The sequence below is a fragment of the Neolamprologus multifasciatus genome, chromosome 22 (assembly GCF_963576455.1).
Source record: "Neolamprologus multifasciatus chromosome 22, fNeoMul1.2, whole genome shotgun sequence".
NCBI classification, from domain to species: Eukaryota; Metazoa; Chordata; class Actinopteri; order Cichliformes; family Cichlidae; genus Neolamprologus; species Neolamprologus multifasciatus.
In genome coordinates, this window is record NC_140459.1 from 30,825,764 (window position 1) to 30,969,942 (window position 144,179).

General features: G+C 41.4%; 6 protein-coding genes and 2 long non-coding RNA genes across 10 annotated transcripts in view; 3 read left to right on the forward strand and 5 right to left on the reverse strand.

Moving 5' to 3' along the window:
• nrsn1l (neurensin 1-like) overlaps window positions 1–1,793 on the forward strand; it is an 11,532-nt gene extending 9,739 nt beyond the window's left edge. The window contains exon 5 of one of the 2 annotated variants that reach the window (XR_014871932.1): window positions 531–1,793. The gene's annotated coding sequence lies outside the window, so the exon portion shown is untranslated. The other variant, XM_085148594.1, reaches the window with a different exon arrangement.
• A 17,958-nt stretch (window positions 1,794–19,751) lies between these two features.
• On the reverse strand, window positions 19,752–52,040 carry lpcat1 (lysophosphatidylcholine acyltransferase 1). Its single transcript, XM_085148593.1, has 14 exons — window positions 51,758–52,040; window positions 45,972–46,111; window positions 43,549–43,763; window positions 43,124–43,236; window positions 42,931–42,991; window positions 38,908–38,966; window positions 37,800–37,834; window positions 37,367–37,421; window positions 37,164–37,246; window positions 36,967–37,092; window positions 36,477–36,630; window positions 32,205–32,303; window positions 31,527–31,665; window positions 19,752–31,004 (listed from the first exon to the last, which is right to left on the reverse strand). The coding sequence occupies exons 1-14, from the start codon at window positions 51,842–51,844 to the stop codon at window positions 30,871–30,873; spliced, it is 1,500 nt and encodes a 499-aa protein (XP_085004719.1). The 5' UTR covers window positions 51,845–52,040; the 3' UTR covers window positions 19,752–30,870.
• Window positions 41,141–42,924, reverse strand: LOC146493740 (uncharacterized). Its single transcript, XR_014871933.1, has 2 exons — window positions 41,979–42,924; window positions 41,141–41,668 (listed from the first exon to the last, which is right to left on the reverse strand). It is a non-coding gene; the product is annotated as an uncharacterized LOC146493740 (long non-coding RNA).
• A 2,940-nt stretch (window positions 52,041–54,980) lies between the features above and the next one.
• On the reverse strand, window positions 54,981–58,120 carry mrpl36 (mitochondrial ribosomal protein L36). 2 transcript variants are annotated; one of them, XM_085149012.1, is made up of 2 exons: window positions 58,014–58,120; window positions 54,981–56,668 (listed from the first exon to the last, which is right to left on the reverse strand). In XM_085149012.1, the coding sequence occupies exon 2, from the start codon at window positions 56,656–56,658 to the stop codon at window positions 56,278–56,280; it is 381 nt and encodes a 126-aa protein (XP_085005138.1). In that variant the 5' UTR covers window positions 56,659–56,668; window positions 58,014–58,120; the 3' UTR covers window positions 54,981–56,277. The 2 variants fall into 2 exon arrangements, with proteins under 2 accessions (XP_085005138.1, XP_085005137.1); XM_085149011.1 differs by lacking the exon at window positions 58,014–58,120 and adding an exon at window positions 57,726–57,865.
• ndufs6 (NADH:ubiquinone oxidoreductase subunit S6) lies at window positions 58,099–61,352 on the forward strand. Its single transcript, XM_085149013.1, has 4 exons — window positions 58,099–58,274; window positions 58,585–58,638; window positions 59,339–59,461; window positions 61,220–61,352. The coding sequence occupies exons 1-4, from the start codon at window positions 58,131–58,133 to the stop codon at window positions 61,286–61,288; spliced, it is 390 nt and encodes a 129-aa protein (XP_085005139.1). The 5' UTR covers window positions 58,099–58,130; the 3' UTR covers window positions 61,289–61,352.
• LOC146493743 (uncharacterized) lies at window positions 59,468–60,906 on the forward strand. Its single transcript, XR_014872000.1, has 2 exons — window positions 59,468–60,237; window positions 60,672–60,906. It is a non-coding gene; the product is annotated as an uncharacterized LOC146493743 (long non-coding RNA).
• A 6,478-nt stretch (window positions 61,353–67,830) lies between the features above and the next one.
• irx4b (iroquois homeobox 4b) lies at window positions 67,831–72,282 on the reverse strand. The gene is made up of 6 exons (XM_085149010.1): window positions 71,584–72,282; window positions 71,077–71,262; window positions 70,764–70,876; window positions 70,293–70,449; window positions 69,957–70,110; window positions 67,831–69,843 (listed from the first exon to the last, which is right to left on the reverse strand). The coding sequence occupies exons 1-6, from the start codon at window positions 71,626–71,628 to the stop codon at window positions 69,257–69,259; spliced, it is 1,242 nt and encodes a 413-aa protein (XP_085005136.1). The 5' UTR covers window positions 71,629–72,282; the 3' UTR covers window positions 67,831–69,256.
• An 8,478-nt stretch (window positions 72,283–80,760) lies between these two features.
• Window positions 80,761–91,267, reverse strand: irx1b (iroquois homeobox 1b). Its single transcript, XM_085149111.1, has 5 exons — window positions 90,511–91,267; window positions 89,564–89,806; window positions 88,376–89,174; window positions 88,038–88,098; window positions 80,761–87,444 (listed from the first exon to the last, which is right to left on the reverse strand). The coding sequence occupies exons 1-5, from the start codon at window positions 90,745–90,747 to the stop codon at window positions 87,396–87,398; spliced, it is 1,389 nt and encodes a 462-aa protein (XP_085005237.1). The 5' UTR covers window positions 90,748–91,267; the 3' UTR covers window positions 80,761–87,395.
• Between the last annotated feature and the right edge of the window lie 52,912 nt (window positions 91,268–144,179).

Genomic DNA, 144,179 nt, shown 5'->3' on the forward strand with positions numbered 1-144,179 from the left:
CCCAACCGGTCGCAGCAGATGGCCCCGCCCCTCCCTGAGCCTGGTTCTGCTGGAGGTTTCTTCCTGTTAAAAGGGAGTTTTTCCTTCCCACTGTCGCCAAAGTGCTTGCTCATAGGGGGTCATAGGGGATGGCTGTAGCTCAGGTGGTAGAGCAGGTCATCTACTGATTGGAAGGTTGGTGGTTCGATTCCTGGCTTCCCCTAGTCTGCATGCCAAATATCCTTGGGCAAGATACTAACCCCAAAATTGCTCTCCGATGCATCCATCGGAGTATGAATGTGTGTGAATGTTAGCTATAAAAGCACTTAGAAAGATGTGCTTGTGCGAATGGGTCTGAATGGGTGAATGCACAAGTTGTGTAAAGCGCTTTGAGTGCTCAGATGAGTAGAAAAGCGCTATATAAGAACCAGTCCATTTACCATATGATTGTTGGGTTTTTCTCTGTATCTATGAAGCGCCTTGAGGCGACTTTTGTTGTGATTTGGCGCTATATAAATAAAATTGAATTGAATTGAATTGAATTGAACCAGTAAGCTCACAGCTATCACCTCCTTGTAGTGAAAAGACTGCAGGTTCAAGGCCCATCCAGCACTGACTTTGTCCATCTTTAGGGTTGTCATCAGGGCTTCAGACAAGGTGTCATCTGACCTCATTTTCAGTAACCCAACATATAGTACATTTGCAGTATTTCAGAAAGCCTGTGTGTTTAATATGAGACTGGATGCTGTCAAAAAATGAAAAGAAGTCATAAGCATGAACATAAGTGTGTCTTCTTGACCACCGACCAGATCCAGAAATGTGGTGTGGCATCTACTGCCTCCATCTTTACTTCTCTTTGTTTAATATGTTGAAAAGCTTTCAGAGAAGATAAGCTGTAGAGGTATTTCTAGGCCCCAAGACTTGAACCATAAGGCACGTAGTTATCTTAAACCTCGTAGTGCAGCATAGAGACATAGCTGTTGACCGGGTAGACTGTGTTTGTCCACTAGCATTAAGAAAATACTCAGTTCTTAGAAATGTATGTTTTTATTCCTCCTATTTCCTGTTGTTTTTGCCTTGTGTTTTGTATTTTTTTAAATAGTGGTACTGGCTTTCAAAGTACTTAGTGATGATGGTGATGATGTTGTATGAACCGCACGTGAATCCTGGCTCTCCGCTCATAAAGAGAATCATTAACAATTATGTACCTGCAGCTACACACATCTACACATACGCTCAGCCTGCTGTGTTGAACACAGTCACACGCACTCTCACCCACACACACACGCACAGACGCGCAGTAATTTGTGCTCCATTGACAGTATCACCTCCCTTCTCCACACTGTAATCTGGCTGCGTAATTGCCTGCAATCTGTGTCTCCAGGCAACAGTTGGGCTTCAAGTGCTCTATTTTGAACTCCAAACAAAGACCCTTTTCTGATTGGTCCCTCACGTCCCCTCTCTTTATTTTTACTCCAATCAGATTTTTTGTTTACAGGCGGACACAGTAGCAGCGAGTGAAGGTGGTGAAGGCTGAGGTGAGAGGAATTTGCACTCGCACCTTAGAAGCCCCCTGTCTGATTAGGTCCTCAAATTTCAGAAAAATAGACTACAACCTAGAAAAAAAAGTATTTTAAAAAAAAGAGCAACCCCAATGTCCTGATATAATGGGAGTAATTTCACTGAGTGTTACTATTGCTGTTTCATTGTTTTGTTGTGTTACTGGTTATGGTGAAGATAATGGAGTAAAATGGGGTTTCATGTCACTGGTGCAAAGAAAATCACCAAAATAAACTTGTGATCTGCATACTGAATTTTTAAAGTGTTTGGATCCATTTAATAAATCTGTGCCGCAACGACACGTATGCAAAGCTATCTTTAAACTGGAATAATTCATATTTTCTTGTCTCTCTGTTATGTCCGACTGTATTACAGCAGTTAAACCATTTATGCTTAAACCCAATATTCACTTGTTGTATGTGTATGCCTAGTTGGAAGCAGGCATAGAGATATGACCTAAGTGGTTTCTATGGAGCTTGTAACAATAGAGGAAATGTGTCCACTGTGTCTCATGTTTACAAGAAGGAGAGTCTTGGAGAGGTGGGGCAGAAGCAATCCACAGGATGTACAATCATGATCTGAACAAGAGATTTTGATTCTGTGTGACATACTTGTTTAAGCTTACATACGTCAATCAAACCAGTAAGCGTCAAGAATTAGACTGCTGTATGCTGTATGCGGATGTCTTCTGAAGAAGAATCCCACTGGTTTGATGTTCTTTGGCTTGCTCAGGATGTCCCTGCAGTTTTTTCTTCACATTGATTTCTGAAGGAAAGCTCCCTGAATCAGAACAATGATTTATTTCCTGTTCAGCTCCTTCTTTTTGTTTGTTATGAACTCGGCAGTCGGGGGTCTTGCGCTGACTGCACGTCTCTATTGATGTTCTAATTTTATTATTTCAATGTGGGTGAAAGTGCCTTTTCTTTGGAATGCTCTTTCATAATTGCCATAGACTGTGAAGGGCAAATTAGCGAGACAGTGCATGCTGCTAGGCAACAAATAAAAAAACACGCACGAGTGCACTCTTGGTTGTAAGCCCAGGTGTAATAAATCATAAGGAAAGGAAAATAAAAACAGTTAGATTAGGTTTGTGAAACCAAAGTCAAGTCTAATAATTAGTCTGGATTGCTATTTTTTAAACTCATAAAACACTTTTACTAAGGAGAAGTTTTTTTAAATCTTTTTTAATGGGTATTAAATGTTGGAACAGCTTATTGTTACTTTTAACCCATTTTAACTAATTATTTTATTAATTTTTAACAAAGCAAATATTCTGGTTTTATCCATCCATTCGCGTCCGCTTATCCTTTTCAGGGTCGCGGGGGGCGCTGGGGCCTATCCCAGCTGTCATAGGGCGAGAGGCGGGGTACACCCTGGACAGGTCGCTGGTTTTATCCTCTTTTAGGAAATTGTTTTGGTTCTCCAAGTGATAGACCGAGCCGAGCTCCAACAAAGAGCTGAACATTGCACTGAGAAGCAGCAGCCTGCTTCTCTTTAACATGTCTAACAGCACACTGTCTGTCTGCAACAAGCAGATACAGCATAACTTTGTTCACTTTGTCACTTGCCCCTTTGGTTCTGTCAGTAGTGCTGTGCAATACTGCAAATTGCGGTATTAATCCAATAACAAATAAATACAAGGTCACTGTTGCCAATACCAATATTGATACTGGGGCTTTTAACCTCCATCCATCCATCCATCCATTCGCTTATCCTTTTTCAGGGTCGCAGGGGGCGCTGGAGCCTATCCCAGCTGTCATAGGGCAAGAGGCAGGGTACACCCTGGACAGGTCGCCAGTCTGTCGCAGGGCTAACACATAGGGACAGACGACCATTCACACTCACATTCATTCGCACATTCACACCTAGTGACAATTTGGATTATCCAATTAACCTATCCCCACAAGCTGCATGTCTTTGGACGGTGGGAGGAAGCCGGAGTACCCGGAGGGAACCCACGCAAACACGGAGAGAACATGCAAACTCCACACAGAAAGACCCCGGCCTGATGGTGGAATGAACTCAGGACCTTCTTGCTGTGCGGCAACAGTGCTAACCACCGTGCCACCGTGCTGCTTTTAACCTGTAAAGGCAAATTATGTAGAGGAGACCAGTGTGTGATGATTTATGAGAAGAGTCATCACACATTTTAATGGCCACTAAATCACTTTGATTTTACTTTCCACAATTATTAGTTAGCACAGTAATGCACAAATGCTAAAATGCCTAAAAAATAATCAGAAACAAATAGTTTTTCATGTATTTAGAAATTGGATTTTTTAGAGACCTGGAACGTGAGTGTGCATGTCTCTGAAGCACTGTGGGTCGACTTTCGTTGCTTAAATGTTTAAGTGTGCTTTAGGCAATAAACAAAATAGACGTGACAGTCAACACTAAAAGGTTCAATCATTTTTCATAGTCCATGTTTGAGGTCTATTTGAACTTACAGGATAGACACAATGTATCATATCGCATTAGTATTAATCTAATACCAATACCGGTATTGATACTATTAATATTGATACTCCCACCTCTTGTTAAGCTGATGAATTGGTGATTTTCAGCCACTTCCAAACCATGAGGTGGACATGATGTTTGACATTACAATTATTTAGAATAAACCCCACTAACCTGCTCCTGCAAAGGGTCCATTGCAGTTTTGTATGATATACACTGCATTGTGTTGCAGCTTTTTAAAATGTATTTTATTTTATTTATTGATTTTTATTGAGGATGCTCAGTACACTGCCTAGGATGGCTTCCTTGCCTATTCTCCATTTCCATATGACGAAATATACTGTTTAAAGAAAACTATATATAAAAGACAGATGTAGCATCTGGCTCCAAAAAGTGATATTGGCATGTTTTGTATGGCCAGCAGGCAATGACTCCTCTGGATGCCAAAAAAGAAAAGATGGGAAAAAACAACCAGAGGGCTCAGTTGATCTGTGACCTCAGTAAATGCTTCTATAATTTATGCACCGATAATTCTACAAAGCAGGTTATACTTAGCTTTTGTAAGTCACTACCATTTGAGCAGGCAGTGCTTCCCAGTTTATCGTGTATCTAAAATACAACAATGATGATGATCAAGTTGTTAAGTCCAAGATTTCAAGATCTACAGAGGGTCTCATAGTCTAGGTCTGCCAATTACAACCACCTGCATTTTGACAAGCATCTGCTGTTGTAGTATGCGTGTCTGCCAAACCACTGGTACTTCCATATAAGTGAAGAAAAAAAAACTAATGCAAATGGAAGTCTGAAACCGTTATGTCCATGCACAAAGGAAAATGTTGGAAAAGTAAAATGTGGATGGTGACAAAGTTAACATAATGCAAATGCATAACTTTTATATCCAGGGTGTCTAAACATTTTTCCAAGAGTAACATATTCATTCATGGAAAATCCCCCAGGGGCCAACAGTCCTTCTTGCTTTTTTTTTTTTAAACATAAACATTATGGTACTGCCACCATGAGATGAAAAGAGAAATTACACTTTTTTAACAGGAGATACATAATACATTTTAAGGTAGTGTACAGAGGCCATATAAAATCTGACCTAGGGCCACGATCGGCCCCAGGGCCGGACTTTGAACATTCCTGTTCTGTATGGTCTGGGCTGCTGGGTGGAATCTGGTGGTTTATAGAGTCACCTAACAAGCAACAGATCCCAGTTCAGTCCAGAGAGGAGACACAAATGCCTCAGGGTTTGCTTCATGAAGGGCATCCAGTGTAAAAATCTGTCAGTATCAAACACAGATCGACCTGCTTTGCTGACTCCTTTGTGAGTGCAGCCAAAAGGAACATTTTGTCTCACTAGCTTTAGGTACATGAAGGTGTTCAATGTAAAAGCCTTTGTTAATGTGATTACATATAAATCTGTAATTTTAGCTTTTTATTTTGGCAAGTGCCAAAAGTTTACATTTCAAAAATGTTGGCATTAATTTGTGGAGTGTTTTCTTGAACAACATGAAACCGAGTTTACAGAGCTCAGAGCTTATTTTCTGAAATAATCCAAACGCCTTTGAGAAAAACCCACCAGTGTTGGGTTGGGGGGACCAGGGCTATGCTAACAAACTGTAGCACTTTATACACTTCCTACTTTGACTGGCTTTGCTAGGTTCTGCTTCCAGATCTACTGTAAACACTCACACCAGAATAATCAGAGAAAGCTTACCTGCTAATAAAATTCCTACTATATTTACAACATTCAGTATAGCATATTACAATGCTAAAATGTATTAATTAGTATTAAATATGGTTTATAGTTGAGGGGGATGGTATTGCAAAAAGAAAAGACATAAAAATGAAAGTGAGGCCTTCATGCCCAGATACTTCCAGTGTGTCCAGGGTCTGCCCTGGGGTCTCATCCCAATTGAACCTGGCTCGAGGCGCTAAGGAGGCACACTAGTCAGAGGCCCAAACCAACATAGCTGGTTCCTTTTGATGTTGGAGAGTAGCGGCTCTACTCTGAGCCCCTCCCAGACAGTAAAGCTCTTCACTCTGTGCAAGACACCCTACAGAGGAAGTTCATTTCTGCTACGTGATCCAGTAACATGTGGTGAGTTTTACAGAAAGGCAACCAGAGCCTATTCTATATGTAAAGAACACGTAACTACATCTACTTCTTGATTTTTTTTAACAACATAACAGTGTGTGATATGGCTAACTGTCAATATCTACAGGGGTGATTCAAAGTAATAATGAAAAATGCAGTTGGAGTGTTGGCAAAACAACTTGTAAAACATATCTGATTTATTTAATAGATGTCTTATTGGCGTCTGTCTCCTCTCCGTCGTCATCTGCTACTGTTCTAAAGGCGCGATTAAAAACTTTTTCACACTCTGTCTTCTCTACATCACATATGTTGGCCAAGGCTGTTAGCAAGATGCTAAATAACTGAAGCTCGTCGACTTGCTAATGCTAGCTGTGCAGTGAAAACCACTCTCCTATCAGCTTACTGTCAAACAGCCGTGGTTTATCCACAATGCGCATGCGCAAACCAGAAACAAGCTGCTGGCCTCTCAGTTTGCCCAGTTCAACTGACTGCTAACGGGAGGCTGATAGAAGCTTTGTTACAACAAAGAAATAATCAAACAAAGAAAACTTTTCTTGCTTTTTGTGATAAGTTTATATGTTGATAATGATGGTACCCTAGGATCACCAACCATAAAGTAAGTATATAGCAGGGGTCGGCAACCCTGGGCAAGCATGCCACAGTTGGCACATGAAGGGTTAACTGATGGCACGACCATAGCTGGACTGGCCATCGGGCATACCGGGCATTTGCTCAGTATGCCTCGGTATGCTTCCACAGATTCAGTAACATTAGCAAGTGGTGGAGGCCAGCAGGTGGATGAGGGAAAGGTGAAGCAAGAGGGCAGACCCGAGGCGGCTGTCGGTGTTGTGCCAAAAAGTGATTGTCTGCCAAAAACTGATTTCCGGTATTTGCCAAAAACTGATTGCTCGTATTTAAACTGCTATAAGTAACTTGTTGGGCTATAATGTGTGAAACATATGTCAAATGCATCCCTCATGGATCACTTAAAGTTATCTTGAGCCACAAACAACATTCGTGTAACAAGGTAGAAGCCGCAATCAGTTTTTGGCAGTGACTTTTATATATATATATATGCATATATATATGCAGTTAAAAAAAAATCTCATTAACATTAAAAATGTCTTTTGTAAGAGTAAGCTGGCCAAGAGGACAGCAGAAATGGCAGCAAATATTACAATAGTTCTGTAAAAATATTTTAAGTGGGGATAAAGGACCGGATTGGTTATAATGTAAGTACAATAAAACAGAGTTCAATTCAATTCAATTTTATTTATATAGCGCCAAATCACAACAAAAGTCGCCTCAAGGTGCTTCATAGATACAGAGAAAAAACCAACAATCATATGACCCCCTATGAACAAGCACTTTGGCGACAGTGGGAAGGAAAAACTCAGTTTTAACAGGAAGAAACCTCCGGCAGAACCAGGCTCAGGGAGGGGCGGGGCCATCTGCTGCGACCGGTTGGGGTGAGAGAAGGAAGACAGGATAAAAGACATGCTGTGTTATAATATCTGTTATTAACCTCTGTCTCTCTTCCAGAGTTATAAAGATACTTGAAACACAGATAATTTTTTTAATTGTATATATAGCCCCTTTGTAAACCCTGTTCACCAAAGTCTATTTACATAAAGATATTACACATAAAAAATACACAGAAACATTGGAAATCAGTTTTTGGCAGGCAATCACTTTTTGGCACAACACCTGTCCGAGTGTCAGGTGAACTGAACTTCAGGTAAGAAGTTATGACCTGCAGTCTATCTGGGTCAGATATAAACCAAGTTTAGGTGGAGTTTATTTTCGTTGTGCTGACTTTTTACAATCAGTTACAATAACTCGTACTGCGTGCTAGCTAGCATGACGGAGTTTCTATACAGCTGGGTGGGTGCTATGATGTTACTGATAGTGAACTGTATTTTATTCATAAGGTTAGTTAGTAGAGTTTCTAACCATCCCGTACAAACGGAATTGTCTCGTATTCAGAGAAAATATTACGTGTTTCGTATTGAGCTGAAAAGAAACACAGTTTGTCTAGGATGGAAAAAGACACAAAGCTGGAGCTGCACAGCTGCCTCTTCTTCTCTCATTCTCTCTCTCTCTCCTGTTTCTACTTCAATCATGAAACTGATCAATGATCAGCTGATCGTCTCTCTTGTTTGTTTATCGCCCACTTTGCGCCAGAAAGAGGAAACCAGCCGATGTCGCGCTAAACAACAGCAGCACGTTTAAGCTTGAAAAGCTGTTGTTAAATTTATTTAATATTAATTTCTAGTATCAGCTGATGTTTGCTGGAGCCACAGCTGTAAAAGCTGCTGGTCATGATATCAGTTTGAATATGTGGTGAGAGGGAAACATGAAGATGAAACCAGGAGATGTCCTTACTGAATCATCAGAGCTGAACAGGTGATGGAGAAACAGGTTTACCTTTTAGGACATGAATGAGTTGAAGGGAAGTTATGAACTGTTTCTGAGAGACAAATAACACCAGGATCCTTTTCTAAGTAGCTGACAGCTGGTAACTGTGCAGGGGCGGGTCTAGCAAAGTTTTGCCAGGGGGGCCATGTAGGGCATTAACAGGGAAAGGGGGACACAAAGAAATACTTTTTTTTATTCTCATTTAAATTGTCCAGCTTTTATTAAATAATTATCTGAAGCTTACAACCAAAGTTTTTATTTAAATTAAAAATATTTAAAAAATAAATGGCCGCACCACCAGTGCACATCGCAAATTAGCTCGCATAGACACATTAGTTGTGCCGCTTCTTAATGACGGTATCTTAGCTAACAACCCCAACTACCAGATTCAACTTGTAATTGGCTAAAAATAACTTAGCCTACTGGTGAGAGGGACGTTGTTAGCTTTCCACATTCCAACACTTCAAAAGTTTCAGGAGCTTTCTGCTCAGCACAGCATCAGCACCACGGAAATACACGGATACATCCGTAGACTCGAGACAATGCATTTTTGGGACTTTCAGGTGTATGGACTAATGTTTTATTTCCTGAACAAAAAATAAATCTTTAATGAGCAGCTGGATTTGTCTCGCATTAACTGAGTTAATGCCAGTTAATGCAACATCGAAGCAGCTGGAATCCACAGCTGTGTGTGTTCATGGAGCCGCCTTTTCACCTGCTGGACATCACTACCTGACAAGTTTAACTGTCTTCAGAACATTGCAGAGGCCTTATTGACAGTATTTGGCTCGAATATCTGTGTGAGCAGGTTTTCTCTCACATGAGTCCTCAGGTAGCCGTCTGAATGCTGGACACTCGGAGACCTGTGTCTCTGAGTGGGAGACCAGAGATCACATTAACATGTGTGTCTCTGTATTAACAAACATGCCATATTGGCTCAGTTTATTTTTCTTATCATTGTTGTGAGGAGGCCATAAATAGCATTTGGATTTTCTGTTGTACAGTTCATTTGCTGTTATTGATAAAAAGTCTTTTTTTGTTTCAAAATAGCTGAGAACTATTCGCTGACAGCTGCCAACATCTGCGAACAAATATAATTCTATAAAGTGGTTCTATATAGTGTGTAACTGTTCATATAGAGCGTTATTAAATTTATTGCTAATGTAGTGATACGGCACACTGACCTCTGAGGAAATTTCAGCACTCGTCATCAGAAAGGTTGCCTATCCCTGGTATATAGTAAATTTTATCAATTGATTAGTAGAAAGAGTTAGGGAACATACATAAATATATTTGTGTCCTATGATCATTACAGTAGGATATTGAAATGAGATTAAAATTTGATGAAAAAGGCCAAGATTTTTGTGAAATACGCTGGATGTCAAAGTAACATTTTGAGTCACTTATGTCGTCAATGCTTTGCTTAGACATGAAGAACTCAAAATCAAGCTGAACTAGAAGAGGATCGCATCTTTAGTTAAATGCACATTGCAAAAAGTGTTTATATAATCTTATTATAAGATGCTGTAATGAGGTAGCTGTGAGTATGCGCAGGAGTGTGTTTGTGATAGTGAGAGAGAGAGTTGTGTTTATGCCCGTATGAGTACATCGTGTTACTTTGGCGAGATGAATCACAGCTGTGAGTGTGACTCATCTCGTCTCGCAAGTCACACAGCAACATGAAAGACACCTAATGTTCTCTGACCAAGACAGTACACACACACAGTGCACACACACAGTGCACACACACAGTGCACATTCATTGTTGGTCACAAGTTGTTCTTATCATCATGTTTGTTCTGATCACATTTGGCTTTTAGTTTAGTTATTGTCTGATGTATGATTTTTTTATTAATTTTTTGCATTTTATTGTCGGACTGACACACTCATCATCTGACAATCTGCTCTTGATAAAATATAATATTTTGTTTTGTTTTGTTTTGTTTTGGTGGCTCTGTTATAATGGTTACAATGACCACTGCACTACATGCGCTACAATACCTCTTGTATTCTAAGTTATAACCATAAATGAACTTTTTTTCTTTAAAAAAAAATAATAAAAGCAACTACAGGAATTGCATATTGTGTGTTATGTTTGAAGAATTTCTTCCTTTCTTCCTGTGGCAAAATCATTAACACATCATGCCTGCATGTAACATCTGTGCCATCACGGGGACTATTTTCTCCCCCAGTTGTCAACATGCTCCTTACACCTTGAGCTCATGTTCGAGTGGCTGATTTGAGCATGCTAGGTTTATTAGCAAGTGCATGTATGTGCATAATGGGATAGAAAAGTGTGAGCTGCGCCAGCATTTCCTGTGAAGATGGTAGGCTGATACGCTCCACTGGCGGCGGAGCTCGGGGTGTGAGTCACACTGTTGTTACAGAGAGAACCATACAACCGAGGACTGGGTTGCAGGCCCATCCATCCCAGCGCTCGTGTGTGTGCGCTGCATCTCTAATTGTGAGTCTACAGATTTGATACGATAGTGTAGCATCTCATCTGCTATGGAGTACAAAGCTGGGATTTCTTTTGAATAGGGTGTTGGCAGAGCTTGGATCACAGCAGCTTGCTTGGCATGAGAAGTAAATTTAATACATTCTAATTTTATATTTCATCATAATTCTCCACAAGTAATAGTAAAGAAATTTCAGCATAAAAACAAGTAAAGTAACCATTATACAGAATAGTTCTTTTCAAAATCAGAAATATTGTATTACCAGATCACATTTATTGGTTCATTAATGTGTCTCGTCATCTGTAATAACACTGTATATTTTACTAATAGATTTATATTTTAAACCCAGAAAATCAGAAAGCTGTTTTTTTTTTACATAAATCATTTTAGATATATTTTTAAATGGGTCTAAAACATGTTCAGTGTCTTACACAGAAATAAAAACCAGGCTAGTTGCTCTGCAGGCTTCAAGCACAGAATAATGCTATTACTCGACATGTGGCATAATAGCACGTGGATGCAATCATAATAGCATCCACGTGCTACATTAACATAGCTATAATATTACCATGCTGATATTTTCAGGCATGAACATTTTAGCAGCTTGAATTAGTGTGTTAGAATTCGCCCAGCTTTGCTAATCGTTCTGTTGATTATCGAATAAAACACGCTGAATTTTAAATGTGCTAAACAAAAACGTAAGAAATCCCTAAAGTTGTAACAGTTTGCCCTGGGGCGATGATGAGTGTGTGCATCATGTTGGGTCGGTGTCCTTTTAGAAATTAGTGAGGCACAAAAGTAAACATGGAGCTAGATTTTAAAGGTTTTCTTTAAAGTCCAGTCAATCATATTTTGAGGATGTTTAAGAGAAAAAAGACTTAATTAGACACAGAGTAGTGTGTAATTATTTCTTACAATAAACTGATGGATTCTCATGAAATTCTTATTAATCTATTAAAAATCTACACGAGCAGGCACCGGGTAGTGGAATATGTGGCTAGAGACCAGCCACATGTATAGCACACTAAAGGCAGAGGAGAAGAGAAGTGGTAGGCATTCACGTGTCATGGACAGACATTTAAATTCGTGCTTGCACCACCAGACTCAAGACGTGAAGGATGATACCTGTTTAATCATTAGAGAAGGGGTTCCCTGCACCAAAGAAATGAAAACGAAAAGGAAAGAGACGACGCCAGCATCTTAATAAAATTTAATCCTCTACCTCCTTACCTCAAAAGCCTGATCTGCTAAACTGAAGTTGGGGTTTTAATACAAAAAACATGCATAAACTTGCTCATTATTCCTGATATTGTCACAATTGGACATCAGCCTTCATCAGGAACCCAGTGGGGATTTGGCAAATGGCACTAGAGGCCAACTTCAATCCTATAGCACAAATCACCATCAAGTGTGGGATCTACCAAGGAGATGCTGTGTCCCAACTGCTGTTCTGGATCAGTCTGAACCCACTTGGTGAGATCATTGACAAGACTGTCTATGGAATAGAGCAGGTGAGCGGCTCCAGCAGATCCCAGAACAAATAACTCGGAGAACTCTGTCCAGAAGAGCACAGTCCAACACGGGGTTGAAGGAAAGACTGCCCTCAGGGGTGAGACACCATCAGTGCAGTGAATATAGAAAAGCATGGCCTTGCCTCACCATTACCTATACAGCACTGACCTTACAGACAGACTCCAGAAAGATGTGACCAATGTGAAAAACATAGAGCTGAGGGTGGGGAATGGCATTCATGTGAATTTTAGCGGAGGGGGAAAAGACAGCAATGCAGCAGCAGATAGAGTCTCTCTTCCACTTTCATTTGTCATTACATGCCCTCAGGCTGAAATTAACATTTGCTTCTAAAAGTACCAAACATGCACAGGGCTCCATTACAAATGAAGCAACAGCAGGCAATCACATTGCCAATGAACCCATCAAAATTTTCGAAATGGTTACGGTTGACCAAGCTCGTGTCTCACCCATCAGGACATAAAGAGATGTTATTTCCCTTCGCAACCACAACTCAATCTAAGCATTTGCAGTGGCCACATTCTTATCTGAGCAGCGCAATATACAGCCCATCATCACCATGAAATATTCAGCTGCAGCCCACTGTGTGCTGTATTCCTGCAGGAAGCTGACAGATTGCCCAGTATTATGAAGAAAGTCATGTCAGTCAAATGTTTCTCTTCACTTCATTTCCCTATTTTAGTGAAAGGAAAGTTTTGCTTTCTGGCAATATAGTACAGTGTGTACCAGTTTAGACAGAACTAGCCTTCACATGCACTCGCTGTACTTTCGAGATGTCCTCTTCCACCCCCAACCACTCGACCTCAGCTCAGAGGCTCTGAAGATGCAACGAGGTCTGCCGGGCAGTCCAACACCGCGTTTCATCAGCCAAAAGTCTTCATTACGAGAGGCCGACCTGCGAAAGAAAATCCACAGAGAATATGAGGCAAAGGAAAGAAAACAAAGATGAGTAGAGGTATATTGTCCAATTAGACACTTAATTTACAAGATTCTGAGTGGAAATTGCAACAATTAAATCACAGAATACTGAATCGGCTCAGAGCAAATGAACCAAAAAGCCAATGCTTAATAAGAAGCCTGATAAATTCAATGAAAACAACCAAATTTAGAGAACATTAATGATCATTTGTCACATCGAGAGGTCTTAGGCTAACCCTAATCATCACTGTGGTTATTTCTGAAAGTGATGTTGCTATGGTGCTGAGGAAATTAAGTTTCCTTATTAGAAACGCTTGAGGTAGTATTGACAAGAAAAGAGAATGAGACGTTCTTCTATTTATAAAGTTAACTGATGAATCTGAATAATTGAAGCTCAGTCAATCATTTTCTGAAACACTTCAGTGTTTTCTCTTCAGAAAAACTAAAGAATGTTTTTCTGAACAATTTCAGCTGATCACATGTGCTATTTAAAAAAAGAAGTATTTTTAGGGTAAGCACAATTTGTATGGTTAAAGACTAATTGTTCATTATTGCAATAATGCCAAAAACACATGAGCTTCTTATATTTTAATTACTCTCATGTTTGGCTAATGTTGCTTTATTATTAGAGATTGCTTGCAGTCTTACATCACAGCCCTCTGAACACTTTGAAACAACTTTGAGTGCTGGCAGGAAGTTAACAGGAGCTTCTACTGGAAGAGAACTAAACTTTGAACTACAAAGTTTTATCAAGACTAGTTTTCAGTTGAAGCAGCGGGGATGTGAAATTCCAAACCAGTCAACCAGGAATTCTTTGCTGCTGAGTTTAGACACTTTGAACGAGTTTGAAAACATGGCTTGAGGCTACTATTGTAACTGTTGTGCAAGTAGGCGCTTAGCAAGCGCTAACTCAAACTTCAGTTCACACTTAGGTTTATAGTTCACACTTTAATTCTGAACAAAGTTTGCAGTCCTCAGAATGACTACACTAGAACATCCTGACCACCTGCACACAGAGCCTTTAGCCTGTATGGTGGAAGGTGGGGCCTCCATGGATCCATCTTTTTTGTTCAGCACATCCTACAGATGCTTGATTGGGTTAAAAGATAGAGGAAAAAATGAAAATAGCAAACAAATCAGTGCATTTCATTTTTTGGATCAGGATTAGTTGCCCCCTGCTGAAAGAATGTAAGCTTAATGGTCTTTAATTTGACATGAAGTCATGTTCCACTTCGATCAATACTCTGCTGGTCGAAGCCTGCCCTCAACTCCGGCCTTGAGCAGTACGAGTATTCTATTCAGATCAGTTCAGTTTTATTTATACAGCACCAAATCACAACAACGGGTCCTTTAAGGTGCTTTATATTGTATTAATAAACCCAACAATCATTTGACCCCCTATGAGCAAGCACTTTGGCAACAGTGGGAAGAAAAAACTTCCTTTTAACAGGAAGAAACCTCCAACAGAACCAGGCTGGAGGTTTCTAGTACACAAGTAGTACAGAAAACAACTCTGACGACCATGTAAGGGTTAAGAGTTTGCTGTGTTTGTTCACAGATTTTCTGTAGAGCTAAAGGTTTCACGGTTTAAGAATCCCCGAAACAGACAATTTATGCAAAAGTAACAGTTTACACAGACACGAGGTGTTTACTACTTTCATTTTAACAGAACTCATACGACCGCAGAGGCACCGGAACAGAAAAAATACGTACAAATCCAAAGCTTGTGGTCTTAAAAACACCCAAACGTCACATGAAATCTTATATTTATAATGTTGTAATATTAATACACCTGCACGCCCACTTTGATTGGAGCAACTACTCACTGCTTCCCTGGTGGCTGCTGCAAGTCCTTCATGCAAAAGCGGGAAATAACTGAGTGAAGAATGAGGACTGCAGAGCAGACAAGCTGAGGGGAGCAAAAAAAAATAAAAAATTAAAGCACTTCATCACAGGATAACTTCAGGAATACATTAAACATTAGATATTGGTGATATATAACTCTGTTAGGTGATTTTGGGCTGGATTTTAATTTCAGTTTTAATAACTTGCGAGAAAGAAAGAAAGAAAAAAGTCTCTTTCTTGCCCAACAATTTCATTTACCGTGTTGATCCATCTTGGTTAAGTATTTATGAGGGGAGGGTGATGATAAGGTGGCTAAATTCAAAGCTGCAGGTGTGCAAAGGCGGATCTTAATAAAGAGGTAAGTAGCATGTTGAATTATTATACTAGCTTAAGAATAATGTGCTGTGAAATAAGTGGGAATGTGTGGTGCACGCTGTCATAACAGCACATCTCAATGAGAATTAAATCTGAGTTTAAATGTAAATGTGTATGTTTAAAGGAGGGGGCAGCATATAAGATTACCCGACTTAGTGAGGCAACTGTCATAGCTGATAAGAGTGATGAATGGCAAATAAGGATTTTTGTGTTTAGAAGGTATCGTGGTTGGACAGTGTTTTCTTAAAGATTATCTCTTTTTTCCCTTCCCTACAATGTCAATTTAAAGTCAATTGACAGGAGAGTCCAAACACGTCGCTCGGGCTAATCAAAAGTTTGCATTGTGAAAAAATGACCCCCCCCCCCTCCCTCCCACACACAGAGACCCGCCTTTGTCTGAAACCCATCAGGAGATTTGGCACAGTCAGACACCTCTGCGTATTTGCAGTCACCACTGGTTTGTTGAGCATTAAAAATGTTAATTGGAATTTTGAAAAAAAAAAAAAGGAAAGAAAGAAAGAAATATATCGCATTGCCATCCCACCTCCTCCAGTCACAGGCTGTCAAAATGCAATATTCCAAATTAGATTGTATTTGGATAATCTTTTGAACTGTAATAGGTTTCCAGCCTGCAGGCATATTACTATTGGCACATCATTATTAAACAAAAGTGACACCGAACCATCACTTTGCAGGCGGCGCCAGATAAACGCTCGACACCATGCAAATAATATTAGTTCTGCTTCCAGAGTCACTGGCTTATCTCTGGGATGCTATATTGGGTTCATATCCCTGTCGGCTGGCGAGGGCCTTCTGACGGAAGTGTCTAAATTTATGAGTAGCCCGTATGTGTGAGGTGCATGTATGAATAGGCTGCTGTGTGCGTGCGTGCCCGTTTGTGTAACGTGTGTATCCCACATTAAGGCTTTTATATGTAAATACTGTGTGTGTGTGTGTGGGTGTGTGTGCAAAAAGCAGCTCCATTCATATGTAAATAGGCAGTGTATGCGTGCCTGTATGTGCAGCGGCGACCCATATCATGGCGTAATGAGATCCGCCACTGTTGGTTACCCTCAGACAGCGGTAATTATGGCTGCAGTGAAAAGGAGTGATGCTGAAGGCAGGATGGACGCTTACACACTAACAGATTGAACCACACACAGGGCCTCGGTTCACACACTGACAGCCCGGCTCCAGGCAAAATGACGACCCGTCCCGTTTGGCACCGGGATGGCAATATGACTCGGTTAACCACGTATGATAAATTAAACGTGCGTCCGCTTTCTAATCAGCTTTCCAAAACCTGCATACCTGGTCGAATATTCAATTCCAGCGAGACAGAGGACATTCGCAGACATGTCGTGTCAGTAAAGAGTGGATAAGAGGAGACAGCGTGACGCGAAGAGCTGCCAATAAAAGACAAACAAGCAATACAAAAAAGAGAAAAGGCATTTGTCTTTTCATTCAGCCATATCGTGGAACTCCTTCAGTTTGAAAGTGCATCCAGGAACGCCAAATTGAACATTACACCTTTCTAACGGCGAGTGAAGTGCTCTATAGGTTTGGTGAAATGGGCCAAAAAAGCGCATTCTTTGTTGTAATGGGCGAAAACCTGGTTTGTAAAACAATGAGCGGTGCATTCCACAAAAACCATCATCGTTTCCATGGCGCTATTATACGCTACAATAAAATGTTAAAAATAATAACAGCAAGAGAGCGCAAACCTGCTCCGAGCAGCTCGATCTCTGGGAAGCTTTTACTTTTAAGGGAACAGCATTATACTTTGAATATATTCATGTTGGTTTCTTTCACATCATGACAGACGTTTACTTTGACTACACAAACATTATGTAGAAGTACGTCGTGGATAATATGTGTAGATTTCTAAATAAATGAACGTGAATAACTTGAGCTTATTATTTAATATCATACTGGAGGAAATTTCTGACTAACTGAGCCGCTCATTCTCTTTCTCTTGACAGGACTTTGTTAAAAGATGAAACACGTTTTGGGGACAACTTGAAAGAAAGGCAGATTTGAAAAGTGAGGTCAGAGGTCAAATGTGACACGATATTTGCAAACTATAATGCAGCATTTAGAATCCCCATATATCAGAATCATTCCTAAATGCTGCAGATATAAACAAAGGCAACATAAATGTAAGCATAGTGTTAAAGTAAAAGACATTTTATGAAATTTGACCTTATTTGACCTTAATAATGCGATATTTAGAATCCCCTTATATCTATATGTTGTCAATACAAACAAGACAATACAAACTGATATCATTGCGTTGGTGTTGTTCTTGGATCACCAAGAATGTTGGTTCAGGTTCAACACTGCAAGTGACCAACCACAATATAAATGGTAAATGGACTGGTTCTTATATAGCGCTTTTCTACTCTTCTGAGCACTCAAAGCGCTTTACACAGCTTGTGCATTCACCCATTCACACCCATTCGCACAAGCACATTTCTCTAGGTGCTTTCTAGATAACATTCACACACATTCATACTCCGATGGATGCATCGGAGAGCAATTTGGGGTTAGTATCTTGCCCAAGGATATTTGGCGAACCACCAACCTTCCGATCAGTAGATGACCTGCTCTACCACCTGAGCTACAGCCACTCCATAGTATAGTGATGTCATAGTTTTGAGCACCATCACACCCTGATCGACTGCAATGGTGATCTTGGAAAAATATTACTATGTTGATCCAAAAACAACAACAAAACAAGGATATCAGGTAGACCATCACCACATATAGTTTCATGCTTTCCATTTTAGAATTTGACTGGTTTGGGAACACTTTAGAATTAGATAGTTCAGATGGGAATTAACGGGTGGTGACTATCGTTTTTAAAGGCAATTTACAGGCTATATATTTCCCCTATGCTATATACCTATGCTATATATCCCCAACCCCCGGGCCTTGGACCGGTACTGGTCCGTGAGTCGTTTGGTACCGGACCGCAAGAGTTGAAGCTCAGGTGTGAAATGTATAGTTTTCACGGTTTTTATCGGTTTTCAGCATTATTTTGTTATCGTTTTTATCGTTTACTCGGTTTTCCTTGGTCTTTTCACGTGTTATGATTAAATCTTCTTTTTTTCGGTACCGGAACTAGTTTTATTTTGTTGTATTTATCCGCGACACCTTAAAGGCCGGTCCAGGAAAATATTGTCAGGCATAAACTGGTCCGTGGTGCAAAAAAGGTTGGGGACCGCTGCTATATACTACTGCCAACAATTATCAACACACTGTTCAGATTTATGATTTGTCCAGCTTCTAAAAAAAAAAAAAAAGAACTCCAGTAAAAACCCAATTCTTAACTAAAGGTTTATTTAATCCAGGATAGCATTAATGCAGGCAAGCTAGAAAGCCAAGCTCAGCAGCAATCCTGGCAGATCAGCTGATCTTTATACCAGATCACATCAGCTCATGCACATGGCTCAGCTGACGTCCTTTCACACATTCAACTGGTAAATGTCATATAGGGCATTTTAAGCTGCTTTAGCGTGCTTGCAGTTGCTGCACATCTGCAAACTGCTGACTTAAAGTCTGATCAATTGTTGTTGATGCCTGCTCTGCTCTGTGTTGGGTGTTTTCATGGTGGCTGCTTCTTTCCTGGATGCACATGGAAGGATCAGGCAGTCCCACATGGAATCATGCTGCTAGATATAAACTACATCTTCTTTTGACCACAGTGTGCCTGACTGAACGAGCTTTTTTTCCTCAGATTTTCAGTTCTCACAACAGCATTATGCTGTAAAACCTTCCAGCAAAAACTCCATAACTCACTTTGTAATAGTCGCTGGTATTTTCACAAAGAAAGCTTTTCATCTTGCTGTTGTACAAATATAGATGCAAATCCATCCAGTGGCATAAAACCCACAGGAAAGGTTTCTGTGTTGTACTGTAACACTGCAAAGGAAATCCAAAAGAAAAGATATATATAGATATATATATATATATATATATATATATATATATATATATATATATATATATATATATATATATTAAAAAGTTGTTAAAACTTATCTAACAAACAGCACAAAAAGGAGTTAAAAGAGCATGAACAGCTCTAACAGACATTACATACTGCAACCTCCTTTAGGTAAAGGAGTACACGTGTAGTATATGGGTATATTTTACACAGCCAGCATTCTTCTCCTAACCGCACAGACGTGATAGAGCAGATGTTGAATATTGCTGATGCTCAGATCTGTTAATGACTGCAGCTGTGGCCATTCAAAATGCACATGCCCCTGGTCTTTGTGTGGGAGGGGCAGATGGGGGGTCTTTCCCTGACACCATGGTTAAAAGTAAATTTGCCTTTCTATTATAACTGTTTATGCTGCGCAAATAAAATCCCAGTTAAAGCAAAATGATTATTTACTGGATACATTTTTAATTTTGAAATCAACAATTGGTGATTAAATGTGATGGGTCATCAAAGCTTATAGGAAATAAACCTGAAAACACTTTTCAGTGCGGTCAGCAGTAATGGAAAGAACTCATGATTGATGGTAACACTATAGAGAAAAAGGCGTGCTTCTGAAACAGCCTCACTCAAAGCTCCACAATGTCCCATCTTCCATTTGTAACATTTGTCATCACTGTAAATGTCCTTGTCCTACTCTTTCTCCTCCATAGAGCCCCGACTCCGTGCTCCGATGTTGCTGACAGGCTGTTCTACCTGATAGGTGCTACATCCTGTTTACACATTGACAATCACGCTAGGCGAGCCCTGATTTATTCTCTTGGTACTTGCCTTGAACCTTTCAGCCACAGTCTCGTTGCATCTCTCCATCTCGTAATGCTTGTGTTTTGTCCCCGCTTGTCTAAATGCCTAATGGGCTCCATACAAACACGCGGTGTCTTTTATGGCGAGGGTCCCTCGATCAAGTGCACGTTTCCATGGCTCATATATGCAACACAGAGGGGGAAACATAAAGGATGTGGCAATATTCTATGGATGCAACCCATCGGCCATCAATATGTAGCACTCAGAGTAGCACACGCGCATTATCCATTTTCTACAGCTTTTTACTTCCATACTTCTTTAAATGGCAGATATATAAAATGCTTTTTTTCCCTCCAAATTGCAAAAGCTTGTCAATACAGCTAGCTTAGCGGTCTGCAATCAAAAACAGATCTAATCACGGTAGCTATAATGTAAACCGAAAATGAAAAAGCAATGCAAAGTTCTTTAAAAAGCAGCACTGCCTGTGGTGCTCGCTTCTTGGCATGATGTGAATGTAACAGAATCACTGTGACTCAAACAGCAGGGTGCCTGTTCCTTTTTCTAAGAAATACATTTTATTCTTTTTTTAGCCGTTTGCTTCTGACATTTGACGTGTTAAAAACACACACGCACACTCACACACACCTTTGGATATAACATAGAGGATGGATGTTCAAAAGTGAGAAATTTGGACCATGAAAACATGAAAAGTGACTCAGAAGAATTTGCTGCATGCATCACTACTTCAACACCTACATCACTTTGTTTTTTTGGGAGCAGCCACGGCATGAAGCCCTCACGAGGCAGAAGAGGAGAGTACGAACTGTGGATGCCAAACAGGCCAAACGAGGAGAAGAGTGTTAAACCTCCACAGGCAGCCCACAGATGTCGTGCCGCTCCTTACACGCAACCGGCGTGAGTGGATCAAACTGGCAGCCAATCAAATAAAGCTGCAATGCTGCCTACTTTTATTAAATCCACAGTGCACCATTGACAAAACAATAGATAAAGAGAAATATGACACAAGGAGCGGAGGCATCCCAGCTCTGCAGCAGGCATAAGGTGTTTACACTGGAGATGCTCATTCACTATTTTCAATCAGCAGTGACTATCGAGTGATAGTTTTATTACATTCATAGTCCCCAGAAGACACTGTGCGCTCAATATTGTACAAGTAATTGTTTGATATCTTCTATGTATTTCAACAGCTGCTGTCTCAGAAGACACTCCCAATTAGCTTGCAGTGTATGCTTTACTTAAGGGAAACCTATGCGAAGAGGTTGCTCCATATTATTAAGCACACCCACTTCTCGTGCAATAGAGAGAGAAAGATCTTGAGAAGATGAAAAGCGTGGAAAAGATCAGTGTCTCACAAGAGGCATGAAAGCTGAAGAGAAGATAACGGGGCCGTGAAAACATTTGCGAGATGAATTTGGTGAGATAAAGGCTAATTAAGGAAAATCAACAGATGATAGTCCTGTGCACAGATGTGAGTTCATTCATCATCCCGGGCGCCAAGATAAAGCAGGAATAATGCAGCTTCACGAGGTTCACTCATTACACAAATGTCGCACCATGAGACTGGTTCGCTCACAGATTTGTAACCATGTATGACGTTTGATAAATGAAAGCATCTAGACACTCTTGGGATGTCCTTGGATTTCTGTTGAATGCCTCTGTCTCTTACCTACTAAAGAAAGTTTCCATCAAGCAAATTAATCGACAGCTTTAAAAAAAGAAGAGAGAAGAAAAGAAAAGCAGCAACTTGTTGTTTGAGACTGCTGGTCTCAATCTCAACAACCTCTTCATGCACAATCCTCTAAAGCCTGGTAGCCACTGCTAACCAAAGCTTACAAAGATGTTTTCAGTATTGTGATGCTGCGCTTGGTGTTCCAGGTGGATGGACTTTGACTTGGTAAGTGAGCATAGACTGTATATGTATGCAGCCAAGCTCATACATGCTATTTTGACTCCTAATTTTAAAGCCTTTATGCTAATCTCACAATGTTGGCTTTTTGAAGCTGTAATTGGAAGAAGAGTGTGACGTGCTATCAGCTAATAATGCTAACAAGTTTGGTCATGCACTAGCATTCATTTACAGGCATAAACTTGCTCATTTGTGCTAATTAGCAGGTGTGATCACCAAAACTTGAACACAGACTTCACGAACACGGCTAATAAGTCACAATATTTGTCAGGTACATTCACAGAGATGCTCTAGATACCAACGCCTTATTCCTAGTGTTGAGAATCTTGAGCAGAGAGAAAGCTGAGCAGATGGTGAGGCTACTGTCACCTGTGTCATTAAACAAATAAACTTTAGTTTTTGGAACAAAGACAGAATAAAACATGGATGCAACCTCAGGGATGGAAACATGAAGCCAATCCAGAAGTACCTTGAATCTGCATTCTATGTGAAGGTCACCAGATGGTGATAGTTACAGTTAACGTCTATTAGTCCAGTAGAAGGAAGATCACTTCCGTTTTGACCTCTTTAAACACCTTCCAGGTGAGGTTTTGTGCTCATTTTAGGTCATAGTGATTAAAAAAACTTGAGTCTGTTTTGTAAATCTTGGTTATGCCATATTTCAGAATTAAAGATTATCTGTAGTATGAAACCACAAGGTCTTGAATAATCAGGCCTCATCATATCTTAATGACCTTTAAGTACCATATCGCCTCAATACAGCATTCAGCTCTCAGACTAAAGAAAAATAAAGAAAAACCATTAAATGAGAGGGTGCGTCCAAAAATTTGTGTTGTAGGTCTTCAGAAATCAGTGGGCGAGGCCCATCTTTTATACTGCCCCAAATGGTCATCAGATGAACTGCAGTTATTGACTCTTCTGCACTGGCTTCAATTTTCAGCCCTTGAGGTTTCCCCTTAGTGTACCTTGCTCTACCAAGGTCAGGTGGGGAGGCAGAGTGGGGATGTGTGCAGAAATAATGGGGACCAAGATGGTCAGTCCCTTTAGGATCCTCAAGGGTCTCAAAATGACCTCTACGAGGTATGTGGAGCTCTTAACTGACCATTTCCTGAGAAATGAGCTATGTGGAAGGAAATCATTTCCATTCTGGGCAAAGCACCATCCCATGTTACACAGAAAGCCACTGACTCATAGGTTGCTATGGGAATAAAAAGAAAAAAAATGTCATGGTGTGACTGCCACTATACTCTGACCTTAAACCTATGAGAACCCGTGGAGACTCCCTAAAACAGAAACTATGAGGGTGGGCAGCAGTAGACCTCAAAACAGCAGGTCTGGGAGGCAGTACTGACAACTATACATGAACCAAAACTTCCCAGGATGTTAGGAGGTGAGACAGACATTCAGAAACAATTAAGAGGAACTAGGAAAATTATCCTTTCATCTTAGTTTTAAACAACTTAGATATTTTTAAAAATGAGTCAACACTATAATGCTTTTTTCCCTGACAGGCCATTGTGTTTCTTTCTGTCGCTGCCAGCTAAGGCTACGGACTGAACTGTACGAACAATTGAAAATGGGCAAACAATTGTGTAATTAGTTGTGACATACTCTATGTTTACTTTGTATACTTACGACTTCTTTCTTGAGCAGAGGAGCCAAACTGTAAGCTGGTGATGCCTCGGCAGAAAGAAAATTTCACTGGTGATGATTTCATTTATTATTTTTGTCAGTGAACTCCGTGGGCAGATAAGCATGATGAAACCAGCACGCAAAGCTGAGTGGCAGAAGCAGCTGACATGTTTGCTCAGATGTGTCACTGCCCCGAAAAACACATTTCACTTTAGCAGTGAATAGTTAAGCAGAATGAGGTCGCAACTAAACCCAGCTGAAATGCAGGGTATTTAATAATGCCAACTGAAGAGGAGCTCAACAGTGAAATCAAAGCCAACACGTAGCTACAAATGCAGCTTTGATTATGAGAGTGGGAAAGACTGACTGACAGCAACAGAGATTATGCTACTTCTACTTGGACCTTAAGACAGAGATAACTATTTTTCAATGGCCTTCAGATGTGGCACATCAGTGGTTCCAAACAATTCTGTTTGATGCACCCCCACAGCTCATCAAGTATTTATCGAGTACATTTAACATGTACTCAATCCTTTTAGCTGCCATTGCGAGTAAGAGACTTTAGTTCAACTGGATTTGTCCAATTGTTTTTGGCAATGAAAAAGTATTCAAGTGCCTCCTGATTCTTTTTTTTTCTCCAAACTACATTTTCAAGGATCTACTGTCCAAAAATCCAGAGAAAGACAGAAAATCTATAAAGTACTTTGAACCTCAGCCAACCTTTCCCTTCATTTCGATTAATTCAGTTTCATTTATATAGCTCGAAATCACAACGACCGTTGCCTCGAGGTGCTTTATATTGTAAGTAGTGCTGTCAGCGTTAATCTCGTTAAAATGACGTTAACACCACAACCGCATTAACGTGGCAAATCTCCGTTAGCGAGTTAGCACGGATCGTCCTGTGCATGGGGCTGCACGGCGCTAGCACATTAACCAGCTATTCGTGCTAACACGTTGACAATATCAGAGGAATCACTTGGCAGTGGGAAGGACAAACTCCTTTTTAACAGAAAAAAAACTCCAGCAGAACCAGGCTGATCGCACAGCACGGCTGTCCTTTATATCTGTGTAATGTTAGCAAAGCTGGTGATGCTGAAAAACTCATTACTCCATGAAAACCTGCTCTTGAGTCTAAACACTGCATCGAGAGCACTAACAGGGAGTTTCTCCCATATTAGCTTCTCTTCACTGTCTTCCTTTGAAATCCAGAATTACATTTCAAATCTTTATATACCTTCCTCTCATGTACAAATGCTGAGTGATTAGACCCCATCTCATCTAACAGCCACTTTAACCTGGACCAAAAAAGAACCCCTATGTTAAGAGGGCCAACTCAGTACAAAGCAGGTTTTTAGCTGTTTAGCTGTATAGTGGGTGATTTTTTTCCTCCCCCTAATTAACTCACTCATTTGAATGTTGTTAAAGCTTAGAAATTGGGTCATGATCGCATTCAATGCCAGGTGTGCCATTTCCTAAGCTTGACATCTGCTAAACCTGTGTTTGAGATGTTGATGGCTTCTAGTATCTAAGAAATATGGTGTATATTATGTGTTATTGGCTGAAAGTGCAGTAATTCATTACTCTTATTTAGCAGGTGTCCATGTCTGCACATTGGCCCCGTAAAAGCCCTAACCAAGCTTGCTAGCATTAGACCATAGCTTAGAACTACTGACAATCATCACTTCTGCCTTTAAAAAAAGAAAAACAAACAAAACAAAAAATGCTAACACTGATGTTTAAAAATTAACATGCAATTTTACATCTTTTATGTACAGGCTATGTCCTGAAGCATTTCCCAGCTTTCACATTGGCCTGGGACCTCTGATCGTGCAATGAGCAACTGTCTTTTTCCCCTCTTTCCCTAACCATGTATTTATACACTATTGTACGTCATTAACTTTGTGTTTCCTCTCTATAATCTGCCTTTTGCTCCATTTGTTATCTCTGTATACTTTTTTCCTTCTTCTCTTTTCCAATTCTCCCATCCAGTGGTGGCACTGGGCTGCCCTCGTTGCACTTGGTTTGCCAAAAGGGAGATTTTTCTCCCCACCCACACAGTTTATTCTCACAGATGATTGTTGGAACAGTGTGTTTCTGTCTCTATTTTGAGATAACCATTTCTATGACTCGTATAAAATAACTGGGTTTAAGAATGAATGCAGGAAGTCACCAAAATCTAACCTCTTTTCAAATATTTGCAGTCACACCTCCACTGTGTGAAAGACACTGGAGGCTAACAAACCATTAAGGGCAAAAGTTACAGTTTTACTATTTTTATGTCCTCTGAGAGGCACAGAACACACATGTAAGGTAAAAAAAATTCTATTAAATGTAAAGAAAAAAATCCAAATCATATATATCAGGCATCGGGGTCCTGTTATATTCCACAAAAAGCAGCAGCACAATGTTGTGGGGATGCTTTCCCGCTCCAGGGTTCAGGCAATAATTGAAGGAATCCCACTCTCTAACAGAGAGGTCTGGAGAGGAAAGCATCAGCCCATCAGTATGTCAATTGAAGCTCAAGTGCCACTGCAGCATGACAATCATCCTCAAGCATATGAGTGAGTCCACCTGCGAACGGAATGAAAAATAAAAATGGAAACTGACAGAGAATAAAAAAAAAAATTCAAAGTCTGGACCAGAACCCTGTTAAGATGCTGGGGAAGTGCCTGAGAAGAGGAGTTCACCCTCTGATGACGCTGCAGTAAAGAACTTCTGAAAGAAGAATTGGATAAAATTTCATCACAGCGACGTCTGAACCACATCAAGATATTGGACGTGGCACTGTTTGCAGATGTTTTCTGAGGTGTGGGTAGCACAGCCAGGTTTGATTGATGATTCTCGTATTGGATAACCGCGTAGCTTCTTTAAATGCAAATACGATTTAAAATTTGTATTTTGTATTCGCTCAGGTTGCCTTTATGTTTCAGATAAAATGTAAAGAGAAACTTAATTTATCTCACATTTATCCATCACTTTATGCAAGTGGATAAATCGTGGCCGGTGATTGGTTTTGTTTGAATAGAGGAGCGGATAAATGCTTGTTTATTCAGATACAAATCCCAGAATCAAAAGATATCTGGGATATAGGAGTAAACTGGGCATTTTGCATCACAAAATCAAGCAATTAAAAAAATTTAATTAAATAAAAAAGTCAAGTTCAAGAAAATGTCAGAAATGAATCCAAATCTAAACATCTTCCTTTATGCAGGAGCCCAGTTCATCCACGGTTTGTGTGGAGGAATTTTTAACCTCGGTGGATCTCTGCTCCATCAGCTGTACGTATCACCAGAATAAGGTACAGCATCCTTCCAAAACTGCATCCATTTTTCACTTCAAAGTTCTAAACACAATATCCCACAATGACAAAGTGGAAAAACTTTGCTTGAAATTCATCAACTTTATTAAAAATAAAACAAAAACATGTACAAAAGTATTCACAGCCTTTTCCATGACACTAAAATTTAACTCGGGTATATCTCGTTTCCAGTGATCATCCGTCATCTGCTTCTACAACTTGAGTGGAGCCCATCTGTGGTAAATCAGTCTATTGGGCATGATTTGGAAAGGCCACCTGCCTACATCAGCTGTAGTTGACCGTGTATGTCAGAGCACCAAACCGCGAAGTCCAAGGAACTCTGGTCTGTAGACCTCCGAGACAGGATTGTATCGAAGCACATCATCCGTAAATGGAAGAAGTTTGGAACGTCTACCTTCTTATTGAAGCAAGTGACCAACCACCCAGTTTTCACTCTGACAGAACTACAGTGTTGCTCTGGGGAGAGAGGAGAAGAACTTCTGCAGCTCTCCAACAGTCAGGGTTGCATGGTAGTGGCCAGACTGAAGCCACTCCTCAGTAAAAGGCACATGACAGCCCAGCTGGAGTTTGTCAAAAGGCACCTGAGGGACTCTCAGACCATGAGGAAAAAAAAAAAAAATCACCAATCTGATTAAACAATGATTGAGCTCTTTGGCCTGAATGCAAAGTGTCACGTCTGGAGGAAACCAGGTATCGCTCATCACCTGGCCAATACTATCCCTACAGTGAAGCATGGTGGTGGCAGCATCGTGCTGGGGGACATTTTTGGCAGTGGGACACTAGTTGGGATCAAGGGAAAGATGAATGCAGGAATGTACAGAGTCATCCTGCTCCAGAGCACTCTGGTCCTCAGACTGTACCTACAAACATGATATATTTTTGTTTTTAATTTTGAAATACATTTGCAACAATTTCAAGCAAATGTTTCTTTCAATACTTTCAAGATGAACGGTGGACTTTTATTTTATTTATAAACCTTTGACTCTAAACATTATAGCTGGCAGTAGCGCCATCCACAACCTGAGTCAGAGGACCACGAGGATCATCCACTTTGTCTCTACAACAAAAATAAGTAAATGTTATGTGAGCTGCTTCTTTGGCCCTGCAAAGCAGAGGTACTACAAAGGATCTCCAGTGGATGCGCTGTAATGTTTCCCAAGTCACCTGGATTAAATCCAGGGTTGTGTTTACTGTAGGGGGGATTTTTGCTTGGCCAGGATGAGAGCTGGTGATGGATCCCCAAATACGGTGAACAGATTCCAGCCCTGCTATGTGGTCAGCTGCTGCTGCTGTTGTCTTTCATGGCATATTCCTTTGAGGCAGGAGTATCTGAAGGAGTCTGCAGTGAGGCGCTGCTCAATGAGCAATTTATATGTCCTCAACAAAGCTTCTTCTTTAGACCCCGAAGGCAGGTCTTAATTGTTAGACGTGATATCTCCACTCTCCCTCTCTGCTTTCTTTGACTGTTTTTTTCTTCTCTCTCCTCCCACCCACCCTCCCTCCCTGCAGCTATTAGGAATTGGATTTGGAGCAGAACGATCCATTTAGTTTCTCTCCTCCGTTTCTATCCCTCTCTCCCTGCTTCCACACCTCCTCTGTAGGTTTCTCTCATCAAAGCCCAGGCTTAATCTGTCTATTTTTACCTCAAGGAATGAAAGCAAGGGATGAGGTAATGCTTTTGCTGTCCATCAGGTGGGCAGTGGTGCATGAGCTCTCTGGTGTACATAGCATATGGAGCTAGTGCCACCACGTGGACCGAGATGAGAAGAGGTCTTACGAAAGCAATAGGATGAGCATGAACAGAACTGCCTTTTCATTAACTCGCTAATAATGATCAAAAGAAAAACACAGAGAACATGACAACAGATAAAGATGGACAAAAATCCACTGATGATAGCTTTAAGGTAAGCGTGACCCACTGCATTGATTCATACAAACACTGTCAGGCAGTTTTAGAGAACTCAAAGCATCTTAAGATACAACTATAAAAGCAGAGCTCCCCCTAGTGGGTAAACACAGTAAGTGACTATGACAAAACAGAAAAGGTTGTATTTATAAAATAAAAAGCAGAAAACTTTGATTTCTGCTTTGAATTTTAAAACATAATGGAAACTAGGCATAAGGCATGAAATGTGACCATCACAGGTCAACTTTCAAACTGCAGAAAAACAAACCAAAAAAAAGAGATAGATGCGTGAAAGTGAAGACATGTTATTTATCAAGTTTTTAAAGATATGCTCATCCAAACACCGAGCCGTCATCCTTTGCAGTGTTTTATGAACTGTTTAACGCAGAGGTGGAGAAATTGTTTTGCTCATCATATAACTGTAGGTTCATGCACAAACGAAAGTATGAAGGTAGTTGCAGGCAGCAGTCTAACATCTGGGCCCACATTCATTAAGACTCTTGGAGCAGGAAATCAGACAGCTGGCACGCTGGCACCTCTTTAGTCGTGCTTTTGAAAAGCAGGAGTGAAAGCACTGAGGGAGTGTTTTAACTTCAGTCTGGGTAAATGCAGACATTTCATCCAGATTCTCACTAATAACTAAAACTCCACATGAAAAATCATCTGAAATGTCATTTAAAGCTGAGAATTGTCAGTATTTTCAATCATGCTCTAATTTGTATATAGTTTTTCTCTTATGGGGAACCTTTTGGATTCTAATCTCTAAGAGCAGTTTTTGAACCCGAGAGTACTCTGAAAACTTTTTTATTGTGGAGGAAAGAAAGAAAAAGTAACAGATAATCCTGCTATTTACTAGTGGAACGCATCCAATCCTGCTGTCAGGAGAGCGGGCAAGAGCCGATGCATTGTGGAAGTTTCCATGTTATTTCTGCTGGGGAGAGAATCACTGAAGAGGCCCCTGCAATCTAAACACAGCACCAAAACCCCAGTGGTGAGGCCCAACGAGGAGGAGGAGGAGAAGAACGATGCTGGTGCTACAGCTCAGAAACCACAGCTGTTATCTCTGACTTTGCATAAAGCGGACACGAAAATGAACAAGCTTGTTGTTGAATGTGTGGTGAGATGCAGTAACACCCTCAAAGGTACTTGTACAGTAAGCAACACACAGTCTGGACATTGTAATGCAAATGGTTATGCAAATGTACAGCAATATGCTGGTGACGCGTGAAACTTTAATGGCAGTAATCTGGGACTATAAACACATAAATATGGGCCGAGATGCAAAGTGTCAACACTTATTTTTTTGCCTTTACCAACACTTAATGCTGGTTTGAAATGAAACCATACAGGTGCAACGACAGCAGGTATTGTGCTAGTGTCCATTAGCCTGAGATAACAACAGTGCTAACCTTCCAATACATAAGGATACATAAAATCCTCCTTTTCCAATCTGTTCTTTATAAACATATATATAAATATTTGTGGAGCACACAAAATGTATCTTAATATTATAGTGGGCATTAAAAATAAAGGAAGGCAAAGAAAGAAATAAAAAAATAAAAACATTATCTGGATCAGGAATTTATACTCTTCCTAAAAGTTTTGCCATTTCTCTACCTGCACTTGAAGGCACCGTTGTGACAGCATTGATGGGGTCTGATAGAGAAGGTAAAAAAGTGGCTTGAGTCTGTGAGTTAGTCGTCTTTGCTGCGGCTCTGGCCGTTGCAGCTCGGAGATCGGCCTGTGCAGAAATCCCGTGGATGGTCTTTAAAGTGGAGGCAGTCCAGAGCAAAGTGTGGAAACTGCTGGATGTAATGAAGAAGATCATCTGGCAGAGATGGAGTGTGAGATTAAAACAAACGTTAACTTTACATTTTTACTAATCAACACACTAAACTTAAATATAACATGTAATATGTGGCATCTAAACAGCATATGTAATTAGCTCTTTTGTTTAGCAGCATTAGCATAATTACTCTGATCATTCTAGATCGTTAGAGATCGGACTGAAAGTGGCTATTTTGTGCAGATGGGTTGTTTTATGGTAAAAATAAAAAGGTTCTTTTATTGGACAAGAAAAGAATGCTCACAGAGGCTTTGACAGTTTCTAGAAAAGGCAGATGGTGGATGTAAAATCTCGTCTAACAGATGGTATTTATTTTCTTCAGTAAAGCCGAGAAGAAATCAAATGTGACGGTGACAGCACAGACGAAGTGGGGGACACGCTGACAGATGCTGTCAATCATCTCTAACGTGGGCTCATTACCACAATGGTCCTATAAATAATTTGACATCTCTGTCAATGTGTTAAAATGCTTAAAACATGTTACAAACAGAAACAGGGTCTTACCATAAGTGATCTTTCCTGTGTCGGGTCCGAGCGTTAAGCACACACTTGAAAGTCGCACTTCCTTCACTCCTAACATGACTTCCAAGATGCCGGCTAGCTCCTCCTCCAGGATTTCCCCGCTCTCCTCGCTCTCGTACATCTGCGAACCCGGCACGAAGCGTTAGCGCAATGCTAGGAAACCTACACTGGTACACCTGTTAAACTGGTTAATGAGCACAGGTTAATCATAGCGCAACAACTCCATGCATTTAGGCCTGTAGACACAGTCAAGGGGACCGGCTGGAATCAAACCAGCATGAGAATGAGGAAGAAAGATGGCTGCTGGTGCCAGTCAGGCTGATCTGAGAATTTCAGATTAGCTTCCAGTCAAACCATCTCAAACTGGTTTCTTAAACTTGACAATGAGTTCTCTGTACTCAAATGGCCTCCACAGTCATCAGATCTCAATCACGAGAACATGTTGTAATGTGGTGGAACAGCAGAGTCACACTGTGGATGTTCAGCTCACAAATCTGCATCATCATGTCACTATGGACCAAAGTGTCTGTGGAATGGTTCCAGCACCCTGTTAAATCTATGCTATATAGAAGTAAGGCAGCTCTCAGGGTGAAAGCTGATACTAGCAAGGTGTACTTGCTCAGCTGTTGGTCAGTGTATGTTAAACCGGAGTAAACTTACCTTAAAGGCCAGTTTGAGGGTTTCCATGGACTTTGTGGGTCGACGAACGGTCGACAGAGCGATGACGTAGCGTCTGACGTCTATCTGTCCATCTCCATGCTGGGAACAAAAACACCTTGGTGAACAAAAGGAGCAGGTTAAGCCCCACACTTACAGCACAAGTATCCATTGATCTGATCATGTTATCGATTGAAATGGAGCACTGTGGTGTACATATGAAGTCTCTAGTATATTCACCTACTAAGCACTAACCCTGATTTTAACTTTGTGGCGGTGTCATAGCTCCCATATAGACAAGGTTTCAAACTAAACATAGACCACTTTTAGCCCAAGCACTTTAATTATTGAATTTATTTAAATATAACATGTTTGTTGTGAGGCCATGGTCCTCAGCCAGAAAAGGGTGGCGTGCCCACTCCGGGTCAGGGACGAGACCCTGAGCCGGAGTGGAGGAGTTTAAGTATCTCGAGGTCTTGTTCACGAGTGACGGGAGAAGAGAGCAGGAGATCGACAGGCGTATTGGTGCGGTGGCCGCAGTGATGTGGACGCTGCACCGGTCTGTTGTGGTGATGAGAGAGCTGAGTATAAAAGCGAGGCTCTCAATTTACCGGTCGATCTACGCCCCTACCCTCACCTATGGTCACGAGTTGTGGGTAGTGACCGAAAGAACTAGATCGCAAATACAAGCGGTGGAAATGGGCTTCCTTCGAAGGGTGGCTGGCCTCTCCCTTTGAGATAAGGTGAGAAGTTCAGCCATTCAGCCGCTGCTCCTCCACATCGACAGGAGTCAGTTGAAGTGGTTTGGACATCTGACAAGGATGCCTCCTGGGTAGGGATGGGTATCGAAAACCGGTTCTTGTTGAGAACCGGTTCCCACTGTTTCAATTCCTTGGAATTGTTTGCCATTTTTGCAAACGATTCCCTTATCGATTCCAGTTTCCCCGAATGACGTCACCACGTTGCGGAGCGTCATTTACCTGGCAGGAAACATGGCGGCTCAAACGCTAAAAAGTTTGGTTATACTTTACGAGAACGGATGACAACAGGGCAACTTGCAATACTTGCAAAGTAGATATTTCATTTAAGGGAGGAAACACTACGAATATGCAAAAGCATTTGCTCACAAAACGCGCGATAACCTTAAATAAATGTTGTGTTTTTAATTCCGCTCCGGACTCGTGAATCTCAACCCAGCAGCAGCGGTAACGTTTGCACGTCCTCTCCCGTTAATACGGCAGGTAAATAATCAACTAACAGTGCATATTATGTTAGCGCGATCTGCCTTATTACAAAACCTGCCATTACTGTGCATTTAGGTGACCATGATGAGACAGACAGAGTCTGGCTCAGATGTTGGCAGTTCTCACTGCAGTCTACCGGTAGCGTCTCCTTTCAGGCCAGGATAGACGAATGTCACCGAGCAGTGACTAAGCTTGTGGTAAAAGGCTTGAACCCATTTGCCACAGCAGATGATTTTCGGTAAGTGAATGTGTTTAATTGTAGGCAGGGACATTACTGGATATTCTTGTGTAATTGCTACAGAAGAATATTTATTTTATTATTTTACATTCACAATTTTTTTTCCTGGGGACCCTGTGACACCCCATTGAAGAGCCGTAGGTTGGATCTGTTAAGATCTCACTGTTGGGTTTGTAAGGCCATGTTACTCCTAAATTTCTATCTTGTTCAAAGAGAAGATATAAAACAAAGATCTAAGCTAATTGACCTTAGTGTTCTCCTTTTTTTTAAAAAAAAATAATCGATAAGAGAATCGATAAAGAATCGAATCGTTAAACAGAATCGAAAATGGAATCGGAATCGTGAAAATCTTATCAATACCCATCCCTACTCCTGGGTGAGGTGTTCCGGGCATGTCCCACCAGAAGGAGGCCCGGGGGCAGACCCAGGACACGCTGGAGAGATTATATCTCGCAACTGGCCTGGAATCGCTTTGATGTTCCCCCAGACAAGCTGGGGAAGGTGGCTGGGGAGAGAGAGGTCTGGGCTTCTTTGTTTGGGCTGCTGCCCCCGCGACCCGGCCCCGGATAAGCAGAAGAAAATGGATGGACGGATGTTTGTTGAGAGGTCAGCATAGACAGAATCTACCCAGCTAACTATCAAGCCCAACCAATTAAAGTATTTTATCAATATCAAATAATTTTTATTATTTTAAAGAGGCTATGATGGTATTTGACTGCATTTAGGACTAGATAGCCACACAAAGTTCAGTCTACGCACAAAGACGCCCAAGTTTTAAATTTAAAGTGGACTCATTACACTTTTCCAGCTGCATATTTTTATTCCTGAAGAATTTTACTAGAGAAGCTTTGGATGACTCATAGCTCATAATAATCCTTATTTAGCTTATACTGAGCCTGTGAAATAACACTGTTTCGGTTGCCTTTCCCCTTCCTTTAAATTAGCTTCTTTATGGTCGGCTGCTTCTTACAAACAGATGAAGCTGCTGAGCTCACAACTAGCAAGAAAAACATCTATGTGTTGATGCCTGTGGACCATCACAATGCCTAATGTTCATGCCTCCATATTAACGTCAGACTGTAACTGTGTGATTGTTCACACAGTACAGACAAAACCATCTAGTCTTAATTTAAGGATTCAGCTCATTTTTTTAAGGAGTTTCTGGAAAATTGTTGCTCCTTTGAGCACCTTGTAAAACCCTCTGTTTATTATTAGATTTATGTATCAGGATGCCACAAAGAAAAGCACTGTTCAAACTGTGGCTCACTATTAAAAATGTATCTTTTACCTTTTTAGGACACATACAGGCAGAGTTAAACCACACAAAGCCTGTGTTGTGTTACAGATAAAGTGGAATGTTAAAGGCAGCAGATCTGGTTTTAAACTATGCTCGGTTTAAATGGTCACAACACTAAAAACAGATTCAATGACAAAAATCTAAAACTCTACAACTAGTTTCTATCAAAAATGCAGGAGAAGAAAACTTTGCAATTTCTTCCAAAAGCCTCCAAACTTCCAAACATTCTCCTCATATCCTAAACATTCCTCTGTGGCCCGTCAGTCCTGCTCAAAATGCCTCGCCGCTTCCCACACATTAACTCTGAAGTAAAATTCATTGACTTTACCTTTTTTATTCTCTGCTATGAAAACTTTATTTTATTGTGACTTTCGTGAATTTCAAAACAAATTTTAAGAATTTTAAGTGTTTTTATATTTTGCAGAAAGAAAGAAAAGAACAGATTTTTATGTATTTTTCTGTGATCAAGAAGGCCCTGATTAAATGTGGTTATCCCAGCTGGACTTTTGTCAAAGCTGGAAAGGCACCTAAAGAAAGCTCCAGCCGATCCAGGAAAGAAGGACAACCGCTGCCCAAGCGAAAACCTGTAGTGATCCCATATGTGTCAGGAGTATCGGAGCAGTTGAGACGCATTTTTTTGAAACACCGGGTCTCTGTGGCTTTTAAACCCCAAAACACGCTGCGCCAAAAATTGGTCTACCCCAAGGATTGGGTCCCCCGACACAAACAGAGTAACATAGTGTATGCTGTTAAGTGCCAGGAGGATTGCCAGGATTTATACATCGGGGAAACCAAACAACCTCTGGCGAAGCAGATGGCACAACACAGAAGAGCTACCTCGTCAGGCCAGGACTCTGCAGTCTATTTACACCTACAGGCTAGTGGACACTCTTTCAGTGATGAGGATGTACACATCCTGGACAGGGAAGAACGCTGGTTTGAGCGCAGAGTCAAGGAGGCCATTTATGTGAAAAGGCAAAGACCGTCTCTGAATCGAGGAGGGGGCCTAAGGGTTCATCTTTCGCCATCTTACAATGCTGTGATTGCAGCCATTCCCCAACTCTCTGTGAATGGTACTCATGGCCATTGATCAGTGGTCTTTGATCAGTGGGTTTTGGTCAGTGGTTGTTGATCAATAGTCATCAGAATTTGCATAATTATGATTAAGGAACTGACCTCCCAGTCCATTGTTCCTTCAGTGGGCTGGTTTCAGTCATTATGCAAATGTACTGTTTATAAGATTGAAACCTGCAGTCAGCTGAGTCTGAAGAAGTCACTTGGATGAGTGACGAAACGTTTCTCCCAGAAAACGCTTCATCCAGATGAACATAATCAACTTTTGGAGATTTTTCTGTGAAGCTCATTTTATAACTTTGTGTGATTATTTGAGCATAGCTGGATCTTTTTAAAAAATAATAATTTTATCAACATTCTTAACATTAAATCCACGTTTGTACATTTCCCTTTGCTATATCTTGCGCTTCCTTAATGTTTACCTCATCAAAGAAGCTGTGAACTTCTTTAAGTGTGTCTGTAACAGGGAGGTTGAGGAACTGGGCAAAGTCCTCCAAACCCAGTTTGTCTCCCTGCAGCTTCCTGGCTCTCCTGGCCTGCTCTTCAAGCACCCTGTCTGTTGTTGCTGCTCTCAGTCTGTTAGGACGAAGCAAAAAAAGGAAAAACCTCAAAGAAGCCAGATTAAATATGGGTAAGTCGTACTGGAGACAACACTAAAAAAAGACCTCAGCCTTTTTTAAAACAAATCCAGGGGGAAGAAAAGAAGAAGAAAAACAAAAGAGGTCCAACATAGTTATAATTATACTCGTAAATTGAAGTTCATTGGGGTTTTTTGTTTTGGCTTTTTGTTTTGGTGTGTGTTTCTGCTCAGCCACCAATAGGTGGAAGTGTTTACACACTTTTCCCAAAGTGTTGTCTCAGCACTCATCAACCAAGCAGTTTAACTAGTCGTTCCAGTCTCCCACCACTTACCCTAAACGACATGTTAGCTGGTTGAACTCTAGGAGGCTGCGATAATCATATATGCCCAGAGGGCCGCGCGATAGGCTGATCTCAATGTCATCAAAGGACAGGTCTTTGAGCGGCAGGTCCAACGCCCTACGAGGACAGAGAGAAAGTTTTAGTCAAGAACATCCAAAGCAAGCGTGCGTTGATCATCGCACACTTACTTGGCCATGAGCTTTCTGACGTTGCTGGCGAACAGCGCGGGGTTTTCTTTCTCCTCGTTCGATGGACTGTAAACAGGCAAGTACTAAAGAGAGAGTTCAACTCAGACTTGTTGCTGTGACACTGATCATACTGCTCGGCAACATAATAAATGCTGAATTGCAATAAGTCAGTTTGCTGACTTCTGTCATACGAAACCGCTCACCTCAATCTCAATGGAGTTATGAGGCTGACACAGAGTGAGCCACAAAATGTGAAACCTGGAAGACAGAACAGCTTCATCTACACCCTGACGGAAATAAACAGCTTTTAACTTTAATAACACAGAGTGGGAGACTGTGCGTGTTGTTGTTTTGTGTATATTCTATGTAACCCTGGGAATGCGCTGGAGTCGATCACACCCGACGACGATGTTTGCTTTTAACCAGCCTGTTACACATGCACCTCTCTGCTCTGGTCGGCTAAAAAAACAGCACCTGGTCCCTTTTTTGGTGTGTTTTTTTTTTTTTTTTTGCATGATGTGCTTTTTTAACGCTCCCTGATGGAACAAAAGTGTCCTAGATTCACAGCCTCGCAGACATATCTCCAGCGTATTCCCACAGCGACTGCAAAGGTGTGTGAGAGAAAGAAACACTCACGCTCCGGGACCTTTCCACGTCCATGTAATGGTATCCTGTGGAGAGAGAAACAAACACCCCACGAAGCAGTTTTATACAAATCCACAAACTCTTTATGTATTCATAATCACTGTGAGGCATACTTATTACAGTGAAACATTGCATGTGAGCAGAGATCCTAGCCTGTATAGAAAAACCACCTGTTGGTTTGCAGAATATTGTTTTTGAAGCCTCAACTTTGCTTTGTGAACGCAAAACACCTCACTTTATATTTTATAAGATGGAAATAGTCTAATATATTGTTCAAGGCCATCACATTTAAAAGTCAGACACAAGGTAGGCTGCAATTCAAAATTGCATTAACCAATAGCAATGCTCCCCTGAAGGAAGGACGACTGAAATAAAGCTGTGGACTCTCCCCTCACCCCCAACCGAGAGAAGAATAAAAAAAACCCATAAAACCCCCTTAATTCCACAACACTTCCTGCGTGCTGCTACTCCACACTCAGTTTCATAACGTGAGAGCTGCCAAACATGACCTGACTTGACCTCGCATCGAAGAAGGCGGCCATCACTAAATTAACAAGTGCAAAGAGACTGAATGGAAGCACATCTTGCGCAGAGAAAAAACAAACTAAGAAGCAGTCACCCTGTCCTTTATTTTCACCTTCTCTGCCTCACTTAACTGTCTTGCGGTGCCACGGTGTCAAAGACGTCAGCGCGGTGAGTACACCGAGCACCACGGGAAACAGTGACAAAGGCTTTCGAGGGAATGAAAAGAAAAACGAGGTAACAGGAGCTGCATGTTTAATGAAAGAGCGGGGAGAGGTGCTGAGAGAGAGACATGACACCTCTGTGTGCATGTGTGCACGCGCACGTATGTACGATGCGTGTGTGCGTGAGAGACAAACAAAGGATGAAATATCATCCCACTACAACATGAGCTCATTCAACACAAGAGGAACACACTAATGCGAAGGAAAGAACTCACTGCATCACAGGCGTGTCAGTGTGGGTGTGTATAGTGTACGTGGAGTCACTATAGACGTGACCTACGTCTAAAGCTGCAGGTACGGGAGGAGGCACACAATAGGATCAAAAGGAAGAGGACAGGATTTATGGTATATACCAGTTTGTTTGGGTAGCGTAGTATCACTGGCTGCACTGGGAGTCCTGGGATGAAAGCACCTGAGGAAGACAAGAGGAGGAGGAAGGTGATGAGAACAATCAAACAAACCCAGCTCAACGCTTTTATTTGAATCCGACTTCTTTATCTTGTGTCAGGAATGTCATACGTCAAATTTATTTGTTTTTATTGAGTCAAAGTAACTGTGAAATTAGCAGTATTTGATGGAAAATGATGGGGAGGGGGTTTCCAAATAGATTTTATGAGTATAGAAAAAGAATAGAGTTGGACTGCATCAACTGGTTTAGTGAGTGATGAGATCATAACCTCAAAATAACATCGGGAACAGGGACAGAGCGTTTCCATTGAATTCTATTATATCTTGCTGATGATGGGCAGGCTGATAAAAGCTACATACAATATTTATCACTGGACAAAGACCCACTCAAGCTATTCAGTAACTTATGAATGAATTGCAAAGGGTTACAAATATTACACATGAGCATCAGGCTCAGTTTACCAACTTTGTGTGTCTGCTGTTTAATGCTGGCCACAGACCATACAATAGGTTTTTAGAGTTTTGATGAATAAAACATCTGCCTGATGCTGCTGTGAATGAAGCTGCTTATATCACAGCAAAACAGTGAACATGTAGCTCAAGCTGAAAGTCACCAAATCATCAAAACTGTACTATAATCAGCTGGTGTAGATTTAAAACCGGGTTTTCTGTTTCCAAGATTCAAGAAAATGTTGCTAGAAAAAAAAAAACTAGAAATGAGATATCTAATATATAACAGGTTCCTTGTACCCTGTAAATGAAACACACAAAGCTAACTACACAACAGCCTGAAAACATTACAGTAAGTAAGTAAAAGAAAACCAGACGCATGCATCATGAATCACTTAGCTCAGCGTGTATTTGAATAACAAGCCCTGGAGGCAGGGCGAGGAGGATTTTAATAGTTGTTTAATATCAGCGATGGAAAGGCTGATGAAACAGAGCTGGCATATTAACTCGGGTGTAAATCAACAAAGAGTCTCCACCAAAAAACACTGATGAGTGGCTGAGACCTGCATTTAAAATGAATAAAGTTATAATTAATCGGGTTTCTCGTGAGACTGTGAGAACGTGAAGAGGAGTGAAAGAGATCTGCAGCATCTGAATGATAATGATGGACTATAGTAAGAGGAAAGAAACGCTCTATTAAGAGACTGAAACGAGAAAAGGACATAACTGCAGTGTGCATTCACACACAGGTGGCTTAAGCACATTAACACACACACACACACAGTTTATCTGTTGAGCTGGCGCCAGTGATGAGATGTAACAAGAGGAGACACATCCAGAGAGGACCAGTAACACATCGCACAATGATCTAACCAGACACACACACAATGAGTGAAAGCAGGACAGAGTGTGACCCACAAGGCTCACTGCGAATGGCCGAATTATGGACTGGAAGCAAGGGGATTAGACAGAGCAGGCAGGGAACAATGGCTGACAACGTCACGCATCATATCCACACCCACACCCACACCCACGGGATGTGAGCAGAAATCAAGACCATAAAGAGATGAGTGCAACAGTTCTGTGTCCTGAAGCAAGTCACCAAACCTCCAGACCCGCTGTGTCAAAAGAGAAATTCATTTACCAGACATCTACACCTCGAGTTGGCAGCTATGGAGTCAGCCTCATTCATAAATAATCGTTTACAAGTCCACGCACACTACGTGAAATGTATACCGAACAAGAAGTGTCTCCATTAACAGACACACCCACTACTAAGAACTATAACCAAACAGTCCTCAGGCAACAAAGGCAACAATGAACCTAATTGTCACAAATGTTTTAAAGGGATACATGAAGTTTTTCATGTATTTGTTTCATCCTTTTAGAAAAAGTCTAAAGTAGAAAGATACAAAACAGTCTGATCACTTAAATGTTTATCAGAGAAGACAAGCAAAAGGAAAAAAGAGGGGTTTCAAACATAAGGTGCGGGGACCAGAATCAGGCCGGCCAAGACTCCAATCTAGTCCACTAGACAGCTTTAGAAAATGTGAAGGAGCACATAGATTTTGAACTTAGCTGTATTTTCACCCGCACCCCCCAGTGCCATCCATACTACAACATGAGCAGTGAACTAATAGATAAACAATTAGATGTAAAAAAAAACAAAACAAAAACATCGGATTTTAGCAACTATTTGGGGTGTTTTTGTTTTTTTATCTACTAAAGTTTACTTTAAAAAAAAAAGAAAAAAAGAAAAGATATTTTTCTGTGAATTAACGACAACTTTCTATTTTGTGATTACACGATAGTCTGCGCAGTGAACTACCTGAACTTTTTCTGAAATTTTACACATTAAATCATGTAGTTTCACCGGTCGGTCCCACTTACGCTCAAAGTCGGCTGTAGGTAAAATGAGCTTACTCGACTACACTGCTTGCAACTAGTCGGTTAGTCTGTTGTTTGGAAGTTGTGCAAAAGGGGAAGATGGTGTATGTGGCGGGGCATGGTCTGTGGTGCCATGCCTGCCATGGTTCATTTAAAGTGGTGCCGAAACCCAGCAGGCGGCATGGCGGAACTGTAGGCAGCATGGCGGAACTGCAGCCGGCGGTGTCACGCTGCCAGCAGGAAGAACTCCCGGACCGGATCGAACGTGTGAGGCAGAGGATTGAAAATCTGGCAGCTCTGATCAGGTTCTGGCCAGCACCGCTGCCACCCCCACCGGCATTCCCCGATAGCGAGGGAGTGGAGGAGGTCCTCCTGGGGTGGCTGTAGCTCAGGAGGTAGAGCAGGTCACCTACTGATCGGAAGGTTGGAGGTTCGATCCCAGGCTCCTCCAGTCTGCATGCCAAGTATCCTTGGGCAAGATACTAACCCCAAGTTGCTCTCCGATGCGTCCATCGGAGTATGAATGTGTGTGAATGTAGTTAGAAAAAGCACTAAGTATAGATAAAGGGCTTGTGAGAATGGGTGTGACTGGGTGAATGTGGCATGTTGTATAGAGCGCTTTGAGTACTCCGGGAGAGTAGAAAAGCGCTATATAAGAATCAGTCCATTTACCATTTACCAGACTGTTCTGGTGCCCATCCTGACCACCAGGGTGAGGCCAGGCAGGATGCAGCCAGCCTCCACGCCCATACCCACTCCATGGGTGGGAGCGGCTGCTGCCAGGCAGGGGCCTACACCCGTTCCTGCTCCCCAGAGGAGGGCCTCTGAGCAACCGCCGGGCCCACCACTGACTCACGCACCTGCCCAGCCATAAGTGGAGGATGAGGTGTGTGAGAGATCGGCGCAGCCAGAGAGAGAGAGAGTTTGAGGCGCCTGCCAAGCTGGAGATGGAGGTTGAGGCGCGCAAGGCTCCTGCCAAACCAGAGGTCCACATGCCGGACCGGCCTCACTTCCACCAGAGGCTGGCGCATTGTGTGATCCTGTGCGGCAGCCGCCCGCCAAGCCGCTGCTGGACATGCAGGCGGTCCCCAGATCCACCTCGTCACCAGCCCCACCGGTAGCTGGGCCGGGGGTGCCGACGGTCAGGGCTGATTCGGCCAGATGGCTCCCCGGCCTCAGTTGGACGATGCGGGTATGTAGCGGGGCGTGGTCTGCAGTACCGCTACAGGGAAGGCGGACACACCTGAGCATCATCCGCAATCACACCTCACTGGCTTAAAAGTCTGTGACTGTTTAATGTGGTTGTTGTTGCTGGTGTGTGTGAGGCTGGTGGCTGGAAAGCCGCAGCCTAACACTGCAGTGTTACAGCACCAACAACTGTGGAAATAAACGTAGATGCTGAAATGCAAGCAAACATGAACGGGTCTGCCGTGGTTCCTTTACAGTGTAATAATGAGCCTTTTACCATCGAGTGAAAATTTCTGACTTGATGGTGGGTCTAGATGGAAATTAATGAGATTTTATCAAAGTAGTTTGCATGCATGACGAGTTCAGAGCAGTTTTATTGAGAACCAGTAAGAATAAACTATCTTTACAGTCAGGCCAAAGCAGGAAGTGGACTGAATACATACCAGCCTTGAATAAGATTAGACCCGACCTGTTGGTGCAGGTCCCCTCCGGGAATATCATGATCTGCAACAGACACAAATTGCTCTTCATTTCTTGTTTGAATTTGCTCTCGCTTTTAATTTATCACCTCTAAATTCCCGGGTGTCAGCTGAGATCAGATCTCTGTGCCCTTATGCGTATATGCATGTAGTTTACCTGAGGCCACTTCCCTCCAGAGCACGCTCTCCGCCTGATTTCCTCGACAGTTTTTCGTCTCGAGTCTTGGTCTGACCGAAACACGAACACTGGCCTGATGTAGCTGATCAAAGCTGGGGGAGGACGATGAAGAGGTGGATTTTGGAAGTAAGCCACAACAAGAGAAATAATAATAATAATAATAATAATAAGTGAATTAATGTTCAAAACACTGAATAAAAGAAAACTTATGAAGAGTTGACTTAACAGAATGCACAGTCTTAGAAAGAAAGAAAGAAAGAAAGAAAGAAAGAAAGAAAGAATAAATAAATTCTGGAGGCATCTAGAGCTCAGCTAAATAAATTTAGTTACCTGTCTGAACGCATTCTGTTACATTGTGCATATGCTGTACATTAGTATAGCAATTTCAGTAAATGTGCACTTACTGCCCCAGACTGGGATGCTCCTGCTTTCCAGTTTGGTGACTATGGAGCACATGGTCATAGTGACTGGGATGGCATCAAAGTAAGAAGAATGTGGTGCCACAGTGAGGATGGGCGCTTCAGAGGGTTCTACCCGTTGTCCCTTCACTTTGATCCAGTGGAAACCTCCGCAAAACCACATGGCTCGCATGATCGCTCTTAGACACAGGTCTATAAACCTGACGAAGGACACACAGACAGCTGTTCTATAGATCAGGGGTCGGCGACCCTGGGCCCTCGTGTCACAGCTGGCACACGAAGGGTTAACTGATGGCACGACACGCAGTGAATTAATCCGAGAAGGTGCATAAAAAAATAAATATCTACGGTCGGGCCACCAGTGCACTAGCAAATTAGCTCGCTTAGACACATTAGTTGTGTTGTTTCTTAATGACGGTATCTTAGCTAACATCCCCAACTACCAGATTCAACTTGTAATTGGCTAAAAATCACTTCCCCTACTGGTCAGAGGGACGTTGCTAGCTGGCAGAGTTTTCAAGCGATGTTGAAATTTACACTTCCCGACACTTCGAATGCCTCAGGGAGCTGTCCGCTCAGCACAGCATCAGCACCACGGTAGGGCTGTGCGATATGACCAAAATCTCATATCCTGATATAAGACATCTATCGTCCCGATAACAATATAAATCACAAAAATGTAACATTTTCTGTAAATTCTGTGAATCTCGGGCACCTCGGCTTGCGGGAAGTGTTTCCTGCTGCGCGTCATGTAGCTGGAGTCGAGTGTTTTAACCGATGCATGAAACGATACATTTTTAGACATAAGTTGTAACGGCCGCCGTTTTCTTTGTGAGTATTTATTACACGGCGTGCTGCGGGGAAAAGCCTGTTCTAACATTTGAGTCTAAGGTTTATTTTTTAGCAGCTGGCGGCTCTTTTTTTACTTCTCATCCGTAAATAATCTACTCTTTCACGTGATTCAGTTTATTTTGAAAAGTCTCAACAGGATCTTGAGCTTTATTGTGAAAGGTTTATGTGGAACATAAACAAGCGGACACATGATGCTGTTACCGTCGTTGTTGCTAACGACAACGCATAAAAACATGCGCTCCCGTCTGTAGTGTGGTTATATTACATATAAGAGAAAGAGAGAACTTTAAGAAATTAATATAGCCACTCCAGTGACCATCAAAACGATGGAAAAAATATTGCTGTAAACTGTTTATTTTGCGACACCACGAAACAAACGATAGCGTAAAATGAAACGATAGACGTTTTTATATCGTCATCCAATATATATCGTTATATCGAACAGCCCTACACCACGGAAATACATGGATACATTCGAAGACTCGAGACAATTCACAATGAGTGTTCGTGACTTTCAGGTGTTTGGATCAATGTTTTCTGATCAAACCAGAAAGCTTTAATGAACAGCTGGATTTGTCTCGCATTAACTGGACACAGAGGACACTGAAATGCAGCTGATTGAACTGAAAAGCTCGACTCTGTGGGGGTCAAGTTTGCAGAACTACGGACGCAGCTGGAATCCACAAGCTGTGCGTGTTCACAGAGCTTTCAATTTCACCTGCTGGACGTCACTACCTGACAAGTTTTACTGTCTTAAGAACACTGCAGAGGCCTTATTGGCAGTATTTGGCTCCACATGTCTTTGTGAGCAGATTTTCTCTCACACGAGTGTCCTCAGGTAGCCTCTGAATGCTGGACACTGGGAGACCTGTGTCTCTGAGTGGGAGACCAGAGATCACATTAACATGTGTGTCTCTGTATTAACAAACATGTCATATTGGCCCAGTTTATTTTTCTTATCATTGTTGTGAGGAGACCATAAATAGCATTTGTGTTTTCTGTTGTATAGTTCCTTTGCTGTTGGTGTTCTTGTTATTGATAAAAAGTGTTTGTTTGGGGTTTCTTTCAAAATAGCTGATTTGCCAACATCTGCAAACAAATATAATTCTATAAAGTTGTTCTGTACAGTGTGTAACTGTTGATATAGAGCGTTATTAAATTTATTGCTAATGCAATGGTTGATATGGCACTCATCATCAGACCCCTGCTATAGAACATATTTATCTTCAGATTGTGAGTGAGTGGCTAAATCTGTTCATGTTTTTAGCAACAATTTTTATTAATCCACAGTCTTTTTCACTCATGTTGTGTTTTCTGTGTTTTAAATACAGCAATGGGCTCAATATTTTATTTTTTAGAGGTTGTCAGTAACGAAGAACCTGTAAAAATGACAAGAGTGCTGCATTCTAATTATTCCCACAACTAACATTTGTATAAAAGCATCTCAATTTATAATTATATATTGCAATACAATTTACAGGATGCTGAGATTTTCACACATTTCTGTCTACTCCCATAAGTCTTAGTAGCACATGGGTGCTTTCACACAAACCCACCTCCTCCACCACGACTGAGGCTCGATCGCAAACTCCGAACGTCCCAGAGAAGCCGTGAAGGCGAAGGGCCACGCCAGCAGCATGAGGAAAGAGACCAGCAGCAGCCGCACCGGAAAAACTGTAACTGACATGAGTCCTATCTGCAGGGACAAAACACACAGAGACACAAACAGTTACACTTCTGCTGCACTTCAACAACCTGCTGTTTACTGTAACATCCCTGCTGTGTTTTAGCCAACTGTCAAAAAAACAATAATTAGCATAGCATACATTCCTATAGAGCTGAGAAACATGCCATTACATTTTACAGTGTCAACACTCCATCTGTGCCTTTAGCAGAACACAAAACCACATAATTAACACTCACTGTGCTTGTCTAATCGCGCTTTAAAGGCCCAACGCAAATCAGCGGTTTGCACTATCAATGCCAATTACCTAAAGTAAGAATAAAGGGAGGATATAGGCTCAATTGTGTTTGCATCTAAACAATGTTTATTTCAATATATTAACAGCAAATCATCCTAAAATATACTCTTATTCACACACAGCCCTTTCTACAGCTGGTGTCATTTGAAACCACAGACTCTATGTAAAAGATCCCATTATTTGTGTGTTTTTGGGTGTGGCAAGCCTGTGACTCGCAATTTGCTACTGAATGAGTATACACGGCATCCTCAGGTTCTCAGTCAGATCTTTGTTCCTACAAAAAACCTCAACTCCAACAGCTACATTGCTAATATCAAAGCTTTGAAGAACAGCAGTCCACAAATCAACCGATTGAGCCATGCTGACTAAAGTCATCTTCTACTTGCACTGAAGACTGAAGAATCATTCAGTAAACAGGAGAGTTCATGGTCGACTCAATGATGACAAGGTGTCTAGATCATGTGCTTTAAATCAAAACGATGTGCTTGACAGTTGGTGTGAGGTATTAGGTGTGCTGATATGCTATGTTTGATCTAAACCAATTGGTCTCATCTGTACAAGGACATGGTTCCAGAAGTCTTGTGGTTTGTCCAGTTGCATCATACAAACCTGAGATGTGCTGACATGTTTTTTTAACATGCTAACTGAGGCCTGTAGCCTGAGCACTCAACAGTCTGGTCTTTGAAAGCGGTGGGATGTCCACTCCTGGAAAGGTTGTGCCGCACATCCTTATTCTGACAAAACCCCTGAAAAATTCTGTTTGTTCACCAGAGTTCATGACTACACATAAAATCTCTGGGATTACTCACGAACTACCTTAAATAAGCCTCAGATCTGACAGTTAGTTGCTACTTCTATTGCCTAATGTTATGACCATAAAGGATTCTGTTAGTGTTTCTGTTTAGTAAAGGTCACTCATGGTGACTGGATGACTCTCATTGGGTTTAGCCAACAAAAGTTCACGTGTGTTGGGTTTTGTTCACAATAATTTTACATAAATGTGTAATGACAGATTTGGCGTGTTTGCACCAACAGCGTCACAAAGTCACGGCCTCAAGGTCAAATTCAAACTGTGTAACATTTACAAGCTCCTTCGTTTTGCTCGTATGACCTCTATTCGATCCCTTCATTCTACACATTTATTGCGCTCCCCCTCTCATTGAGCTCCAAGCCTGCCTTACAGTGATCTACAATCATGCTTCTCGCGTATCCATCCATCAGTCTCTCACTCTCTATTCCAAGTCGCTCAGCTGTACCTTCATTTATCTTGCTGTTCTTCCTTTTATAGTTTTCCTCCTACTTTGCACTGGTGTGTTTTTTGTCACCCCTCAAGGGAGTCATATGTAACCTCCCCCTCCCCTCCTGCTCCATCTTTCTCTTCTTCCCCGTGTAGTTGTCTATCTGGAGGAACCCAGGTGCACTCTTCAGGGCTGCATTAATAAATAAACAGCAATGGGGGTGATTTATAATGCTCGAACGCCTCTCTCCACCCATCCGAGCTTGTGCGTCACCATCAGAGCTTAACAAGTCCATCTGGGAGGATCTGCTGACATTTTCTCAAGAGGTGGCATAAGAAAACGCAGGGGTGGGGCAGAGGGGTGCAGTTTCCAGTGTTTTAGGAGAACGCCGGCTGATCCTTGGCTGAAAATTTGCAGTAGAAATGCACTTCAAGAGCGCTGAGCTCACTTACAGCACACTGAATAAAAGTGACTACAGATCAACAGATGTCGATTTTTTTTCTTATTGTACATTAACGCACAATTTGTCTGTGGCTCAATTTGTTCAATATTGAACGTTTTAATCTTTCACCCACTAAAAAAAAAAATGTATAAACAACTCAGATTAAAGCAGTCACTGAATTTCTTTGTCACGTCATAGTAACTGATGAGGTTGCTCTGTTGTACCTGATGCTAAAGAGATTCTAGGAATCTACAATCTTGACACACATACGTGTACATCCCTACGTATGGTTGCGTTAACACTTTCAGGAGACATTTAAGGAATGTAGTGACTCAGTCTATCTTACTTCTGACTACTTTCACTTTCTACACACACAAATACAAAGCAAACATCTGGCACGTACCTTAAATGTGACAAAAAAACACACAGGGGTCTGGCCAGGCAGCAGAAAGTTAGCTAGATGTGATGGAACAGTATTCTCCCATAGGTGTTCACTTAGGTTAAGATCTGGTGAATGTGAAGGCTATAGCATATGATTCATGTCATTATCATATTCATTAAACCAGTCAGTGACCTCTTATGCCCTATAGATTGGGAAAATGTCATCCCAGTAGAGACCACTGCCATCAAGATTGAACTATTTTATTATTTCTGACCTAAAGTCCCTCGACCCCTGGCTCTATAGATGCACAGCTACAATGTTTATTTCTGCTTGCATGTGGCAAAACGTGTCATTTGTAGGTGAAAACACAGAATTTGTAGTTATTTGCTCCCCTTTGTACAAAGAAATATTAAAAATTATTTTGAGACCATGTTCTACAGGTTGTGCTGCACGAATTGACATGCAGAGCTGCAGATGTGCACATTTTGTCTGTACCTCACAGCGTCACACTTTTAAAAGTTTCACTACTAGTGGTTGTTAGCAAGTATCTGCAGACCGGTCAGTGTCTTCGATGCAGACTAGTGGCATCCGCAGCAATCTGATAGTCCCTAAATCAATCACAAGCAAGTTTTTGGTCTAGCACCCTCTTTGTGACCAGCTTCACACAATAGCCAGAAACCTCAAGACACCACTTGAGGGGAATATGCAATCTCAAAGCTCGGCCTCTGGGCCTGTATGATTGAGGCCATAGGAGTGACTGATACTGGGATATCATGATGGGTATTTCAATTTTTAGAGGTTCAACAAACCACCTATTTCAGAAAAAATAATCCTCATATAAATGGTAAATTTGATGACAATTACAACGGATCAAAATCCACTAAAATATTTTAACACTTCCGCTGACAAACCATTTTCCCAAGATACATTACTCCCCTGCGTATTGTGGCTCACTACAGTTTTAACCCGTTAGGAAGGTAATTGCTCTTGGCTAATTGTTTTCATAGAGGCAGTGAATGCGTACCCAGGAAGCACTTAACCTGTCCTACCATTTGTCATATTTCGGCTGCCCGTGCAGCAGGAACTGAAGCCAGGCAGTAGCAGATCAAAGCCAAAAGAAACACAACTTTATACACACACGCACTGTTAAAGCCGTGTCTGGTATTAATTCCCATCCATTCGCCGGACATCGCAGCTCTGTTTAATGTCACAGGCATTTTGTTTGTGAGCTTGAGAGCTGGCAGCTGTTGGCCGTTCAGTAACGTGTGACTCAGCTGGAATGAGCTTCATTTGCTGACCTGGTTGGTTTACGGTGCTGTGATCGTGTTTGCTGGGAAGTTAGAAAAGACATTCCAGGAAGAGCAGCACCAATCTACTGTCTATAGCAAACAGATTCATAAGCATTAAGCAACCATGCAGCCATATCTCTAGAATCAAAAGCACTGAGGAAGTTGCGTTTTGTCGCTTTCCTTGTTTTCCTTCAGGCAAAACGTGTTTGTTTACACGAGCGTATAAACCCTTCACAGGTTCTGCAAGTGGAAAAGCGTCCCTCTGGAAGCAGAGCAGCAGGAGGTGTGAACCAGACACAGACACACACATGGTCATGTTTACCTTCGATGACCTGCTGCGGTCATATGGCAGACACGCTTCCAACCTAAAGCACACGCCGACTGAAAAACGGACACACTCAGGCACTAATAAGAGGGGACGGTGGAGTTAAAAGCTTTCAGCAAGCCAATGTCAAGCGGTTAATAATAAACACACGCAGGATTTTTTTTTTTTTTTCAGTCATCTTATCTCGGTGGATTTGTTAATGGTTAGGCGGCAGTGAACCAAATTTCATACCCTTGTATGTTTTGTTGAGCATTAAAGCAGACACCTCTGGGCCCTGGAGCTATGGGAGAGGAAACCTGAGGGGGTCGATCAGGGCTCTCTTCATGTTTTCATATACCTTTAACTAGATAAAGTTAAAGGTATATGAAACATGATCAACATGATTTTCAGTTGATCAGTAACTTGTGTTTAGGACACTGGCATGCTGTCAACAGACCCTAAATCACTTAAGTCAGAAAATCTGCTGAACCGCTTGATTAATAAGGAATCATTTCAGCAATACTGCTCTCCTCCAGCAGCGAGCCAACTGATGCAGGAATGAAGCCACAGCTGTCCTGCTGAAGAGTCTTTTCAACATTTCCATGCTTTAGAGCACATGCCTTATTTAAACTGCACTTTTCCCATCTTTGCTTTTCCTACTGCTGTGCAGGCTTTCACCACTCCGGCAGCCTAATGAGGACTATCTGAGTACACATTAAACTTGTTTAGCTGTCAGCTTGTTTAGCCGTCGGCTAAAACTCAAGCGTGAACACAGCCCAACTGTGTGTGCACTCAGTGAAAGGAAGCAGCTGGAAATGCAGAACTGTGGCCTAACAGAAGTGAAGTGTATGTTGGGCTGATTAACATGTGTCACTGTGCCAGCTAATCAGGTCAATATGATAGTGAAGGGTTTTCGGTCTTGCAAGGTCTTCCCATCCACAGTAGGCTTGTCATTAAACAAAACATTAAATAAACAAACAATGCAAATGTCTGACATGCAAAAGACGGTCAATTAAGATTCAAGACTGGCTTTACACACCCATCCAGGAAAATGTGAGGAAAGTGGCTGACTCCACAATGAACCCACAAAGCTTCAGATAACACCAACAATGCAGGAAATGGGTCTGCATGGCAGGTGCTGCTGTGTGGGTAAGACTGAGCAGGTGCTGCTGTTTATCTCTGAGAAAATAGAGTTCATTCAAACGTTTAAAAAAAAGACAAAAAAGGACTAAGTTTTCTATTAGCAGCTCTTACTCTTTCATGATTTTCCTCAACACTGGATAAATTCACAGCATGTTTTTAAATCCGCTATGACACAACTTTTGCTTTTTAAAGGGGCACAGAAACTAGATTTGTCACCACACGGTTTTTGTCCTTTTAACCTGTTTGTCGTCATTTCAGCTGAGTGTCGGACCTGAACCAGGAAACAACTTTTTTCCTAGACAGTCACACAGCATTATCACACTGCTGTCGGTTACTGAAACCCTATCCGTGTTCTGTGTTTTGCTCGGCTGTTTTTATTCCAGTCAACATTACCGAATAAGATTCATGAAAAAACAGCGTCATTAAAGCGTCGGTAAAGTTTAGGTGTAGGAAAGTCACTAAACAAGCAGCACATTGTGGTACGAGGACAGAGGAAGATGTCTATCTAACATCATCTTAGACAAACACAGTTTATAACTTGTTATTACCTTTACTGTCTTACCTTTATTTTTTCTGTCATGGTCAATTTGAGCTCGTGCACGAAGGGGTTTTTACCCCCTTCTGAAGGGCGACTGTTTGAAGGCTCCATGGTGAACGACCTAACCCGCAAATAATAAAAGAAAAATGGTGCCTCAGTGTGTCCTGTTACTCTTTCGCTGATTTTATTCTGCTGGAGAAGTCTTCCTCCTCAGTCTGTCACTCTATCACGAACACCGATGATGCTGACTGGGTGGAGAGGTGTGCCGCTCACCTCAGATGAAGCCAGCTAGATGAAACCGGAAGAAGCGACTGTGTTTGCGTTCCCGTTGTAGGTTTCAAAATAAAACGAACGCAATTCCTCCTCATTGTAATGACGCTAAAGTGAACAAAAAAAAATCATAAAACTGAACTGAGGTGAACACCATGCTATCTACCGCACATGAAAAAAAATCATTGCTTTTTTTTAGTTTTTTAAGCTGGAAGCTCACATCGAGCTTGTTATTTAAACCATCGTGTTGAAGCTTTTAATTTGAAAGCAACGACAGTGCAGGGCAATCAAATTTGAAATATCTGCCTTCGTATAATCGGTCAACTATAACAGAAGACTCTGAGTTGGGCCAAAAAACGTCCGGTGATTGTAAAAATAATATATAAATATTTAAACTGTTGTAAATAGGCCTATAATCTGCTAAGCATATCTCACATGAATGAAAACAGTATTTTTCTTTAAACCAGTCTCACATTTTAAAAAAACGTGAGATCTCGTTAAGAGGACAGCATAAATTGCAACAAATATGACGAAATAGTTCTATAAAGATATTTAACTTAAAGGACTGAATTGATTATAACATAGAAACAAACACAAAGAGTCACAAAGGGTCATTTGGGGGTGGCTGTACCTCAGGTGGTAGAGCAGGTCATCTCCTGATCGGAAGGTTGGTGGTTCGATCCCTGGCTTCCCCAGTCTGCATGCCAAATATCCTTGGGCAAGATACTAACCCCAAATTGCTCTCCGATGCATCCATCGGAGTATGAATGTGTGTGTGAATGTTATGTAGATAGCACTTAGAAAAATGTACTTGTGTGAATGGGTGAATGTACAAGTTGTGTACAGCGCTTTGAGTGCTCAGAAAGAGTAGAAAAGCGCTATATAAGAACCAGTCCATTTACCATAAATATACTTGCAAAAGCATGTAATTTCTTTATTTCATATATAACACTTTCATAAGGCTCCTTACCAATATAACGAAAGATAGTGCACGTTACCTCTACTAAAACTAATACAATACACCAACATGATTTTGATTAGAGGAGTATTGAGAATCAATACGAATCAATCGAGCGGCTGTTACTTCAATAAAGAACTAAGAAATTAGTAGTATGATCTAGATGAAGTGATGTGCAAGTGATTGTAGCATATTAATTTATTTGGTCAGTTATCAAAATCAAATTGATAATCATAATCACAGCAGCGAAAGAAATCCAAGGTCATCCTTTTCTAAGAACCTGAACCTGCTGTGGGGACGTTTGAAACCGTCACTTGCTGATGCTCGCACACCGCACGGTCTCACTAGCTGTGGAATGCGCCTCTGAGATGCTTCGGGTGATTTGCCTTCAATGAAGTCCAGTAGGCGTTTGAAGTCCTGTTTCCTCCGTCTCTATTTGATCCACCCATCCATTTCTGCTGTCATTTATTTTCTACATGCCAGCAAATGCCCGTGTAAACAGACTCTGTTGATCTTCAAAGCCACAGATGGCTGATTTACATTGTATCCTGTGGCTGACGCTTTGCATTAAGACTCGTTTATTGACCCACAGCAATCACTAGCTGAGTCTGCCAGGTGAACTCAGACTTACCTATTTGATAACCTTCCACAGCTCACACAGAAAGAAAGGAAACATTTAATCTGCGTTTCTTTGACCAAATGCTTCAGTGGAAAGCCATTGGATGGTCCCAAACACTGGATCAAACCTTCCTGCCGTGCTTTTGCGAAATTAGAAGTGTTCAAATAATATATGTGCATGTACACACGTTTTCCGAATCCCTGATCCTCCATCAGCAAATATTAACCTTTAGTTTATTCGAGCAAAGCCAGCGTACACTCAGTGTTTGTTGGCAAACATCTTTCAACCAGTTTGGTTTCTTCGGCACTTGGGACTGAGTACTGCAGTCAGTCAGAGCATTTCTCTGCATGGCCCTTTTTCTGTCCTTTAGTAAACATACAGTGGCTGAGAATTTGCCCAAAGTTTTGAATGTGACTGGTTTTAAAAGTGACAGGGAGTTTGAAAAGCGGAATTTGAAAAGGGAGCCAAAGTGTGCATCCATGATGCACACTTTGGCTCCCTCTTGTGGAAGAATGATGGAAGCCTGATGTTGTTAGAAACTTCAGTTCCACCAAAGGTGCTCTGTTGGTTGAGATCTGGTGACTGTGGAAGCTGTTTGAGTACATTGAACTCACTGTTCTAGAAACCAGTTTGACATGATTTGAGCTTCGTAACATGGTGTGTTATGCTGCTGGAAGCAACCATAAAGGTCATAAGAGGAGCGACATTGCAGTAGATTGGTCATAATCTACCAGGATTGTTCAAAATGCAAGAAAAAAAAAGGCATGAACATTTGCATAATGACAGATTTTTTAAAATACTTTTTCATTTAAAAACAAGACAAACAGTTTTAATTGAAAATGAAAGTCCCCATCTTCTTCCTGCTATTGGCCGCCATAAATTTTTTTTAAAAAGTGCCTTAAATATTGCATATTTGTCCAAACAAATACATGAAATATCTACATCTTGCTCACACACAGCGCTCCGACCTCTGGAGAGCCCTCGCAGCTGAATAACCAACATTGTTTGGCAGAGATTTTGAACACTTGCAGTTTGTCGGTTTGCACTGTTTTATATTTTATGTGTAAAGGCTGGGATGTGTGTAACGGATTTTAGTCCTTTGAAACATTTGTATTTGTCTTTTGGGGGGTGCTAAATGTCAGTAAGTGTAACCATAAATGGGTTTTCAATGCCCCTGTAGGTGTTAACTGGTTAATTCTGTTGCATTTAAAAAATAAATTATGATTTTAAATTGTATTCATAAAAATAAACCATGTTATCAGTAAGTCTATGCTGCAGTGTTCATTTTGTGTTTTTGTTTTAGAGATTTTTTAAAAGAAGACGGTGGTGGAAGCTTTGGTCAGTTCATTTGGGTCCTGATTTTAAAGAGCATAGAAAAACCTAGTGCAAAAATCTTCCTGTTTTTTTTTTTCTTTTTGTTTGTATTTTTAATGGTTTTTACATAATGTACTGCACTGGGTGGGTTGTGGTATAAACATCTCTTACACCGTCACTGCCAGCTAGAGCCAGGATGGAGCCATGGTTTTATTTTGTTTATGTTGAATTCTGACCCCACTATCCAAATGTTGCAGCAGAAATGGAGACTAACCAGACTTGGCAACATTTTCCAATCTGACCATCTACAGCTGAATCACTCTACCTAATAAAGTGGCCATTGAGTATGTATCTATCTATAGTACTGTGCAAATGTCTTGAGCAAACCCTCATTGATTTATATTTTCTTTTGAAAAAAATGGGAAATAGGTTCAAAAATAAATGTAAATACAGTATATAAGGCAATAACATTGTTCAATTCTCACAAGCTTTAAAATCAATACTTGGCATGACCACGTTTATTCTTCAACACAGCCTGAACTCTTTTAGGTCAGCTTTCTTGTCATGCCTTTATTTAGTCATTACGATTATTTCTCCAGGGTTCTTGGAGGACATTTAAAGCTCTTCTTTGGATGTTGGCTACGTTTCGTTCTGTTCATCCATCAGGATGATCCCACGCTGCTTCAGACCTTGTTGATGCAAAAATACTTTTCTGCTCCTGTAAAACGTTGTTATCGTTGGCATTTTTTAATAGACTCAAGATGAGTTGAGTCAAGTTGAGACATAATTACTTCTCATTTCTTTAGTTGAGTCCCTTACCCTAAAGAAGTGAGAAGTAATTATGTCTTTTGAGACAGGCTGCTAGTAACAAAGTGCCTAAAGACACAGTTTACAGTTTCTTTGCTAAGTTGTCTGCTATAGAAGCAACACTTGTGCATTTTAATGGTTGAATGATTGATAGGTCGGTGTTAAGTGTTTAAACAAATAAAATAATAATTTACCTGAAAATGGTCAGGTACAAGAACTGGACTGAAAAAAAAGTGAAAAACAAGGCCACTGTCTAAAGAAAAACTTTTGAAAGACCTTCAGAAAGTCTGATAACTATCGCTCAAGATCACATTTTCTTTTTACATGACAAAAAAAACCAAACAAAACAAACAACCCCCCAAAAACCCACCTGGCTTTAGAATCAAAACATGCAGAAACACAGGGCGGCTCAAGAGTTTTGCTCAGTATGCGTATAAAAATGTGTCTTTTTTGTTGTTAAAAGAGGAACTGTAGAGAGGTGAGAAGTATTTTTCAGCCAAACAATTTATTACTTCAGCACAGTTTTCGTAAATATCCACGCCTTGGGTGCAGTCACCCCCACGCTCGTACAACACTTCAGCCCTGCCTCTGCTTGTGTCTTGGATTTGTCTTGCAGAACACAAACAATCGTCCCCTCCTTATAACAAAGAAGCAGTCCTTGCAGCGCCTCTTCAGGGCAGTTTTGGTTTTCATTCCCGCAGAGGGCTGAACACAGGGAACACGCCGACACTGTCCCAACAGAGAGGTTTCACGCCGAGCCGGGAAGCCAGAAGAAGGGAGCTGGGTGGAGCTGATGCTGGCCGATGATGGGAGAAATGCATGGGAACCACCGGTGAGCGTAAAGAGAGATCTGTGAACAAAGGCTGCCGGTGAGGAGAAGGTCAAACGCCACTGGCTCATCTGGGCCACTTGCCTAGCTAAGGAGGTAGCCAGATGCTTCAGCAGGAGGGGGGCCATGGCGGAAAAGCTGCAAAGAGAATTGCAAAATGGATATTATTTAGTTCCTCATGTTGTGATGCAGAACTGAAAAGATTAGTTAAGTTTTTCACTAGGCAAGTATTAGCCATTCATCAAGCAAAAACAATTGAAAATGTGACAGTTACTGAAGCTCCACGTTCTTAATTGGGTGGATTCACCATCTGTTTAAAATAAGTGCATTAAAATCTTTTGGTCAGGTGAAACAGGGCATCCAGAGAGGTCATCTTAGTCTGGGAAGGTGACATTTCATTGGGACTCAAACTGTCACACAAAATCACAAAACATTAATTCATACGGACCTATCCTGGGGTCCTTAGTTTCTCATCTGTCTAAAACATCCTGTTTTGGCTCCCTCGCCCCTCCCTTTGAGCCCGCACTCTTCTAATTGGCTGCCCCTCACAAACCTAAAGTTTTGACAGGAGGCGGAGCTGCGTGCCTGACATGACCACATTTGGAATACCTGTCCTAACTGACGTCATACAATGTTTAGAGTAGAAAAAAAAAGTATTTGATTGAGAATTTGAGTTTTTTGGTCAGAGTAAATTCTTGCACATATGCCGACTTCTTTACTTGAAACCTCGGCCTTTATAACACAAGCATCACCCATTGCAACACGATATAAATGACAGGAAATAACAAAAAGCACAATACACCGCCTTAAATAACGTTCTAATAGTATTCGAGATGAACAAACTAGCCTGGGCTAACAAAGGTAATCATATTAACATGTTTTTTAAAATACAGTCAGCAACATATTGCAGAATAAGCACTACTCATGAGGCCTAGTACGTGAAACATTAACAAGCTACACACCAATTTAATAAAGTCTTCCATGGGCCTTTAAAAAATGATATATTTAAAGGCTACTACCGTCCTTGTACAAAAAAACTCTGTACATGTAAAAATTACCACCCGGTGTCCACAGCAGAGCTATGTAACGGCCAAGGAGACGAGCATGTCAGAGCTGACCTGCTAGCACTAGACCAAATAAGCATTCACACAGTCTTGCGCGGAAAACATTACAAAGTCAAACAACACAAACAAACCTTTCAGAAATCACTAGAAAGTTGAATTCATGAATTCATTTATGCCCCTGTAAGTACGTGTTAATCGCCACAACAAGAACCACACTGCTTTCTTGCTTCAAGTACATACAACAGCTTCCGGTGTATAAGAGGATAGTGAAGCCCTTATTTTTGCCTTTCAGGCAGTTTCCTCTCGCTAGTTTTGTGGGAGAACACATCCCCTCCTCCATACTAACAGTCTCGGATTCCGTCTTTTTAAATTTGAATTATTTTACATTTTATAATATATGTCAAAATAAATAAATTCACCTTGCTGAGGCTTGCCGGTAAAGGTTCTTTTAGCCTGAAAAGCCAAACTCGGAGCGAAATTAAATTCGGTATAAGCGTCCTTTGCTAGGCAGTCTGGGAAAGCAGATTGTTGTAAACATGGCGGCCACAGTGGGCAGAGTTCTGTCCTTCAGTAAAAATGTTAAGCTGCTTGTTTCGCCTTTGAAGCTTTATGCTGTACCTGCTCACCGTTATAGTGTAGATGTTTCCACTACTGGCGAGCCCATCACTCACACCGGACAGGTGAGCTGAAAACTATCTGTCTGTTACTGTTATTTTACCCGATGGAGCAACGTTAGCTAACCTTAGCATAGTGTTACTGACGCCTGCAGCTCCATAGCTGTAGCTCCAAATTACTCTGCTTATAAGATGTTTGATATTGGAATGCTGGTCACTGATTATATTGCATACACAATATGCAATAAATCTAAATGTTTCATTTAGTTCCGCTCTTAAAACAGTTCTCATATTAGGACCACAATGTTAAATCACAGATAAACAAAATAACAGGATGCCTGTAAACTGCTGCGTGTAACTTGTGTTTTTCTCCTAGGTGTATGATGAGCATGATTACAGGAAAGCCAGATTTGTTGGCAAACAGAAAGAGGTAAGAAATAAGCACTTAACAATTTATTCATTTATGTATTTATTGGCTATGCTTAGTGTAACCCCTCATAACTGGGTTTAGGGCCTTGGTCTTTCAGATCCAAGGCCAAAACTGTGTGAATAACTTAACCAAATCAAGAATTGAGAATTGTAGTCTCAAAGAAGACAAGCACTAGAATCCTGAATAGACTGTGAGGTTTCAGACCAAGAAAAAACTTTTTTCAGAAGATACAACTTTAAGCCAGACTGAAGTATGCTAAAGACAACCTGGAGAAAGATTAATGCTTACTGGAAGCACGTCCTTAGGTCAGATGTGGGTCGTCGCTTTGTCTTCCAACATGACAACGAGTCAGAACATGTGTTGCTCCTGGTGAAGAACTGCCCCCAAAATACCAAAGTGAACGTTATTGACTGGCCTGCACAAAGCCCTGATTTGAATCCCACTGAAGACAGAGGTCAATGCCAGTTTTTGTTTTTTGCGAAATAATTGTTTCTGTGTGCAAAGTAAATTAATGTAAGCATCCAAAATAAAACTACGATGTTTGGAAAAGCTGTTTTAAGTAGCACTTGGAAAATACTTAAAAAAAAAAAAAAACAACGTAAACATGCACATCAGTGCAGAGTCCCCATACCACACCTAGCGACTTCCTCGCCGAGTTTTGGAAAGTACTTACACAATTGCTTTGTATTGTTGTTTAAAGGTGAATAAGAACTTTGCCATCAACCTGGTGGCAGAGGAGCCAGTGTCTGACATCGAAGCCAGAGTGGTATCTTGCGATGGGGGCGGAGGAGCGCTGGGACACCCCAAAGTCTACATCAACTTGGTAAGACCCTGCAGACACCATTAAGATAAAACTATTTCAAGTGCTTGGTATTCATATTGCCGGGATAGGCATCAGATGGCATGAATCTCCTAAACCTAGCAGCTTTGTGCTGTGAGGGATCTCAGAAAACACAAAGGTGCTGTTGCACTGATGAAGCTGGCAGCATGATGGTTAGCACCATCGCCTCACAGCAAGAAGCTCCTAGCTCTGAATCCTCCTTCCTGTGTAGAGTTTGCCTGATGCCTCTGTGCCGCCTCTCACCCTCGGACAGCTAAGACAGCCTCCAGCCCAACCAAAACCCTGAACTAGATAAGAAAAAGAAAATAGACAGATGGAACGATGAAGTTTATTTAGCACTGAGGTTGAGTGATGACTCCAAAAGACTGTCAAACCCCGTTTCCCAAAATGTTGGGACGCTGTATAAAATGTAAATGAAATTCAGTTTAATATTTGGTTTAATATTTGATTCATGATGGTATACAAACCTGGGAAAAATATGATTTTATCTGAAAATAAAATTGATCAATTTTATTTTTCATGTTTTTTCTTTCTTTCTTTTTTTTTTTTTTTTTTTTTGGAACAAAGTTGAAACAGGCCAAACAAAAGACTTGAAAGTTGCGTAATTTTTAAAAGAACCAGAAACCATTATCTCACAATGGCTTTTACATGATTGGCCCTTTCTGTAGGCACAGGACGAGGCCATAAACTAATAGTGAAGATGGCTCCGTCTCTGGAAACAAAAATAAGCTACCGATGCTATCCAGACTTGTAATCACGTTCTCACTCCCAAAGCGTAACATTTTACGCTAGGTGACAAATTGTCAACATATTACGTTTTCGGCTACCCAACACGTTCCTAAATGACGACCTCGGAAAAATGAGGAAAAATGAGAACCGTATGGACTCAATCTACACATGTTCGCTCTTTTTCTTCAAATTGCTTAGAAACATGCTATTTAACATCATTAAAGTCCTGTTTAAGGTGAGGAAAAAGGTTATGGTTAGGGCTAGGGATAAGGTTAGGTTTAGGGCTGGAATAGAGGGCTGGAACGTCTATTACCGCGGGAGCGTCATTGCACTGGATTTTGCCCATAACCCGCCGCGTACCACAAGAACGCCGAAGGTCTCCTTTCGCGTTCCTCGGGAACGCCGCGGGACGTGACAAAACGTCGGCATGTTACGCCTCGGGAGTGAGAACGGGCTGAATTAGGACAAAGTGTACATGTATTCTAGCAGCATCGCTTTCTGAGTCTTTCTTCCACTTACCTATTTCCTGGTTGGGGGGGCTGAATCCTATCCCAGCTGCTACAAGTAGAGCGGCGGGTACGCCCTGAACAGGTTACCAGTCTGTTGCAGGGGTCACACAAAGAGGCTGACAACCATTAGTGCTCACACACACACACCTATGGCCAATTTAAAATCACCAGTTAACCTAACCCCACTAACATGCCGCATGGATTGAGGGGGGAAAAAACAAAGTAGGGCTCTTGAGTTGAAATCTTTCTTTTGCTTTATAAATCATTTGTATGTTCTGCAATCTCCCCACCTTTTACCAACAGCGTGGCATCATTGTTAAAATGGATAAACTCAGCAAATTCTATGATTTCATTAGGCAAACAGTAGGTTGGAGTAGAACAGTAGGAGAGATTATAGCCTGACTGCACATATAATCTGTAAAAAAAATTTTTTAGTGTTTTAATCTAAGATCATTTGATGTAATGTTCCCAAACTGTAAACGCTCTTGTTTTTTGTCTTCAGGATAAAGACACAAAAGTGGGAACGTGCGGCTACTGTGGACTGCAGTTCAAGCAGAAGCATCATCACTGAAACATTTCCTCTTTGCTTCTCTGTGTATATCGCCATATTGCTCAATAAATTATATCTTGTCTGAGAGTTCATTCTTTGTAATTAAGCATCCTGGAATAAAGACAAAGACTGCACTACACAAAGGTTTGTAGACAGTCAAATGTGTACAGGCAGTTTCTAATTATTGCTCTTGTAGATTTGAAGGCGAAGCTCTGAATAAGTTGCTGCTCTTACTGTAGATTTTCCGATGCTGCTGTACGTTTGGTTAATAGGTTGCAGTTCCACCCTGTGACAGCCAGAGGTCAGCAGAGTCGTGCATATGTGTTTATTCTGAGGCTGGAGACAAAGACGGATGGGCTTTCTTTCAGGAAATAAGACAAGTTTTACATTTTCTTCTGTGGACACAGCAAAGTAATTTTTTTTCTAATATAATGCATTGAAAGGTGATGCAAACTTGTAATTAAAATCAATGAAAATACAAGTAGTGTAAGTGCACCAAAGTGTTATCTGCTTTAAAGTTATGATTATTTCTTTAGTACATGAAAGAGATGATAAATAGAGGACTTTTGTCAGTTGTTTACAATGAAGAGCGCTGAAAGGACCTTAACATTCCTCCGTCGGCTCCCGACGATCCACGCTGGAAGGTCTTTCTCTGCCAGGATACTGTTGGGTGGGGGTGGAGGGGCAGTCTGATAGGACACAGCAGCGTGGAACAATACATGTTTGAAGAAGATCATATATATATTTCATCAGGCTTATTCTCCATAGACCTCTGCATGCCAAATTGGCCTGCGCTTGGCTCGGGCTCCAGACAGCACTAGCCTGTTCTGTCCCCAGTGATGCAGGCAGTGGAACTGCATTTTCCACACCATGGAGCTCAGGTTGGGAAGAGTTGTCAGGCTGATATAATTGGCCCTGGTGACTCCTGGAAGTGAGGCTTACGCTGTAGTTAACCTCATCTATAGTCAAGACCACAGTGGATGATTGAAGGGGAGAGAGGTGCACTGTTAAAATGAGGCAGGCGAGCCGGGTCAGTGTCAGAGAGCTGACTGGTTGGTCTTGCGGTTGGTAAGTCTGAGTGGTTCAGAGGCGGTGGTTGGATAGGTTGGAGGCATTGCCGGGGGCAAAATCTTCAGATGAAACTGAGCGTGTGAATCGCACAGTGTTTTAGTCCTGGGTTTGACTGCACTGCTTCATTATTCAGCGCCTTTAAATGCGCTGCTCCAGCATAATGTAATATTCTTCAGCATCATACATATATATATATCAAGGAACTCCAGATTGCAAAGGTGGATTTAACCAATTTGCAGACTGGCTCATTCATAGGTGCCGTTTCCAACTGTCAAATCAGCGCGGGATTGAACGCTACATCTACTTACCTATTTTCCTTCTCCATATATTAGATCGTAATTGGAAATATAACCCTTAAGCATATTATGACCTACAGTGTCGGGTCAGACCATGCAGACAAAGATAAGCTCAAATGAGACTGTAATCACACTGAAAATGTCCCCACCACCGAGCCTCACAGTAGATAATGGAGTTAAATGCCACAAAATTCCTTAGCACGGCGTCCTTCCACAACAATCACTCACTCCACACAAAACATCCTCCTCATCGCTGTAATTGCCCTATTAAAATATTTCTCCTTGAAGATGTGTCACATTACAGACCCCGCGGCTCATTAAGGAGCTCCCTGCAGCCAATTATCTGAGCCTCCATGTCTGGAAGCCAGTGTGACCAAAAGGGGCTCAGAGGCAGATCTGGGAACAGCCTGTCCTCCTCAAATCTACACCTACTGTATGAGAGTCAAAACAGAAAACTGACCTTTGGTCATTGTCTCGGGGCGGCTCCACTCAGCTCCACTTTAGAGTCAGGTGACAGAGCGTCTGACCTTTACCATGGAAATAATGACTTGTTCTTGTGCCAGGAGCTCAAAGGGTTACCGCAGGGAGCGAGACACCTCTGGCGACATGTGACAGTTTTTGGAGGAGAGAGTTTGCACTCAGCACTTTGATAGCCCCGGAAAACCAAAGTGTGTGTGACAAGACACAAGCGACTTAGAAGTGTGTGTATATCTATGCCTGCGTGTGTGTGTTTGAGTGCGCACCAGAGACATAGTGTTGAAAGGAAATAGGTGTCAGACAAGAGGTGCAGAGAGGAGTAATTTAAAGTTGTCAATACTTCCTGTGCAGACATTCCACCTGAAATTTTAGAAATAAAAGTGATTGTGAAAAAAGAGTCTGATTGTGAAGGGAAGAAGAAAAGAAATAGAATCTGAGCAAACAATACATGTTGATGAAATTCGGGCAAAACATTTGCAGCTTACTTTCCAAGGTCACAAAAAAAGCCCTTCGCACATGTCTCTGTGTCAACTATCCCCCGAGACACAAAGAGCCCAGAAACTCCCGGTGCTGTGAGACAGACAGGTAAACAGAGAGTCTAACATTCCCCGACCTGTGCAGCAACACACTGAGTCTTAATCACATTATATGGCCCAGGGAGCAGGCCTGCGTGTCAGACTGGCTGTTGAGTCGTTCGACTGTGTCGACAGCAGACAGAGGAGAGGTGAGACAAGTGGAAGGACAGAGGGAGGGAGAAGACAGAGGAGGGAATATGGAGAATGGGGGAATAAGTTGTGGAAGGAGGTAAGAGGAGACACGACATAGCTGGAGCAGTTAAAAGAGAAACGTGAAAAAAACAGGCTGTTAAAAAAGGGATACAAGAGAAATGTCATGAGGAAAAGATTCATGCTCAAAACTTTAGCTGCATTTCTAGTTTTAACATTTTTGACTGGGATTTCACTCAGTGTTAAGTTTACACACGATATCCTCCCCAAAAGCATTTATTTGAAAAAGCTTTTGGTCTGATTTGATACTTTAACCATTAAAAGAAGTCTTCATCTTCAGTCATTCTTCTGACTAAAATGTCATTTCATTTTTGTAATAATTTAGGTGTTTAAATTCTTTTCATTACCATAAAATTAAAGAAGATTAAATCTAAAGCTGATTTATGTGGTTTTGCTGGTGAGAGTTGCGCCACATGGGTTACAAAACAGGGAGCTGGTTGTGCCGTTTCGCAAAAAAGTGATCCCGTTATCCCCTTCTGACTGGATCACTTACAAACTAGTCCCACATTTCTACACAACTTCATTGGTTCTCATTGGATCTCATTTCTCCAGAATATCTTCATTTAATTTTTAATCGCTGTTGCAAGTTTCAACATCTTTAAATCATAGTTTTTGCCCTTGTACCTTAGTTTTTAGTTAGTTATAAAATTGCTTTTATCAGGAAAAAAAAAGGTTGTTGATGAAAACTGTGACTTAAAATTATTGGTCAACAAAATGAGCACCGGTTAACAGCAAACTTATTGAAGTTCATGCTGACCAAGCTGAGATTTTTAAAATGTCAACTTCGCATTCATTGATAACCTTTAGTTAGCTTTAGCTAACAACAATACATGTTAGGTGCAAATGTTTTGCTCAAATTTCATTAACATGTATTGTTTGTTCATATTCTATGAGTGAAGTTGTTTTCCTCTTTTTTATTTAAATGAAGCTAACATGGAAGTGTAAATAACTGCAGTTCCTTGGAAAGCCACTTGAGGCTGGCTTAAAAAATTAAATTAGTCCAATAGACAGCATAAAAGATTGATTTAGCTACCTTGCTGATGTAGCTACCTTGCTGATGTAGCTACCTTGCTGATGTAGCTACCTTGCTGATGTAGCTACCTTGCTTTCCTTTTGGAACCTCAAAAAGAGCGTTTTTTTTTTCTCTTTTTCTGACTGTGAAGCCGTTCCCTCATTGACAAGTTGTTAGCCAAAGAAGTTTTAGTTTCATATCACAAATAATCCTCCATTTTTTTTTAAACATAGTATGAGTAAGATGGTGTCTGATTGTTACTCGGGTGACTCGGGAGTGACATCATTCCTGATTTAGTGTGTCAGAGCGGGCACAAAAACCTTTTTTACTTCTTAGCAAGGTAGACCAATTCAAGCATCACTAGCAAAGACAATAATATGTTTTTGAGGGTGGGGGTTAAAAAGACTGCTGCAGCACATCCATCGATAGAGCCAAGTCAATGCTCTGCCTGTGGCACAAGTCACAGATCCACAACAGATTAAAGGTTCAACAGTTTTACTACTGTTTGCATCCGCTGCCTCCGTTTAGGAATGTAAATTTTAGGTTGCTGCTCCAACTTTCCAAACTGGAAATCCCATATCATTGAATGTTCCAGATGAAAATATTTACTTGGCACTTGGAACTCAATCTGGAACACATCAACAGAGCTGTTTGTCCGCTAATCAGAAGGTCGTTGGCTGAATCCCTGAATCCTCTAGTTTGGATCCTGATGCATTTTTCGGGAGTAAATGTTAGAAAGTGCTTTGGAATATATAAAAGCACCGCATGAGTTTGTTTGTCACTGTGTGAATGAGAGTTGCCCTAGAAAGCCTGACTGTTCAACTGAGTAGAAAGGTGCTATAAGTGGTGAGTGCTATATGGTGGTAAGTACCATTCCATTTACCATTTGCAGAATGTTAATTTTTAATTTTTATTTTTATTAAATCTGACCAAAAAAGAGTGAGCCCATGAGCTCAGCAGGAAAGTGTTTACCGAGATCAAGGCTGAAAGCTTTTTTCCCATAGATTCTGTAGGACCATTGCTATCAGAGAGAATGCAGATTTAAGGCACTTCTGCATTGGCTTTGTTTTCCTAACTTGGAAGATACATCAGTGTTTTATGGTGTCTGTAGTCAGTCCTCATAGACTCCTTTTTTAAAATGTTCAGATATACCACATTAAAACTTTGCTTACATGTACAAAAAACAGTTTGTTCTCTATAGCTAATTCTTTTTCTAATAGCTAATTTGTTATTTCTGGCCATTGTATGGGGGGTGAATTTACACAGTTCAATTTACACAGGTGTCGAACTCCAGGCCTTGAGGTCCACTGTACTGCCCTTGTAGCTTCTTATTGGCAAAGCACATCTGATCTACGTATTCAGCAGCTGGTAGGGCAGGGATATCTCAAAAACAAGCAGGATGTTGGCCCTTGAAGACTGGAGTATGACACCCCTGCTCTAACCTGTTTTATGCTTAAAGTTGTATCTTATCAGTTGTAACTGAATCTGAGTGACAGTTGTTTTTTCTTCAGCATTTAGTCATCGTAAGACACACTATGTTTGTTGTTCAGTCTCTCCAGTTCCTCATTCAGTTTGAAAGCTGTTTTCTGCTAGCCAAAATCAGACTGCCATCCCATATGCTAGCACTGAATTACCGTAGTACCTTGCTAACCAAGCTAATGTTAGCTAATAGCTCTCCAGAGCTACTCTATCATCCAAATGTGGGTTAAAATGTATTTAAATTAAAAGAAAAAAAACCCCCAAACAATTAGAAAAAGAAATAAACTAGATTGTAACACCAAAATTACCAAAGGCTTAAAAAAGGCAGTCTAGAAACCAAAGTATGATGGCTTCAAGTCTTTTTTTTTTGTACTAAGGCTATGCTAATGTAATCAACAGAGAATTATAACCAACAGATTGTTCACTTTCCAAGAGCTGGACTATTTGAAATGTTTTCCAGCTCTTTGATTTTGGTTTTTAAGATTATAGCTCTAACCTACTATTTTGGTTCTACTTTGAGTAACAAAGAAAAAAAAATGAGCAAATTGTAGTGAGGCAGACTTGCAAACAGCTAGTGAGTACAGTGGAGTGTTTATCAGCAAAATAGATTAATCCTTTTCTCAGCAGTTATTTTAGACCACAACAGGAAATGAGTAATGCGTTCAGTTTCTGGTGGCCGTAAATTTCCACTGAGTGCTAATGTTGCACAGTGATTGAATGTGTAAGTAAGCAACCTTTAGCCATGTCAGTTTTAAGTGTACATGTCAGTACTGTGGTCACAGCTTCATGCTGCTGACCCTTAGTTGACAATAAATGTGTTGTTGCTTGTCTGAATTTTACAATAAGTATGTTATTATTCATGAAATTATATAATGAAAACACAGGCACAAACACTGTATTAAAAACTATTCCCAATTAACATATAAAGGGAAGCTGGACCTTTTCCTAACCAAAGCTAAGTCACGTTGACACAACTTGATAAAATGCATACTCCTCTCCCCGTACTCCCTGTTCTCTCTACCAGAGGAAAAACGTTTTTTCTCAAACAGCTAAGGGTGAGAGCAAGTATACCCTTATATCTCTTTCCCCACTTAGCACAAAGCCAACCTCTTATCTGGCTGTCATTCCACGTCCTTCACAACACTAGTACTTCTTCTTTTGAAGTCAAATATGCCTCAAGATTGTTTTTAAGCCAGAAACAAAATTGTACCTGTTCTGGTTCATTAAATTTGGATTGAAAAATGTAAAAAATTTGAGCGAAAATATGAAAGATATATCTGCAGCCTACCAAAATAAGATCCCAGTCGCCAGCAAGCGGGAGAAAGAAAAGTTTCCAGAAATAAAAAGTCAGATGTCATTATTTATCATCTTAGATCTTACTTATTTATGAAGCAGAAACAGAATGAAATTCTCGGTTGAATTCATCCTGAATTATTTAATTTGAAATGGTTAATTCCATACAAAGCCCAGGAAGATCCCTCCTCTGTTCTGATAAATACTTTATCACTGCTCCTAAATCGAAAACAGGATGAGCAGAAATATTGTTGGGGGGGTGAAGGAAAAAGACAACAGCTCTTCACTGTTTCTTGTTGTGCTTTATTTGTGAAATTTGTGGAGGTTCCTTTAATAATTAAAGTTGATGAAAATTTTTTCTTGAAAAAAAAAGTTATTTAGGCTAATGATAACTGCCTGATTTCTGTTTATTATAGCAATCTTTTCTATTTATTGCCTGCATGAAAAAGAAATCACCAGAGGGGATAAAGACGTGACACTTAGTTAAAATTACTTAAGAGCTTTTATGAAGCATTTTGCTTGTGGTGGATTTTCTTGCAGTCCCAGGTTGACAAAGTCAAAAGCCGCCTAATGAAAAGGGACGCATCGCTGATTGCAGCTATATCTGGAGCCGAGGTGGAAGTGGCATCGATTTAACAATTTAGCAGCACCCTCCTCTGTGTGTTTCCATTAGTCACGGCTGAATACCACTCACATTCCCCCTTTCTTTCCTTCAAAACACACACAAATACCCTGTCTGTGGCACACACACACACACGCATCCAAAACTGCCGAGGTATATTCCCTTTCCCCTGAACTGGATTTATATCAGCTAACGTGATTCTACTATTGGTTCCAGACAGCGGGCAGCTAATGTAAGGGCACAGTCGGAGAACTTTGCCATGCTAAGGAACACGCCTTTTATTTCTGTGACTCAGTGCATGTGCAGGCTATAGTGCAAGTGTACAACACTGTATTTTTTCATGTGTGTGCATCATACAGCCTTGGAGCAGAGAAATGTGCAGTGACAGTTGATCGTTGATGTAGTTTGCAACAGTCTGTAACTTGTAAGAGAGCATTGGGGATATCAAATTGCCACATTAGGATCATACACCGATAACTGACCGTTCACTAAATTCCTTCAATAAAATAAACTATTTTCCAATCACAGCTTAGCAACTGTGACTATGCAGAGCGGGTCTGCTGGGCTTTGGATTTCCTGAAGCAGTGTGCATGGGCCTTTAGTAAAAGGAATGTCTTTTTAAACCATTCTCTGAACAAGGAAAAACAGTGCAACGGGGGATGACACTGCTTTCACTTAAGCTTGTTAGCACAGCTCAGTCTGGATTGTGAGCTGATAAAGATACTAAGATTTTACTCTAAGCATGACATTTTTACCCACTGTCTTCAAGCCCGCAAAACCAGTTGTTGAACTAGAACTGGCGGTCCTGCCTTAAAACAAAATGGAAACTTCAACAGGCAAACGGGGAGTGGCTCTTAGTGAACGGTCAGCTGATCAAGTCACACAGTCAAAATATCGACTTTCACTTTAAGTCGAGTTTAAGTCAGTCTCTCACAACGATGGCTTGTTGATGGACTACAAAGCTGAAGCAGACCGCCCAATTTCAAAGGACTGTCCAGGTGTTCTGCTCTCTATCGTAGCTTCGTTTAGGCCTTTCCACACCTCAGCCGGTTTGGGCTGTTGGAAAGGAGGGCCGTGGAAAACGCCATCCACCCATTCTCTGAGTGTGGCGACTGGAGATTCCTGTTGCCTTTCTGTCTTGGTGAGTGCCATGTTGGTCGGATACCCGGGTGACGAGGAAGTACCGGTTGATGACAGCATACACGGCGGGTACTCGGACTGCAAGCTGGCATCCAAAGACACAGCAGTGTGAGCGATGGACCAGATTTTGGGTTTGGCGTCTGTGCTTCGAAGGTCTGCATTAAGATAGAAGGAGCTGCTTTGGTGCTGGACCGGTGTGAGTTTGGGGCAGTCGGGGGACAGTCTCTCTTTTCTGTGCAGTGTATCTGGGTTGTGTGCGAGATGCACGTGGGGTAGCTCTGTGTTTGGGTTCACTTCATTGTCCTCAGGCAGAAACTGTGGCTTCGGATCACAGTCAGAAGCATCAGACTCCAGCAGATCGAAGTCCTCAAGATCACTCTGCAGGTCTGTGCACTGTTGCTCTGAGAAAAAACAAACGACACCGACAGTAAAGAGTCTGTGCATAACAGTCAAAGCTCGGGAAACCATGAAACAAAGCAAACTTTGCTGGCAGACTGATTTAGGACTTGCATACCAGGAAGCTCCTTGTCACTTTTAAGTGGCTTCTCAGCTTCATCACTGTCATCTTCACAGCCTCGGTCATCTGAGCTTTTACAAGCCCGCGGTGACCACGTCACCTTGTTCTCCTTTTTCAATCTCCTGCGTGCATTTGCAAACCACGTAGACACCTGAGGGAAGGAAGGAGAAATCAGAAGCGAACTTAAAGTTAGAAAAGGAGGAGAAGGAAAGTCGAAATGTGGGAAAATGTACTATTTGTATGGAATTAGGAAAAGGTGAAAATCAGACACATTATCATGCAACAGAACCAAAAGATTTCCCAATAAACATCAAATATTTTACAAGAACCCACTTGCGTAAGCGTCATTCTGGTGATGATGGCAAGCATTATTTTCTCCCCTTTAGTGGGGTAGGGGTTCTTCTGGTGCTCCTGCAGCCAAGCCTTCAGGGTGCTGGTGGTCTCTCGGGTGGCGTTTTTACGACGTGAAGCGCTGTCTGAGCAGGAATAACTGAGCCAGATGATGAGAATCAAATAAACAGTTAGCTCATACCAAAAGTAAGTGAAAAACAGATGGAAAGAAAACTCGATATTTTTCAGAATGTGGTATTATAAATTACAATTAAATTTGAGTAAATTACAATAAAACACTATAAATATAATAAATGTTATTATAGTATAACACTAACTCCATAAACCTGCTACAGACTGTTTTTTCCCCCATCATTCTGAAGTAAATGATAATGCTGACACCGATATTTTACAGTTATCATGTTAAAAATATGTTTTAATTTAAGAGCAGTGAAAGCATTCTTGTTCACTTACCCATATCTGTCATAAGGATATTGTCCAAATGTGTATTCATAAGGATAATAGGCAGGAGTCTGAGATGTCCCCACATGCACAGATGCAGCTCCTTCTTTGTGATCTAGTGGCCCCTGAAAATATTGAAGAAATGAATGCCTAATCAAGGTTAAACAAACTTTTATTTATTTATGTGTTTTCAGAAATGTTCCTGCACAAGAGACAATCTTTACACGTTTTTACCGTAAGGGCAAAACGAATAAGAAAAAAAATCCGGAAGTGAACACTTTGAAAGCCGAGAATTAAAGAGTTAGAAGTGAAGTGCGACACTCACTCTGGAATAGAGAGCGGCGTCCGTAGCGCAGGTGTTGTAATAGCTCTGGCTCTTAGGATAAGGGCCGCTGTAGACTCCGATGCCTGCTCCTGGGGTGAGCTGGTGGCCCGGTGAGCGCAGCACCGGGTGGGACGGGGGGGTTCCCGGCTCCAAGCAACCGGCCAGGGAGCCTGAAGTCATCAGAAACTAAGGAAAAATGTATGAAACAAACTCACTGATATCCATAAAGGAAAAGGAATCTGGTGTGTATAGAAACTCTGTTACGTACACTGGCGCTTAAATGTCTCCTTACTTTCACAAATGAGCAAATGTTTAATCTCAGTTATTTTCTCAAAAGCAAAACAAAAGCTGGAATAAAACAGCACCGACGTGCTGATTTTGTCACATTTTCTCCATAGTGGACTTGTTGATGGACTATTCTTTGACCAGTTAAAATCGATTTATCCTCCTTATTTAGCTCAGGTCCTCATCAATAACATCAAAGACAAAACAATATACTACCCGTACCTGTGGCGTGGTGGAGTAGGAGTATCCCAGCTGAGAGTAAGCCATGGTTCAAATGTGACCAAAGAGGAAATAAGTGGAGTGCAGATGTGGAGCGACTTCCAGCAGCATCCGTACCAAACGCAGATTTTAAAAAAATATTTTAAATTATTTTGTCCTGACACTAGTTCAGAGATACTTTCCGGTCAACTTTCCAGCTTTTTTTAAAATTAGAATCTCATCTACCATCTCGTCCAAAAGTGGACACGCGGACATTTACGCAGCGCTTTCATTTTACGCACAAGCGCTGACGGACTTTCAAAGTAACTTCTCGGCTTCACCCGCAGTTTCCGCCTCATCCACCAGACTGCTCCTGCTCTTTAAAGTGTCCCTGCTCTCTTACAATCCAACGCCAGTTTGTGTGTGTGATCAAACCACGCATCTCTCCGTGATGCGCTCTTTGGTTTTTAAGGCGCGTCTGTCTGACGTCAGCCTGGACTCCGCGCGAGTGTGTGTGTGTGTGTGTTACTCGGTGTTCATATCAAGATGAAGAAACTCACTCCTAATTAATTCCCTCCCAGTTTCCTTTCGCCTCTTATCCAAGAGAACAGCTCTGCGCAGCGATGCTCCCGAGAGTCCCCAGGCGTAAAGAGAGTTGTGATCAATTCTCCTCTCTCAATAAACACAGGCGCACAGCTGCACACGTCCACGCACGCATTTACACTGGCACACATGGCCAGAGGGGGTGGGATCGGGAACGTGATGCGTTGACACCACATTGACACGCGATGATTGATGACTACAACCTGATATTAGCATAATCGTTTTGCCCTGTTGTTTAGATAACTTGTCACCACGGAGAAATCTCGCTGTCACCCACATATTCATGAGTGGGGGAATTTCAGGTCTCCTCCAAGCAAATTAATCAAAGAATAAACATTCCATGCATTCCCTTGAGTAAGCACCTTTAGTGGCTGAATGGGTTGTCATGTTTTTAATAACAAACTCTTAAGCTGCCCCGACGAAGTGGAAACGTTTTTTCCCCTTCCTCTCTCTTTCTCTCAACCCACTTTAAGGTTTTCATCATAGGGGAGGAGGAAAAGGGCAGGTGTGAAAGGGCTGCGAGGATAGCAGAAAGGCTTATTGTACCAAAATATTTGGGTACACATTTGTGGAACACCGGCAGAACAGAACTTTTGTGATGTATAAGAAAGAAAAGAAGGACAGATATTAGGGACTGTATGCAAATTATTAGGATAGGAGAAAGGGCAGAAAGAGTGGTTACTTTGTTTTCTGTTTTCTTCTTTTGTTTCTATAAAAGAAAATGTTGTAAATGATCATGCAGTGATATGAGACAGGTAGACATTTGATGTTGAATCTACCTTTAATAAATGCAACCAATATAACCATCTCTGCAACTTTAGGACTTTACAGACACCACACATATAACATCTTCTTATGTAATTGATAAATACATTTTTATTTTAAAAATTGCAGAACCTGACTAATTTATAGGCAAGCAGATATTATTGGACATTTGCCAATCGACTGGTATCTGCATTTGTATCAGCCGATAAATTAAAATTAAAAACGTAAAGAAGACATGGAAGAAACACCCTTCAGCCGTGTTAGGAATGATGATGCTGAATATCACCAGATGACCTCTTCAACTTCCCTGTTAGCAACACGTATTTGGAACGCCTTAATCACAACAACCAGCTGACCTGAACCGAGTCGGGGTAAGTGAGTAAATAGATAACTGCACATAACAAATATTAGGGTTTATTAGGTTTATGTTTTGTGTGTCTGAAAGAAAAGAAAAATATAATGGTGATTATATAGGATCATCAGCAACATCATCAACAAAATATAAATATATTTGCTGACATATCGGAACACTCAATTTTAAAATCACCAAATAATAGTATCAGTACCAGCCTGAAAAAACATCACTCTACCCTCCTCACATAGTCCTAGTCCATAGGATAATCTTTACACAACCAGGGATTTGTGTCTCCTCCCATTCTTGAACCAGGGATCTCTGGTGTGTTAGACAACTGTGCTAATCCATTTATCATCACATGAATGCTCAAGATTTTCACTGTGATGTACAAATTAGCATTGAACGAGTCCACAAACTGGTCAGGAAAGTGTTTGTGAAGCCTACATAACCAGATAGCTAGGTGTCACTTTCACATAGATGAATTATGTGGTGACAGGTGTCGCCCCCTTCTGGCCATCAGAAAGAGTACAACGTAAAAGCAACTGCATTGGTTTTCAGACACAAAACTTATGTCCACTTTTTGAATACAGATTTTTACTTCTACCCACATTAACTGCTTTTAGCCAGACTGAAAATTTATAGTGACATTTTCAAGCTAGGAGATTGACATTCTCTAAAAAAATGATTCAGTATATCACCTTGCTTAAACTGGGTCTAGAGTTCATAGCAACAATAACAAGCAGCTTTTCATACAAAGTTATGTCTCATTTTTACTTCCTTGTGGACGTACACATGCAGCTTTATGGTTTGCTTGGAGCTACTTTGAAGATTTGTTCTATGCATGCTGAAAATTATATCTTAGTAAATCAGGGTGAAAAATGTTGCATCAAGAGGGTCACAGATTCAGATACAGATTGCAAGAAATGTCAGCCTAAATCTAAGAAGAAGAAAAAATTGGATTCCCTTTAAAACATATTTGTTGTTCATATTGGTTGTATATGAACATATTTTCTGGATGTCAACATCTTTAGTGCCGATCTCAGGTTTTTCACCTTTTTTGTTTCTTTTCCCACAGTCTCTACACCGGGAGAAAGGAGAGGTTTTAAAAAAACAAAAACTTTCCGTGCAAAAATCCAACATGAAAAAATGGATGTGGAGAAGAGGAAAAGCCCGAGGAGGCAAACTTGGAGAGCTAAAGAAATCGTTAATAGTCAGGGGATCTGAAATGGAGCGAGGGGATGTGGAGGGGTAAAAGGACAAAATATTCCCAGTGCACCCAGAGTAAGGCTGGAACAACAGAGCCGCATCACCAGAAAGCATCTCAGTCCCCACAAGGGAGAAAGCATCTGTGTACCGGCTCTTGATTGACATTCCATTTGTCCCATGAAAGGTGCTCATATACTGAACACGGACTAACTGTCTCGCCCTCATCTGTGCTCAAAGCTCGGAAATGAAGTTATCTCCCTGCTCTGGCGTTGCACGTCTTCACACAAAACATACGTCACTCAAGGAAAATGGCAATTTGTTTATCCGCTGACAATGAACACGGGTGTGTTTAATGTTTGTTTGGGATGGTACACGAGGAAATAACTTGTACGTTTATTTGAATGAAGAGACTCTGCAGAGCCTGAATTAAACTTTCAAAGCTTTGTACCAGAGTATTCCACAAATAATGATTATAAAGCATAGCCTGCACATAGATAGATAGACACAACAGATTCTGTTATTTCAAACAGCTACTTATATATTAATATATGGTCTGTTTATAAATTCATGGCATTCCTGCGGTATACATTTCTTAAGGCTCTGCGTTCGTTAGACCGTGATTATATCTTTCTGATCTCGTTCCCCTCACATCAATCATTCATTCAAGATGCTCCGCAGGAAAAAAAAAAGAAAGGAAACATTCTTATTTCCTCCCTCCTGCATGCAGCTCTAGCTATTATGCAGTAGGTGGGGCGTGGGGGTTAATGATAGAAGCATGTTAATGTGAGAGGAGGAGGGCTAAGTACAGCACAAAGTGTTTGCAGTGGAGGGCCAAACAACTACAATCACAACTTCTTTCAATCACAGCGCGTCCCATTTGAACATTTTCCACCTTAAAGTATGAAATCTATGCAATTTTAATCGCTGTTTAACATGTAGATGCTTTTTGAGCCTTCGACTTGGTTTTAGCTCTTAGTGGTTGGTGCTGAAGGTCCCAGAATGAAATCAGAATCCCTCTAATCCATTTTTTTACACCACAGTGAAAACTAAAATAATTAGTTTGCAGGGTCATGAAAATGCATGTAAATGCCACACCAATTTTCATCATTAATTTTCTGTGTTTATCTCAAAATATTATTTTAATATATATATATTTTTTCCTCTTTGTTTATGTGAATTTCTGCATCACAAACAAATTACTGATCCCAACTGTTTTTGTGTTTCTTTTACTTCAATGAAATGACAATAACGAAGTTACGTGGTGTAGACATTACATGCAAAAATGTGCCAGTTGCCACCTGCAGCTACATAATTTCATCATATCCTTTAAGTACATCCTGCAAGCACACACACACTTTTTATAATCAAGGATTTTTACCAAAAATCAAAGATGTGACAGAAATGTAGACATTTTAAGTATAAATCTATTGAGTTTTTTTTTAAATACATGGATCCTTTGCAGCCAATGAATGCCTAAACGCTAGAACTCATGGTCGTCACAACAAACTGTGTTTCCTCCCATGAGATGCTCTGTCAGACTATTTGTTGTTTGTGGAGCTCTCTGCCTTCCGTTTTGTATTTAATAACTGAAAAGCTGCTCTGTAAGTTTGGTATCAGATGACTGACTTGCCTTCAGAAACACTCGGGTTGCTTTCGCGGTATCTGTTTGGACTGTGAAGTGCTGTTTAATCCGTTTTGCCATATTTTGCAGAATCTGAAGAGAGAATATTGCCCTGGTGTAATTACCTTTTTGTGTTATCAACAGTTAATGCACAATAATTTTAGCAACGAATTGTTTTAATCAGCTCCAAGTTACATGAAAATGGTGTATATGAGTCTTTTTAGTGTACATCTACATGTCAGTCATGCTTGCATGGCCAAACAATGAGAGTAAGTGACCACATGAACAATTTGCTACATAAACATGCTAAGTAGCTAGTTTGAAATGTACTTGTAGGCCCATTTTTACCACCGGCCTGTGGACAGAGCAAGGTTAGCTGTTTCCCCATTTTATAGATTTCTAGTGTTTTTGTTAGGCTAAGCTCACCAGCTTAATTGTTTTAGTTAATAGGCTAACATTTAAGGAAAAAAACAACTCATTGAATGTTAGGCTGTTTATTTTAATGCCTTTTTCACAAGTTTGACAGAAAAATTGAATGTTCTTTACATCAGTGACTTTTACAGAAAGGCAAGCAGAGATAAAGACTTAAACATACTTTTAATGATTTTGCACTGCCTATCTTTTATTTTTTTTCTTCACCTTGCTGCGCTCCTGGCTAGCTAACAATGGCAAGTGCTAAGGAAAAAAATCATTGAGTAAAAGTAACTACAAAACACAATGAAAGAATTCACACGAGCAGTGTGTTATTATACATCATGTGATTTTTTTAATGAGCTCAGAAAAAGGTGTGTGTGTGCATGTGTGTGTGTGTGTGTGTTAGATTTTACTGGGCAAACGCTGCTGCCTTGCTTGCCCTGACAGAAGGCCACTGCTGCTTTACATACTGTTTGTATCATATGATATGTTTTATCTGAACCACATTTAAAAAAGGAAAACTTGAGATACTGTAAGGTTAAGTAAAACATAATAAAAATAAAATAAATTTTCCTGTTAGACTTCTTTGTCTCACAGTGTTAAACCAGCAAGACCAATGAAAACCAGGGTAAAATGAGGTAACGTTTCCACCTCACGTTCATGCTACTGCTCTTTGAGAAAAAAGCAGGAATGTTCAGGGAGGAAGAAGAGGACAGAAGAGGATAAGCAATAAATGGATCATGAGGAAAGAAAATAGCCCTTTCTTTTCCACCACAAGACACTGTCTACAGAGGCTGCCTCTTGTTAAGCACGATGGCACCAACCAAGTACAAGTGCAAGCCAGGCTCGATCTGATCCACAAACAAGGCTGCCAACACCAAGTAACCTGTCTGACCACTGAGTAGCAGCCATGCTATCGCTGTGTGCTGCTTCTCTGCTCCTGTCTAATAAGAGCCTCATGGAAGATCTGGAGCTGCTGAACTCTGAGTGGGATACTATAAATGCCCTGGCCTTCCTCATCAATGATGTAAGACAGAGGAACAGAGACAAGCTAACCCTCTTAGCCAATGTGCAGCATGTGTGTGTGTGTGTGTGTGTGTGTGAGAGCGAGAGAGTCTAAGAGGTAGACACGGACAGACACAGGCAGAGAGCGAGACAGGTTTAGGCTACAGGAAGCTCTTAAGAGTGTGTACAGTTTGCGTTGAGCCCTGGGAGGCCAGCCGTATTCCTCCCTATCACTTCCACTTCATTACTTCGGGAGCGGACATACATTATTCAACTCCGCAAGCCTCAGTCCACAGGGACCGATAGAGCCTTTAACAAACACTTTAACCTGCCTTAACTCGCCCATTGATCCTGTATTTATTTGTCCATTATCTCTCGTGGACTGCTTTGGTTTGTCTTCATTTATATCCCCCTACTGGTCTCAAAACAATTACTCAACCTATGTGACCGACAGTATCGTCTGAAATAAACTTTGTATTTTCTAAAGACGGGCTTTACTCTCTCAGTATTATTATTATTTGGTATTACCACAGATCTCACAGTCTGTATCAAAATTGTGCAAAAATCAAATATTTCAGTTTAAATATTTCGGTTCTCTTTCTTTCTTTTGAAGGAAAGATATTTCATGTGATTTTTTATCCAGCTGTGTGTTAGGTTGGTTCAAACCAAAGTGGGATAAACTTGAATAATTAAAATATTAGAAGCATTTTTGAGCTGCTACACAGAACCTGGGATATTGGTTATTATTTCAGTGGTAAACAAGATAACCGAGGCTAAATTTCAGAATGAATCAGAACATCACAGAGTAATCAGTCTGCACCGATGTGCCCACCTTAGAATCACAGATGAGGGGGAACACCATGATAATAGATTCACTATTTCACATTTTCCCTGGTGTTTTGGCTTCTGCAGTTCCACAGCTTAGACCTCAGCTGCCATCCTCTGGCAGTCTAGAGAATTACACCCTTACGACAATGCTGGTGGTGCCTGTGTGTGTGTATTTGCTTGTGTGTGGTGGTGTAAGCCTGAGGGTGCAGCAGGCTCAGTTTGCAGTTGTTATTGACCAGGGTGAGGAGGTCAGCCACAACTGTGTGAGTGACTAAAGATGACACAGTAGATCTACTTGTCTGCATGCTTTTTGCTCATGTGCATGTTCACTTGGGTGTGGTTGCAGATTTCATGTTACATCCATGGATGGACCTCCCAAGAAATTTGACCACCAGCAGCGTCTACCCAGCTGAGCTCACACCAGTTTTTTTTATTATTATTATTTTTTGTCCAATTAGCATATCATGCTATTAAAGTGCAGGAGGCCAAACACAGTAAGGATAATATTAAAAAAATAGTCTTCTTCAGTAATGACACTATGTTAAGTTTTTATCCACATATCAAACAGAAATGTGAATTAAGGTAGACAAAAGATATTAACTAAGGCATCAATCTTCATTTCCACTATTTCCCAGCAAATGCTGCTAACTGTCTGATCTCTGCATTCCACATCTAGAGAGCTCAGCAGCTCCCGTGAGAGCCTACTGTGTGCCATGACTGATCACGTGTCATCAAACGCATTTCACTAGTATAAATCCACACCAAATGCCTCAAAAACCTATGCAAATGCAGCCAACAGAGAAGTCGCATGTGATAGCAGTCGATTAAGTGCTTCTTTCTGGAGCGCTGACACTCCCCGGAGAGGAGCTGGGCAATAATTTCCTCAGATTGCCCCTATGGGAACAAGGCTGCTGGTTTTCTATGTCCACTCCAATCACATCTCTAATGGAGAGGCGGGTAAGCATCTGTGACAGTGGGAAACCAGATCTGTACTCCCCCAGTGTGTGTGTGTGTGTGTCTCTTGCAGATAAACAGTTGGCAGGTTTCCCCTTTCCCTGTGCATGTGCGTGAACACACACACACACACATCTGAGGAGGGGAAATGCAAGCTGGACAGGGTTAATACACTCCATTAAGCTCTATTACCCTAAAACGACTTGGGCAAATGAATGAGGACTCACATTACTCTGCAACTGTTTGTGTGCGTTTTTGTGTGTGTGTGGTAGAATGATACAGTGTATGTACATGCACGTGCATGCATCTCAAGTGTAATTAATCTGTGAAGATATGTGACCCATGAGCCATCTATCATTATTCACAAAGACAGTGGGGGGGAGGGGGGCTTCACCCTGTCTTAGTGTATCTTACCATATACCATGATATCATTCTATTATGAATTTAAATGTTTTTTTAAGCTATTTTTTAAAATATGTTGTTTAAAAATCTTTAGATACCTCCAATTTAGAGGTAATGGACAGCTTTTCTACGCATTTCCTTGGCAGTGCCGCAGTTTGAGGTAAAACATGCTAACATGTTCACAGTGACAATGCTAACAATGCTAACAATGCTAACGTCAATATCTTCAGTCATTTTATTTTACTTTATAACAGGTAACTTGTCTAAAAGCAGTGTGAACAAATATGACTGATATATGTTGCATTCAGTGCACCAACTACACTTGCTATGTTTCTTGTGTTATGTTTGAGGGTTAGTTAGGGTTGTGGCAAGGGAGCAACCAGAATGTAGCTTTTCTTGGCTACAGGTTGGCTAAGGTCAGTGTTGCCAACTCCTCAGTAAGGAAAATCGCTATTGGTTGTCCTAAAAGTCGCTAGAAGTCGCTAAATGACGTCATCACCTAATTTGCATAATTGGTCATGCTAATGTAATTGTAACCTACATTGTTGGAGAGAGAAATAACATCGTGGAAGAGACATAAGTGAGTAAAAAAACGTCCTAAATGCATTTAGAATTTATTTAGAACTACAAATTAAATTTCTTTTAGCAATTATTGTTTATAATTATGTCACAATTCCAACCCTGCTCCTTTATCCGGGCTTGGACCGGCAAAAGTGACCAGAAATAGGCACTCTGGTGGAGTTACTTTGTGTGTGTGTGTGTTTATAAGTAGTTTTAAACCTTGTGATCCACAAAACAGCATAAGAGTAAAAGAGTAAAAGAAGAACTGACTGCGTTACAGCACCCGCTGCTTGTTGAGAGTAAAAGCGATATGCGCTTTCACGTCTTTTTTTAGCGACTTTTTTTAGAAAAAAAGTCTCTAGGGGGTCTGAAAACTCGCTAAATATAGCGACAAAGTCGCTAAGTTGGCAACACTGGCTAAGGTTAGCTTAGCTGACTAATGCTGCTAGCATTAGTCAGCTAAGCTTAATTAGCCATAAAGTGTGTTGATAAGCTGAGGCTGCTGTGTAGTGCTGTAGTCATTGAAAGGGATGTAAGTCACAGTAGATTATATTAAATCACTGGTTTTTCATGTTTAATTCCCATGGTAATAACACCTCTAATGCTAATGTTTGCCAGGTAAATATTTTACAGATTAGCGTGTTAGTAGCTTTCATGAGTTTTTGTTTTTCTTTGATGCCAAGAGCTCCATTGGGAAAAATGAAAAAGAATAATTGTATAAAAATGCTGGCCACATTAGCATTGTCTTCTACAAATGTGCCACAGTAGTATGGCAAAAGCTGCCCAAGGTTGGTTGACATGGAAAGCAAAAAAATCAATGTTCACCATACTCCAGGTTTCAATTATTTCACACACAGGTGAGTGCGCCACTGCTCTTATCAGTTACATTTATCAAAATCCAGCTAAAGAGGAAATTATGGTTCAGCTGTCTTAGCAGCTCATCTGTTCATTGGTAGCTACAGAGTGCCCATTTACCTGCAGAGAGTATATTGTCAGCTAGAGGCAGGGTTAAAAAATATGTGGTACAACTGGTCTGTGGGGTAATCAATGCTCAACTCAACTCAAAAAATTAAAAAATCCCAAAACTTCACAAAACATAACAAAAGTGATTTCAGAGACAGAAAGCATGTCTCAGTACAAACCTTTGATTATTTTGGCTTCTGTCACTTCAGCTGTTCCATCACATTGATGAATTTCCAAAAACACTTCTGTTTTATTCAACTTCTGTTGTGTTTTGTGTATTTTTCCAACATTTTTCTATTTTTGCTCATGTGCATTTGATCTGCCTGGGCCACCGAACTAATAGGTCCCTTTTAACCAAATATCTGGGTAATTAAAACTGATAAAGATGCCTTTTTTCTGTAGTTTAGTATTAGACCCATTTAAATTGATGCTGTGTCTAGAATATGATACACATAAGTTGTTTGTATTGGAATTTTTACTTTATTACTGTCTCTTATCAAGTACACAAGGCTTTCATGGCTTAATAAACAAAAACTGATTAGTATAGTTTTCTAACTGTTTCCATGCTACAAAAGTAATTTTTCACTAAAAAAGGTCAAATCATGGGTTAATGGTGTTCGCGATATCCAGTCAGTGAGTCCATAGACCCTCAACAAGCATTCGCGGAGTGCATTTCCCGCAACATTTTCCCAGATATTCTGAAAACGGTGGCACAAATTACAGAAATCCCCAAGATCTGATATTTGGGGCAGCTTCTCCGCCCCTCTCTAACACACCAGCATGCCTCAATGGATGCTGAACAAAGACGCAGTGAGTCCTCAGCCCGCCTTTAGGACTCTCCCAGCAGTAAACTAAGCTAAGTTTCGACGCTATAACAAACCCGTGGATAAACATTGTTTCAAAATGGCTGAAAAGAGCCATCGATGCGAACACCCTACCGCAAACCTCCCCTTCGCTCCTAATCGGCTTCCTCTCTCAGATTATTGCCGTGAATGGGCAGACAACAAGAGAAAAGACTTATCACTCCCACTCTTTCATAGCATTTGTTGTGTGTATTTTCCCCCTGTATATTAAATTTGTCTGCTTTTTAAAGGCAGTGGCGACGTTTGCTGTTTGTCTGTACCGTACTCGCAGCTGCAACGCGACAATAAAGCAGGCTAAGCAGCAGCACTCTGTAAACTCAGTATTGTGGAGCTTGTTGAATTACCCATGAGTTTTGATACTTTGCTTTTGTGCCTAATTCCACTAATCCCTGCGGAGGAACAGTGAATGGTCTAAATTCCCTATGATATCTTGTCTAGGCTAAACATTTGCTCACTTACGTATACACTGGGTACAGAAAATTATTCTTTTGACAACATTACAACAGATTTAACCCAGTGCCCCGCTTATCCTGCGATGACATGCATTAGCTTCATTGCATTGGGAGGTACATTTCCATTTCAAATTACAGCTCAGCAGTTAGCATCCAGACACACACACACCGTTTTGTTTTGTGTTGTTTTTTTCTGTAGCTTGGTCTTGAGCTGCAGTGTTAAAGAGTTTTACGTGCAGAAAGTCCATTAAAAATTCCACAAATATTAACTACCATGTTAATTATTACTTCTCCAGGGACTTTAACCGCGTGTCAGTCCTTTTCTTCTCCAAGCCCCTTGAGGTCAAGCTCTGTAAAGCCTATTTGGCAATCAAACACTGACCCTCCCTAACTCTCATTTCTCCCCCACACACCTCTCTTGCCCTCTTTTTCTTCCCATGGCCTTTTTCTCTGCCTCATCATCCCCCCTTTCTTTCTCCTCCCCTGCTCATGTCCCTTTCTGTCCGGCTGGCCCTCTCAGCGGGGCTATAGAGTCCTAACTTGTCTACATTTACCCCCTGCGTTGGATGACCAATGGGGCCGTTGAGCAGAGAGTCCCTCCTTCGGCGCTTCGCCATTCTCCGCAAGTCAGCTCATGCTCTCTGTTTTCACGACCTCTGACCCTAGGCCATGGCAACTGTGGCAGGAATGTCAGGAGTGATTGGCAGGATAAAGAGTGCAGGCCCTCTCTCCTGCACAAGCGGATTTGAGACACTTTGAGGGGTGAACAATGGCGGATTTGGGCTCGATTGGATCACTGATGAGCTGATGACTGTCAAAAGAGCACGTCGTCTTTACATAAGCCCGATTATCTCTGCGTGGCGGAGGAGCAGAGGGGTAACCGCTGTAGGAGGAAGGGGCAACCGGTGGGGATTTCACCCCCATGCCGAGTCCCTCGAAAAGGGGATAGACCTGCACACGAGGGCCAGGCTTCGAGGCTTGGACCTCTCTCATCCACTGGGGGCCTTTAACAAATCTATTCAGGCGACCGGGAGCCCTCATACATGTGGGCATAATCGCAGGAGGATGGCAAAAGAGTGATGACGGGGGGGCTGCGAGGGGGGATGACACATGGAGGCAATCATTGTTCAATCCCTGAACATCCCATCAAGACGACAGAGGAGCAGAGAGAAAGGAAACGCAAGGATATATATAGAGAGAGTGAGACGCTGACAGAAAAGAGCAGTGGGACACGCAAATCAAAGCCAAATCCCTTCCATAATCTGCCTTATTAATGGGGATTAGAACTCACCAAAGAGCCTATATCAGAATACCAAAGCACCAATAAAGACTCTGCTCACACTGAGAGTTTGAGGAGTTGATATGACTCTAAAAACTCCACACAGAGACTCATGTGTTGTGTTGTGTTTCTTTTTATAAACTGTTGGATTCTACCAGTCGAAAAGTTTCAGGACAATTTGGACCCTAAACTCTGATGGAGTTTGCTTTGGCACAACAACAAAAAAGAGAGAAAAAAAGAAAAACCTAATCATATTTTGGATCTGCTCTGCTTTTTCCACTCCTTTCATAACGCAACATGTTTTGGACACGCCGTGTAACAGATATAAAAAGGCCATTTGATGTCATTTTCAGCCCCATCATGCTAAGCTCACTGATTTCCAACTCTGACAGAATAACATATTGTTCGAAAGAGTGAAGGGGTGCGAGCGAGAAGAGCGGCTGATATTCTCCTCAGCGGTGCTCATGGCAGTCTGTCAGAGCTGGCAAAGGAAATGAAAATGGCCTCAAGTGTCTGGCTTGCTTCCACGCCGCTCTCACATCAATGACAACCCTCGCTGCATCATCTCTCCCTCCCTTATTTGCCTTCTTTAGACTTAAATTTGCTCTTTTCGTCCCTCGTTTGCTGACACTCTGGGTACGTGGGTGGGAAAGCAGAGGGACAGACGACACAAGTGCGTACGAGACACACCTCGTACGCACGTCAGATTTACGGCGAGGTTCCAACATCGTTATGAAACCACACTCGGCAGCCTGGTAGCTTACCTTAAAAAACAGGTTTAAAAGAATGTCCTGCCTTTGTCCGGGAGTGGCAAAATTTGCCTGCCAGCATCTCTTTGAGGGAAATAAGCACTTTATAATTTTGTCCACAGGAAAGCAAAATCAGAAAAGATGTTTTTTAAGGGAGATTTTGAGTCAGCTAACGGCTAACATATTCCTTTAAGACTGTTTATGGAGAAAATGCATAAATTTGCTACATGTCAGTTTAAAAAATTAAAGGTTTAGTTTTTTGTGTGTTTTTTATATACATATAAATTTGAGTGATTCTTATTGGAGGATTATGTGTGCTGTTTCATGTTGTTCTTTGTGGGGATGATTTGTCGGGAGCCAGCCCGAGAAAGCTTCTCGGCGGAGACAATAGAATAACTGAACTGGACTGGACCATTAATATAATGATAATTGTAAAAAAATTTATTATAAAAAGGGCTAATGTAAAATCTCAGATTTTGATCACTTGTGCCTATATTGTTTTTTAAACGTGGATCAAATTTTTAGGATAATCTAATAAAAGTTAGACGAAACAAACTGTGATGCTTGAGCACAATAGATCAAATGTAGGATTTTAAAATTAATGTGATTATAAAGTATTTTACTTGTTTTTTTAAGACAGTCTGACTTCGAAAAACATATATATACCATGGCGATGGGCAAATTTGGTCTTTGAAAAAACTATAGTGCTTGTGTTTTTGAATTGGAGTTCATAATAAGTAGTATTTGATGCCTGGCTTAGGGTTACTCCTCACTGCTTTGCATCTAAGTCCAGTGGAGAGTCAATTAAAAAAAAGAAAAAAAGTGTATCTTCATATATCTTATATCTCAGATAAAACCTTTCCAGTTTATCAAAATAAAATTAAAAAATGACCAAATTAGTTCTTTTCGCCTCCGATTGGATGGCTGTCAGGATGTCAGCTCTTTGCAAACAACAGTTCCAGCAGCTGCTCGGCTTTCAAAACCCGATCCCGCAGCAAAGGTTTGCGTATCGTACCTGAGAGGTGGTGCAGACACCACCGTGGGGGCAGCCGTGCTCTTACTTTCTCTGAGAGTCAGGTGGCAGCATTGAGCCAATCTCCAGATTCACAAATCTGGTGGTTCTGATTTTATTCTCCTCTCCTTCCAGAGCATGATTTACATTCAGATCACCATCTAACTGTAGTTTTGCTCGATGCCCAATCTGGACCACATTTAGATTAATTTCCATTCCACAAAACAGTTTAACAACGAAATCAAAGTTAATGCACAAGCTGCTGTCCTGTTATCAACTGTTGATGTTAAGCTACTGGATGGCAGAAAGCAGCTATCTAACATATTGCCACATATAGATTTTTCCACCTTTCAATATATGTAATTTTTTAAAACCAAATTTGTTCTTCTATAGACTTCAGCAGTACTTCACTGCTTAAACTTCATCATACACTTTACAGGCCACATTTTAACAGCACCTCGCTAAGGCCACTTCCCTTCTTCCATCTAACTAGTAAGTGTTAATAATTTTAAATACCAGACTTTCAAAGACTTGTAGCAAAGATTTCAACAAACAAGTCAATCTAAATTTTATCTGCACGTAAACCTGGAGCTGTCTGGGCCCCTTGAGAGGCCCCAAACTGTGCCGCTAAACCAAGCATCGGACCACAGCTTTGAAAACAGTCGCCGTTAGCAGCTCTCAGACCCCCCACCATCTTCTCTCTCTCTCTCTTTTTCTCTCTATGCACCCCCCTGTCTTTGGGCCTGTGAACGTCAAGGATGCCACAAAGTGACACACAAGCCCACCACCACCGCCCCAACCCCTTCTCTCGCCTCCCCCATGAGCTGCTGCCCCCATACTGGCTTGCTGGCCTTTCCTCTCCGTCTGATCCATATTTCAGAGGCGGCAGTGGTGGCACCGAGGGGTATAATCCAACATTAAAGCGAGGAGGCCTGGGCTGAAAGCACAAGCGCAGGTTCACAAGGTCCTGGAAATCTTCAATTTTCAATTTCCGCAGCGTTTGCAGTGGCTTCCAAGGCGCGGGCATAAGTCTTCGAGCTTTGTTGGCGAGAGTGCAGGTTTCAATAAAACTGACTTTCCTGGTAGTTTAAAAAATAAAGGAGCTGACACTGCATGGTTCGTGTGAAACAAACTAGACACAGGGACGACGAGGTCAGCTGCAGATTAACTGCAATACTTGTATTATATGTATATTAATATAGATATATAATTACCCTTAAAATACCAAATTCACTTAAGCTCTTGAAGGAGAATTTCTCTGCATACATTAATTGCACTCTCTGTATTGTACTGGTTACTTATTGTAAATTTATGTTATAAAAATCCTAAATTCAGGCACTAAAAAAAAATAACAATACTAATAATAATGGGTGCTTAGTTTAGGAAGTTTACAGTGCTTCTTAATTTTCATTCTGCCCTTTTTCCTTTGATTTCTTTGGCTGGAAATCGGTCCTCTCTTATTAAATACAGGTGGTGGGATTTTCTTCAGTAATAAAGCGCTATAATGACATTTATTTAGTTCCCAAAAAATATATTCTTTAAAGACAAATTCATATCCTGTATTTACAATTTTTTTCCAAGGTTTCCATTCACAACAGAGGAACAGAGGGGGGACATAAGAGGACATAAAAGAGAAATACAAGTGATTCAGAGACTAAAAAAAACAAACAAACAAAAAACGCGAACATCTCTTTTTCATGTGGAAGCTAAACAGTAATACTACAACAGGCCTCCCAGTCCAAAAAATATCCTTCGTTAAACTGTTCTCCATTAAATAAAATTATTCCTCTTTTTCTTTCTCTTCTCATATTGTTGTTGTCAGAACTCGCTGTGCTGCTGTCCCGTGGTGAGGTCTGAGGAAAGAGAAGAAGAGGAAACTATTGCTCAGAGGTGAATAAAGTCTAGACATTATAATTATATTATCTGAAACAAATTTGGCAATTTTACTCTTAAAAAGAAATCCTTCGTTTAAACTAACGAAGCAACTTTTTTAACACTTCAAGTTTGTTTCCTTCAAACGGTGTTAAGCTGTATTTATGCAAATTAAAAACCCCACTATAGGTAAATTGTTTTATGTCTTTTCACGCTCTGCTTCATTCATGATGTTGCCATCAGGGCTTTCTTTGACATACATTAGCTTCATTCACGGGGGGGTGGGGGTGGGGGGGCGTGAATAAATAGCGGCAGATTATTTAAATGACATAGGTGGCGATAGCTCATTGTTGGAGGATGGGGGGGCAGGCTGGGAGGGGAGAGAGGGAGGGAGAGGCGCAGAATATATCAGACTCCTGCCTGACGAGGCGTTAAAGTGGGGACTCAATCGTATGATTTATGTGCCGAGTTCTGCCTCCCCGACCAGTCAGGTGTAACAGTGTTTACCTCTTGCTGTAAGGTTCATTTAATCGAGTCTGATGGTGTTATAATGCCAAAATTGATTTGAAATCACCTGTCAGTGATCATCTGAAAGGGGGACTTCAGGGAATCGGGCCTGTGGTCGCTCTCTTCATCTGCGGAAGGAAAGAAAACAAACTAGTGAGTGACAAGGTGTTCGTGAAATTACCTTTGAAAATAAAGTGAAACTGCCCTGCAGGAAGGAGAGCTGCTGTTGTCGCCATTTGAGTAATTCAACGGAACAAGTCCTATGAATAATAATAATAATAATAATAATAATAATAATAATAATAATAATAATAATAATAATAATAATAATAATAATAAGAAGAAGAAGAAGAAGAAGAAGAAGAGGAAGAAGAAGAAAAAGAGACGTTGAAATCAGGCCCATACCATCTCTTTTTGGACTGAAGCTCCCTGATGACTCTACATCGCTGTCGTCTTCCGTACCCGACGTTCCCGTGCCGACCGCTGCCGGTCGTGCGTCACGACGCGCAGCCGGCACTGCGCCGTGGACGGGCAGGTGTCCGGCCGGCGCCCCTGCCAGGAGCGACCTCATGTTCAAAAGAGAGTTGGCATTCAGAAAAGCTGCGTTGGCCCAGTTGTGCAGCTTGCCAATCTGGCACGTATATATTCCGTGACCCGGGAGTAAGGCCGGGTGTCCGGTGGAGGCCAAAGCCGCGTGGTGCGCAAGGGCCGCGGGGGGAGATTTGTGAGAGCTGTCGGGCGCCGTGGCGGTCTCAGCCAGAGACCAGATTTTAGGTTTGCTCTGTGCTGGTCTCTGGCACTCCTGCCTGCCGGGCGAATGATCCGCGGGAAGCTTGACACTGGGCGATTTACCGAGAGAAACACCCGCCTCGGCTCCTCTCAGGGCCTCCGCAGAAAGCGTCCTGCTGCTCTCCGAGCTCTTCGACTCAGAGGCCTGCTCGGCGGCGGACAGGCCCGCCTCGGCCTCCCCCCTCGCGGAGCCACGCTCCCCTTCGCGCTGCTCCTCGGGTCTCTCGATATCGACGGTTTCCAAATCTATCTCCTCCTCTTCATCTTCGTCGTCGCTGCCGTTCTTGCCGTGCTCGTGCTCGTCCTCGTTGTCGCTGCTGAAGATGCGGCCGTCCCGGTCCTCAGCGCTGCGGCCCCAGGTGACCTTGTTCTCCTTCTTCAGGCGTCTGCGGGCGTTCGCGAACCACGTCGACACCTGTAAAAGAAAAGCGCGTTTTTAAGCATTATTACTCAGATGCTGTGGTTTGAAATCTGTAGATGGGGAATTATAAAACATTTAAAAAGACATCTGATTTTATTTATTATTCCTGAGCTCAGATTAAAAAAACTGAACTGAGGTTTTTTTTCTCTGCAGGTGTATTAAAAACAGTCATATGTGGGCCAACTGAGTTCTCATAACAAATAGCAGTGCTATTGAAGGACATTAAAATGAAGAATAAAACCTTTAAAATAATGATTAGTGATTTATTTTAAGTGGGCCTGGAGGCTGATGCCCACCAAATTGTGCTTGTAAGGTGCCAGAAAGACCACTGAACTGAAACATTTTATACAAATTGAGCTCTGAAAACATATCACGCTGCCCACCTGTGTGAGTGTCATTCTCGTAATGATAGCAAGCATGATCTTCTCTCCTTTGGTGGGGTAAGGGTTCTTCTGGTGTTCCTGCAGCCAGGCCTTCAGGGTGCTGGTAGTCTCCCTTGTGGCCGTTTTGGCCCTTGACGGGTCTCCGTACGGGTACTGGCCGTAGGGGTAGAAGCCTTGGGCGGTGTGAACAGGTAGAGAAGCTGGGTGGGACCCCGGGCTGTCCTTCAGCTCATACTGTGAGCCCTGGAATGTTGTTGGGAGAGAAAAAAAATGGGGGCAACTTGTTGAGCAACTCCAAAGATATTTGCGCCTCACGTTCAGAAAATTTGTAAACAGGAAAATACAAAAGGAAATTTGGAGCAAAAACTTTTTGCGTGACAAAACAAAACAAAACAAGTTTGAAAAAAATCATTAATCAGACACAGATCACAACAAATATCCCTCATTTTAGATCGCTTGCAAAATTCTATGATCTAGGCCTACCATATTATTTTGTTTTGATTTTTATTTAATTCAATATTGATAAATGCCTTTATGCTAAAACGTGCAGCCTGCCACGGTAGACAGGTCCACATTTGTAGAAAAAAAGCAAAAAACAAACAAAAACAACAACATTATGTTCAAGCTTTCAAAAACCATGACCTCAAATTAAATTTGAAACTGAAGTTTAGTGTCACGCTCCCAGAGATTGTTAATTTGTGTTATGTGGCTATTCAGTTCTTTGCAATTCACCCAAGTATTTATAGCTCCAACACACAGACAATTAAATATTAATTATTAATTATTAATGTATCTCAATAAAATTCACAAAAATTCTCTTAAAAAACAAACAAAAACAAAGCGAACAACCCGCGCATTTAAATGGTTCAAGTTGTATTTACGCATTACAGTGAAAAGCTCAGCCTCACTATTTTCTTATGAACACCTGAACGTGTATCATCTCTCACCATCTGGGATATGAGGGCGAGGTCTGTGGCTCCGCTGTACGGCAGAAAGGCACTGTAGTTATGAGCCGCCCATGGGCTTCCGTACATCCCCAGCATGGAGCCGACAGCCGCGGCGGTCGCTGATGAGCTCACGCCGCCCTCGGTGGTTCCTTCCCGGGCAGAGCCCGGCCGCTCGCCTCCGTACACCTCATGGGAGGCGCTGAGGAACTGGGGATACCCCAGCTGAGGCAAAGACATGTCCGGAGTACGCGTGCAGTAAATCTCTCCCAAAGTCACAAGAGCGAAAAAAAAGAAAGATGATGCAGGAAAAAAAAAGAAAAGAAAGAAGGAATCCCCAAAAAAGAACAGCAAAAGCGGGACAGTTAAAAAACAAAACAGGATGACCCCCACTTAAAAAAAGAAGAATCTGTCAGCCTTCCCTTCCACCGAGTTGTGTCTCTGGAGCAGTTTGGCACTTTCGAGTGCGGAGTTGATGCGTATGTCTGGCCGCAGGAGCTTCTGGATGTGGAGCTGAGTGACTGATTGGCAGCCTACTTAAGCACCAAGCTCCTCCTATGCCCGGGGCAGGCGATTAGTGCATTGGTTAGCCCAGGTCGTCTGCGTGTGCGCGCGTGTGTATTGATGTGTGTGATTTAATTTCGACAGTCTTCACTGTGTCTACCGAAAAGGTAACCTGTGTGTGTGCGCGCATGTGTGCGCAGTGTATGTGTGTCTTGCGCAATGAATTCATTAATTACCACTACTACAATAATAATAATAATAACAATAATAATAATCTCTCCGTATTTTGGTGTCATTTTTCGGTGCTTTGACTGCTGACTCGTGGGGTATGCCCGGACATTCCTGGTCCAGCAGATGGGCCGGGAAGCATTGATATGGTCGGACAGATCCACGAGGAATGTCCGTGATTATCGACGGAAGTCAGTGGAGCATATTTTTTCAGAGCTGTGGAGATAAAGGAGAGTGGAGGTAATGACAGAGATCGAAGATGATAGGAGAAGGCAGAGATACGGAGCGCACGGGAGCTGTGGAGTGGAAAATGACAGATGTTTGCTGAGAAGAATAGACTACTGTACTCTGCTAGGCCCTTGGTATCAGTTGCAGATGTCGCAGAAATGTTAAAGCTGCTATTTGAGGTATGAGATGAAAAGTGGTGGTGGTGGTGGTTTTTTTTTTTTTTTGGTGGGGGGGACCATATTTATGTGGGAGAAAGTGTAAAAATGGACCCTCACGTGTGGGAGGAGGCAGGCTGATGTGTCCTCATTGACAGGCTTAACCATCAAAACACACAGCAAGTGTGCTTCTTTGAACACACACACCTCCTTTCACACACTGTGTCACACACTCTATCACACACACGCACACTTGGGCAGTGCTAATGAGGTTGAGCACCCTGCTCTGTGGCCCTGTGGCCCTCCTGGGTCCCCTCAGAGGTTAGCGCTGTAATTACTCCATCCCTATAAATACAGATTCATCATTTCACACTCTGAGCTCCTGATGAGCTTGGCTGAGCCGAGAGAGAGAGAGGAGAGAGAGGAGAGAGAGGAAGGGGAGGGAGAGGGGGAGGGAAGAGGGGTCTAATGATTTAATTACAGTGCTTAAAGCCCACTCTGGCTAAGTGATGGTCCTCTCTGTCTCTTTCTCTGCTCTCTTCCCTCCTCAGCGCTGGCACCTAGAGGGCTTTACTCATGAATCTCAAAGCTGTTTTTCCTAAACACATATTATGACGAGCCCCGCCGCCGCCACTGCTGCTGCTGCATATGTGTGTGTGAGAAACAGAGAGCGGGAGAGGGAGAGAGGATGCTTAATCTCCATGGCATTTTAAATGGCATTCATGGAGAGCGCCTCTATCCTCATTGCCAAGGTAAATGGAGCCAGGGGACTCTCCATTTCAGCTCGATAAAAGAGCAACGTTAAAGACCCTCACCATCTACCCCTCAGCCCCCCACCCCCCTCTCTCTTCCCCTCTCTCTCTCTCTCAGTCTTTGCCTCTCTCTCCCTCCCTTCCTCACTTAAAATTAATGTTTTTCTCATGACAGGGGAGGGAAACGAGACATATCCACCATCTAATAGGATAATATAGCCCCATTCACCACCACCATCACCCCTCCCTCCCTTCTCTCCCTCTTTCTCTCTCTCTCTCTCTCTCTCCCTCTCTGCCTTTGTAGCTGCCTGATTTCCATAGTGTCTCTGTGGAGAGGCAGTTAATGAATTCCTCTGAGCTGGAGAAAGGGGGAGAATGGTTTGGCGGTTTAGAGAGAGAGAGAGAGCGAGAGAGAAAGAGGGAGGGATAGGGGGAGGAAGGCTTTGAGCTATGCCATTCAACTTCACAGCCTCGGCCTGCTTGTGCATTCACCCCGTGCGTTTGTGTGCGCCGTGCATGTGCGTGTGTGTGTGTCTTTTAACATGAACCTGCTAAGACTACCAAATATTTAGACTGGCCTCAGACCTCTTTTTATGGCGACGGTGGATTGAGGGATCTCAGGAGGCAGCTTGACTCTATTTGAATCCCATTCCCTGCTATTAGCTCGGCCCAGACAAAGGAATAACTTACCGCAGGAAACAGACGAATAAAGTCCCCACAATCCACTCGCACTGGCCATTTCCTCTTGGGTAATTTGCAGCGGGGAAAATGAAGAAGCCTCCAAACATCACAAAGCTGGTTTTTTTCTGTGTGTTTGCTAACAGTTCAACAAAGGAGAGGTGGCAACAGTGATGCAAAAATGTTTGAATTATTAACTTGTTTGGCATTCGTAGATACTGTTTGACCTCAGATTTGCTGCTCACACAGTCCTACATTTGCTACAGTGACAGAAAATTAAAGGAAAATAATCTACAAAAGTCATCGGTCTACAAGTGTGGGGGAGCAGCAAAAACAAATGTACACACACTGAGTGTAATATCAGTGATTGCACTGCAGTATTTTACGCTCTGAGGATCTTTGGCAGTGGCACAAAGTTGACTTTTCATGCACTTTTGCAACTTCAATTTTTACTTTATTTTTTTTAAATGCTTTTTAAAACATATTTCTATGATATAATGACAAACAATCATGAGAATTTCACACTTTTCAAACACCATTATTGGCCAATTAGTCAATTTGGCAGTGAACCTGATGCCATGACTGTATGCTGTCATTACTCATGTTTGATGGTTAGTAACTTTGGCTGAAGATCTACCAAAACTGGAGAAAGTCCAAATTTCTCTGTATGTGTGTCTTAAATTAGTACTTTAAACCTGTACGTATCGGTATTATGATACAAAATCCACATGTCACCATTTTATTTGGAGCAAAATGTCCTACAGTGGAATAAACTAGTAATAAAATTATATTTACAGTATGTTTCAGCAAAAAACTCCACAGAGTTATTCTCTGCCTTTTATAAAATCTGTATGTAAAATTAAGTCGTCACTTCCTGGTGTCAAATCTGCATTCAGCCCCCTGCTTGCCTGGATCTGGCAAGCAGGGGGCGACTCCTCGGCTTACAAACAGCGGTTCAGTTGAATAGAGGTCTATGGTAAAATGCCAGTTGAGTTCCCTTGCACTATGACCTCATTAAATACATTTCTGATGGGTTCATGGTCTCATTTGCTAGTTTTAAGTTTTTCCAAATAAAACTCCACAAGAGTAAACACAGATGAAATCAGAAATCCCGACTTTCCAGTTAGAATTTTAAACTGGAATGTCCCCTCAAATCAGATTTCCAACTCAGAAAGTTTGAGAGGCCCCAGTAACCTCTGATTTCCCAATCCATGTTGCAGACAGTGTGCACAAAAAGCAGCAAAACTATAGAATTTGTCATCTGTAGTATCACTGTTGTGTATTTGTAACGTGCTAAAAAAGCCACACACAAGAACACTGGCCAGCATGTCTGCAAGAACACGCGGTAGTGATGTTTTTGTATTGCTAGGGTTGCAGGAATAATGACAATACTTTGCTGAGTACCCAAACAAATCATGTTTTTCTTTGATTTTCCAACTACCAGTACTAGAACACAGCCAGCTCTGGACTGGCGTCAGGCCTGTCGCTGGCACCTGACTTCCAGTGGAGGTGGAGCACAACGTTATCGTGTGACTGACAAGTTGCTAGTCAGCTTGAAGATTTAGCTTGATGCTTCAAGACTTGGATTAACTAACCTGTATGTCATAATCCAGCGGTTAATTCCATCTTTTATAAGATAAATACACAAATTATAGATGTGTGACCAGAAATGGATGATTTATAAATGTATAAGATCACAGTTTGAAGCTCACAGTATGGGGCGTGTTTATAGGCTGGTAAGATGTTCATATACTAACTACTTACATAATACAATCAAAGCTCATACATATTACACTGTATTTAATCTCAAACCCACATAGTTAATGGCAAAGATATGTTAATACCAAGAATATTCCAGTACACGCATGGACTCCATAATCTACACAGAAAGTCAATAAAGATCTTATTGGTTTGTATGCTAAAGTTAGCCGCTGGTGAGCTTACATTGAAAACTTATCTGGTTTGGTACAAAAGCTTTAGATTAGCAAGTTTTATAAGAAAATTTTCACAACAAATAAATTCCACTATGATTTACTAAGTGACAATTTTTTTTACTTGTACACAATATTGTACAGTGCTAGATAGAAAGCACTTAAGCACAGAGAAAAGAGTTTGCATGAATGCTATATAAGAACCAGTCCATACGTCTGTTCACAGCTACAGAACACTGGTTTTTACTAACATTGGAACAACCAGCCTGTTCACAGCTAAACCTTTACAGTGTAGCTGACAATGTAAACACTGAAAAACCACAAACTGCACAGGCACAAGTATCAAAGTCTAAACACAACACAACTGGAATAATAACCCCAACAGAATTAATTTTTTAAGGTTAAGCATTAACCATCCACTTGGCAACAGTGGGAAGGAAAAACTCCCTTTTAACAGGAAGAAACCCCTGGCAGAATCAGGCCCAGGGAGGCGTGTTTACAAAAATAAAATTAAAAAATCAGTGGAACTTCACTTTTATCATTTTTACTTTTGCTATGTTTTGTTGCAAAAATGAAAAACAAAGAAAACAGAACAAAAAAAAAAAAAGCACTACATGAACGATAACCCATTCACCATTCATGCAAAATGTAAATAAGAAACCTCTTTCTAGTGATATCTTCTTTCAGTCCAATTCAATTAAATTCAATTTTATTTATACAGCGCCAAATCACAACAACAGTCGCCTCAAGGCGCTAGGCAAGGCTTTCAAGTAGATTTATTCCTTGAAGAAATGAGGAAGGATACACTCTCCAATCACATTTAAGCAAAAAAAATGACACAATGAGGGATGATATGCTTTGAAAATAAATAAAAAATCATGTTTTTCTTTTTTTCATCTGATTACATTTCTTCCTTCGGCTTGTTAGTTTGGCTAATTATTTAATCTTTTGCTGACTTCATAATCAGTTTTCAGGATGTAGGAGACTGCAGAGAATGAAGAGGGAAGGACAAGCTGCAGGTAGATAAAGAAAAACCTGTCCTCACCTACTTGACAGCAAAGATAAGCAGTGATAGATTCAGCTCTGACCTGATGTTAAAACAGATGGATCACTCTGATGCATAACAGATAAGCCTGCCAGCCTCGGGTAATACATCCAGCAGTCAAATGATCCCTCACACTGAGCTCGTACTTATTTTTTACTCTGTAACACTTTCCCCCCCTCATAGCGGTGATATTTGACATACAGCACAGAAGATGTCATTTCTTAATGGCTTATATCACCTATTATATCAGTGGCAGTTTGACCTGACAGCAGCTCGCCTGGTGATTGAACATTTCGACCCACAGGGGAAAGCCACGACAAAAAGCCTATCATTAGCAATTAACGGGCGAGCCAGCGTTTGTTTGTTAACAGCTCCTTTAGAAGTCCAATGGGGCTCATTTACAGTGGATGGCACTGATAACAAACCCTGACCTAGAGCGGGCCGGGGTCACTTTGAATCCGTCAAAACTGTTGTCTGCTTGGGAAACTCAAACCTTGTTGTGTTTTTATTCGCTGAGAGCTGCCGTTAAAAACTGTTCCATCATTCCCTATAGAGAGTGCGATAAAAACAAGCCATGTTCAACAAGATTGCTGACTGAAAAAAAAGGTGAATTCCCTCCTCCTCCTCTTTACAGAAAGACTTAGCGGGGGGCTTTTCTCATGGCCGGGGATCTGATTGTTTTCTAAACGGATTATTAACTCTTTTGTTACAGTAGGGGTCACTTTAATGCTTCTTAGGGCCCATTAGCATTGCTTTAAAGCGTGCGTGCGCGCACACACACACACACACACACACACACACACACACACACACACACAGATTGCTGTGTTCTAGGATTTGGCGTTTCTTGTCTTTGTTGTTCACGGTGGGAGAGGAATGATACCGTTATAATGCTGTTAAAGACAATACCTCAACTTAAAAGGGGGAGTTTGAGGGAAGGGATGTGTATGTGTGTGGGTTATGATGAAAAGGTGCCCTTAGGAAGACAAGTGAGCTTAATGCAATAGTGCTGACTTCAATGGATACCTCAAAGAGAAGTGGCATTACACAGTCTTCTCTGCTGAAAATCCCCTACAAGTCCTTGAGTGAAAGAAGGATCAGCCCAGTCTTCATTTAAGAACTGACAGATCACTGAGCTGGAGGAGTTAGGATCAACTCAAAGCACCCACAGCAGATATTGTTTATCCAGTTTTTTTTTCTTTGTAATATTTGCTTTATGCTCATCCAATAAGGATCTATTAATGGCAAAAATAAGCTACCCTCGGGAAAATCAAAGCTATTCAGTTGAGGTCAAAGCATCACAGGGCCACAGAGGTGTTTGCTCTTTGGCTCATATTGACCGTATGAATGCGAGATTGTGAGTTGGGAGGGAGGAGGGCTAGAGACCCTGGATCCTGGCTGGGTGCCTCCCCGAGCTTTGAGCTGCCGTTCTGGGGGAAGGATAAAGAGGGTATCTCTTACAGGCCTGACCTCCAGCCACCCCCTTCATCAGAGTTAGAGGTCAAAGATCAGATCAATTGGGTCCCTATGGCCCACACAGCAACACAGCTTAATCACCTATTAACTTCCAGCAAAGAAGGAAAGATGTTGGTCTGGCGTTATATTTAATCCATCTGATTTCAAATGTTTAGGCTTACATAATGTTGTATTATGTTGTGGTTCAAATGCATCACATGTCAGATATAGTGTCAAAGTCAGTTTGCAGATATAGCGACATATTAGATGTATTACAGTGTAATTACTGTGTAATTACACCAGCATTTGTGTGACAGGCTAATACTGGCCTATTAGTATAAGTTAGAATTGCTAAATATATTCAAAGATTTCTTAAGGTTTCAAAAAAGATGTACCATGTGCCATGTTTTATTTTGTTTTGTAAATCATTTACGTTTTACGTTTGTAATTCAAAAGACTGAGAGCTAAATGTCAACTTTACATCGTAGCTTGGGCTCATTCATGCTCACGGTTCTTGCCCTCATTATCGGCACATGCACACCAAAAGTGCTGTCACGTCCGCTTGTGCAAGCTATGCTTTGGTGTCATTTCAGCTGGTTGTGTAACTCTCTTTTTCCAACCTTGTGTGGGTGTCACTGCTGCCAGGGTGAAGACTTACATGTCGGATTTTACCCCTAACATCGGTATCCACACCCTAAGTACTGGTATAAACGGTGACGGGACTGCGGTAACGTCATTGTTTTAGTGAGGGACATGACTAATGAAGTGACCATAATAAGCCCATTGGATGGTAAATTGATTGGTCCACTCATTGCAGGTTTGGCGCTTTGACCTCCTAGCTCCGCCAAATGCTAGTATGTCCTTGGGCAAGACACTGAATGCAAAATAGCTCCTGACAGCCAGCCAAAACCTTGCGTGGCAGCTCTGTCATTAGTTCGTTACTGAGTAAACACTGTAAATTGTTGGTAAATGCTATGCAAAAAAAACAAAAGGATAATATAGAAACCAGCACGGCCTATTAACCAATACTTTTCTAATGAGCTCATTATTCTTAAAGGTAACTTTAACTTTGACTTTAAATCCTCTTCCTCTGTGCCCCATCTTCTAAATTAAAAAGAAAAATGTTTTAAAAAGGCCACCAAAAGCCATTCTTACCATTCTGGCTTTGAAATGGAGCAAAAAGTTGTACGCTGGCTACATTTATCTTTTATATGGGTAAAAAATAACTTAAAAATGGCTCACCCCACCAGTTTACTTCTTTTATACAATCTAGTCGTTGTTTTAAGCTAGCAAATACCAAACCACTTTGTCCACTAAACTCACACAGGCCAAATTGGTATTTACTGGTGATGAAATTTTTGGTTAACAGGACTGTTAATGCCCTGTTCTTATTTTTGGGCCATGGGAATGACTATAATTATTTCAGGTGAGATCAAGTTTTAATCCTAGCTAGCCACATAAATGATAGATTTTGTCAGAAAGCAGTTTCAGCACGAACATGCTCTTCATTAGCTTCGAGTCTTATTAGAAAGGAAAATCCACCCTCAGTATCCACTCCATTCATATCCTTGTCACAAATATCTGCACACTCCCTGAATAAACCAAAGGTACAGTAAAGCAAACAGATACATGATCTTGAACTAACTGCAGAGATGTGCCGCTGGGTGTGCTTCCTGCTTTTAAGCTCTATCAACTTCCTCCTAAACTCTACACCCTGCGAAACACCTCCACCCTGCAGTGAGGTTAGTCTAACCCTACTAGCTCAAAAAAAAAAAGGCTATGCAGTGAATCGCTTGCAGCACACGAGATCTCTTTTCACATATTTAATAATAAGTTGCTTATTTGTAGAGGCAGCCCTCAGAATGGTTCAACATATAAGTCATATTATTACACCATCATATCCATATAAAGGCATTTTTCCATAATCTCAATCAAGATTGATTGGTTCTAACGCAGACAAGAATGAAGGTTCAATCGGCAACATTTCATGTGTATAAATGTTTGTTTGCAAATAATATAATTCAGCTTATACCCACTTTATGAATCTTTGCACTTGCTAATCTAAACACCTGGTGTCTGGTAGGCTTTCCCGGGCGAAATCCTCTGGCACGCAGGGAAGTGATGGGCTTTATCTGTTTGTCCAGAATCAACAGAAGAAGAACTGGGTAGTTTGCATCGGTACATCTAAAGCGATGGCAAGAGCAGCACACCTGCACAATCACCTTGCTGAATTTTCAAAAGAAGGATGGCGACACGACTGAAATGCATGATTGACAGGTGCACACTGAATGGAGTGGTGATGATTTGAACCTGAAATATGAATGAAGTTATATATAAGAGTGAGGAAAAGAGAAACATCAAAGTGAGGCTATACGGTGACTGTGGGGATGTACACAGTGGAGCCCAACACAAGGCCAGGCTGTCACATATCTGCGCAAAGACTCAGTAACAGAGAGTCTGTATTGCTGCTGTCTGTCAAGCCTTTGAGAAGCAACAGTGGAGGTGGGGAGCATGCATTCCTCACAGCGGCTCCTTGCAGCTCGGCCAATTAGCAGCTGAGTGGTTTGTTTAAGTCCAAGTGATGATGAGATGTTGTGCTGGGAGGCAGCCCAGTTCATTAAGCACACCATTGTCTCTGGTTTACTCAGCTTGCCGGCTTTAACAGCCTCTCAGTGCTTGTTTACCAGTCGCAAATATGACAGACTGTATGTCTATTTGACCGTCTGTTTGTGCGAGTGTGCATGTGCGGAGGTGACGGAGGAGGTGGTGTGTTTGCGTGGGGGGGTGCGTGCGGGGGTGCATCTGTGGCGCTTTACAGGAGGTGGACACTTGTGCGATATATGCAATTCAATGTAAAAACTCTGCGAAAACACCTCAAGCATCATCCAAAAAGTTTAACCAACAGTTTTGTGACAGTGTCAACAAAAATTAACATTTCAACTTAACTTAGGTGTGGAAATACACTCCTTCCACTCATTTGGAGTGCTGGATGGAAAAGATTGATGCAGAATCTTTTCTTTTTTCTTAATGACAGTTTTATATAGTTAGGTTCTTAAATATCTGGACAGTGACACAGTTTTGGAAATTGTGCCTCTGTACACCACAACGGTGCATTTTAAATCAAGCGGTCAGTATGTGAAAAAGGTACAGACTTTCATCTTTAATGCAAGGCTTTACAAAAGTATTCACTTTCAGTTATAGTGCCCAACAGAGATGGGCAGTAACGCGTTTCGCGTTACTGTAATCCGATTACTTTTTTCAATTAATGAGTAAAGTAAGGGATTACTATTGCAAAAACGGTAATTAGATTACCGTTACTTTCCCGTAGGAACGCTGCGTTACTGCGTTACTAAAACCGTGATTTTTTTTGCGAGAATGTCTCATGACAGTGACGTAAGCGAGTGCGACGTTCGTGGCAACAGCTGTGTGCAGATCAACAATGGATCATATATCGAGTGCGGGAGAGAGTATGAGCGTGCAGCGTTTAAAGCGTGGAAGTACTGACCTTACTTTGAGTTTGATTCCATAAAAAGTGACAAAAACATTAGCGTCCGTTGTTCGTGGGAAGAAAACTTCTTTTTACAGCGAAAATCCCTAAACTTCCAAGCAAGCACAGAGTGCGCTACAACGTAATGGGAAATTCACAGAGAAACTCGCGGATTCTTCCACTGACCGCTGCGGCACACCTGCACCAGGGTAAACCTCCGTCTACCCTACTTCTGCTTTACAGGTGAAAATAGAGCAAAATATTTTCTGCTGTGTTTTACTTGCATCTATTTGAAAGACTGAGTGTAAACACAAAAAATATAAATATTTTATGTGCTGGAATGTGCAGAAAATAGGTTTAAATATTAAACAAATTTCTTCTAGTCAGAGAATGTTGCATATAATTAAAGTTTTGCTTGATGCATAAAGTTAAAAGATTAAAACTAATAGAACAAGTTTAAAAAAGAGACTTTTCCATTTGATTACATTTTGTATGATGGATTATGCAGAAAAAGTAGAATTGGGCTGAAAGATCTATCGGTTTATCACCTTTCAGGTTGTAAATCGTGTTTTTAAAAAGTAACTAACTAACTAAGTAATTAATTACTTTTGAAAATAAGTAATCAGTAAAGTAACGGGATTACTTTTTTGGGGAAGTAATCAGTAATTAGTCACTGATTACTTTTTTCAAGTAACTTGACCAACACTGGTGCCCAATAACAAGAACAATTGCCTCAGTTCACTTTATCTTGGAAATTAAAGACCCTACAACAATCGAGAGAATACCCCAACAATCAGATGATTGCTTATAAGTAAGCACTTGGCAACAGTGGGAAAGAAAAAAAAACCCTTTTAACAGGAAGAAACCTCCAACAGAACCAGGCAACAAGGAGAGGTGGCAATTCCAGTTGGGAATGAAGGGAAGGAAACAGACCAAAACACACGCAACGGAAGAGAGCCAGAGATTAAGAGCTAATGATTAAATGCAAAGTGCTGTATAAACACAAAAGAGGTGCATCATGGGTGATGCAATACACCTATTAAAATACTCAACCCCAACCAACTGATGTTTTTATGGCACATTTTTAGAAACTCAAAAGCGATTGGACAAACGAACACAAATTTAAATTTAAGGATTGTTTAAATATTACATAAAATCTCCTTTGCATGCAGTGACTTCCTTAAGTTTTAAATATCTGCAAATACTGTCATCCCATGTGATGCTCTGCCAGGGCTTTATTTTGCTTATTTGTAGGTCTCTGTGTCGTCAGTTTTTGCATGTAATAACTGAAAAGCATGGTCTATTGGGATGAGATCAGGTGACTAAATTTGCAGTTGACTTGAGAAACTCTTGGCCTGCTTTTGCATTGTGTTTGGCTCACTATACGTTTGCACTATGAAGTGCTGTCTGGTCAGTTTGGCTGTTTTTTTGGTGAATCTGAGCAGAGAGTTTAGTCCTTCACACTTCTATCAGCAGTCACATCAACCAGAAACAGGAGTGGCCATACATGCCCAGGCCATAACATTGCCTAAACCTTGCTTGACGGATAATGTGGCATGTTTTGGATCAGAAGCCCTTTCTTTCTCCATAATTTCCTCTTTCCATCCTTCTGGTCTGTTACTGATTTCATTTGTCCAATTAATTTTTTCAGAACAGACTGCATTAGATTTTTTTCTGGTCTAATCTGGCCCTTTTGCTCTTGACTGTAAAACCAATGGTTTGCATCTTGCTGTAAACCTGTATTTCCATTCATTAAAGCGTGTCCTAAATTTAGACATTGACAGTGATACGCACACTTCCTCGCTAGTGTTCTTAATTAGGCTACATGTTGTGAAGGGGTTCTTCTTAATCAAGGAAATACATGTTAAGCAATAAGCCTCACCTGACCACAAAACTGCTTATTATTCAATTGTTCAAGCATCTTTAAGCTGCTAGGCTAACCTATAACTGGCACCAGTTCAGATTTAAAAGAGCTGTATGAAGGCGATATTACTTGTACACAGTTAACTTCACTTTAGGGTGTGGTTAAATAACACACCTTCTGCACTTTAACAACGAAACTCTTTGAGATGGAACAAAAGACCCTGTCTTGCACATTAAAGTGAGATATGTTGCATGCCCATCCACCTCCCAGCCCTCCACGCCCGTAAGGGCAACACACACTAGCAACATTTAAAGCTCCAGACCTATTGTTTTCTGTGTACATAAGGCAGCAGAGAGGCACCATCTCTGGGATTCTAATTTCATGTTGATGCATGTTAACGTATCACATTATGCCACTGTTGTACAAAAAGCATTAGTGTGTAACACTTCGCCCTTGAGCTAGCATTGGGCACATCTTTTTTAGGCATGTACCAAAAAGGTATTTGTTTACAGTGGAGCCACCTACTGGTACGGCGCTATTTGCTGCTGCCATAGTGTGCTGTATATTTACTTAATTACATTATTTACCAAGCAGTCTGTCTGTACTTGAGAAAATTATATCACACAAAATGATCATTCACTGGATAAGAGGGGCCTCGACTGTCACAGGCTAGCAACTGTGGCAAACAGCAACTGGGATACAAGTTTTGAAGACTTTAACACGGTTATGAAACTAATAATCACCCTTTAAATATTGACATTAGCCTTAAGAAAACTATTCATGTGTCTGATTACTTGGTAGGAATTGCCTTTGCAATGTTATCCACGCAAGTAAGCAGAAGGCTCTCCTATTTGCCAACAGAGCAGCACAAAGCCACCCATTCATTTGTGAATGACCATATTAAAAACTCCAGGCTAGTTTCGTTTTAATCGACCTTAATTACTATCGCAATAGTCTAGCACTGGCTAGCTAGCTTAATTAGCATGGTTAGTAATTCATTCTGATAATAAATCAGATGGTAATCTTAGTTAGTGAAAAACAACACATGCAAATGAAAACATGAAGAGTGGACCAAATAAAACAGAATATTTTTCTCAAAACATGGATGCTCATAATAATGCGTAACTCTATGCTACACTCAGACCATAGCCTTGTTGGCTTTGAAATGGTTGTTTCAAAGACAGGTACCAGGTCTGTGACCAGTTAGTCAGCTGCAGCCTTCAAAGTAACTTTGGTTTGTCAAGACGACAATAAAACAGAGTCAGTCTGCTATGAGTCTGCTGTAAGTTTGTGAATGATGGCTTAAAGATGGCAATTACAAGCAATCTATTTGTAATAAATCAGCAAAAATTCTATGCACAGAATTTACATTGACTACTTACCTTCAGAGTCTAGCCAGAACCTCATAAATTTGAAAAATTTCTCCTCAAAGTGAAGCAGTTGCTGCAGGATGGTGAGTTAACGGCACAATTACGTAGGTAATTATGAGACGAGTTCTCTCAGAAAGATACATCGCAAACAAGTTGTGCTCATTGATGCAGAATGACTGATTGCAACATGCACTGTACTATACTGTCTGAACTATACAGCAGTTATTTGCAAATCCTCACCAATCCATCTGAGAGTGATTGCAGTCAGTCCAAGTTAGACCTTGATTTTTTGGAGACAGGTTGCTTCGACCAAGCAAACTGTTTAATTTCCTTGCAAAAGTTGTTGAAAGCGATTGAGGGAATTGCACACTCAACCTCTGTGCAACCAGTTGGTTGCCCTAATTGCTCTCAGTCCCTGAGAGCAAAAAATGAAATAAAAAAAATCAACACAACCACTAGGCCACACCCATATTTCCAAGTCACAAGCGGGTAGGGATGGGTACCGGTATCCGGTGCCATCATGTGATACACTTTAGATTCTAGCCAATCATTTTACGTTTCTGATAGTAGGTGGGTCCAGGTGCGTACGTTCTTTTAGAGCAGAGCTACAGATTAAAAATGCCCAAGGCGAAGCGGTCAAACGTCTGGCTGTACTTCACAGCAAAAGATGCAAACTCAGCAGCTGCAACAAGTGCTTTAAGCTGATACTGTGATACTGTGCAAAGGAGGTAACTCCTCAAATCCGATGAAACACCTGGCGACGCATAGCGTTTTTTTTAAAAGCCGAGAAATGCACCGTATTTGATAGCTTGCTGCGAGACCTCACACCGAGCACATCTACTGCGGGTGTAGCCGTAGCCCTGCCAGTGTAGCAGAAATGATGAGGATGATGATGCAGCAGCAGCCGTTCTTCTCTGCGTGAGTAGCTTAATGTTGTTCGTGTGTAATTTACGTTGAGTAGGCTAACCACGTTATTACATTAATGCATGTAAGGTGAACTAGCAAACACCGTCATAGTTACATGTGGCTGTCTTCTTGTTTGATGGCAGATACTCCCTTCACCCTGGCCAAAAAGGCTAAAATGACCAAAGAAAAAGTGGAAAACAGTTAAACATGAGAGGTTTTTGGCCAAAGTTTGTGTTTTTTCCATTGTTTAAGCACTGCTTCCAGCCAAGAGTGATACCATATATGCCCTATAGCTGCAGAAAAGTCTAACATTGTTATTTTTACAAAAGAACAGCTGAACATGAGAGGTTTTTGGACAAAGTTTGTGTTCTCCATTCTTTAAGCACCGGTTTGAGCACCGTTTAAGCACCGGCACCGTTTCAAACGTACCGGTTTGGCACTGGTATCGGATAAAACCTAAACGATACCCATCCCTACAAGCGGGGTTGTATCCTACTTTTACTCTAGTCTGACAATACACCTATTACAATACTCCGCCCCATAGTATTATCAGTAAGGAGTAAATTAGATTTGAGAGAAAGAATTCATTTGCTTTTCTTTTGTGCTGGGCTCTATACATAATTATATTACTAACATTGGAGACTCTGGGCAATGACCTTCTTGTGGTTGAGTGTTAGTTAGAGGAACAACAGATCAGTCACCTTTATTCCCTGGTACTGAGGAAAAACCCCAGCTATTTCACTGTTTACACAACTTTTCCACAAGAGTCTCTATTATTGCAGTAAAGCATAGAAATAGGGTGTCACATACTGATAAAGCACCTAGAGTTAGATATGCAAATAAAGAATACAGTGATGCTGAATGCCCTTACTTGGTAAATATAAAGGTTTAACATTCTGTGCCCAACATTCATCCTGCATGTGTAGCCTTTTAGCTCAGCTTGCAACCACACTGTCCAGTAATCAATGTTACTGATGCCTCTTTGCACCACTTGGACAAATATTAGCCCAATAGTAGCAGTTAAAGTGCAATTATACCTCCCCTCCTCCCTTTGTTTTCTCATTCAACACAGTCCATCAACCAAGTCAAACAAGCAACAATATAAGACCAGAGGATGTTGACCTAATGAGACCCAAGCGCACTCTACTCTTACTGATATAACAGAGTGAGAATCACCCACTTTTCTTGCAACGCTCTTTTTCTGTGCAGACAAAGGCAGGTTATGGATGATGGAAGAGAAGAAGAAGAAAGACTTGCAACTTCTCCTTTTCCATTTTCCCCCCTTCCCCCTGAAATTTTTTGAAGGGCGGTTTATTCAAGATGTCACAGCTGCCTGCGTTTTAGTTGGAGCGTTCAGGAGGGTCACGGCTTTCTGCCTGCCTGTGTGTGTTTGCGTGTGTGCGTGTGTGTGTGTGTGTGTGTTGGAGCAGTTCTTAAAGCAGTAATGCAGTGTCCGATGACAGATCACTTCATTCACGCAAGACGAGGGCAATTACTTCAACCATGACAGATTGCCTCAGCAGAACTGAGTTTAGGATAAAACCTCTCCCTCTCTCCCTTTATATCTCCCTCACCCCTCGTCTCCCCCTGTTCAATAAGGAATCTTGTGGTTTTCCCAGCTAATGACTTCCTCCTCACTGTTACACCATTGTGCGTGTGTGTATGTGTGTGTGTGAGCAGGGGGTGACAGTACCATCTGTCTGGCTGCTGTAGCCCTTGCCCCTGCCCAGCTGGTGGGCACTGAGTAATGGGAGAGGACTTCCTCATCTCACCCCCCTGAGACACACACTCTACATTAGTATGCAACACCTACTGTCAGAGTGAGCCAGAGAATAAGAGAGAAGAGACAGAGTTTTTTTTTTCTGTTTTAGAATTGAAACCCGAGCTACTCAGAGTGTCAAGTGATGAGAACTGAATGCTCCGAGTCTTGAAAAATTGGCACATACAGCAACAATTTCACCGCGCGTGTTGGCTTGTGAGTGGCAGTTTGAGGAATGTAAATGAGCGCATACTCAAGCGCTGGATTGGCTGGAAGGTAGAGAAAAGGTGAGAGAAGTTAAAGAAAGAGGAGAGGTGTAATATAGGTCAAGGATAAGGGAAACAAGTGCTATGCTGCTTCATGTGTGATATGATTACGAACATGCCAACATACCAGAGACTGTGATTCTTACCTTGAATCTAATGTACTGGAATCTACTTAGGTATGCTGTGACAGCCAGAAATGTCTAATTATTAAAGTATTCATTAGAGCAAACTAGGACAAAATAGTACATTTGTTGGTTCAACAGGTTTACGTTACACAAGTACAAAGTAACAAAGTCTGATCTGAGTTAGCTAATTCTGAAACTATATTCATGTATTTAATTAACAGATGCAGACAAACGTTACATTTTGATAAGTGTAAAACAGTTTGGCAGGAATCCACATTTAAAATAAGCTGTTACTCAGCTGTTCAACTGCACGATAAGGCAAATATCTAATCAGCCACTCGCATGGCAGCAAGTTGACACGGCCAAGATGGTGCTGACGCTCTAACTGAGCATGAGGACGCGAAAGACAGATGATTTAAGTGACTTTCAAGGTGACATGGTTGTTGGTGCCAGACGGACTGGTCTGAGTCAGAAACTGCTGATCTACTGGGATTCTCCCAGACAAACACTTTACAGAGAATGGTCCAAAAAAGAGAAACTGTCCCGTAAGCAGCTGTTCTGTGGGCCAAAAAACCTTGTTGATGCTATAGAACAGAAGACACTGGCCAGACTGCTTTAAGCTGATAGGAAGGCAACAGCAATTCAAATAACTACTCATTACAACCAAGGCATGCAGAAGAGTTTCTCTGAATGCACAAAAATGGATAACTCTGAAATAGCAGAAGACCACACAATCCAATAGAGCACCTTGGGGACGTGGTGGATTGATGGAAAAGGAGATTCTCATCACGGATGTGCAGCTAACAAATGTGAAGCAATGGTCGATGCTGTCATGTCAGCATAGTCCAAAATACAAAGAATGCCTTCAGCACCACGTTGACTCTATGCCATGAATAATTCATGTGGTTCTGACGGCAAAAGGAGGTAAAACCCACCAATGATGTGTAACTAATCAAATGACCAGTGAGTTTATAATGCACTTGTTTCATTAGTGACCCATGTGTTGATGCACACTGGCAAGATGTTGACTGAACTGTAAGTGAACCATTTCATTTTTGACATGTTTTTCGTGGGTGCAATCCGCATAGATGTTGTCAAGAAGCATTGTTACAACAAAGAAATAATTGAACAAACACAAATTTCGTTACTTTTTGTGCTATGTTTATTTAAAGCAAAACATAAAATTTTGTTTGAACACATTTATGGGTGAAAAAGTGAAAAAGACAAAGTCAGCAATGACTGACTTTAAGAAATTGGAAGCCGACATTATTTAACAAAAAGGAAATTCAATTAAAGGTTTATATATCTCAGGAAATTGCTGAAGTGGTTTGCAGTGCCTTCTGTGACTCTTTGGGGAAATAAAGCTCAAATCTGAGTGACAATGGCACTGATGATGTCTCAGCTTGAGCTTGGAGAGTTTTTAATCACACAATACCACATGAACAAGCTTTGGGCCAGAGATATTTTGAGAGAGCAAGATGGAGGGAGAAATGGCACTCAAAGAATTCTGAATTCAAACCTATGGGAGAATTCCTCAACAGGAAAAGTGGTGATAAAACTCCTGGGGGGAGGGTAATGCCTTATTTATTAGATTTGACAGGTGACAGGCACTTCTCTATGTCCTGCTGACCAGTAATGTTAATGCTAGTCTTACATAATTTTACATGACGGTTCCAAATAATTCATGTGCACCTCACTAGAAATGCAAAGAGGGAGCATGCGTTGCTTTTAGTCGTATATATCTTTTTCTTTTGAAAAAAAAAAAAGCTCACCACAACCTCAAGCGGGGACAGAGCCAATAGAAACACCGGGATACGACCACATGTTAATTAACATGTAATGCACCAGCACAAGCACAAATGCTGGCATTGGCCACTTAACGTAGGTTACATCATAGGCTCTGCAAATATTGCTTGCAGAAGTCAAAATCAGGCCTAAGAGGACTGCACAGGAGGACTGCACAGGAGCCCCCTCCCCAACGTTTGAACGGAAACGTGTATGCAGACGGACACATTTGCAAGACCATAAATTACGCTTCAGACTTGGACTGGATTTGATCCAGGAAGACACTGAGCATCCATCCATCCATTTTCTTATCCAGTTCAGGTTGGCAGTGAGGCCGGAGCCTATCCATGCTGTCGCACGTAAAAGGCAGAGTGCACCCTGGACAGGTTTGCCAGTCTGTTGCAGGGCTTGATAACGAACAAGACACACAAAAATAAATATAAGAGCAGCTGGAATTAAACATGTTAGTTTGGCATTTGACAGGAGGTTTAGACTCCTCCAACATGGCTGATTAATGTTGTTTCTTTATCTCCACACTGGCTTCATACACCGGCTTGGATCTGCTGTGTGTTGGCCAACAGAGTGTAATGCTGTCCCCCTCTTTCTAAATCTATCTCTCTCTGTTTCTATTTCCCTTCCTTGCATGCCATCCAGCCCTTTCTCTCGCTCTTCTCCTCCCCCATCCCTTTCTGTCTCAGTCTTTCTCTCTCTCTCGCTCTCTTTCTCTAACCCTCTCTCTGTCTCTGTTTCTTTCTCCTTTCAAGCGTGGAATCATTTAATTATCGCCTATAGCTCTTTTGGCAGGCTGTTGAATGCCCACCTCTCAAAGCCTGGAGGAAACAATTTACCCTGGGATATCACACACACACACACATGCATGCGCGTGCACACACATGCAGACTTCAAGGAGAGGATTTATTACAGCAGGTCCATCCGCAGTTCACAGAAATCTATCACCAATTCCAGATTGAGGAAACATTTCAGGGAGGGAAAAAATAACACATTAGCCAGACCAAAAAAAATGTTTGGGGCACTGCGAGGATCCGGAGATACTTTTGCATATGTCCAGAAAGTATTTTATTTATTTATTTATTTATTTATTTATTTTTTACAGATGAGGGTTTCGGGCAACAGTTCACGTGTGGGGGACTGCGAGGTAATGATTAAATGTCGTAAAGCATTTAGAGCGTTTAACTCCCCATTATCAGAACAGTAGGAGGTGATTCATTTAGGACGCTTGCCTTGTTGTCCGGGTGTGTGTGCTTCTGTGTGTTTCAAATGGGAGCCCTGTTGGATGAAGGAGCCACATCGCCCATAGAGGAGAAGGTGAACAAAACGCAGAATGGAAAAAGAAAGGGCGGAAGACAGAAGAAGAGGGGAAAACAACTGGGAACTATTGAGAGGAAATTAATGGCCCATCTCAGACTGTCAGCATTGTTATTGTTTAAGGGGCTCTGGAGGGAGGGGAACGCTTTAAAATGATGTCTGCCGAGAAAAAGAGCACTAAAAAATCAAGACAAGGCTGAGAGAGGGATGAAAGGGAGAAGAGGGGCGAAAAGGCTGTAAATTTTCGACAGAGCTCTCAGTTCATTACAGGGTGATCAGAGATGAGGCAGGGCCAGACAAAGGGCTTCAGTGTTGTTAGCCAGCTCCGTCGGTGTTACACCGGGGTCAGCTCTTTAACTCGCGGGCAATGAATAACCGGGCTTTCAACTGGGACAATGGCATGCCAGCTTTCCCCAGCTCTGGGTAGGACCTGCCTATTGTTGAGGAGTTGAACTGGGGAAGTCACCAATCTGTAGGAACGCTGACAAGCCAAATGACGCGACGGACAAGTCGAGGAAAGGAGCTGCAAAGGTTTAAGTTGTGTGTGTGCCGGTGTGCAAACCTGAAGGTCAAGAGTACTCCATCATCACCGTGTCATTAAAGATTAAAGTGTGCAGCGCACGGGGACCTCAAGAATTCCAAGGCCTCAGTGCGCTAGTGCTTACTGTGGTTTCTCTTACAGGTACCCGCTCAAAACTTGGACTGAAACAATCCCAAGAAAACCCCATGAATGAGTCAGCTCCTGTTTAGGCCAATCAGTAACCACATTGTCCATTTACTAAACGTAAATGACCTGTAGTAATACAGCTACAAATCCTGAGTAGCCAGTCAGCTGTCAACCAAGCAGTATAAAGTTAATTTTGCATGTGGTTAACTGGTGATTCTAAACTGCATGTAGTTACAGTGAATGGTTGCCTATCCCTATGTGTTAGCTCTGCAACAGATTGCCTGCCTGCCTCGTGCCCTTGTGACAGCTGGGATAAGTTCTGGCCCCCCATGAGCCTGAATTAGATAAGTGGAAGAAATGGATAAATTGATGGATTGACTTTCTAAAATAATTTGTGAAAGTGGGAAACTCAAGTATTTGACTTATGGATCCTTATATCCTGTTTTTTCATTTAAATACAATCCAAATTACTGAGGGGAGTTGTTGAGTATATCCTAAACTTTTCTGTCAGTTAGCGCTCCTGTTTTTGCCGCTGTTGGCTTCTGTTAGCTGTTGTTAGCCTCTGTTAGCTGCTGTTAGCCAACATTAGCTGCTGTTAGCTGGCATTAGCTGCAGTTAGCCGGCGTTAGTGAAGCTTTCTTTGACGGGAATCAAACATTGTTCCTTTTCGATAATGAATAAACTCTCATTTGATTTTAAGAAAATGATTTGTTAGAGGAAGAGTGTGATTATTAGGACACTTAAGCCTAACATTAACTAGTATAACGTCCACTTGTAACCAGCTGTTCTTGTTGGTTAGCCAGCTCGTTGTCAGCTGTCTGGAGATGGAAGGGTTGCATGTCTAATCTGCTGACATTAACTAGCTGCAACAATATCAGGAATGCATGTTTACGCACGTCTTTGAGCCCTGACTTCCCTTCAGAAGTTGTGCTTTGGGGTGAGAAGGAAGAAGTTGATGTTTTATCCAAAACCGGTCATGTTATCTATTTCCTTCACGTTTTTGCGACCACTTCCCAGATAATAAAACATGTATATTCCTTTATATGTTGAGACTAAACATGCAGAGACAAATTAAAATTTGCCTCCATGTCAGGCAAGTTCTCTTCTCTTGCCATCAACAATGCCCATCTAAGCCACTGTTTTCAAGATGGCGGGGAAACAGTGGCTTTCACAAACCAAGGTTTGCTTCTGTGTATTTTAATAGACTAAGTTTTTGAGAATGTATCAATTTGTTGGAAGATGTAATTAAACACCAATTAAATACCCTCAAAATACTACTGACTGCACCTTTAAGTACAATGCAAATCATTAAAGGACCCAGTCTTAATGAGGTTTTATCCAATATAACATCAGTGATATTCAGGAAGTAAATATACAGAACACTTTTAAGGTTAACAGAGTAACCTGTTTCAAATCTAGATGCTGTTTTAGGCTGATTCAGTGATGTGGAATGGGAAAAACATTATTTCAACTAAATAAATAAATCACAAATCACATTATTCAATCATACAAACACACACATACACATTCATCTTTTTAAAAGTAGCCTAATGCGAAGCCTACAGCTTGAGTAAAACTGGATTCAGCACAAATTTTTCAATAACACATCGGCAAAGTTGTCCAGTCTTCCTTTATCCAATAACCCAAAATTAAATCAGTGCTCCCAAACTACAACCTGAAGACGCAATTAATATTTTTATTGTGTGAAGGAAAAGCACTCTCTCACCTACATCTACTGTAGTTTAGGATACAGCATCTCAGCTCCTTACCAGTTTTAGGAGCCAGCAGCAAATAACCACAAACGTCTCTCCATTACCTCCCTGGTTTAGAATTGATTTTAAGATTTTACAAATCACTTTTGGTTCATCCGTGGGTCTGGTCCCATGCTACACAGCAAATAAACGGACGCCATGTGAGACACTTTGCACCTTAGATCCTCAGCTGGGGCCTTTCTGGCTTTTCTGAAATCAAGAGTTAAACCATCCTTTCCCCATCATGACCCCTTGGGTATTGCAGAATCACTTGAAAACGCTTTTAAAAACATGTTTTATAGATGTTTTCATGGGATGCTGTTTTTTTGCCCTTTTATTATTTTATTTGTTACTGTATTTTTGGTTCAGGTCATTTTTTCCTTACACTTGCTTTATTGGTCTTATTCTTCTGTTACTGTGTATTAATTATTTTGACATTTTGCATTTTTACTGCAATGTTTTCATCTGTTTCGATTGGCTTATTTTTATATTTTCCTTGTTTTGTTTCTGGCACTAATCTCTGGCTTCATGTTTTAATATAACATTTTGGTTTTTGCTCATTTGTGATCTAAAGCTATTAAAGTTAGTATTGCTGCATTTTTATTATTGTCATTGTCATTTTAAAGTTTTGCTGCTTGTCGGTTACATTTCCAAAGACACGTCTTTCCCTCTCAGTTTCAGCTCTAAGTCTCGACTAAAAGGACAATTTTTTTCCTCCTCTAAAATGGAGCTTTTCCAAAGCTGAAAATGCCTGCATGTGGTTTCAGTGTGTACGGGGTAAACAGAGCTTTTCCAAAATGATGATGTAAGCCAAGTCACTCAGGATCGGGGCCGTGTGCCACATTGTCAGTTAAGTAAAGAATACAACCTTTTATTGTTATTGTTCAGTTTAAATGTTAATTTAGTCAAATACACGGCAGAGAAGTTGCCATTAAACAGCAATTTTAGGTGATTCTGTCAAATATTGTTAGTTTCTTTAAAAAAAGAAAGAAAAAAAGAAAAGGAAAGCACTGAGGAACATGCAGTGTTTACTGAAAATATATCAACATGAACAACAGTGCTGTGAATTTAGCTCAAATAAAACAGAGGGAACCATTAATGGGAGGAGAGAGTAGTAACAAGGATAAGAAGACATAAGAAGACATAAGAAGACTTCAACTGTAGCTTTATCTGTGATTGTATACTTGAATTAAACTGTAACTGATATTTCAATTTAATATTATTAACTAAGATTTGGTGTTTATTTAGATTTACCAGTCCATCCACTCTTCAACTCTTATCAGTGGTCATAAGGTCTCAGTAAGAACCGAAAGAGTGAATACAAGTGGCCGAAATGAGTTTCCCTCTGTAGGGTGGCTGGGCTCAGCCTTGGAGATACAGTGAGCAGCTTGGGCATCTGGAGGGATCTTATAGTAGAGCCGCTGCTCCTTTGTGTTGAAAGAAGCCAGCTGAAGTGGCTCAGGCATCTGGTATGGATGGCTCCTGGTCGCCTCCTCTTGGAGGTTCTCTGGCACATCCAACTGGGTGACCTGTGTGTAGAGCCAGAACCCACTTGGGAGATTATACATGTTGTCTGGCCTGGAAATGCCTCAGGATTCTTCAGGAGGAACAGGAAAGTGTTGCTGGAGGACATCTTGAATACTCTACTTACCCTGCTGCGACTGCAACCCGACTTTGGATGGTGTGTGGAGGTGATCCCAGTACTATTCCAAATCTACCTTAATTCATGCCTGGATTTTGAGTCTACTGCAAAAAAAAATTCGGCACAAAAATTAAAGCTTAATAAAAATAAATTAAAAGGTTTTTCACTCTCATATTCAACAGGGCACTCTCAAAAAATCCTAAATATATTTTTGCAGAGTTTCAGACATATATCTGATCTTCTACATCAGAATCCCTCATGAAGGTGAGATCTGAAACATCATTTAACTTATTGAACTGCAGTCATGCACGGAGAACTACAAATCACAGCATTCTGCTAGAAGCTTGATATGCAGGGCATCTCTGAAGAAGTGTTTTGCTTGTGGCTTGTGGGCTTTGCAGCTGATGACACAGCTGCTGTAATTGGCTGATAGTCCTAAGTGAAAAGATCCTAACTTGACTGCAGCTCACTGCATGAATCAGAAATTAAAAGACAGTCCATAATGCTGTGAAACATAAGAAAGGTGAGCTGTTTTCAGATATTTATTGAAAGTCTGCAGTTCATATAGGTTTGCAGAGATGTGAGAACACACAGATGATGAACCCTTCACAAGAAAGCAGACAAAGCAGCCAAAAGTCCATCATCAACACAGACTGTTTTCTTAGTTTGACAAGCAGAAATATACTGTAGCTGCCTGTTTATTTATTCATGTATTCGGTTGACAGCATTTTTGTGATGTTGCATTTCGAGATTATTGCATATTAAATATTTAAGTTGAGTGGCATGCCTCGCTGATGGTGTTATTCAAACTAGGGATTTATCTCTGGAATTAAAAAGAGGACTTGACCGCTTGCATATTGAACAAAACATGGAAATCTTGACCATTTTTTATTATTTCATAATGTTTTTAAATGTTCTTGTTGGTTAAAAATCAAAATAATTTAGTTTAAATTTGCAATAAATCTATAAACATCCTATTAACACACTAACAGACTTCATGAATATAAGCCAACTTTGGTTCCTGAATTCTTTTCAGAAACATCTCCCTTTATGTATTTATTTTTGAAATTGATCACACCCTGCAGGTCAGAAAACTTGCCTTTGCCTGAAAACACACAAAGCCTTTAAAGACTGCAAACCAAGATCATCTTCTCAGGCGTGTCCAGAAAACCTTCAGCATCTACGTTGTCTTCAAAGTGATCGAGTTTTATCGAAAGGATAATAACTAGAGATGAGCGCCAGATCTCTGGCTACAAGGTTACCACTAGGGATTTTTCTGGCAACTAATTTCTTAGTTGACTAAACGAGAAAAAAAGTTACATTAACAGACAAGTCTAAAACTAAGAAACACTCAGATATCAAGTTACATTTGAGGACCATGTTGAAAACCATCTAAATAAAAGCATTTGAAAGCATTAATCAGATTCTTCAGTAATGAATCAAATGCTAAATGTTGCTTAACTGTGTAGAAACTTACATTGTGCATTATGATCATTGTGCGTTATACTTTAAACAGACAACCAAAATTAATTTGTTTATAATAAATTAATGTTAAATATGAAATTAAAACACAAAACAGCTAAAGATGTTGACATGTTTTTAAAATGTAACAAATTAACATGTAAAAATGATAATAAACTGCGACTGAAAAGTGTAGCACATTGTGCTGCACATGATGAAGGATGCACTACAGTTAATGACACCCAGCTCTGTAAAAGTTATATAAAATGTTAAATGATAACAATACAATAAATCATCCATCCTTCTGGTTTCTTTTGCCCACTCAAGGCCTAAGCAGGGACCCCAGACATTCCTCTCCCCTGCCACCTCCTCCAGCTCATCCCGGGGAACACTGCAGCGTTGCAGGGACAGCCGAGATATAACATCTGCAGCATGACCTGGTCTACCATGGGCAGCGTTGGGAAGGTTGCTTTTAAAATGTATTCCATTACAGAATACAGAATACATGCCCCAAAATGTATTCTGTAACGTATTCCGTTATGTTACTCAATGACAGTAACGTATTCTGAATACTTTGGATTACTTAATATATTATCATGCTGTTTACAACTACATGAATGTACTATTGCTGTGATTTATTACTGTTACTGAAGGTCCGCGGCTCCGAACCGTAGTAAAGGGACCTCTGGCTAATACGTGTTGGGCTCGTAGCCGAAAACTAGCTTTACTTTGTTGTCTGGGTCAACTTTGCTAGCGAGAGACAGAGAGAGGCGTTGAAAGGCTGCTCCAACGGAACTTATTGTTTTTGGAGGAAAACACGAACACGGTGTACAGTCGAGTCTTAACAGCTTACTTACAACTGGGCTCGTCAGGCACTCTTCTTGGCTGCAGTGGTTATTATTATATTTACATGCTTCCAGCTCCCATTTTTGCTCGATGACAGCTTGTACTCGTACCCTCCCTCGCTCACAGACACATAACGGGTATGACAGTCCATTCTCCCTGCAGCACGGACTACACTGCCTATGATGCTACATTCTTTAGAGCTATACCTGTAGCATTCTGCCTATTAGCTTAGCACAACAACAACAAAAAGGCCTCTCTCACCCAGGAAACACGCAGAGAGAGAGCGTCACCCTGTAACCATGGCAACCGTAATGCTGCCACCTGGAACAACAGAACGTAGCTGTCAAACAAAACCCAAACAGTCCTGACCCGCGACAATATGAAACAGGGAAGTACCGCAGTGTAATCCATTTATTTCAACAAAGTAACTGTATTCTAAATACCACCTTTTTAAACAGTAACTGTAACGGAATACAGTTACTCATATTTTGTATTTTAAATACGTAACGGCGGTACATGTATTCCGTTACTCCCCAACACTGACCACGGGCCTCCTCCCTATAGGACGTACCCAGAACACCTCAGGAGGTGACCACATCAGCTGCCTCCTTTCGATGTGTAGGAGTAGCGTCTCTACTCTGAGCCCCTCATCACCCTACGCTGAGGGAAAGTCCATCTAACCTTCGGAAGATGCCCATTTGCGCCCTTTATATCTCATATCTCATTCTGCTGCCTTCAGAATAATTAACAGTAATAGGCCTGATAAACAGATCAGGCCTAGATTACCAGAATTATGATGTCTTTCTACAACAGTGTCAGGGCTGCAGCTCCATCTGGTGGAAGGACACAACAATTTCCCCGTATTGTGTATCAAATACAATTACTTTAAACCACCTTGTAGGTCTGGTGCCAACTAGTGACATTATCCACAATTAGTCAATCACAGTTGAAGAGTTAGATTCATGTGAGGTACGGAGTGAGGGTCGCAGCTTGCTCGTCCAATATTTCTGGTGTTCCCTGGGCTGTGCACCATATAACTGCCAGGGTGAGAGTGTTGAGAGATCTAAAAACAGCAGCTAGAAGTGAACGAGAAGCTGATCTTCAACAAGAAATTGGCCCAATTTAAATTAAGTAAGCTTTTTACGAGCCGATTTTTCAGAACTTTTTGATTTGCACCTCGTGTGTCTTTCCAGTCTCAAGCTGGTTATGTTATCTATTGGTAAATAAAGAAAACATATCCCAGCTGCTTGTTTGTGTTTGAAATCTATTCAAACATGTCCTTCTGTCAATATTGTGTTCTGTTGGTGATGGACACCTGCCTGCTGATTATTAACTGTCATTCAGGCGGCGATATTTACAGCCCAGCATCGGCATCCCACACATGGACTCCAGTACATTAAAGAACTCTGTCGTAGTGCAGCCCTCTGACTGATTGACTGCACACTCCAGCCTTGCCTCTTAACACTTGATTCAGTCCATCATCTTAAACCCAGAGTGTTCAAAATGTATTCTTTTTTTTCTTTTTTTTGCCAACAGCTGCGAGATCATTTAATTTGTTTCCTATGCAAATCGAGTCATGTGTGGGATACCACCTCAAATCTGAAACATTTGACGGACGGGTGGATGCACAATTACTTCACCCTCACTGGCAGAGGAATAAAAAAACTCTTAAGCTTGCAGTTAATGCACACACACACACACACACACACACACACACTACCCACAGACTCAGAGCAGCTGTCTGAGGCAGGCAGGGTCAAACGGTGGTTAATTAGTCCCGTCACCTGCTCAGGTCATCACACCTTCAGCTCGGCTCGACTGAATAATAATCCTGCAATATTAACACTGTCACATTGGCTGGGGTGCTGGAGTGAACCTGTTGTTGATATAATACATTACATCCTGCTGTCTCGCCTTCCTGACACAACACACACACACGCACACTTTCCCTATCTCTCCTGTGCTTCCCCAGCTGACTGAAGGGCCACCAGAAACTGTCACTTAGCACTAATGACTGCAACAATGGTGTGTGTGACAGGTCTCCTCTCCGTCTCTATCCTTGCAGCGGCATCACATGCGATTCCGTAATGTCTCGCTTCCTATCTGTTGCTGCTCTCTGTAAATTATATCAAATGTGTACCACTGTCGTGGTGGTCTGTCAAACTGCGAACCGGTTTTGAAATCTACTCTCTGAAATGTGTCTCATTAGCCCGATCTGTCTACATATTCCGGCAATGGGAGTTAATGATGTATTGAGACTATTCTCTGGGTGGGAAACAGTAGGTTTCGGCATCAAAGCGTGCGCCAGGAGGCTGTTTAGTGTTTGTTTCTCCGGGAGAGTCACTCTGCATGGAAAACAGACAGGTGCTTCACGGACACGGGGGGAAGTGGGAATGATTTCCCATCTGTCTGCTCCATAGAGATTTAAGAGGGCCATCTTATATGAGGTGGAGCGCATCTCCTTGCAGTGGGAATGGGGCAGAAAACCTGCCTTCCGCTCCTCAAAGTCCAACTTGGAATTCTGGTTTCAAATAATCTGTGACTGCCGGTATTTCCAGGTCCTTCTGATATCCTTATTACTGACGTCCATTTATGCTTACAAATAAAGGGGGGGAAAGCTTCTTATGTTAATATGCATTTTTGATGCAGATAAATACAATAAATTTAGTCTAAGATACTTAATGTGCTTCCTCACAAGCAAGTGTATGCACACACATGTGGGGGATAGAGTGCTGGATGAACGCCAGCCAAGCCTCATTAGCTCCGAGCTGCCTCTCTGGAAAGACAGGCACAGCGAGAAAGGAGAGGGGGGAGGCACAGGGGGGGTTAGATAAGAAGAGCAGCGTTGAAAGAGAGTGAGAGGAGGCAGAAGGAGAGGAAAATCAGGTTTACTGAGCCCAGCACGGTGACCTGTTGGATTAAGACTATTAGAAACCCATCTGGGGCTGCTTGACCACTTCATTGTCAGATCCTCCCCCAGCAGCCGCTCACCTGACCCCTACTGACACAATGCACCCCTGAGACACTCACAATAACACACACACACACACTGAAATGCTCATGTCACTCCTGAAATGCCGCATGTTATTATATCTGACAGATGGAGAGATGACCCCTAAGTCAAATATAGCTCAAATTTAGGGATTGTTTCGTACCGAGGTACAAATTTCATTTGGGCACGTGGACTATAAAACTGCGTTAGCTAGTCACCATGGATGTTCTGGGTGACCCAGTTACTACTTGACCAAACAAGGGAAGAGAAAAATGAGCCGACTGCTTTATGAAGGTAAGAAAACTGTCTAGTTAAAATTGAGCGCTGGGGTCTAATGACTGAGGTTAAACATTTCCGATTTTAAAAGAACGCGTTTCATTTCACAGACTTGAGTTGGGAATGCTATCGCACACACAATGACAGGTTACTGTGGCTAATGTTAGCATTGCTAGAACCATCACCCTCCCTTTCTTGCAGGTTAACTTGTCAGCACCTGTGCAGGCAGAATAAAGGTTGCTTTGATTGAGTAGTGATGTGGCAGTTTACTGCATACACACAGTTGAAAGTGATTTTTTCCACCTTAAAAATGAAGTTCTGGTAGTTCCTTGCCCAGACTGTGTTGTAATTATTAGATAAAGTTTTCATTAATTCACAGAAAATTTGGGGTTTTAAAAACAACAACAAGAAGAAAACACAGAAATTTCTTTAGCAAATAGATACTTTTCTGTCGTTTAATTGTTTATCTATTACTTAATGGGAGGTGGGCGTCTATAAAGCCGTCTAGTGAACTTATGTTTCTCACCCCTGGCTTAAGGCTACTGAAGATCAAGTTAGTTAAACTGTCAGCTTGTGTGCAAGCAGTATTGCGTTTAACAGCTGGAGAATGAGGTATCACCTCAGGGAGAAAAGCGCATCGGTCTCATCAATTAGTTCCATGGATTAACGACTTCAGTCCCAGATGAGTAAACCTGCTACAAAGCCTGCCTTTTTCTGACAGGTTAAACTGTGAAATTCGCTTTTGTGAACAATACCAAACCTGACATTCACAGATGACCTTTTCAACTTAGTCAGACTTAATTTTCCGAACTATGTAAAACTTCATTACTAGACGTGTGTCATCATCCAGTTGTGCAGAATACTTGTCTAAACTGCTGCAAGTTGGTTTTCAAATGTATCCAGTTTTCTGGGCCTCCTCTTCCTGCTTGTATAAAGTAGGTGTTCCACTTACTTAGACAGGTGCTTGTAATAATGAATTAAACACTGTGCTTGATTTATCTGCGTAGGATAAAGTTCTGCAATACAGAAATGTAGTTGAACTATCTCAGCTTAAATGACTGCTAAAAGGAGACCAAAATCAAAACATATAAGCGATTAGCTATTACTTATAATCAGAGTTTGGTTAATGGCTTTAGCTTTACTAGGGACACCAACAGCCCTCAGCCTAAGGGCATCATTTGTTAGGAGATGCTTGCTAATACTCAGATGGTGCCAAGCAAGCTAATGACAAGCAAACATCTCTTCTTAGTCAAAGAAGCACTGGATCTAATGTGGTTTGTTGACATAAAGGAATTGGGGTGGGAAATGAGTGCTTTTAATACACTATTGTCCTTTTAGCAACAAAACGAAGTATTTTGCTATTGTATGACTTTATTTTATATGTGTATTTTATTGTATTATGTGTTTATATAACTCAAAATCACAACAACCGTCACTTTGATGTGCTGAATATGTAAGACTAGGGATGGGTACCGGTATCCGGTTCTGACATAAACGGTAGTAACCAGACCGAAAAGCAGCGCACATTTCGGTGCTTTATTCCGGTGCTTTTTTTCCTGAGATGTCACACACTTTGGATTCCAGCCAATCATTTTACATTTGCAAGCGTAGTAGGCGGGGCCAGGTACGTACGTTCTTTTAGAGCAGAGCTACAGATTAAAAATGCCCAAAGCGAAGCGGTCAAAAGTCCGGCTGTACTTCACAGCAAAAAATGCATACTCAGCAGCCTGCAACAAGTGCTTTAAGGTGATACTGTCGAAGGAGGCAACACCTCGAATCTGATGAAACACCTGGCGACGCATAGCGTTTTTTTTAAAAGCTGAGAAATGCGCCGTATTTGATAGCTTGCTGCGAGACCTCACACCGAGCGCATCTACTGCGGGTGTGGTGCCTGTTATCGGTCCCGGAGTTAGCAACATCCCCCAAAAACCCGAAGAGGAGAGTCCTGGCCCCTAGCCCTGCCAGTGTAGCAGAAATGATGACGGATGATGATGGCAGCAGCAGCCGTTCTTCTCTGCGTGAGTAGCTTAATGTTGTCCTTGTGTAATTTACGGGTTAACCACGTTATTACATTAATGCATGTAAGGTGAACTAGCAAACACCGTCGTAGTTACATGTGGCTGTCTTCTTGTTTGATGGCACATACTCCCTTCACCCTGGCCAAAAAGGCTAAAATGACCAAAGAAAAAGTGGAAAACAGTTAAACATGAGAGGTGTTTGGACAAAGTTTGTGTTCTTCATTCTTTAAGCACCGGTTCGAGCACTGTTTAAGCACCGGCACCATTTCAAAAGTACCGGTTTGGTACTGGTATCGGATAAAACCTAAACGATACCCATCCCTATGTAAGACCATAGAATTAGAGAGAGAAAACCCCAACAATCAACACCGGCCAAGCACGTGGCGACAGTGGGAAGGAAAAACTCCCTTTTAGTAGGAAAAACTCTTCCAGCAGAACCAGTCTCAGGGATGGTCAGCCATCTGCCATGACCGTTTGGGTTGAAGGATGGGAGACAAGACCAAAGATACAGTGGAACAAAGCCAGATATTGATGATTAAAGTGGATTATAAACACAAAGTCAAAGTTCACCACATTTTATACCTAATAAATCTTAATTGTTAATTAAAGCTGTATAAAAAATTATAATTACTATTAAATGTGCCTTTAAAACACTGTAAACACGTCCTTACAGGAAAGTGTTAAAAAGACTGAAACGTTCCCCACAGGTTTCTGTTCTGTCTTTGTTTTGTAAGTGCAATAATTTCAATATGGACCCACAGTTCCTCACCATCCTCTGTGTTTATCTCTCTCTTTCCTCTCACTCTCATCTCATTAGCCTATTTTGCTTTGCTGAAGGGTACCAGTCCCTTCTGGGAAACTTTTGTGGGTGGTTTCTTTGGTTTGAGTTCATCTTAGGCGGCTGAAAAATAATACTGCTGGCTTCACTTTCGGAGCGGGCAAGAGCCTCGCTACATGAGATTATGAGCTGTGAGGCTCAACGCAGACAGACAAGCTCCCAGCTGAATCACTCCACATCAAACCCTTCAATCACCCACCATTTACTGGGCTAAGCACAGTTGAGAGGGCTCCCCGTTGCTCCGTACACACACTTGTGTACACACAAACCTGCTGCACAAATGCTCACACAAAAGAGAATAATTGGTTTTGAAAAATGCTCTTGTACGCATGGACATGCACAGGCCAGCAAATGCATGCACACACACACACACACACAATTAGATCACACATGCGAACACATACTAATGAGCAGCCATTTAAATATGCAGCGTGTCTTTGAAACGAGTTAAATGCAAAAGAGAAATATTTATTAGGTTGATATCACTGTTTCTGTGCAAAAGTGCGGTCTGTGCAGGGGAGAGTGCAATGTGCGGATGAGCGCATGTCCCGACGGTGGCACCACAGGGACAAAGTGATTAGTGATATCCATCCGGCAAATCATGCACAAGCACATCATTACCATGCTTTCCTCTACCCTTTTCCTCTCCCTCCTCTCCTCTCATCTCGGTCTCTCTCTGGGGTGCGTTCACTCCCTGCGCTCCTTAAGTGTTTTAACGTGTTAATAATCATTAGGCACTGTTCAGTCAAGTGGGAGAGGTGGTGATAGGATGGATCGGGGAGGAGGAGGGGTGGGGGTGTAATGATTGCCTGACCTCTGACCTGCACCCCTCGACCCCCACCCCCTCCCGCTCCCCACCTCTCCCCGCTCTGTGTTGTGCTGCTGGCCTCTCTCATCTCGGGGGTCCATCAGGGACCTATTAAGGGCTGTCTCACACTCCGCCACCTCACTTAACTCTGCCTTGTCAATATGCTACAGCATGTGTGTGAGGGACAGAGAGACAGAGAGTTTGTGTTTATATTCACCTCCCTGTCTAGGAAGCCAGTTTCTTTCCTCCCCGTTTCCCCCCTCCCTCCCCCCTTTTTCTGTCGATCACTTATTTTCTGCCACGTTTTTTTTCCCCCTTTCTATTTTTTAACCCCTCTCACTTTCTCTCTCACTTTTTCTATTTCTCTGTGACTCTCCCTCTCTCTTTCTCTCCTCCCTCCCTCCGTCCCCCTTGCTGCGTCTGTCTTTGGAGATGCTAATTCCCGGTCCGGGGAGACTAGATGAAACAGAGCTGAGTTTCTCTCATTAGCTGACACAGATGCCGAGGCGTGTGGACCTGAATAACAACACCCTGGCAGGCTGCTGCCTCCCCTTCCCTTCCACATGCTCTGTTGACGATCTCACATTCCAGCCATATTCCCCACAAAGCTCAGAGTGTGAGTGTGAGTGTGCGCGTGCGTGTATCAGTCTGTTTGCTTATCTGTATTGCAAGTTTTCTTGAAATATTGCGTGTGCTGCAATGCCATTTTTTAAAAGATCTGGGAGATTTCTTCAGGGAGTCTGGCTAATTTTTAAAACACCTTGAGTGAGCTATGTAACTTCAACAAGAATTTTTTTTTCAAGTTTTGAGACATCAGTAACATTACAACAAACAATCAAGACCATCGTAAGTGAAAAAGTTGGCAGCCTTCATGCAATACTTCACAGCGGTTGCATAGCCAGGACTGGAGTTCAGGACAGGCCGATTATTTCAGAGTGTAAGGAAAAGAAAAGTTGTTTTTTTCTGAGTGTGATTGCTACAACACCTATGGAGAGTAAGAAAAACTGCGCATACACACACAAACAGAATAGTTTGCGCTGCTTGTGCAGGTAAAATTAATCTCATTTGCACGTCAGCTCTCACATTCACAGTTTTCCGCTCTTTTCCGGACCTTCAGAATCCTTTCAGCTTTGTCACCTTTCACGACAGCCTGTTGTATTCTTGTCTTGGTGAGAACTCTAAATGCTTCTAAAATCTTATCAATCCTGGGACCAGCTGCAGCCCTCAGCTTCAGTTCACCAGCGCAGTAGCATTTGCAGGTGGCAGTGACCCTTCGTCCTCATCAGCCAAAGCACCTGAACCCAGAACAACAACCACAACACTAAAGTGCTTTGACTGACTCACGGTGTGTGACAGATCAGGTCAGGTCATATTTCTGTGAAACTGGGTTAATTGTTCTTCAGAGCAAAGTTGAAACAAGAGTAAGGGACCAAACACTATATTTTTAGCTTTACAAACGGCCTCAGTGGCTGGAGGATCTCCCCTCTTCTTTATGCAGGAACAACGATCTTTCTCTCCTGCACCTTTGAGTGATGCAAGTATATGGTATTGTCCCATACACTGCAGTCATATTTATTTAACTTAGTCTTACTTAATATTTTCTCCTGGTATTTCACCCCCAGGTACATTGACTCCATCCCCTTGTAGTTTAAGAAACACTGTGGTTTAGATGGAAGAGACGTTGCAGCACCAGAAACAATGCAACATTAACTTAAAAGCGACATTTTCTTTTATTTTCTTCTTGCTTCATTATTCATCCATGCTCGGTGTAACCATGTGGAGACAAAATGAAGACGCTGAAACAGGAAGGTAAAATCCCACATTGTATGTACGAGAAACTGTGAGATACAACTCCACTTTTCCTGTCTAAGCCACAAGAAGAGTAATAGTAGGTGTGTGGCCGACCATGGCTGCTGGTATTACCAACCTTTTGGACATGAAACACACGACACACCAAACAAAAAGCTTTCATAACACCATCATCTATGCTAAAGACTGGGTCTTTAGGATGCTTCACAAAGTTTGGTGCACTGTTGCATGACTACAGCGAGCAGGCTGCAAAACAGTGACATGAAATTCCAAATTTATCGTCTCTGAACCTGTTGTGTAACGTTATACACAATGAAGGCATTGTGTTTTTGCAGAAAATTCCTGCTCAACGGACACACTGTGAAAAAAATTTAAGTCGACATCAAACAATGAGTCCTGATGTTTCTAAAGAAGAAAAGGAAGAAACGGAGATTCTGGGTTCATCCGATTCTCAGGAGAAGGCAGCAGCAGGGCGAAGTTCACGGTTTGATCCAGGACTTGAAGCTGTGTGACGGCTGCTTTTGTGCATATTTCAGGATGTCAGTGGGGCAGTTTGAACTCTTGTTGAGTTTGGACCACATCTTAGGAGGCAGAGAAATCATTTCAGAGAGCGGACTGACCCAAAGCAGCGTCTAGCTGTGTTAAACAGCAACATATCACTGTATATCCAGTACCGTTTTAGCTACGAGCACACGCACTTGGAAAGATCAGACTGAAAAAATCGGAAAGATCAAGCTTGGTTTGAAAAGAAAAATGGCGCAGAGTTGTCCTGCAAAATTACACAGTTGGTTTCCATTAAGAGCACTTAATGCATTTTTTTAACACACAAAATATTTGCACAGATTTTACGTGTCCGGTGTGTAAAGGTCTTTAGTATCTGTTACTAATAAAAACTCCACTAACCTTAAGATGAGAAAATTTGGCATTTGGCACTTTTGAAGTCTTTGGTCCAAACACACATGTTTTAGGTAAATTTCAGTCCAGTTTATATAGTCTAATAATTATATAGATATAATTTAATTTTCATTACTGTTACTTTATCAGCACATAGTGTATGGAAGCTTTTTAATGTAATGTTGAGTTATTAAGTAAAGATGTGCGCTACAGTACCATGTGGTTGAAGTTGCCTCATGACAGCTTGTCTAAACTGTTAAATCACTTTAAATGAAATTTTAACAAGGCATTTTGAACAAACTCCACATAAATATGAATATATTTTAGTAATTAATTTTTAAGTAATCTCGGAATGAGCTTCAGCAGTGGGAGTCTACAAAACCTGAAAGCTGCTTAACAAAGTCAGAGCCAGTCATTAGTTGGGAGATTGCTCTGAACTAAAAAAACAAAAACAAGCCTTTCAGAAAATACTTGAAAACATGACAATGTTGAAGAATGAACACAGAACACAGCAGAAACATTCGACATGTACTCCACGTAGAAGCCGAACAAAAACACACGAGCTCTGCGACAGGCAGTAATCCGGCGTTAAACCAGATCCACATGTTAGTCAGATGATACTTTCGGGCATTTCTGCGCTTCCCCGAGAGCCAGACATGACCTCACCGGCCAACGTATGTCATCATCACCGTCATGTCCAACCTGATCTCCACTTCTGATAGTCACCTCCCCACATAGATCTGCCCTCTCACGCACATGCGGCCGTACATAATTCAACATTCATTTATTGAGGCCCGGCTCCTACCTTCTTGCATAATGAATCAAAGAATATTCTGGGTTTAGCTGCAAATTTGACTATTTTCCTACCCACTCACACACTGCTGCTCCTACACACACACACACACACACAGGACTCTTTAACTGAGAGATTGGTCTGAAGTGACAGTAATGTAATATTAATAGCCGGGGGGATGACAGTCTGTCCCCATTGTGTTGATACCCGCAGGCTTGACAGAGCTTTGGTCACACATCCCACTGCTGTACATCTGCTAACACTGGTACAATAAGTCCTCTCTGTCTCTTTCAATCTTCTCTCACTGCCTCTGTTGTTTTGCTTGCAGACTTGAAGATTCAGGGTCTTCTCTGCCCAAGATGTAAGAGCTCAGAAGGAACTTAGCCTGCAAATAGCAAAACACACGTGTTATGATAATTAAAATAAAGTATCTGTTGTTCCAATAACAGTTCAGTAATGTCAGATACAGTCACCTTGTTTAATAAAAATGAAATTGAATACTGAAATTGTTTTTTTAAAAGTCTCTGTGATCATAGCACTAACACAACAATATTTTCTATCAAAAAACTATTAAAACATTCAGCTAACACACACTGGTGATGACTCAGTGGGGATGGGGGGTATTTTTTTTGCCACAGACTGTATTAAAAAGATGGCCTGTGAATATGTGAAGTAAGGCAAATTTAAAGTGGTTTAAGCCTGCATTCTTTCAAACAGCCAGCAGGGGGAAATGCCTCGGGTTTTAAATGTAAAACACCTCCAGGTGTGATGTCATGGGCCTCTCGGGGGTCGGCAGCAGGGTCTGATTGCTGGTAAATAAAGATGGCTTAGGGCGTGGCTGTTTTGTGATTAACCAGTTGCTTCCATATGAGCTTCCAGTGCTTCAGATTTCCTCTTGATTTTATTCAAAATTGTCCTTGTCAAAAAGAGACCCTAAAGCATATGCTGTTCAGTTTTCTTTTCTTTAGCCAAAACATCACATTTCATATCGAAGTGAATAACAGGTTCACGTTGTTTACCAAGCTAGCTAGTACTAGCTTTATGGGCTCCAGGCTCTCGTGCAAATATGTAAAAGTCTGGTTTAAAAAAGGATGCATGCAAGATAGCAACAGCTGAAATCCCAAACTCGAGCCTTTGAGACCTCACATTAACAGTTAATGTCTCTGTGCGTGCATGTTAATTAGATGGAATATTTAAAATTGGCATTTGAGGTCACTTTTGCAATTATTTACCTCAAGGTTAATTTTAGAAACTCAGACAGAATAAGTCCGAATGCTTTAGGTCAGAGTTTACTTATCATATAAAAATACATGTGGTTACAAATTTTATGGCGTCTGAGGGTCTGAATGAGAAGAAAAACACTTTATAGAAATAAAATCATTTTAATTTAAACGAAGCTTCATTCAATATTTTTGTCATGCCATCAGCATCATCTTCCCGCAGCTATGATGTGATAATACACAATTTCATGTCAGCTGTATTAAGCCTATGGAAACATAATACGGGGATGTAAATTTGAGCCACTGCTTAACACTGTTAGTGTCCTCAGCTGCCCGAACACCTGCAGCTTAAATCTGCGTATGATACGAAGTTCATGTTGCATGTTTAAAAATCTCTCATCATTGCTCTCTCTCATTGTTGCTCAGATACTTTGAACGGAGCATTTTCTGCCAAATCAAACTGGAAAAAACATTTGCTATAAATGTCACTTTCTTGATGTAAGTGTCCAGGGCCATTTCTGGACACTTTGGCGCCCTAGGCGAGACATCCACTGGCGCCTGAGGGGTCTGAATTTTTCACTAGAATGATTTATTTGCAATAAAGTCGTCTGAATTCAAATGTAACTTTATACAACTTCTGTCATACCATCAACATCGCCCGTCAGCGTCTTTACGCAAACAGCAGTTATGTAGGAAATTACCTGATTATTCATATCACTGTGCTGGTTACAGGTGATTGTGATTCTTTCACACTACAGTGTCTTGTTTATCTAACGAGGGGCTGAATGACTGGACCTGTTCTATAAAAGAAGATCCAATTGAATTCATATTTTACATCATTATGGAGACTATTGAGCGCCATTTAGGCCGACACTAATAAAAGTTCAGACTATTTTACATCTGCAGTAATAAGCATTCAGAAAATACGTGAATTGTTTTCTATATTATCATCAGGATTTTATAAAATCAGTGTACATGTATATCTTTTTGAACAAAATGTTCCCTCTATGCTGCTCAAACTTGAGTTCTGTGAAAAACCATCATTCATCACAAAAACGTATCAAATTATCAACATTCTTTAAAGCATTTGCTAATGTATAAGCTCATATATACTTTACAAGCTCAATCTATGGTGTCATTCTGTCACTAATGCCTGCCTCGCTTCCTAATATTTCCACCTTTATCTTTTTGGCAAACCCTTCAGTGTGGTTTATTTTGTAGGCACATTAGCATTTTGGGGATGTAGAAATTTAATTGACTTTATTATACTTTGATTAGTCTGTGAAATATGTCATTAAAAGGAAAAAGTGTACAGGGATGTGGTTTGACTTGAACACGGTAATGAAGTGAAAGCTGTTCTCAGATTTCCTGGCCTTCAGTTATTCAGCGCACAGCCCTGACGTGCGCAGCCATGGCGCTCTGGCCTGAAGGATAAAGGCCCCTTTCCTTCAGAGAGAGTGGGAAAAAAGGAGGGAAGACAGCTCCGCTTTGACTTAGCAGTTTTGTGCCCAGGACCAAAGAGAGACAGAAGAGACGGGGAGAAAGATCAGGTCTGTCTGCCTTCAATCACACGAGTCCAAGTCAAAATCCCCATCTGAGACACAGATGCAGACGAGCGGAGATGGAGAGAAGGGGGGAGGAGAGGGAAGAGTGGGGGGGAGAGAGGACGAGGAGGAGCAGCAGGGGAAGTCATTATCACGTCCTAACCTCACTCGCAGTCTAATGTATTCAAGGGGAAAGAGTTAGATTTGTTCCCTTTGGCAGCCGACCGTAAACAAATCGATTCGAATGGGAGAGATATAAAGAGCTGTTTATAGTGCCACCGCATCTGCGAACGTGTGTGCGCTCGTGTATTGTCACTGTGCTTTAGTGTGACACAGTATGGAAATGCCATTATGCACGCTCACTGTTCGGCTTTAGCTTCTGCTGCAGCTTTCAACTGTACGTCTCATGAAGAATAACCGCGAACCAGCCAGTGTGTGCGTGTGCACAAACTCGTGCACGGTCCCACGTGGCTTTTTTCCCCCCCTCTCCTTCTTCTTCTGTGCTTTATATTTTTTGGGTTTTGTTTTTCTACACCGTCATTGGTGGTCTGCTGTCGGCCGCGGCCTCTTATTTGAGCTGCAGTTAGCCGGCGTCTGGTTTAATCGAAAGTTCGAAGAGTCCCGGCGCTGCTCCTGGATCCGGACTGAGGGGGATTATTGTAATGACTCGAGAGAATGGGTGTGTGCGCAAGTGTGTGTGTGGGCAAGGGTGTTGTCCCTTGTTGAGAGACGGTTCAACAGCCTCGAACTCATTCAGGTAGAAGGGGCTTTACCGGCCAAACATCCGCACAGGGCGCCACTTGTCCCGATTTGATTTTGGACATATTTGAGGATCCGTCAGAAAACTGATGAAAGGAAAATATAGAGCTAATCCTTGTTAAAATTAAAGTTTGTGTGGTGCATGCGCACACACACACACATATATATAAATACATACTCGGGCATGTGTAACCTAAGTCTGTTGTGATTCCTGTCCTGGTGAGGCCTGGAGGAGTCTAGGAGAGGTTAAAGAAACACTGTGCAGTGTGAAAACACACTCATGAGGTGTGCTGCTTGAAATAGGACACACACACACACACACACACCAGGCTTTGATTAGTTGGGTCAGCCTGTGCTTGCCAGTGAAACAGTATTCACTCAGGTTGGGGAGCCTCGCTTTAATAAAAGGTCATCTCAGCGAGGCGGCCATTTTGAGGATTACTCCTCCGGTTGGCCTCGGTTACCTCTGAGACGCTGCGGTTCAAAGGTCAGGGGTGTGACTGTTACAAAAGAAATGCAAAATGTCGGGCACGCTTGCTCGCTAACGAACAGAAAGTCTTGTGGATTTAAGTGATTAACTTAAAGGCATGAAGAGAGGCCGCTGAGGGGGATCCAGAAAATTGAGGGAACATTGAAATTATTTAGAGTTGTGTCTATTTCAGGTAATCCCACGAGGAAATGAATCGTTTCTCAATCGCTGACTTAATCACTACCAGCAAAATACAGCACATGGGGGAAGCCGACACCTGGAATCCAGATAAATAGTTTTTTTGATAAAAGGATACGTTTCTTGAGCTTTCTTAACAAATTGCATCGAACAAAGGCCACAGTGGACTGACCCTGCACAGAGCCTTTTTGTCTGTGGCTACTAATATATCCCATTCCTCGGTGCTGCGAGACAGTGCTAACCTGCTTCTATAAATCGATATAAATTCATCCACAGCTTAAAAAAAAAAAGTCCCAAATATATTCATAATTTATAGCCACATTTTAACACAGAACTTTTATGATTTCCCCTTTCTTCTGTCGTGTAAAGTGAACAACAAGGGCAGCTTACGTACAAGTAAGTGAGCCAAAAGACTTCAGACTGCTCAAAATGCACTCTTTATGAGCTTTTTTTTTTAACTCTTGGTTCTCTTTTATGTCAGTGAGAGAAGACATTCCTAATATGGTCATCTTAGGCACATTGGCTGCCCTTCTTGGTTTGTTTAAGAAGGGCAGCCAATCAGAATTTGAGTCATGCAAAGCTGCTCTAGTCCAAGAACAGAAACATGTTAATACTTATGAACTAATTTGTATCTAGTTACAAATGCATGGTACTGAAGTTGAAAGTGTTAGTAGTTAGCAGTGTTTGTCTTTTATTTTTGTCCCCTTTGACAACAATATAGAACAAAGAAAGTTTTACCCTTTGATGTGTGTTTGTTTTAGGTTATATAAAAACCACAAAAACTACACCTGAGATTACTGTTTTATTTATTTATTTATCTTTTTACTGTTGGAATATGTGGTCACTATAAGGTGGTAACGCAGCACAAAAAAGCCTTGGCTTCTGTGAACGACACTGTGCACACAAAGGTGTTATTTCTGTTCTATGTGATGTGATGATGGCACAGCTAATAATGGCTGCTCAGCTGCAGCCAATCCAGAGGGTGCATGTGACCTGTTTCGAAGAAGTGTCTCCTCGTCCTCTCACTCATCTCTCTTCCAAACACACACACACACACACACACACACACACACACACACACACCCCAGGATGGCTGACGCAAATGTTACTCCTCAATTATTCAGCCACTTTAAATGGCAACCCGCACGGGCAGAGCTGAAGCAGGAAAGAGCAAGAGCACCACTATAATACGTAAATACAAGTATATGTTACACAAAGTGTACTGCGGTATTGTAAGAAACTTGATTTCATTTGAAAAACCCAAAGATCAAAGAGCCAGCGAGCGACTGTAAACAACACGCGGCAGCACATATTTGTGCAGTGACGACAGCGCCGATGTGTCATTAGGTTGTCACTTTGTGATTTAAGGAAGCATATTGAACAGATTTAGGAAGACACGGACATCAGCAGATTTCCTGAGTGCGCAGCACTCACTCTCACATGTTCCTGATTCAGAAAGCAACGCGAGAGCGCTTCATATTCCTACCGTATGCATTCTTTGTTCCACACCGTATGTTTGCTTGGGATGATAAACAATCAATCCCGGCGACGCTGAGCCATCAACAGATGAATAGTGATGAGGTCGGGGTAAATATTAGTCATGTGCTGATCGCTAGGATGATATATGCAGAGAATACAGACACACACACACATTTTCACCCGTCGCTCCGTAGCTGGGATCACTTAGTGGCTCTGCTTTGGGCCAGCGACACTTGGAAAGTGTGGCAGTGGTGTCAGCAGTGTTTTGTGAAAACTGAATTAATCAGCTCTGGATATTCCCTCTTGTGATTTCATGGCTAATTTCACCTTTATTTAAAACACACACACTGTAACGTGTTGAGGACGTATGAATAAACTGCAACAACAAACGTTCCTTCAACCTGTAATAATAAAAGTAGAGACAAACAAGGCTGTGAATTCCCTCCACACCAAGCTGGATCCAGAAAAATATCTTGGTTTTGATTAGTTTGTGATATTAACTTCAGAATAGAAAATTCGCTTATTTTAATATGATATGTATTTGTGAAGATCCCTCCATCCATCCGTTGTCTTCCATTGGCGAGGGGCAGGTGCACCAGTCTGTTGTAGGCTTATTTGTGAAGAGTTAGTGCAAAATATCCAGTCTTTGAAAAAATCTCTAAATCTGGGCTCCAAATCTGGAAGTTAAACACTTCTGAGTCATTCAAATCCATCCATAACCTTTTGAGTAATCCTGCTACCAAACTGACAAACCAATCAGACAAGCTGAACCAATCACTGACCTCTTTAGTGAAGGTGCTCAGATGCATATGTTCCTCTAACTGCAGCAGAATAATAATAATAGAATAATCTGAAAACGGTGTGCCGTGTGTATTTTGATAAAGCTTATAGTTAGGGCTGGATTAGGTGCCCCTCCGCCCTCCCTTAGGTCCACTGCAATAGGCCTAGGCTCCTGGAGGTTTCCCGTGATGCACTGAGTCCTTCTTCTTCACTCACCTCCTTTCACTCTCTCAGTGTTTATGCACCACTTTGCATTTAATCATTAGTTAATATCCATCTCTGGTTCTCTTCCACACTGTTTCTTTTGTCCTTTCTCACTCCCCTCACCCCTGATTCTGCTGGAGGTTTCTTCCTGTTAAAAAGGAGTTTTTCCTTCCCACTGTCACCGAGTGCTTGCTCAGAAGGGGTCTGATTGTTTGGGTTTTCTCTGTATTATTCTATGGTCTTTACCTTACAATATAAAACCCCTTAAGGAGACTGTTGTAGCTATTTGGCGCTATATAATGTGAAATTGAGGTTTTGATAAACGTTCACAACTAATTATATATGTTCTTATTAATAATAAAACAAACAAAAGAGAAAAATGAAAGACTTTCTAATAATAACTTAGATGTGTGATAGTCAAAAACAGTGAGGCAAAGCCGAAAGTGCCACAAACAGCTATACCAGCAGTGTTTGAAGTCAGGTATGTAAAGAAGCGCCTATATTTTGCATTATCTACATTATTAGCATTGTGATTTATATGCGCATAAACTCAAATACATATGCATTTGCCGGGGTCTGCATTCAGATGTAGATTAATGCACACAACTAGGGTCTATATTTGTCACATGCTCCAGAGGAATGAGCTGTACAGTATCTGGTTTATTTATTATTTACTGGGTAATATAGTGCATGCCTTATTAGAAAGTAGGAGGAAAAGATACAGTACAGTGACAGCGGATCATAATGTGTGTAGTGCAGCAGCGATGAGAGGGTTTTAAAAAGGGTGCCTGCTGTAGTAAAGGTGAAAGGTTGCAGTCAGGGTGGGTGCTGCAGCACCTGGTTAACTCCCTCCATCTTTGTATTTAATGCAGCGATGATGAGATAATCCGCCCACTTCTACACTGTAAAGATGTCTCTATCCCCTGGCCCTTATCACACACACAAAACACACACACGCCGCGACATCTAAGGCTCGGTCCGTGCGTTTGAGGTACCAATCTCATAGGAACAGCTGTAGCCTACAGCCTATATGGAGATAGAGGGGACCCAGTCACCGTGACCCCGTCACCCCGCACACACTGCACAAGCTCTCGCAGAACAAGAGGCGAATGCTGGGGGAGGCGGCGGTTCACTGGAGCTACTTCAAACAGCTCGCTATAGAGACCTAGAGAGCATTATCTGATTGAGGTGTCTGCACACAGAGGTGCTGAAACAGCTTAGTCCACTGCTGAGTAGGAGGTGAGAACAAAATAGATGGCTGTTGATGCAATATTAAGCTTCTGAAAATATCCATCCTAAAATGAATCAACGCTCGCACACACAGATGATGGGTAAAGTATTACAGAAATGGATTTGGAGACGGTTGCACATCTTTTTCTCAAGATTGATTTGGTACATTTTTTTCTTAAGAAAAAAAGACAACATTTCCCACAACCCCCCAGTTTTATCCCGCTTGGTGGCAGTTGTCTCTCTTTGGCTTACTTTGATTTTCCATTTTTTCCATCAAATCAGGTGAAAAATGAAAATATTAAAACAACTTGTAAATTAACAAATATTATAGAAGTAGCTGAGTATTTTTTTTAACTATTAATATTATTTCTAATAAATGTTAGTCAGAGAAACAAAAACCTTTTAGCCACATTTGCTCAAAAGTAAGGGTTTCAAAAAAGCTTTTCTTTGACACGTTGTCGGGCAGATCACAGGCAACTGTAACATTTTTGACATTTCATAACTCACTCTCAATTTAAAATACAATATCAATCTTTTTAATAGAAGAACTCTGTGAATTGATTACTCATAAATTGGACACATTTTCACTAATAAGCAAATGACCAAATTCAGTCATTTTAAATTTAACACAAGAAGCCATCGTGTTACACGTGTCTTTACCAAGGGCTTGTGCTGTTGTACCACTAAAATACCTCTGTATCTTTAAAAAAAAAAATAGAATTTCGTTCTGATCTCCTTGTGAAATCTGTGCAAGTGAATCTCTTCAGCCACTTGAAATCAGCCACACTGACGGTGAAAGGAGCCACGCTTTGCTGACATATTTAATATTAATACATCCTGTGAAAAATGATGTTTTTCACTACTTCAAAATGTCATGTAGTGGAACATGTGACAGGAGCAGTTGGAAGATCATGTTTTAGCTGCCATCATAAAATTTTGTATGCTAGTAAGCAACAGCTTTGCACAAGTTGCACATCATTGATTTTGACTCAGAAAAGTTATGTTAATGCAATTTAAAGTTGCCTTTTTTTTCAATTTTAAGCAGAGATTTTGTACAGACACACTGACTAAGAAAAAAACCTCAACAAGATTATTTTTTAAAAATACTATAGAGGATATTTAGAGAAGCTTAAAGTAACTTTTCTCTAAATGAACACAGCCTACACGTTTTAAAACAATTTTTTTTGACTGCAGTCGAAACGATTTATTTTGCACCAAAATATTTATAACATAATCTTTTTTTTCTTTTTTTCTTTCTTTTTTTGGAAAATTTAACAACCATATAATATTTTCAATTATTATCACGTTTACAATATAACAAGTGCAGGTCAAATTCTGATGTAATGTGCTGCTGCAGATTTATGTATTTTGACTGGTGAAATTTCACCCACTTACCTAATTTCAGCACAGTGAAAACTTCCATTTAACCCAATCCTACTAAAAAGACAAACTTAATTAAATCCACTGCTGGAGCAGATGAATATATTCAATCAGTACCCAATAATGCAATTAAAAGTTTCCCCGGGAGCCCGCTGATCGCCTCAGATTTGAGTTGATTGTGTATCCTGGTGCGGTGATGTGGTGCGGAGAAGCTGATGTTAGCAGCAGGTGCTGGGTATCATGTACCTGAGCTGGGCTCCAGCTAGTGCGTATCACAGCAGAGCGGTGGCTGTTGATTATAAGGCTCTGCAGTAGGGATGCTCATTAATCACCTCGCTACTGATAATCTCATTTAGTGCCGCCAAATTACCTCAGGCTATTGCATGTGTGCTCGCCTGGTGTGTGTGCGACTGTGTCAACATTCACCCCTAATTATGCCCCATTACTCGCACTCAACCCCAAGTATTCGTTCCACCCTCGTTCTCACCACAAGCACATCCACTCTGCAACACACACACGGTGTCATTGATCTGCAGATAATAGTCAGCGGCGACAGCTGAGGGTGGATCTGTGAGCTTTAATGACTCTGTAATTACTAGCATAAACAGCGGTAGAAAGCATTCTCTGGGTTACACTCAGATGTTGGTATCTGCTGCCACCTTCCAGTCAGAGTGAAAAGTGACAAAATGAAGATGTAATTTAATCTTACACACGGCAGATGGCAATACTAAATCCCGAATGTGGCATCGGTGGAAGAGGCACTCAGGTCAGGGCCTTCAAACCAGTTTCAGCCCAGATACGACTCATTTTGATCTCAGATATGCCAGGGCAGTAGAAAGAGACAGGCGCTGACCTTTACACTGCAAATCATAATATTCTGTACACAAATGAGCTTAATGTGTTTTTATACCCACACCAAATTCACAGTCCACAGCTAACCTAAATTGCCGGTCTTTGGACTGTGGGGGAGGTAACGGAAGCCTCTGTGGTGCATCCAAACAGATAAATGGATTTAAACCCAGGACCTTCTTGCTGTGATGCACTAGAGCTGATCATTGCACAGCGTTGCCTACCCACAAAATCCATTCCCTCCATCCATCCATTATCCTTATCCTTATCCTTTTCAGGGTCGCGGGGGGCGCTGGAGCCTATCCCAGCTGTCATAGGGCGAGAGGCGGGGTACACCCTGGACAGGTCGCCAGTCTGTCGCAGGGCCAACACACAGGGACAGACAACCATTCGCGCTCACATTCACTCGCACATTCACACCTAATGGCAATTTGGATTTTCCAATTAACCTATCCCCACAAGCTGCATGTCTTTGGACGGTGGGAGGAAGCCGGAGTACCTGGAGGGAACCCACACAAACAGGAGTTTGCATGTTCTCCCCATGTTTGTGTGGGTTCCCTCCAGGTACTCCGGCTTCCTCCCACTGTCCAAAATCCATTCCATAATCCCATAATCCATTTTTGTTTAATTTAAAGAAAGCTCACATTTAATGAACCTTTCATTCACCAGACATCACCATGATGCTGTGATCTGCATCAGACCAGCTGTGTCAGGTTCTATGTTCTCGCTCTTACCTGTGTGGGTTTCCTCCAAGTACTCCGACTTCCTTCCACACTCCTAAAACAACCTCGTCAGGTTAACTGGTCATTCTAACCAGCCGGTCGGTGTGAATGGTTGTGTGTCTCCCAATGTTCGCCCTGATGACCTGTCCAGGGTTTTTCACACCTCTCATCCTATAACAGAAGCAGGACAAATTGGATGGATGGAATTTGTCTCCGTTTTTACGCATCTGGCCCAGCAGCAGACTGGCTGCCAGAAGCACCAGAACATTTCCCAACAGCCTGTGGATCCTTTGACCTGCTGGCAGTGGTCAGCCTCACCACCAATAAAATAATATAAATGAATTAGATGACATGCATCTCAGAAATAACTCTTCAGGCAGGACCCTTTTGGAGCTGTCTGCTCAGTATGATGTGTTGGTGCAGCATAGACGTAAAACAGTCAGCTTAACTTAAAAAGTGCCAGTCAGAAACAGCAGCACACTTAGCCTGTTTGTACTGTTGTAGCATATGTTCAGCTTAAGTGAAATGTCTGTATAATTTCTTTTTTATACTTTTGCTTGAATATAAAGACAATCCTGTGAACAGTTTCGTATCTTAAACTCATGCTTACACTTGTAAGTGTAAGCTTACACTTACAAGTGTACTTGTAAGTGTGCTTACACTTGTAAGTGTAAGCACACAACGTAAAATCTCACATTTCAGAGCCACATTTCTGTATCGTGTAATCTGGATAGATTTGTTCCCAGACTATCCAAACCCTTTATATCCCATTAAGGGTATGGGATAGACTGTTACTGATAACACATTTTCACTTTTTTATTTTAAAGATGAAGCATTAATTTACCACAGTAACATTAATGACTTTCCCTTTTGCAAGTTTTTGTATAGTCATACTTAGAGACTCTCTGTCCACCTCCCTTCACTCGTTTACCAAAATACATAATAAACAAAGTTAACGAAACTGATGTGTTATTATTCTTCCAAATTATTCTATAGATACTGCAAGAAATGTGGCCAGAGAGAACTATCACTTATTTTTGGTTAAACACTGATTAGCTAGCATATTGCTGTAGTAGTGGCCAGATTTTTGTTTTTATATGGTGTAAATGACTCATGGGGAGAAAGCCGCTCTGCCTGGTTCTGTTATTTGCTATTTGTCCATCATAGGTTATTAATTAGCCACACGAGTTGGCTAATTCCTGATGCATCAGGTGTAAAGCTGTTGCAGTGACCACGTCAGTGTGCAAGTATAGTAGCGGTTTATAAAAAAGAATGTATATATATATATATATATATATATATATATATATATATATATATGCGGAGAGAGAGAGAGTTTGTATCTAATCTCTTTTTATGTATTTTTTGTATCACAGTAACCTATCTTGAATCTCACCTTCATTATAATTCTCATTCTGTGTGATCCAGGTCTGCCGAATATCATTACTGACTTCAAAGCGGGATACAGAGGCGGACTTTAATCAGGAGGTCCCAGCGATGGCGTGCCTCTGTCACCTCTGGGTAGTGTGGTGCAGCTGATTCCAGCCAAATGAATATGGAGATGAAGTGCAGTGCATGTGGGAAAGATGGAGGAGCAACAGCGCCGAAAGGGTCGTGTGTTTAGAGCCAGTCACTTACCGAGAAACACCTTAATGAAAGCTGCCATTTCCTCCAGCTGCTGATGACCACCAGGGGGCAATCGTGTTACACACAGCCCCTTTCCCACTGCGCTGATATTTTCAAGGCTGAATGAGGACTTAGAACGAATTCTTGCTTTCTTTTCAAGAGGAATTTTTAATAAATGACAAAATGATAATTAAGGACATTTGAGGCTGATTTGCAAACAAGCTAAGAGGGTTGCTGGAGAAACAAATCCAAGCATGAATATTTTCAACAATGCAGAGCATCTTATTAGCCGTACAGCAGAATAAAAATCAAGGTGCCCTGATATTTAATAAAACTCGTAATACTGTTATGAAAATACATAATGTATGCAAAGGATTTTATTTTATTTTTAATGAAGGCAGAAGGAGCTGTAGAAGTTCCACACTGGCTGCACAGAGGAGAAAGAAGTAAAAGGAAAGAGGGAATAAAGAGAGATGATAAGGATAGAGAAGGACAGGATAGAGAAGGAGCACAAAGGGACAAGATTATGTGATGAGGTGACAAGGTGTCCTTGAATGTTGAACTGTGTCTGCACCCTTCATCCATCCCCATGGCGACTCGGATGCAGACCTGATAAAAATGCACCGGGGCATCAGCCTGCCTCCCGTCTCTCCCCTCTCTTACTTGTGTGCCACATCGTTCCCTGCTCTTATCTGTTGTTATGCTTTACTCTAAAAACCAAGCACACACTCATCCTGCTTCCTCCCGCATTAGCCAGATAAACCCAACACACACACCACTCTTTCTATTGTCTCCATTTTCTGCCGAAGAAGCTGAGGCTCTTCTCATCCACAGCTTCCTTCTCTTGAGGAATTATGACCCTGGGGACTTAATGAGTGATCTAATTTCTGCTGTGCAAACAACGCATGTACTCTGTGGCCCACAGGCAGCTTTGAAGGCTACCTATGTGTGTGCGTGCATAATGGAGTGACAAATTGGCTATTTTGTTCTAATAATAACATATCGCAATGATTTTCCACACTCGCCTGATTGATTACCATGCCAACATCAGTCTGGCATCCACACAGCTTCCCTCATCTGTCCGAAAAATCACATGTGACAAGAGTGTGCTTTGTGTGTTTAACCCTTGTTTTAACCAGAAACTAACTACAGACACAGAAATGGTAAGTCAATATCGCTCTCAGTCTAAGCAGGGCTCCAAGTGAGATGTCTATAGCGTCATTGCAAAAGCTAAGAATGCTTATGTGCATGTTATATTTATGTTTTTTATAAATTTGCAAGAATTTAAAAACATATTTTGTCCTTGTCGGGTATTGCGTGTAGAATCCCCAGATTTTATTGGCTGTGTGCAGTTTGAGCACAAAGCCCTGACCCTGCTCTGAACGCTCCTTCCTCTTTGCATTCGTCTCTATATGAAAAAGCTACTTTCATCAGTAGCTTTGATTAGAGTCTTGCCTATTAAAGAATTAAACAGCTACCACCAACAGACTGTATTAAAGAGACGGATGCTGTCTCTGAGTCTGAACAGTGAAACCAATGTAGAAGTTCCTCACACCTGCAAGTGTTTGTTCTTATGACCAGCAGGGGGCGACTCCTCTGGCTCCAAAATGAGCCGACTGTTTAGAGGCTTATGATAAATTCCCCCATTTTAGTATTTCCCTATTAATTATAAATGGACTTGCACTCAATACTCGCGTTGTGTTTATACACCACACTGCATTTAATCATTAGCTTTTACTTCCTGTGAAAAGGGAGTTTTTCCTTCTTTCCGTCACCAACTGTTTGCTCATAAGGGGTCAATTTATTGTTAAAGTTAGTCTTTGTTAATGTAAGTCTTTACCTTACAGTATAAAGCACCCTAAGGCAGCTGTTTTTGTGATTTGACTCCATAATCAATAATAATGAATTGAAAATTGAACTATCTTGAATTCTGATTGGTGGACAACCTGCTCTACATCCTGAGCCACAGCCTTCCCCATTTATGATCCTAACGGGTAGTTTCCAGTCTTATGTAATACAGCATGATGTTTAATCATAAAGTTATATTCCGATTTAGGGTAAATTAGACAATAAAACAGGGTTTGCTTGGATCACTGTCTCACAATGTGATTGGTAAGTTAGGGTCTCACTCAGATACATCCCTTTCTGCAGAGCTATGTCAGCAGCAGCACAAAATATCCATGTCAGGTATTACAAAACCAAAATATACTTTTTGAAAGGTGAAGTTCCAACATCGAACTATGTTGTTTTGCATCGCACCACACATACACGAACACAAACACACACACACACACACACACACACACACATATATATATATATATCACCTGAGACAGACTCACACAGAGATGAAAAATCTCTAGCTGTCTCTCTTTGGTTGAAACTTTCAGGCATGTTGCACTTTTCACCACATTCCTAATCAGTGATGTCACAGCAGGAGCTTTCCATCAGCTGTCAAAGGCAAAGCACCTGCTGTGACATCACTGATTGGAGTGAGAACTGAAGCGCTGGAAAGTTTCAACCTGCAAACACCGTCGAGGAGAAGCAGTTGTGATGATTTAGACATTAAAGCTGCCCCTCCGTCAAAAACTTTACCGTGCACGTATGTTTACAAGGCTCAGTCGGGATTGAATGCAAAGCAGCACAATTCTGAATTTTTAGCATCCTTAAATTCATCTGTTCGGTTTTACAGCCCACAGCTTTACTCTTTTGGACCAGTCTCAGTGCTTTCATGGACATGTTGTCATGCTAGCATGTAGGGCTGGGATATATCATACTGTTCACGGTAATACCGGTATTATGTTGGGCAACGATAAGAAAATGAAATATGGCGATAGAATATGGGTAAAACGCGCATGCGCAGTGCCTTTGTTTTCATACTGTTGTGGAAGTTTTTCCACTTAAATAAAGTCTGCAGACGAGCGGTGAGCGGTAGCTAACATTCTTTTATTCCCATGCACACAACATACAACCAAGCTTGTGAAGCCCCTGCATGACCACGGGGCAGGGTCAGCAGAGTCTCTCTGAGCCAAAGTCAACCTCTCAGTTAAATACCTTCTTCAGGAACAAAAGGCAGTACACAGCTGTTTCACACCTTAAGGTTCACACTCCCTTGCTACTTCCCAGAGTCCTCAAGAGACAAAAGACTGGTCCTCTGGAGTTCCTGTTTTCCCCCCCAACATCTTTGCTACACCCCCTACCATTTGTCTTAAGTATGAGTGTCAGACATGTTAAAACAATGAAATAATGTGATTAATACCTTAGTGAAAGAAATTCCTCTACAATCCCACCCTTTGATTCTAAAATCAAGAATCACATTAAAACCAGAATTTCTTTCCTGACATTCTGTATATTACATCAACATTATTGTACACTTAAAGGAGTTTCACACTGTGTATCCTCACTTCACTGTTCTCCCACCACCCTTTGTTCATCTTTAATCTTCCCCACAATCTAAGCTCTCACATGCAAATGGAAACAACAATGATACAGAGGAAAGGTCTTCTCCAGAGTGTCAAAGTACTTTGCATGGCAAAGTGAAACAGCATTAGGTGGTCATTCTCTGTCACAGTCATGGCTCCTGGTGTCTGTGCCATTTACAGAGTCATAATTCCAACGCTGATCTTCCTTGCGCTGTCACTTTTGGAGCTTGGCACGCTCTCTCCATCCCTCGATTTCTGTTCCAACGCAGCTGTAGATTTAAGGCAGAGCACGTCGTACACCTTAGTTGTCTTCCTCAGCGTCAACGTCGAAACTCTTTCATTTTATTTTAAGATTTTGCTGTTCAAAATCTCCTCATGACAATCCTTTGGAAGCCCACTGTCGTTTGTCTGTTGTCCTGCAGATGGTCCCTGCTTCTCAGTGGTCCTCTTGAAGCGTTCTCTCCTAGTCATAGTTTGCATCTGCGCCTCAGTCAATCCTTCCATATCCCTCATGTCATGGTTCCTGCAATTTAAAAATGAAAACTTCCCCGGAAAAAACCCTCTTTTGCCCTATGTTAGCTTAGCACAATTAGACATGCACAATAAAGTTGTGCATTGTCTCTTAAAAATTCTCAGGGCTTCTCCCCTGAAGTAGCTTCACTCCAGGCCCTGTCGTAAGAAAAAAAACATTAGCCAGTGGTGTGTCCTGCTGTAAATCATGTGATTAGATCATATGATTAGCCCTCTGCTGTGGAAAAAGTGATATAGATGTTAGCGCAGCGCGTCTGTATGCACACTTTCTCACAGTGACCTCTGCACTGTAAACAATACAAGGTCATGAATAACACACTGCTGGTAAATTTACAAAGACACAGAAAGTGGCATTTAAAAGGTTAAGTCAGCACGGTTCAAAAGCCCATGCAACCCGTTGCTATCACCTTTCTGCTCCTGTAAAAAGAAACATACATATATACATCCACCCTTTTGTCTCTCTGGGTGGAGGTGCAATCTTGCATAGTCAGTTCCCATTTTTATTTGCTGACAGTAGAACCTCTCGTGACGCAATAAGTTTCTACTGCCAGCAATGACGTCATTTCAAAAAAGAAAAAAAGAATTTAGACTGGATTACCT

Excerpts from the sequence above, each read along its gene's own strand:
- lpcat1 (XM_085148593.1), bottom strand. The coding sequence starts at position 51,844 with ATGGAGCCTTCAAACAGTCGCCCTTCAGAAGGGGGTAAAAACCCCTTC. Across the intron at positions 42,992-43,123 it reads CTGGAGGGAAGTGGCCTCAG|ATCATGATATTCCCGGAGGG; the intron begins GTAAACTACATG and ends TGTCTGTTGCAG. Across the intron at positions 37,247-37,366 it reads ATAACTCCATTGAGATTGAG|TACTTGCCTGTTTACAGTCC; the intron begins GTGAGCGGTTTC and ends CTCTCTCTTTAG.
- mrpl36 (XM_085149012.1), bottom strand. The coding sequence starts at position 56,658 with ATGGCCCCCCTCCTGCTGAAGCATCTGGCTACCTCCTTAGCTAGGCAA.
- ndufs6 (XM_085149013.1), top strand. The coding sequence starts at position 58,131 with ATGGCGGCCACAGTGGGCAGAGTTCTGTCCTTCAGTAAAAATGTTAAG. Across the intron at positions 58,275-58,584 it reads CCATCACTCACACCGGACAG|GTGTATGATGAGCATGATTA; the intron begins GTGAGCTGAAAA and ends TTTTTCTCCTAG. Across the intron at positions 59,462-61,219 it reads CCAAAGTCTACATCAACTTG|GATAAAGACACAAAAGTGGG; the intron begins GTAAGACCCTGC and ends TTTTGTCTTCAG.
- irx4b (XM_085149010.1), bottom strand. The coding sequence starts at position 71,628 with ATGGCTTACTCTCAGCTGGGATACTCCTACTCCACCACGCCACAG. Across the intron at positions 70,877-71,076 it reads ACGCCGCTCTCTATTCCAGA|GGGCCACTAGATCACAAAGA; the intron begins GTGAGTGTCGCA and ends CAATATTTTCAG. Across the intron at positions 70,111-70,292 it reads CCAGAATGACGCTTACGCAA|GTGTCTACGTGGTTTGCAAA; the intron begins GTGGGTTCTTGT and ends TCCTTCCCTCAG.
- irx1b (XM_085149111.1), bottom strand. The coding sequence starts at position 90,747 with ATGTCTTTGCCTCAGCTGGGGTATCCCCAGTTCCTCAGCGCCTCCCAT. Across the intron at positions 89,807-90,510 it reads TCGCCCTCATATCCCAGATG|GGCTCACAGTATGAGCTGAA; the intron begins GTGAGAGATGAT and ends ACAACATTCCAG. Across the intron at positions 89,175-89,563 it reads CGAGAATGACACTCACACAG|GTGTCGACGTGGTTCGCGAA; the intron begins GTGGGCAGCGTG and ends TTTCTTTTACAG.